Source organism: Adelges cooleyi, unplaced genomic scaffold, assembly GCF_023614345.1.
Source record: "Adelges cooleyi isolate 19-005CV unplaced genomic scaffold, UGA_ACOO_1.1 ACOO_flye_CR_arks_rails_tigmint_CR_PRNA_108, whole genome shotgun sequence".
NCBI lineage: Eukaryota > Metazoa > Arthropoda > Insecta > Hemiptera > Adelgidae > Adelges > Adelges cooleyi.
The window spans coordinates 12,320,438-12,464,616 of record NW_026095761.1 but is presented as its reverse complement, the minus strand read 5'-3'; the positions used below and the strand labels follow the sequence as shown (position 1 = coordinate 12,464,616).

General features: G+C 30.9%; 7 protein-coding genes and 2 long non-coding RNA genes across 11 annotated transcripts; 3 read left to right on the top strand and 6 right to left on the bottom strand.

Moving 5' to 3' along the window:
* Positions 1-7,003: 7,003 nt before the first annotated feature.
* On the bottom strand, positions 7,004-15,805 carry LOC126837875 (V-type proton ATPase 116 kDa subunit a 1-like). The gene is made up of 17 exons (XM_050571835.1): positions 15,503-15,805; positions 14,390-14,566; positions 13,875-14,042; positions 11,650-11,780; positions 10,489-10,615; positions 10,253-10,429; positions 9,968-10,180; positions 9,713-9,863; positions 9,485-9,624; positions 9,155-9,394; positions 8,973-9,082; positions 8,747-8,871; positions 8,561-8,679; positions 8,385-8,489; positions 7,465-7,657; positions 7,211-7,388; positions 7,004-7,114 (listed from the first exon to the last, which is right to left on the bottom strand). Exons 1-17 carry the CDS (start codon positions 15,617-15,619, stop codon positions 7,012-7,014), a joined length of 2,574 nt encoding a protein of 857 aa, XP_050427792.1. The 5' UTR covers positions 15,620-15,805; the 3' UTR covers positions 7,004-7,011.
* A 14,862-nt stretch (positions 15,806-30,667) lies between these two features.
* LOC126842581 (diuretic hormone receptor-like) lies at positions 30,668-64,689 on the top strand. 3 transcript variants are annotated; one of them, XM_050579623.1, is made up of 12 exons: positions 30,668-30,991; positions 39,464-39,610; positions 39,792-39,957; positions 48,818-49,028; positions 49,167-49,254; positions 49,682-49,775; positions 50,153-50,233; positions 60,576-60,640; positions 60,716-60,847; positions 61,450-61,638; positions 61,707-61,861; positions 64,237-64,689. In XM_050579623.1, the coding sequence occupies exons 2-12, from the start codon at positions 39,518-39,520 to the stop codon at positions 64,409-64,411; spliced, it is 1,449 nt and encodes a 482-aa protein (XP_050435580.1). In that variant the 5' UTR covers positions 30,668-30,991; positions 39,464-39,517; the 3' UTR covers positions 64,412-64,689. The 3 variants fall into 3 exon arrangements, with proteins under 3 accessions (XP_050435580.1, XP_050435587.1, XP_050435595.1); XM_050579630.1 differs by having other exon boundaries at positions 39,464-39,556; positions 64,237-64,686; XM_050579638.1 differs by lacking the exon at positions 30,668-30,991 and adding an exon at positions 32,340-32,358 and having other exon boundaries at positions 39,464-39,556; positions 64,237-64,687.
* On the bottom strand, positions 62,006-63,472 carry LOC126842602 (uncharacterized). The gene is made up of 4 exons (XR_007686364.1): positions 63,231-63,472; positions 63,115-63,141; positions 62,566-62,697; positions 62,006-62,275 (listed from the first exon to the last, which is right to left on the bottom strand). It is a non-coding gene; the product is annotated as an uncharacterized LOC126842602 (long non-coding RNA).
* Positions 64,690-79,714: 15,025 nt separating the features above from the next.
* Positions 79,715-105,361, top strand: LOC126847068 (uncharacterized). Its single transcript, XM_050587093.1, has 11 exons — positions 79,715-79,891; positions 95,937-96,015; positions 96,156-96,219; positions 96,423-96,527; positions 97,446-97,924; positions 98,438-98,614; positions 98,700-98,843; positions 99,125-99,388; positions 99,451-99,543; positions 101,743-101,953; positions 104,950-105,361. The coding sequence occupies exons 2-11, from the start codon at positions 95,953-95,955 to the stop codon at positions 105,081-105,083; spliced, it is 1,734 nt and encodes a 577-aa protein (XP_050443050.1). The 5' UTR covers positions 79,715-79,891; positions 95,937-95,952; the 3' UTR covers positions 105,084-105,361.
* Positions 105,362-111,045: 5,684 nt separating this feature from the next.
* Positions 111,046-128,803, bottom strand: LOC126843675 (uncharacterized). The gene is made up of 2 exons (XR_007686461.1): positions 128,685-128,803; positions 111,046-111,876 (listed from the first exon to the last, which is right to left on the bottom strand). It is a non-coding gene; the product is annotated as an uncharacterized LOC126843675 (long non-coding RNA).
* Positions 111,974-123,281, bottom strand: LOC126843660 (peroxidase-like). Its single transcript, XM_050581329.1, has 13 exons — positions 123,149-123,281; positions 119,154-119,394; positions 118,650-118,857; positions 116,106-116,297; positions 115,848-116,026; positions 115,488-115,686; positions 114,777-114,977; positions 114,395-114,527; positions 113,560-113,716; positions 113,301-113,480; positions 112,654-112,852; positions 112,305-112,407; positions 111,974-112,232 (listed from the first exon to the last, which is right to left on the bottom strand). Exons 1-13 carry the CDS (start codon positions 123,190-123,192, stop codon positions 112,142-112,144), a joined length of 2,127 nt encoding a protein of 708 aa, XP_050437286.1. The 5' UTR covers positions 123,193-123,281; the 3' UTR covers positions 111,974-112,141.
* On the bottom strand, positions 124,392-128,632 carry LOC126843667 (glyoxal reductase-like). Its single transcript, XM_050581341.1, has 6 exons — positions 128,156-128,632; positions 127,981-128,061; positions 127,787-127,894; positions 127,287-127,579; positions 125,810-126,017; positions 124,392-125,725 (listed from the first exon to the last, which is right to left on the bottom strand). Exons 1-6 carry the CDS (start codon positions 128,226-128,228, stop codon positions 125,583-125,585), a joined length of 906 nt encoding a protein of 301 aa, XP_050437298.1. The 5' UTR covers positions 128,229-128,632; the 3' UTR covers positions 124,392-125,582.
* Positions 128,804-130,692: 1,889 nt separating the features above from the next.
* LOC126840070 (peroxidase-like) lies at positions 130,693-136,247 on the bottom strand. The gene is made up of 13 exons (XM_050575560.1): positions 136,174-136,247; positions 135,702-135,843; positions 135,280-135,481; positions 134,300-134,494; positions 133,879-134,054; positions 133,077-133,272; positions 132,793-132,990; positions 132,496-132,628; positions 132,268-132,418; positions 132,025-132,207; positions 131,489-131,687; positions 131,312-131,414; positions 130,693-131,230 (listed from the first exon to the last, which is right to left on the bottom strand). Exons 1-13 carry the CDS (start codon positions 136,221-136,223, stop codon positions 131,164-131,166), a joined length of 1,995 nt encoding a protein of 664 aa, XP_050431517.1. The 5' UTR covers positions 136,224-136,247; the 3' UTR covers positions 130,693-131,163.
* A 958-nt stretch (positions 136,248-137,205) lies between these two features.
* LOC126840784 (beta-galactosidase-like) lies at positions 137,206-142,270 on the top strand. The gene is made up of 11 exons (XM_050576727.1): positions 137,206-137,614; positions 137,677-137,849; positions 138,827-138,977; positions 139,115-139,178; positions 139,417-139,511; positions 139,602-139,797; positions 139,890-140,245; positions 140,558-140,830; positions 140,949-141,086; positions 141,144-141,356; positions 142,008-142,270. Exons 1-11 carry the CDS (start codon positions 137,555-137,557, stop codon positions 142,191-142,193), a joined length of 1,905 nt encoding a protein of 634 aa, XP_050432684.1. The 5' UTR covers positions 137,206-137,554; the 3' UTR covers positions 142,194-142,270.
* Positions 142,271-144,179: the final 1,909 nt, after the last annotated feature.

Genomic DNA, 144,179 nt, shown 5'->3' with positions numbered 1-144,179 from the left:
AACAAAAAAAAATCGGTATCGGACTGCCATACAAATATTAATATATAATAATATTTACATTTCCTCTGGCGTAGGTAAGTGTAGGCGTAGGTTAGGTTATACCGCACAGAACTTGACACAAATTTTTCACAAATAACAATTTATCAACGCGAATCATCTGCTTGACGTTTATATTAAAAATCCTTCACGTCTAATTGTATACCATTTGTTTGTACGTCGATCAGCTGCTGTTGTGCCAGCAGAGAACAATATCAGACAATCCCTGGAATTCCGACGTGGCTCAAAATACATCAAGTAACGCCCTTTCGCATTGTTTTCCATTGTCGTTTCAAAAGATATAATAATATAATTCGGCATGTCACTCACGTACTCGATGGCATATGTTTCCTTCTCTCGTTAAACGCCACAACTTTTCACTGTGCACAATGTTTTGTGTCTCCTTAACGCCAACCGATTTACGGTCATTACTTGCTGCCACCGCCCTTTACACTTAACCCTCGACCTCTAGACACCCTTATGGAAAAACTTTAAGCGACAGTCTTTTTAGTAATAACAATAATATAATATGTTGTTAGCATAACATTTGAACAAATTACAGAAATTATGCAAGTGATGATTTAGTTTTTCCACTTTAAACCTGTCTTGAAACGTGTAAACTTGTGTAATCAGCCGATTCGCAAGTTCGCTTTCAATTAGTCACTCATACTACTGTTAAAATATTATAGTGTCAAATCTGGTGTTAAATTTCAAAAATGAGTCTCAAATGTTCTGATATAGTGATGCCAAAAGTCTTAGAACTTTATCATGCCTAGCATCACACATCAGACAGGGGTTTCTTTATTTTCTAAACGATACAAAATTTATATTATAAGACTCAAACTAAGTTAAAATAGAAATTATAGGTGGTAAAGTATAAAGAATATACATTGCATTAAGTCGTATAACTAATGCGGGCTTTAAGTCTCCCAACAGAATATTTTAATTGAAATTTTAAAGTAAAAGTATTCAAGTTTTTAAGGAAAAAGTCGCAGTTTTCCTTACCTAATGTAATGGTAATAGTTATAAGAAGGAACTGCTACCTATACAAATTAGGTTAAGTAGAAAATAAACCTAAGATGTTTTTTATAAAGCTGTCTGGAGTGGGTTTATGGATTTGTTTTTAGTTCAAAAACAATTAGTGGTATCACGATATTGTCATATCTCATATTTTACCATGTATATTATATATTTATTATTATTCCACAATATGGCTAGAAACTTAGCAATTTCTAACTAGTACAATATAATATTGTAAGTGATTAGTGAATAGTATACGTTTTAAGCAACAAAAACTGATAGCATGCCAGACATGGCCATGTATCGGTTTTTGTGGTAATAGCGCAAATCCGAAAGGGCAAAAACGGTACACATGGTGATTTGGGGAGAGACTATATAGTTACTTTTTGTAAGTAAGTACTCTTCTGTCAACGTCTAAAATGAACAATATAATTCAATTATGTACTTTGTTCAACATTATATTCTCGGTCTTATGCTGAAACGATAGACGAGTAGAAAATCTTGCATAAAACCTTTTTTTTTTTAATAATAATTCCACGTTGGAAAAATACTGTATTTTGTATACATATTTGTACATTTGAATATTGTAATAAACCTATTTAAAAATCATATTATGACAGAAAATCAAATATTAATAACAAATGTGTTTTTACTAAGTATTTGAACTGTTTTAATTATATTAAAAAAAATTCGAGTGTAGTCTAAAATCAAAATAGGGTTTTAAAGGATAACTTGAAGGTTTTTTTTAGCTTTACTCGTTCGTTGCAATTGTTTTGTACAGTCATTTTTATAATCAAATCATAATTGAATAATTTTTTTTTTTTAATTTTAATTGGTTTCATTGTTTTCGAATCTACTTATGTTGTCATTGATTAAACAACTGAATATGACAAAATAGAATGATCCAAAAATGATCGAATGTAATGTTTTTTAATTAATTGTATTGCATTCTAAAGAAAGTTTTATCATTACAGTTTTTAAATATAATTTAAATTATTCTGTTTAATATAATATTATTTTTGAAATCAATAACTCTCCGAACAGCAAAAACAAAAAATAATATCCAAATTTTGTTGAAATAGAATATTTTAAATATTTTACTAATAATTTATATTATATTATTATAATTGCTATTTTATCATATTTTTTTTAAAACATTTTCGTTTGTACAATTTTACTGTTTTGCTAACAATTTTGACTGTTTCATAACCAGTTTTGAACAATAATTACTTTTAAAGGTATCAAGAGTTAAAATTCAGGACAGTTATGTTAGCATCAGCGATTCTTTTAGTGCACTAACTTCAATCACGGACCCTTACTCCAAAAATAATCTGGTAAATCTAAGTGGCGATATCAGTAAGTTACTAATAAACAAATATCATTCGTGTGTGGGTTCGCTCGCATGAAAACAAAGGTCTAAGAGTCAACAGAGACAATCGACAAAATAACAAAAGCCTGGCAGGACAATTGGAACATCTTATCCCTCTCAAACAAGCTTAGAACTGTACAAGACTAATGTCCGAAAAAGGAAGTATCACACTGACGTTAAAAGAAGAGAGGAAATAACAATCACTCATACATTATTATTACCAAGGAATCCAAATCGACTGAAAGCTGTAATTAGTATTTAAGCAAAAGTAGACCAACAATAACAAATACAAATCACATTGTCCCCTCCTGTTGAAATACTTTTTTCATTCGCTGGTTTTCTACAGTCCTCTACCAAATATAAATAATTATCCAATCAATTATTTGAATAACTCATGTTCCTAAAAGTGGCAACTAAGAGTTTATTACTCAAAATGTATAGAATAAAAATTAGAATGTGCAATATTATTACTTAATGATAATGAGACTCAATTGTGACTATTGAGTATTGTATACGTATAATATATAATAATTAATAACGACTAAGTTGTTGATACAAAGATAATTATTTTTTTTATTTTTTATTTTTACATATTACAAATTTTGTATTATATTGACAATCTTGGTATGTATATACATCACTATTTTCTTATATATTGCTAAGCAATCACGCTAATCATGGGAAAACATTTTTTATTGCTTATCGTTATTACTTTTTTGGAGATTTATATTAATGTATTAATGACTTTACTTTTTAGGTGTCAAGTATGTAAAGTGATACTATATATAGTAAAAGTTTGAAAAATATATAAATGTTAGAAAAAAAAAAAATTTAATTTTAATTAATTATTATAGGTTTTGTATTTTCAACGGGTATGTTGTATCTTTTATAACTTAAAATATACTTGTACCTATTTCGTTATCTTGTATTTTGTTCGACTGCGTGGTTGTTAAGTTTAAATTAATGGTTGTTTAAGTGTTTTCGCCGTGTCTGTCGTTTTGCAAAAAAATCAATATTCTTCAGCTGGTTGTCATAAAAAAACAAAACAAGCTGAGAAATAGCAATACCTAACTGTAGACTTGCAATATCCGGCCGTTGGATATTGTCTTTGTGCATTTGCACGTGACATGCATAAAAACCTTTTCAGATCCTACACACAAAGCCTAACAAATGACAACCAATAATACACCTACATATTGGAAATCGACTTTCAATCCCTTCGAGTGCATTTTTTTTAAATTTAGCTAAATTACAAAAAAATACCAAACGTAACGTTCTCACATGCAATAACTGTCCGTGTGATAAATATACATTTTCTTCCAGACCTAGATTTCTACCCTTCTTTCTTTTCTTTTTCAAATACTGTACACAGACAAACAGTATTGTGCAGAATAGACATATTTTGTTTCGCCAATCCGTACACGAATGCCGTTAAAATGTGTTTTACAAACATGCTTACTATAAAAACAAGAAACCATTACTTATTATAGTTACATAACTTGTATTGAGCTACACTACATGTTTTATTGATATTTTCTATTTGTACAAGTCGAACGTTATAACTTTAATGAGTATTAAATGTATACAATTAATCGATTTAGTATACCTAATGTTATTTTATTAAACTTTATAGCATGCTTGCTAGCTGTAAAATATAAAATAGTTTTAATTACTAGTTTGACCTATAGTTGTTCTACGGTTTATATTATATATGTAGCCTGTAGGTATTAAAAAATGTCTTAAAGTGGACAATTCAAGTTAAACACAAACACTGTAATGATATATGTTAAACACAAAATCAAGAGCAGGGTAATTAATATTGGGCAAATACACACAGCAAATGAATATACTGTTAAACTAGTACAAGTTGGTCGTGAAAGGTTATAAATAAAATAGGTGTACAGGATGATTTTTTATCATAAGCCACTCAATATCTCATAGACTTTAATAAGAAATTAAAATTGGTAACGTATATACTTCATTAACTTGTTATATTGAGCGTGTGTTTTATCTAAGGCAAGGCTTAAAGTAATATGTATTTAGTAGATATTAGTACGCTTTTATTTACACTGTAAATACACAAAATAAAAGCAAGAAATCATTTAATAAATTTATATTTTATTTTTAAAGTTATTACAAAATATATTAACACGATTACAAATGCATATACAATATTATGGCAAAAAACAATAATAAACATAATATTAACATAATTACAATATTTAAAGTTATAACAAATAAAAAAATTCACAAATAATAGTTATACAGTTACAAAATATATTTGTTACATTTGTTGTCTTACTTAAAATTTTCTTGTGTTTTTATTTATCCATTATTATTTGTATACAGTTTATGTAAACTTTAGTAGTATTTGTTTTGTCAGTGGACATCCAACGTACGCCTACATTTAAACGACCCGTCTTGCTCGTCTTCAGGTAACTTCTTATGGGCTGTTATTAGAAACTGTAACAAATATAATAACAAAAATACAAATAGTGTATTATTTAAAAATCAGTTTTTAGTCCTGCATATGCAAATAACTATATGAATATTCAGTATGATAAATTCATGTAAAATCCCCTAACATGGTAAAATAAAAAATAAATTATTCTAGATTATTACCAACTCAACAAATACTTACAAAACCGTGTTTTTCGGTAAAGATTCAAATGTATGTCAGATATGAAAATAGTAAACAAAATAAGGTAATACGAATTTAAAAAAGAAGGTGACAAGAATGTAAAAAAAAGGGTAACAAAGAATATTATTAAGATCATTATGTTATAGCAAAATTATATTATTTAATATTATATCGAATAAAATAAACAGTTGGTTGAAATTTTTCATTTGCTTTCAAATTAATAGCAACAAAGCATTGAAGCTAAAAATTATGAAAAATTGAGACCATGTTGTAAAAAAACAATAGGAAAAAAAATGTTGATTTCTAATAAACCCTATGAGATGTTGAGTGGCTCATGATAAAAAAATCACTCTGTATGTATCTTTATAGATGCAATGCCAAGTTAAGGGTTAAGGGCTTTACTGACAATCAAAACGGATTGTTTTCATTAACTATTAATACTGGACCGTTATTAATTATTTAACATGCAACTCTATTCGAAAGTTTCTCCTATGTAAATAATTATTTCCGTTTTTACTCTTTATGACCTACACAGCTTTAGAGTACCTTTGCTATTTGTTATTCTTCTACTAAGCTATTTCAACTACAAATGGATTACATTAAAAATACCCATCCAAAACCGAAACACTGACTTACCTGCATGGTTTTGTTTGTGTACCGGTGTTATATTATAATAATATAAAATAATGTTTAACCGACTACAGAGAAACGATTTCAGCATTTCAAACGGTCTGTGTAATACCCAGACCGGCATGATATCTTAACTTTCAACGATAAATCACTTTATTGCAAAAAGGCCAGAGTTTATTGGCAAGTTTTAAACGTGTTTTATTACCAACCATATTCGAGTTTAACAATGAGTATGTTGACCAAAAGTTTTCCATTTCAGAGATTCGTACAGTTCACTTCATTGTTAACAAATACCTATACCTACACTGAAGTGAGTAAGTATAGCTGTTCTAACTTCTAATACAATATCCAATGAAATAAAACCACACGCGCTAAACAAATATATTATATTATTTCTCGGTTGTAAGACCGTCAAACTTTTGCCAATTTCGGTTTCGTTTTACTTTCGCTAGGCTTATCTACTTAAATATAACTTACAATGATTTCTGATCATAACTTACTAGGCAGGTTTCGTCTGATGTTAAACATTTTAATTGTTTTTTTTTTAATTTTTAGAAAATAAGTTTTAAAGCACATTTCAAGGGCTATAATTTTTTCCCACTAAAAATGTACCTATAATATCTACTGCGTAGAAGTAAAATTGATTCTCAAAAGAAAGTAAAAATTGCTACAATATAAAGTGAAAATTGTATTTTAACACCTATAACTAAACTTGAACACATTTTGTTACCACGCTAGATTTAAGAACATTGTAAAAATGTAAGTACAACTTTTGGACTTAATTGCCCACTTGATATGGGTATTAAAATACTTGGACGTTTTCAAACAAACTCAAGTAATTTCAATTGTTTCGAAAAACATATTAACGCACTTTAAATAAACTTAAATTGTTTAAGCATTTTTGTCCGTACTATGTATTATTACTTACAATACTTGGTAGTTCGAATATCAGAAAAAATAAGAAAACTTGTAATTGTTCAACTTTATCAAAAGATTAAAACACAAAAAAATGATAAACTTTATTATTTTTTTTAAACAAAATTAAATTTTAAGAAAACAAATGAAAGTTGCACTTTTTTATAATGCATCAATAGATTATTAAATAACAAATTATAAAATTTCACACAATGACATGGTCTAAAAATGTACTGTTAATAAACACTGACTTGTTTCAAATAAAATTTAAGACACCAATAGAATTTGGAATAAAACATTACTATGTTTGATAGCAGTGCATTGGTAAAATCAATATAGATAGTCAAAAATAATAGTTACTGCTAAAGTAAAGTTTAGTAAATGTATCAGAGACTGAAATTTATTCTTCGGTTGATGCTACAGCTGTCATTAATATAACTTCGAATGAAAACGGAGAAAATGCATAACCAAGTCCTTTGTAAAATTTGCTTTGGAACTCTACCCTGTAAAATTGAATTTCATTTTATGGATTAACAACATAACATTAAAAATAATGATTCCATTAAAAAAAAAAAGCCAAACGATTAATCATTATTTACCAATGCAAACGGAGTGTGTGCAAGAATGCAGAGAGTCCCTCCATAAGTACAAGAATGCTTACGGTGAGAATTGCCCAAAAAAGGAAGTAGAAATATACCAAAACACCTTGGAAATAGCCAAGTTCTTCCTGGGAAAAAGCTTTTCTCAATATCATATTCCACAGCACGTCAGATAATTCTATAATTACATTCGTGCGTTAGGATTAGGATTCAAAGAAAATAGATAAGTTTAATATTTAAAAAAAAAAACCTACGTGCGTGAGCTAAAGAAAGAGCCCACAATCTAAGGTAAGAAGCTGTGTGACTCACCGATCCCAGCACATACTCAATTGTATGAATGCCTTGATAAATAAATAGTTCACCAATTTCGTTTTCACCGTGACCTCCATGACCACCACCAGCTCTTTCTGCATTGCCATTTTCAGTAGTGGCATGTCCATTCACTAGCTGTTAAAATTAATTACTTACTCCGTTATTTAACAGTTTTAAACATATGAGTCCTTACTTGTTCACTTTAGTAATGGACGAGATTACCAGTGACATACAGGGGAAGGTACCATAGTGCATGATGTATTGTTAGTGGGCGAAAGTCTGGAAGAATTGTGTGAGAGACTTGAAGAGTGTAGAGAGCGCTTGAAGGGAAAGAATGCAGATAGGTGATGATGTAATATGTGAAGGTTGATAGCTTCAAGCACTTAGGATCAGTAGTAAAAAAAAATGGTGGGTATGAGAAGGACGTGCATAATAGCATAAATTGTGTATGAATAAAGAGGAGCTCCCCTAATCAGGTGTTTTGTGTGACAGGAGGATACCTATATGATTGAAAAGTAAACTGTATAGGACGGCAGTGAGACCAGCAATGGCATATGGGTCGGAATGTTAGACAGTAGGCAAGAAAACTGAACAGAGAATGAATACATAAGGGGGGGGGGGTCTAGGAGTTGCATACATTTTGGGGAAAATGAGAGAGAATAGGTTGAGTTGGTTCGGTCATGTGAAGAGAAGAGACAAGACAAAGGCAGTGAGAGTTGTTTTGACGACTGAACGAGGTGCAAAAGATCAAGCTTTATGGATGTGTAGGACTAGCCCATGTAGTTGGGAATGCAAGGCGAAGACTAGAAGAAGAACTCGACATTTAATGGTTTTATTTCGTTTGAATGGTGATTAGCATTACCTGAACATGTTTTTCTTTTTGTCTCATGACGCAAATAGGTTTTGCAAATAACATAATTGGAACACACAAAACTGCCACAAAGACTAAACATTTTTGCAAAGTCTCCTAAAAAATAAATTAAGTATTTATAAAAATGTATTATACAGATGATAATATATTTTAGTGATTTAAATTACTTGTCCTGAAAACATGTACACAGTATTACAATGTTCTAGTGGCGGATTGTCTTTAAACAAGACCATGTTGATAAATGTAATCAAAATAGACGGTGCACAAGCTGGACTTTTTGGAAAATCTGTAACCATACAAGTTATGCGTACCAGTGTTATAATTAACATAATGTTTAAAAATGTTAAACTAACCATTTTGAGGACCATACGTTATCCATTTATAGAACATTAACAATACCATGTAGAAGAATAGGGACGTCAAGAATATGAATTGAGGGATAAATTCACAGTAAACAGATAGTCTGTCATTGAAATATCTGAAAGCATAATTACAAAAAAAAAACATAAGCTTTAACTATGTTAACTATGAAACTATGTTTTAAAATTTATAGTTTCGGATTATAAAAAAAATGTTCACCTATAATTGTACAAACTGAGAGTTACACCAAACAACATGTGAAGTACGCCAAATATAATAGAAATTTTCATTTTGTATGCGTTTAAAAATACAATTTTATTTTCTGCCAGCTATAAAGATATAGAAATATTAATTTAAAAAAATATACATGTATAATTTTTATGTTTATACATGTTTTATACCTGCCATACAGGATCGAGTCCCAAAGGATATGGGGTTTGATCATAGTTTGATGACAATGCTGGATTCAACTGTAGGAATTTATTGTCCAGCACTGTAGAGACGTTATAGTTTGTATGCCAACGACAACCGAATAAGTTGAGAGATTTAGAAAATATATCATTATAGATTAGACCGGTGTACATTGCAAATAAACCCATCAACAATATAATGTAACGACCAGCAAAAAGTATGTTCCACACCTAAAATTGCAAGTTTATACAAAATATTACAACATAAATTACCATAACGTTATCATTTTTTTATTTATTAACAATAATTTATTTACTAACTTCGTTGTCGTTTTTTTTGGCAGCCAATGATTTTTCGAGTAAAACCAAAAAGGCAGCAAATAAAAACATTAAAGTTCCATGACCAAGATCACCAAACATGACAGCAAACAAAAATGGAAAACTGATAATAGTGTATGGAGCTAAAGCATAATATAGTATAAAATGTCAAAAGAGAATAATTATTAATATTAAATTCTATTTACCGTATTAAACAACTTCTTAACTCACCCGGATTAATTTCTCTGTAACTAGCAATTCCATAGGCGTCCACTAAATTTTGGAAAGCACTGGTAAATTTATTTGTACGGTTATAAGTCGGCGGATTTTCAAATTTTTTTATTCTGTTTAAAATAGGTGGTACAGAGCTTCCACTTCGATGCTATAAACAATATTGTTAAAATCGATACATGTTAATTTTACAAACTTTAAATAATTGGTTAACAATTGAAATAATGTAAATAGTCACTTTTTATTCTAACTTACTGTTCCTCTAAGTAAAGCAAGTTGAATAGTCTCGATATCAAGTAACGGTACCCAGCACTCGGCAATTAAACATTTTTGTGTTACGTCCAAGTTAAAAAAGTTTAGTGTGTGATAAATAGCCTTGATTTTGATAACTTTGATAAACCAACTTTTTATATTCTTGGCGGCAGCGACGAGTACACGATGTCGATGATCGTTGGTTTGGTTCAATACCTAAAATGACGGTGCAAATTGAATTATTGGAAATAATCAAACTCTAATTTGATGTGAACCGGATAATCATACAGTGTTTAAGTCTTCTATGCGGGTCAACACACCCATAGCCATTTCACGGCGCCGTGGTGGAGCTTCTGGACAGGGGTACAATGTCGCACGGAAACCTTCACAAATTTTCCTTACCCGAGACCTCAGTTGATCACCTTGGAAGAATATTATGAACACCGATTTGTCCTCTGGTTCTCCCTACAGAAAACACAATGGGGTGTCGATTCAAATACACTGTACAGTCCAAATATACTAACTGTGGATGGATCTGTTAATGGTGTTCCTATTTCAGCTAGCCTCAAAAAAACATTGCCTCGGCAGACTCGCCACAACATTCGCTCAAACGCAGGAATCCTTCCACGCATTATAACTCCGGCAACAAATCTTAATTTGTTAAAAAAAAAAAAATCATAAATTATTTTTATTATGCAACAAAATAGTTTACATAGATCATTGTGATCGTTTGTTTTGCCATAAAAACGAATAAGACATAACTATTTTAATATAGTTTATATATATATATATATTAGGATTTTGGAAGAATTGCCAATGTCATATCTTAGTCCGAACTGGACTTGAAATAAGTTCATTTTTTCCACTCCTCAGCTCTAAAGTTATGCGGTTAATTAAATATTCATAACTTTCACAGAAAAACATAAAAAGATGCCTATATTAGATATTAGCATGAAAAAAAAACAAACAATTATACTTAATTTCAAGAAAAAAAATATTATTCAGTGGTAAAATAAAAAATAGTATTTTGATATAAAGCCAACAATCCTATTAAACATAAATTGTTTTTTTACTTATATAAGTAAATAAATTATGTTTAACAAATTAAAAATATACAGGACATAGTTGGGTGCAGAGTTTACTATTTATTGATTCTATTTTTATGTTTTCCGTCTATATGTAATTTTTTTGTTAAAGAAAATATTTCGGCAATTGAATTGATTATTATCTGAACATAGGTTCCACATGCATACTATTAGCAAATAGTAATAATATCTAAAAACAAATAATAGCATTTTAAGAGAAGTCTAATGACTATGATATTTTCTTTTCTTTACGTTAAGGTTTCTTCATGACTCTATGGTAAAAATTTATTTGAAACATTAAAATTAAAAAAAAAAAATGTTTATGTTCGTAGAATAGATTGACAGAATTTATATTAGTAAAAAAACATTTGTGTGAATCTACCTGAATAGTGTTCCCACCTTTACCAGTCAAATTTTGTTTCAATATTTTTGAACCCCACAAAACAACCAAGTTGAATACCTGCATTTATATCACATTAAAACAAAATCGCATATTTAATTGCAGCAATAAAGACTGTTACTTTGTTTGGAGAAAAATAAAAGCAAATAGCATTGTGTGTGACCGTAGTATATAGTGTAAATAATGAAATGTGATGTTACCCTAAATTGAGGACTTGACCTCCAGCACGCAGTCCTTCTTCGCCTAGCAATAAAACTTGTTCGTCATTTTGGTCAGCCATCTGCAAAGCAACCGCACATGCAGGCATGTGTTTTTGTTTTATTTTAGAAATGTTTGACAAAAGGTCTTAAATGAAAAAGCTAGTATAGAAAATATTAAAATGTAGTTTTTGACATACGCCACTTATTATATTTAAAGCAAATAAAAATACATGCTTAAATGAATAACACTACTTTCTAGAATAAAAAACCAAAACCAGGAAGTTTTGTAAATATTTAAATAGGTCAATAGCGAAAATTATTAAGTATGTTTTTTCTTTTAATTAAAAATTAACATAAACAATTTAAAATAATCTACATTTTTACTTTTGTTAATAAAACTGAAATCAGGATGACTTGGTTTGTAAGTGATAAATTAAGATAAAACATACAATTATATTGGTTTAAAATTCACTTTATTTTACTACGACTCTAAAATTTGACTAGAATACCAAAAATTGCTAAATTAGCCACTTAAATAAATAATGTGTAAATATTAAATATTATTACAATATAAAGATGTGTACCTAAGTAAAATGTTTTGATAAAAATTAAAAAAAAAAATCGCTAAACTTTGAAAATAAATTACTTTTGGATTTTCGGATTTCAACAAATCAAATTTACCTATTTGGTGAATTGTTTTGTTTTTACATTTTCATCAAACATTTATGACTTAGGTACACAGCTTGATATTGTAATAATATTTAAAAGTTTTTAAGTGGCCCAAATGGAGTTTTTTTTTTGTGAAATCCTGATTTCCAAATTCTCATTACTAATTGCTACTATACTTACATATTATTAATATTTTTAACAGCTACCCAATATCAAAAGTGCATGCTTATCAATTTTTTTTTATTTATGTTGACTACGATAAAATAAAACTGAATCACTAACAATACTAAATAGTTATTTAAAATGTATTAACATTTTTTTCCAAATTACAACATTTGTTTATAATTAATTACAAATAATAAAACATTAAATTGTATTTATTACTTATACTTCACTAAGGTTGTAATAAATTTATTAATTTAAACCACAGCTTTCTTTTTATTCTACTCAGACAATACATTATAAGTCTAGTAATACAAGTTTTACCTTTACAATTGCTAATATTTATAGTACTTGACAGTTGACTATCACATTTACTAATATTGCTAATTTAAATGCACATGATAAGCAAGACATTAATTGCTAAAGTTTTAATGTTAAATAAAAATATTTAAAATCTTGAATACATTGAGTTATGTTTGCACAGTAACAAGTAAATTTTTACAAATACATAAATGTAATGGTATTATCATTATAAAAGATAACACATAAATTAGCTTGTTAAATTAGAAATACATTTTGGTTTGATTAATTGAAAATATTATACAAGTGTTTTTATTGATACACACTATGATATAATAAGTTAATGTATATAGGTAGGTATTTGTTGTACCTAGTTCTATCACTTTGTTAAACTATGAACATAAGTTATGTACCTTTTTGTTTTCTTTAATAGTGTTAAAATTTATAAGATTTTTAAGAATTATTACCTCATTTTACCATAATGTACATAATTACTATAAATAAATATATTGTTACTAGTAACATACAAAATAAAGATCAAATGTATTAACTTAGTACATTTTAATAGAAACAACTAAATATGATTATGAAGATGATAAATAAACTAAATAATATTTAAAAAAAAAATAATAAACTACAAAATTAATCTAATTATTGTACATTTTTAAAAGAATGCACAAAAAATTGTTTTTAAATTTTAAAAGCAAATTCAATATAAAAAAACATACAATTCTAAGAGATTAAAACAATAAAATAAACTAAGCATTAAAATAATGATAAAAACTCTAACAAATAGTTTTTTTTTAGGTACCTAATTAGTGAGGAGGTCTTTGTTAAAAATTACGCTGCCGGACACAAAAACTCTTGAGATTATTATAAAAATAAAAAAAATAAACTACATTTTTTTTATTTTTAAATTTTAAACAGTTAAATAAAATAAAATGTTATAACATATTTAAATAGATTACAAAAATCAATTTCCCATATAAAGCAAATTCCTTACCAAAATCTTTAATTTAAGAAAATGTTGATAATACGTTATGTTTAATTTGTTATTATACTCTAATTTGAATTAAAATATCTTATTTATTTATACTATTTAAAATGAAATATATTATTACCAAGAAATTTACCTCATCAAAGAATACTTGTGTCTTTCGTAAAACATGTTTAAGCTCAGTTAGTTCAAGAAAATTGCGTTTTAATGTTTCAGCGTTATGGTTGACTTCTCTCAATTCAGTTTCAAGCTTATCAAATGTAGCCTATAAACAAATGATAAAACAGTTTAAGAATTCTTAAAGTTAATTTAAAAATATCCAAAATTTAAAATATACAATAAGTGGCTATTTATGGGCTTAGGGGGCTGGTAGAAGCAGTCTATGTGTTTTTTTTTTATCATTCTAAGAAAAAAATTGAAACCTATAAGATTTGTTTGGCTAAAAACAATGATAAAATCAAAACAAACCTAATTTTGTCAAATATCTGTCTGTAGATCTAAAGTTGCGATAACAACGATAAATTTGATATTAACACTAATTTTCCTAAGTAATGTAATTCATTCTATGGTGAATATTTATATTATTTTTTAGAAGAAACCAAAATATTTTACTTCAAGATCAATAATTTCACGAGGTTGTGGAGCTTCTGGATTTTCACCCGTGTCTAATATTTTAATGCCGTTCTTTTTAATTTCTCTTTCCAAGTAACGCAGTTTTCTTTCCATTTCATAGCAACGACGGACTTCGCCAACATATTTACGTTGGAACGAATTAACGTTTGAATTCAACTATAACATAACACATAAAAATCACAAGTTAACTATTATTCCATAAGAAAGTAAATGCAGATAAAAATACATAATGGTGCAAACAATATATTATGATGTTCATATATTAATTATAAAAATAATACTCCTAGAAATGTATTTTACATTTAAAAACCACTTAAATACCTTTTTAATTTTAAATATGAAAAATGATTGTATGATATGATATGATTATGATATAATGATCTAACACTTATTCAACCAATTATATTTTTTATTGAGTGAAAAAATATTTTAAGAAATATTTTAAAAAGGGACATACCATACATACTACATACGTTCCAAGTCTTGAAGTAACTTTAAATTACCTAGGTACTTGGATTAATTTTTAATAAATCTGTTTTGTATTCTACTTCTAATTTATAAAACAAATTAAATATTTTAAATTTTAAGTCCTTGTATATAAAAACACATTTGTTTGTTTATGTATAATGTGAAAAATTACATTTCTGATACGAGTCATAACTATTGTTCTCTTTTTAAAATTTAATTCCAGTGTTATTGTACCTAAAATGAGAGCATTACTATTTGAGCAATTTAGCCCTAAATATTTATTTACAAAATTTGGCATTATAGGTACATAACTTTAACATAAGTAATTATGATAAAAAATTGTTAAATGTATATTATTGATAGGATTTGTTTTAATGAACGTTTATTAATCATGATATAATATTAAATTGTTAACAGTTTATATTAAAAAGTTTGATAAGTAATTTATATCTAGTTATAGTATTAGTTTTATACAGGTTTCTTTTTTAAATATTAGATATGAGTTTCTCAGCCATTGGCTTTTGAGGAGATCCATATAAATTCTACCTACATTTCGTGGGTAACATTGTAATTGGCAATTGTGATGAAGGAATAAATAAACATAATTATTATAATTGTACTCACATCTTTAAACTCCACTAGACCTAATTCGCCGAGTTCGGAAACACAAGCATACGCGGCTTCATTTTGTAAAAACAATTGGCATAATGCCATTTCTTCGCTGCGAAACACCGAGCTCATGATGGACTTTTTTGTCGGGATCAAACACCAATAAAATCGAACTTGCTTAACAAACACAACTTGAAAAACGTTTTGCACCGTCAGAAATCAGAGTTCAAAATAATGAAAAAAACTTGTCGATGTGCGCTCATGTACATTGTTACAATATGGTTGCCGGTTTTCTGCGGTCTACCCTAAGAAATAACACATGGTTCACGGCTGCCAGAAAAAACCGGCAGCCATTTCGACGTTATCAATTTTGTCCATCATACGAATCACGGAATAACCAGAAGGGAAACTTTAAAAAAATTACACGGGTTATTATGAGCCGTCGAAAAACGCCGGCTGCCTGATAAATTATCATTGTTTTTGCGGCGGAGAACCAGACCACAATAGATAATGTACGATAATAACGATTGTAAGGAATCCCCAAAAACAAAATGTCGGAAACTTATCAGCCCCGGCTTAAGTTTCCCTTCTGTGATCATAATAATATTGTATAATCATTTAAAAGTCTGATGTTGGCAACAGCGTCCGTTGGGAAACACATTGTATTGTCATTGGATACTCATCAAATACAAACATCATATTTTAACGAATAACGGCCATTTTATTTGTATTAAAAGTTAAGACGCTACCAGACGTTGATTACGTTTAACTGACTGGCCAATTCAACGGTAAATACTAAATTATCCATTTAGATATTATTTGCTTATAGCTGTATTGACTAATAATATCAAAATATTTGTCTTATATGGGAAATGCACATTATATGTGATGTTGTTAATGCCAGTTTTCGGTCTCCCGTCTTTCTTAGGTGACTTTAACGAACGCAATCGCGCAGCAATAAAATGTTTTAGCAACGCCAATTCTGTAGACAGATTTTAAAATATATATATATTTAAAACTCACTGAGGATCAACATGTATAGAAATCGGGTAGTCCCATCGTATTTACTAAAACAAAATGGACACCCATTTTGTTTTAGCCAGAAACAGACAAAGATTGTTTATGGCGTGTAATGGTCAAAGTGGTGAGAATAAAAAAAAACGAAGTGATTTTTATACAATTTTACAGGGCACCGAAAAGTTGGTATTTTTAATGTGTGTTCTTATGGGCGATGTTCATCAATTAAGTATGCTTAATACGATTATCTCCTTAAAAAATTGAAGACAAATTATTTAACAAGTGCATATAGTAAAAAGTGTCATTAACAAATTATATATAATAATAAACTCGCTTTGGAAAGAAATGGCTATTTGTACCCTTTTTCATTTTGGTTCTCTACGCTTCAAGTATAACATTTGTACAACGTTTTGTGTTAAATGTTCTCTATCGATTCAGACATCTCTCTTCGATGGCGTTTACTGCGTAAAGAATAATATAATGTTGTAATATTTCTTTGTCTATAAAATATATTCTAATCTATAGCGGCTGTATGGGTCATGGAGGAGAAACGTCATTACGGCAAGGTTAATTAGAACGCTATCATTAGACGGAATAGAGAGTGATACGAGGATAGCTGGAGTGATCGATCGAGATGTAAAAGATCAAGCTTAATGGAGGTGTACGACTAGGGTGGCCGACCTTATGTAGTTGGTAATGTAAGGCGAAGATCAATCAATAAAGAAAAAGAAGATCAATTTATCAGTTCTTATTCTAATATTATTATTATTTTTAACATAAAATTTAATAAATGGGAGGGTTGATGATAGTAATCTTCTTAGCCTAATTAATTTTACGGTTCTTTCCATAATATTATCGACGATCGAATATTGATTTTATGTTGAACAACACCGAACATTTTACGGTACGCTCTCGCCTATTAATAGGTCTCTCTTCGCATGTAATAATATTAAACTTCATGTATTTTTTGATGATATAATCAGGATAAAACATGTTAGAAGGGTACATATTTCTGTACATAAATGTTAAACGTGTGATGATATTTTGTTGTAGTGACAATGGTTGCAGACAGATGGCAGAATGCAGGCGCCTCTACAAATGTAACGTTGGCTCAATGCATTTTTCTCAAAAATCCATCCTCGCTGTACACGTATGCACGCACACAGGTGAAAAGCCTTATACATGTAATGTGTGTCGTAAGTCATTTGCTCAAAAAGCCAACCTCGATAAACACGAACGTGTTCATACTGCTGAATAGGCCTAGAAATATAATGTGTACTTTAATTTAAGTTTTTTTATATTTTAATATGCCGCAATGTGCCCATCCTGTTAAATTATATTAAAATAAAACTGAAAAATGTAAAATTATAAAATTGGTATTTACACATATATTATTTATATATATATTATATATCTTTAAATATAAATTTCTTCTCCTCCTAAACGGCTGGACAGATATTTATGAAATTTTGTGTGCGCAATTAAGTTGATTCGAGAAACGTTTATATTCACAATTTGATCCGACAGAACATGTTTATAATTTTTAAATGATTAATTATGATTATTAATAGTATCAATAGTTATCAATAAATCTCTGTGGTTTTTCATTGTATATCTCAACAAGTCTTGTTTTTTTATCGGTATCTGGCTAAATTGCAAACTTTTTGAAATTGATGAAAAATTGGTAATTTTTTCAGGAGAATAAAATAACGTTTGTTATTCACATAAGGCAACTAAAACTAGAAAAGACTCTTTATCAAATTCAAGTAACGTACAGTTATGAAATCAAAGTTAAAACTTTATTAAACTATGCGGTTTTTGATTAACGCGTTTATACCATACGTGATTTTCAAGTCAGTTTTTTATTCCGCCTGTCACTTGGCACACATGATAATTACGTTCATGGTAAATCTGTCAGAATTCTGGTTACAGTAGTTAATCATCTAACAATGTATCAATAAAAAAACTTGGTCAACTCGGTGGAAATAGTCAACAAGTATCTAATGCTCGTATAAAACTGCAAATCGTACACAGCCTACAACAATACTCCACATAAACCAACACTTGTATTTTAAAATCTATTTTGGATTAACTTTAATTCAAAAGTACACAACTAGTAATAAATTACAAATAACAGTTGATAACTAAGTGTACGCTTTAAATTGTGTAATTTATCACCATGGTCTATCGACAGCCTATTATACTTCAACAATTAAGCATGACAATACATATTTTGTGACCATCTATCTAGTATAATATTACACTGAAAAAATAAATAATTTAACCGTCTTAAATTATGGTTACTATAGAGACATAATAAATGTATAGCTGGAATAACTAAATAAATAGTTCAGTCAACTGAATGTTAATATAAAGCAAATATTTATTTAGTTAATCCAATTATATGTACATTTATTTTGTATTACCCTTACTTAACCATACTCAATGATGGTCTAAGTATTTTTTTCCGTGCATACTACTATTGAACCGCTTGTGGGTAATATTTATATTTCTTGTCGGGTTAAGTTTATAAAATCCGTCAACCTATATATTGGAAATAATCCAAACTTCAAGTTTATACAAAAAACAAAGATATTATAAACTATTGCCTGCTGGTATAAAAGTTAACTATACCTTGTAAACCAGTCAACCTTTATATAATACTTGGAAGTAACCCACAATTGTCAAGTTATTTAAATATTTTAATCCCATACAAGTTTTGCGAACCAGGATCTAGAATTATAGTGGTAACAAAAAAAAAATAAAAACACGTCATTGTCAACTAATTAAAACATTCTGAACCTCGGATGACAATAAAACGTTATATACGTTATACACGTGATATGGCACGTGGTTGGATTATCGAACTAAAATCATATACATAGATGATAAAATATAATGTACCAGAAACCAGTCAGTAAATTGAGCAAACGCTTAAGTAGTACGCTACATGTTTTATATAAATCTCAAAGTTAAGTCAAACCCGAAATCGGTTTCAAATTGTTAATTGTCATATAACTGCTTACTATATGGTAAACTTTCCTTCTAGAAGGGGTGGAACGTTTATCATTTTCAATTAGATCACCGAAAATACTATTTTAGTACAATCTTCAAACTTGTTCCATAGAAAAAATAAAAACGCATCGTTATGCAAAACAATACCTTCTCAGTTCTACGTCGAAATTTATACACGGTAATCAAACAAACGTAAAACATTTATTCTGTTAAAAAATATTAATTTTACTGTATTGTTTTAAATTAACAATAATTAACGTGCTTTAGTAGTGGCTCTACTGCCAAATATCAATAATGAGTAAAGGCTTAGAATGTATAGAAGAACGCAGGTACTTACCAACGTGTGAATTTTATAATGTATGTAAAAGAAAAACACTAAACTATAAAATATAAATATGCTGTACTTGATGGGTATTCGAATAAAGTCATCCATCCATAATAGGTATTACAGGTTATTGAAATACAAATTTGTTTATATTCTGTCAAACAAGACGTGCTATAATCATGTCTTACAGCTTATTTTTTGTTTGCATCTATGTATAGTAATAAACTTATTAAGGACAAGACACTAATTTTTTTTTAAATAATTGCAACTACCTATATGATTTTTATTTAGAATTTTTTTCTTTTGTCATTGTTATTAAATTTATTATAGCCCAGTTAAAAATTTCAGCAAATTGTTCTTGAATAAAAAAAAAATAAACTAAATATGTACGTTATCGTTTAAGGTTCGAAAGTTGATAAGGCTCTGAAAAAAAAGCATAACAATTTGAATATTGACTAATTTTGTAAAACAAAATTGTTTTCAAATAGAAAAACTACAAAATCGCAATATCGTTTTAAGAGAAAATGAGAGTTTTAATCCTTAATGAATCACCCTGTACAAAGCGGCCGTGGTGTTACAGATATAATTTTAGCAGATGTTGATTTTTCTGTAGAATATTATAATAATTTCGTTCTTTCTATAGAATATGGTGTTGCGCACAGGAATCATTGAAATCGATATCCGTAGGCTGTTAGGTTTAGTTGGATTATATTGTAATACCACAGGATCAGAAGGCGTTCGGATACCTGCAAGTAAATGAAAAAAACCTCATTTAATAATACTTTTGAACTAATACTACAATACTTTCAACTAAGCCGGTGGTAGATAGGGAGAGTAGATTTGAACAGAGTTCACCACAATACATTAGAGCATTCGGAGATCAGGATCGCAGCTGTTGGGCGTTTCGCTATCTTACCGGCAGACGTGTGGGATTAATTAAGTAGTTTTAATTTAAACGACAATCGTGTCATGGACTTTAAATTATTATAGCCCTACAGCGTGTACCTACTTAAATCGATGGCTCGTTTCTTTGGAAACAAAATTAAATGCCGTTATCCGTTTTTCACACTACGAGGGTTCATTACTATTAATATTAAACTAACTCATTGGCATTCAGCGTTACACAATGGAAAGGTTTGTAACACTCTGCACTCGACAGTGGGTGAATGCACGAATCAAACGACATCAATTTCACCTTGTTTATATGTAAATATATTCCAATAAAAAAAAAAACGAGTTTCCGTTTTTTATTTGTAATTTTAAAAATACCAATCGTTTGTTTGATGCATCAAGCGCCGCAACAATGAAAACACAATTGATTTAAAGCGAATACCTTAGTATAATATAGTATACTATGTTTTGTGTTTATAACTATGTTAATCTTGTTCTAAAAAAAAAAAAAAATTACTAACAAAGTTCTTAGCTTAAATGTTTGTCACAAATAAAAATTTCCTATGTACTTGATTTTGTTTTGTAAATAATGTATTAATTTAATAATTAAACAAGTCATAGTTGCCATTATTTCCTCTGTGTTCTAAGATTCTCGTTTAAGGAGCTTTTGTAGTGTTCATCTACAGGATACCGATCAACTCACACTCTGTATTATTTAATTACCGCTTAAGCAAAACAAAAGCAATAGTTATAAGTTAATTAAGTTTTAATAAAATCTGACACGCAATTTGAATGCTATGTTCCTAGAACAGAACCCACACATTTTAAATAAAAACTCACCTAACTAGATCTAAAAAAAAACAAGTACATTAAATTGAGAACTGCAAAACAAAAGTAATTACATAATTATTTAGATTACATAATGCACATAAATAATTAATTTAAGTACAACGATTGTAGTATACAGATGTAGTTTACTATTATAAATCAATTTATATTTTGTACAAATTGTTTTCATTTAAGGCACAGAATTTTACACAGGTAATTAAGTTTTACAAAATTTAAACTACTCGAGATGTAAAAATATTTCCAAGCAAACGGGTTTAAATAAGCAAGCATATTTACACGACGTTATGCAATTTGGTTAAAATTATAATGTATATAAATATATTATATTTAATTGTATTTTTATGTTTTTTAACAGTATAATTTTAGCAAGACTCAAAATCAACAAAAAAAATCGATTAGTATAGATTTTTCACTTCTAGTTTAGAAAAATGTTTGGGTAGCAAATATAAATAACATATTATCTATTTTAGTGAACATCACACCTGGCATGTATTATTCATACCAAAATAAAATGTACCTACCCTCGTGTAAGCAAGCAATTAACGCAAGTATCCTAAGTAGTAGAGAATTTTCTGCAGGTAAAAAATTGCTATTGTGCCATATTTTTTCAATCGCTTAAATGTACTGGCTGAAAGATTTTTTTTAAATTATCTTTTTTCATATTTTTATACCTGTAAGTTAGATCAAGTTATATATTTATATTTTTTAATATTATAACCCCATATCTTACGTGGTAAAGCTTATGTCCTTAAACTTTTCAAATGAAATATTATATAGCTTAATAACTTTTTAAATTAAGAATATTTTGAGTGGTCGATTGTCAATTTGAATTATAACTTATAAAGTTAGGTCAGGTTTTAACACATAACGGTTGGGGTTATATTATTGAAAAATATTTCTAATTTTGAGATATTGGCTGGGTCATACCTAGTTAACCGTACACTCTGACTATAGTGTTTTCTTAGTGACAAGTAGAAACTAATTTTTCATTTTCATGGTACTTTGGAAACGCTCAGGGTGTTCTATTTTTTTCTTTATATTGTATGCTTTCGGTTCTAATCTCACAATTGTTTCTCGATGTTATTGTTTCCCTTTCTGGCATACTTGCGGCAAAAGTTGTCGCCAAGAAATCAACGTACGTGGTTTGACTTGGCAACAATAACGGACGGTACTCTTAGCTCAATGCCGTTTCGCAAAACTTAACACCGAGGAAACTTGAACGATATCGACCCGTAATCCGGATAATAATAATAATATTATGGTCAAACATAATTCGGCTCCTTATGAAATGTTTGATTTACACCAAGAGGGTCTAAACATACATCTGCCGACATAAAAACGATGAATTTTGTGTGTTTTGGGTACAATCCAATATGATAATATGCTGACAAGACATAATAGTTACAATTTTGGCGGGCAAGTTTGTTGTTGTTTTTTTTTTATGATGTCAAAAATGTCTACGGTTTTGTCAAAAGTCGGTTCATCGCATAAGATAATCCACTTACAGAGTGATACTTCTGACGTGTTTTTCAATACTTTGAAAGTTGTAATCGCATTATGTCTCTCAAAGTTTGCACCGATGCCTACCGGTTCACATTGGTTTTTCGCTATAAAACAATACATTAAAAAAAAAACAGTAAGTACTTGCTGAAATCGTTCACAAATAATGCAAACTATACAGAGTGATTCATCAAGGGCAGAACATTCATTTTCTCTTAAAAAAAAATGTATTAGCAATTTTGGATTAAAAACGGGACGATGCAGTTAGAATGGCAGTAATTATTGTTTGTATACCAAATTATTTTTCCCTAGTTTAAGCTTTTGGAATGAAAAAGTAAATATTATTTTATTCACTTTTTAACCTAAGAATAATTTGCTGGCAGTTTTGACTGATTACTAGTTTTAAATAATTATTTTTAAGTTAAAAATTTAGGAAGGGAGGACTGGGTGGAATGAATTAGTATTTTTATCTGGATGGATCACTCAACCGCACTTCACTTCCATCCTAAACTTTACATTAAAAATATTTATTAAAATCTGGCTATGAACCAATTAAGATGTTCAGAAAATTATTTTTAATAATACCTAACCATATAAATCATTGTTCTTAGGTGGTGAACAACTATTTGTGAACATATGGCATTACACTTATACTTGTATGTTGCATAAGTCATAAAGTATTTATTTAGAAAACACATAAGAAGCGACAATAGAATAATGTGTAGAACTACACTGTACAATGTTCCAATACAAACTACACGGTCCATATTTTATTTATCGATTGCTTCAGAACAACTTACAGAAAATCCATTGGGCTTATGAAACTTACTTATTCTAAACGTTAGGGCGAATAAATAAAAACAATCGCTCAAGATAATGATCTTAAGGTCGACTGTGTTTCTTAAAGCCCAATGCGCAATAGGTACCTACTCCGGTGGATGATTGTTACATAATGTTTTGGTTGTCTGAAACAACAATGAAAATTTAATGTGTTGCGAATACCAAATTACAAAAAAAACAAAATATTATACAGAACAATATGTAACCACATGTTCTGTATAATATTTTTTGTTAAAAATGACCTATAATTTATTAAAATACTATTTTACATAACGTGATATTTATTTATGCAAGTAATTTATAGTTTAAATTACAAATTCTACATAACATTAAAAAACAACACTAATTACAAATTTATAATTAAGTAGATAAAAACTGGTTGTTCTTATTTTTCCGATATGACAAATTATTACTAGGTCTAGTACTATCTAGATAGTACTAGAACTAAACAACAAAGTTCATTTTAATGACGGGTTATCATATTTTATAAAATTCAGGCTAGTCCAAAAACGAATTCAAGGTAATTTCAGCAATGATGGATGATTTTCTTAGTTTTTTTTTATTACAAAAACATAAAAGAAATTACATAAGATATTACATTTTATTAATATTTTATTTGTTATGGACACAAGCATATTATTATTTATAAATCAATGGTATAAAAATGGTATGTATGGCACACAATATTGTGTGTTGGTAAAAGCTGACTTTGTATCATAAAACTTACTATACAAAGAACTAAATAGTACTTTTTCGGTTATTAGCCGACTGTTATGAAACTATAGTTATGTGCAATTGGCCGTATTTTGATTTTAATATTTAACTTTTAGTAAGGAGAGCCTAAGCGATTAATCAATTTTCAGAGGTACAGGTGATCCATTTAACGCGAGACACTCATTTTTTTCACGAAATTAATTGTAAAATTTGTTTTATAAAATGTTGATTCAATAGATCATTATTGTATATTTCTTTATTATTAATATTCAATGGATTATTATCAGACAGCATGTTTAACTGTGGTTCAGATTTTAGTGTTTATAAAAATCTTTATTGCGAAACACAAAATGTGTATTTCCCTATTTTAATTTTCTCATAAATAGTGTCGACGCAAACTCGGCAGAGTGTAAAAGACAACGTCTAAGTATAATTTTTACAAAACAAAAAAAAAAGTACCTTGTTGCGGTCATTAGTGTATTAATTATTATGCTATGTACAATGTGTACATACATAAGAATATCCAATCTCACGTTTTATAAACATGATTATAATATATAATTAAATATTAAATAAAAAAAGTGGATTTCAACGATGAGGAAAATCTACATTGGCACGTTTTGTGTTATATCAGGTTTACTGTTCCTATAGCTAAGGGTTGTTCTATTGTTTTTGGAGTAGGTAAATAATTAATCAATGGTCCGACTGGAGTCGTTATAGAAACTAATAATTTACCGTTATTTATTATTGAGTGATTCTAATAAATATCAACGCCTACTGATAATGATTACCATAATATAGATAGGTACATCATATTACACGTTAGGAAACAATGCCCAAAATACTAACGAGCCGGTCAACATGTGAATATGATACACGTTATTAATTACAGAGCGATCAATTACTTAAACGTAAATCATCAAGAAATTTAAACGGTTTAACCAGAACGATTAGAGTGAAAACTAATATATCATTTTTTGGAGATTCCAAATTTGGAGATTATATACTGTGTTGAATATTGTAGAAAACTACAATATTGCGAAACATTTAAAACGAAAAATCTAGTTCCATCAGTTTGGTTAGCTTCTTTTGAAAACAAACCCGTTATTTTTCTTATTTTTAGATGAATAGGTATAAGTCATTTTTAGTATCTTTTCAAATTCTCAAAAGAAATACAAACAAATATAAAGAACTACAAATAGTTTTACTCTAGTGGTTGCATTGTGCGACAAAATCACATGGTTGTAAAATAAAAATAAAAAACTTTCCCCTTTAAATTCCCATAAAAAATATCTAAAACGCTCATCTCGTGTAAATTGTATTTTATTCTACTAAATTAATCACAACCAACAAGTTTCGACCACAAAATATTGAAACATAAAAACGCGGTTTAAAAATAATTTAAATTTACATATTGTAATTTTTACTCCAATTTAGATCATTCTAGCCTTCCGGTTTCATATACATTTATATGTTATCAAATTTTTAAGTATAGCAGTGAAGTAGACATTATCTAGTTGCACGGGATGAGAAAGGGGTAGACGACCTTCATTTTAGTAATTAAATGAAAGACTGGAAAAAGAATTGGGTTTAAAAACGTATTTTCGAATTCTCGACTCTCATACTTACAGCGATGTAAGTATGCAAATAATTTCATATTAATTTGTTAATTTTTTATCAATTTCAGTAAGACGTTTAATGTGTCTGATACGAGTTAGTCAACACCAATGGCATGTCAAAGATATACACACACACACACACACATATATATATAAGTATGTAATTTATTATTTACAAGTATAATAATATATCGTCGGAAAATAATTACAATTTTGTAGTTTATCTTTATAAAAACTATTTATTTTTCTGTTGTACAACAATATTGTACTACAATATTGTAAAATTATCATTTATTTATCTTTATTAGCATTTTCCAGAACGTTATCGATTTTAAAATCTCTTAAATGATAACGTTTATTATGTTCAATTGACTTTTATAAAGTAGAATTATTAACATAAATCGTTGACTAATCGATAACCAATTTTGAATAATTACTTTCAAAGTATTAGAGTTTTAAACTTAGAACAAGAGAAAGGGTGGACTGAAATATTATCTGATTGCATCACTCAACCGCACTTCACCTCCCGTCATAGACTTATAAAACTCTAATTCCTTTAAATGTAATTGCTAAAATCTGGTAATGGGTCAGTCGAATTTTTCAAAAAATAACTTTTCTTTTAATTAAGTCAATAAAATATATATTTTACCATTTAAAAAATTAAGTGCGTACGGTTTCGACACATAAGGGATGGGGTTATAGTATTTTTAGAAAGGATCAAAATTGACCGAGCCATTAACTACTAAAGTATAATGTTTAAGAAAGCCTAATAACTTTTAAGATATTGACTGAGGCATGATCGTTTGATGGATATGCTGTGCTAGTGTACTTGTCTGTCATCAAATAAAACTAAATTAACGCCACACACAGTCTGGTTTGTGTGTATAATCCTACTCTAGAATATCAATTATTTGGTTATTAAAAGTATTATTTGGTCAGCTGATGCATTAACGAAGCAGACCGCTGGAGTAGGCGAAAAGGTCGTGAAATAAAATATTAAAAAACATCACTAGCTTAACCAGCTGGTGTGAACGCAATTAACTCCATACAGACAACATGGTATAATATTTAATATTTTATAGATACATCCCAGCGTTTTTTTTTTTTTATAGCGTTTACTTTAGGCAAAGTATATATCTATTTGTTATTTATCCGTCGTAAAACTATATTATTGTAGATGGGAGACTTGTCCTATTTCGGTGGTTGACACATTTTACGATTGGAGTAAAATTGAAGATAAAAACAAAACGAAAAGACTGAATCCATCAAACTCATCGGTCAGGACATTTGTTTTCCAGATCGTGGTACAAGTTTGGACACAAGTCTGTAGTTTTACAATTCTAAAAAAAAATCGTCAAAAAAAAAAACACAATATTTGTTTTTGTTGAAAGAACCCTTAAACCAAATAGGAATAGTGCGGTTAAGTTTCGATGCGCTTTTACAAAGATGTGTTTTTATTTATTTTTTGTTTCCGGACCCAAGATATCTTTCTAACCGCTAATTTTCTTCTTGTAACCAGTCTATAGATTTGGGCAAACAATTTAAAAAGTTCACCTCTTTCCGTTAAAAAACGAGAAAAACACCCAAAAAAAGTTACATGTTTTGCGACTTAATCTACAACTTGCTATAACAAACCGAACAAATATAATTTACCAATTGCCCTATAAAGTTAGGGAACTTTTTCTTTATTTCGATTTTTTAGGTGAAGTTTTAAAGCTTAAGGTCTGAAAATTACACCGAAGATAGATCTATAGGTGTACTTTGTAGTATATAATATCTTTAAGTATAATTACTCAAAACTGGTTATCGACAAGTCAACATTTTCAACTCTAGTCCCTAGCCATTAATGGAAATTATAATGAACAGTATAATTTAGACATTCAAACGAATAATAAAAAAAAGATAACGGTAAAAAAACAATTTCCTCCTCTTCAAGGAGCAACATATAAAGAATGAATACATTTTATGACACTCACTTACTTCTAGTCTTAACTGTGAACATTTCACACATTGATTTTAACGTTTCTCCGTGTTGAGAATTTAATCAAATATACTAGTAAATAATCTCTCTGGAAATTACAAAAAAAAATTTTTTTTTGTAAATTATCAGTTTACTAGGACTATGCCCATATTGTTTTTAAGAGTAATGGAGCTTTGTTCTTCACCTAGTATATGCGCGTCTCTTGTAGCCATCACATAGATTGTGGATAAAAGTTTCCTGTTTATGTATTAACAGTACAATTAAAACGCATAACATAATGAATCTTCATGCGTATTACCAATGGGCTATAGTCCATGACTGGAAATAAAAACCATTACCACACTATTACATCAATAATATAATATTTCAAACGTTAACTAGGTATGCACAGCAATAATAATAATTGTGATAATTTAGTAATAAATCAAATAATTATTAAATATACTGCGTTCAACTTCAATATAATAAGTATTATTATTATTTTACCAGTTAATCGTTTGGCGGTCAAATCGTCCACGGTTTGTACTGAACTCGGACAGAATCAGTAGCTATATTATGTTAGTTGATGTAATCCGAATGATACTTGCTCATGTTTATTCGTAATGTGCTTACATATTTTCATCGTTCGACGACAATTTGTGTGATCAGATACGGTTTAGGCGAACCAGAAGGAAACGTAAGGGATAACCGTACACAAAGAAAGATTTTTGCGATCATCACCAGGGCGTTATGATGAATTCTCATGAATAGGATTCGAGTTGAAATTTGAGAGTTGCGTTTTTCCCCTCTTTTTCCACCAGACTTGCCTGTGATGATCTCACTATAGTGGTTTGGTATTCGTAACCACTCACGCTTTATGGGTTAGTGCGTTCTAAAAGATTTTTTTTGTCAGCTGCTTTTTGAAGTGTCCTAAGGGGACTGGCCGAATTAAAAAACCACTTATTACCGTTGCTTTTTGAAAATATACGGTTCCAGTCAAGTGTCAATATATTTCTTACATACGAGAGTACTCCATTGAAAATAATCTTGTTTTTTCTGCTTAATTTTATAACATTTTGAATTAATTAAAAACAAATTAAATATACTCTCACAATATAGCTAACTAAAAACAAATAAATAAAAAATTGTACCTGTTTTGGATACAGGGAAAAAGTGTAGAGTTCTTTAGAAGTGTGTTTGAACTGCAGTGTTAATTTTTATCGTGAGAGTGATTTTGAAGAATTTTGTTTTCAGCTTCAAGAATCTTTTTTTTAAATTGCAAAGATGTTTATTAGTTTGAGTTAGAAATTTTTTATTCAAAAAGTAAAATTTACTTTGTTAATCAAATGAATGACGTGGAGAGATATTCTGGAAGCGGAAATGGGTTAAATGGCCAAGAAAAAAATTGCACAATATATTATATTGTTGTGTATTATTTAAGTCTCTCAAACTCAGGCAGATCCGGATGAACTTGAAAACCAGTGCCGGCAGCCGGTGGTTACTACACGAGTTATAGGTGCCTACTGTATACAGGGCGATCCGTTTAAAATAAGACACTCAATATCACCTAAACAAATTTCTTTTTTTATGATACTCTTATATTGATAAATATTTAGAGGTACTCAAGTGGTTTCTTTCAATTTTAAAATCGCTCCCCTGTAAAATCCCTGAAATCGACTTATACACATATTCACAATTGTTACAAAATTACTTTTGAAGTTATCAGGGTGTGAAAAATAATACATACCACACCGTTGGTTGTTCCTCTCGTCCTAATTTTTTGAACTTCAATAATTTTCAAAACTGCATATTGACACGTCAAAATTTTGCGCAAATTTCTCTCATTTTTTTTATGTCAATTAAATATAAGCCAGACCCCGACAAAATGTTGACTACTCGACTAGGTCATGTTAGAAACGGATTTTTGCTTTTTTAATGTAAAAATTACTAACAAATTTAATTTATTTAATTACAAAAAAAAAAAACGAAATTTTTTTCAATTAAAACCGGTTGCCAACATAACCAACAAAATATATTCAAGCTATACAAGTGAGAAACCAAAATAGTAAGTAACCGCAACGCTCTATGACGGTGTGTTTTACGGTGACCGTTTTATGTGATCATCACTTCTAACCAACACCACAAAAATGGAAAATAAATTTAAGTACCTATCTACTTCGGACCACCTTCGGATCTCAAAAAGTCAAGCGGTCAAGGGTAAATATTAGGTACCTAACTTTATAATGTACCGTACAACTGAACTAATGTAAACGTTTGTAATTGTAGCTATTCCGCGGGCTATCGAATGCGTTATGCTAATCAGATCGCCCTGTACAACAACAGGTCGGCTAGCATTATATTATTATAATAACTGGCCGACGGTGTTTGCCAACAGGGGGGAATGCACGGTGTGTATGATAGTATTAATATTATTGCTGGCAACCAATTGCCAGGGTTCAATATTGTCGCAGTAGACGTTCGAGCAAGGCGTCAAACGCATTTGCCGCGTTTTTTCGATTAGTTATTTATTTTCGGTGGTTTTGTCGAGATTCGTTTTCGTTTTGGTTCTTGTGTGTATTTTGTGTTGCGTTTCGTTTGGTCCGGTTCGATTTTTGTCCTCTGCACACGAGCATCGATGAAAACCCCAAACCGAAATGCCCGCTAGGTCACATAGCCACCCCCCCGAAAGGGCTGCAAGATTTGAATCTCGGACGACACCGCCCCCGGACTGCAGTTGAGCCGTCTTTTGGCGTAATCGAAAATCACCATTTTATGTAAGTTTTTGTCTGGTTTAATTTGAAAAAATACTCGGCACGACCGTCAACAGCAGCAGGTTAATATGCATCTATAAAATGTTTAAGGGCGATATTCCAAAATTGTTTGTAAAAAAAAAAAGCTTGTATTCAAATATGACTTCATACATCCAAAATAGCTGTGATCATTTGTAAAAAAAATAAATAAAAAAGGTTAACAAAATTAGTGAGTAGCTAGGAAGGTATTGCTTTTCCAATAATGTTTTTCTTTTGCATATGGACCTTCTAAGTCGCTGAACTGATTTCTTCATGTATGGTTGCGATTTGTACAATTGACCAAATTTTGCCTGTTCACAACAGTTGTCAAGTTCGGTCGAAATCTGTTTTTTGTCCTTAGTTTAAATGTTTTATTTCAAATCAATATTCAAGTATTATTAAACACATCAAATAATAATGTATAAAATGAAATCTAAATTACTTTACTAAAATACTAAAAATAACATATTAAGTATTAACATCTTTCTCGAGGAACATAAGTTTCAACTATCAGTAGTGATTAATAACAGTACATACATTAAAAAAGAAAAAAAAACAAGAGTACTTTATTAATTTAATAGTAATTAATGATAAACATCAAATAAAATACCGACTTATTTTAAGGAAAATAGTATTCAACTTTCCATAATAATAGTGAACGAATTAAAATAACAACAGTCTTCTTTCATGTAGGTATTTTTAAATTAAAAACTAAGTTAGGTAAAACACTTATTCACCAAAAATTAAAAAAATGTCACCCCTTCCCTTTTTAAAATCAAGAAAACGCCCCAATTTCTTTTTCTTTAACTTGCATACACGTGACTTTATAAAACTTAAATCCAAAAATATCAATATTTAGCACTTCTTATGGATTAGTACATTTAAATTATTACATATTTCAGAAAATTTGTTTTGTTGTTGTACATTCTATTTAATTAAGAATGCCTACGGCGTATAGTTATTAATGTTTTACAAATTTTGTTTATATTTTTAAATCATATTACGCTATAAGATTAAATGTTAAAAAAAAAGTTAAAAACAAAATGCATTTATTAAAAACAAATTTACATATTTTCAAAAACTATTATGTTGGATACTGTTAAAACTTGCGAAATACCTCGGTGATAAAAACAAAATAGTTATAATTAATATTTTCGAAACTCGAAAAAACAAATATTACAAACATTTTCTCAACATTGATATTTTGTTTTTAGCCGTATGAGAAGTTTTTTTGTCTAGATTTTATAAATGTAATGATGGGTGTTTTTCAGGTGCCTGAAATGTGTTTTTAATCATAACATATTAATAATTACACCAATCACCCTAATGGATAACCGCGAGGACGATTTTAGGTAAATTTCCTTGACTCATATCTGTGTTCAAATAAATTTGAAAACTCCAAAACGCCAAGTATAAGTAAGATTTATGATGATTCTTAAAACGCCCTACACTAGTTTACTCTTAAAACAATTGCAGTTTTGTAAGGTTTCTTTTTGAAAACATTTGTATTTATGTTATAGTACAATATTCGAATTTTTGTCGTTTTTAGTATATGCTTGAACTTTATCAACTTTTGTAGATTTTTTTGAATTTTTAGAAAAATTTGTTTACCTATTTTTAGATGGGCTGTACTCATCTATCTATTTCGTAATCATACCGACGCACAATCTTGTTGCGAAGCACATCAGCTGCGGTTTATCAGTCATTCGACCTTAAGCAGCAGTAGTGTAGCATTATATAATTATTGTTTTTATAATGTATATAATTTGTGAGTAGTCAATCCGCATTCCAACTCTTCCGGTTTTCAATTAAAGTAACATTAATTTTTTTTTACTATATAATTCTGTGTACCGAAGTTCCGAGAAATGCAATAACAAGTCTTTTGTAGTATTTATGTTTTCCTTTTTTCGTTGGTACAATTAAGTAGCAGGTCTGATATCCCGTAATCTTAAATAGATTTAGGACTTGAAATCAACTTAAAAAATATAGTTCAACCAATTAGTTGTTATACGGTATTACGTTTTCATGTCAATATAATTAATTATATTGTTCATAAGAGCTCAAATAAAATTTAAAAAACAAATTTACCTAGCCAATTACACATCTTACACAATTGTAAACAGTTATTAATTTCTGCGTGTAATAGACAAACATAATAGTATAATATATAACCCAATGTCTTTAATAACAGATACCTACTTGATATTACCTTGATCTTCACGGTTGGTCAAGCGAAATGGTCTCAAGACAGATGTCAAGATGAACTATGAAATTATATAATTATCATCATTATAATCGAATATGACCGTTTTGATTTCCTTAACACGCTAAAACATTGCCAATCTCTGGAACACACCTCAACTTGTAGGTTATCCCTCACCTCGACCAAATGTAATTATTAAAAGTTAACGATTCGGTCGAGTTCAGTACAAACCGTGGACGATTTGGCCGTCAAACTGTTCAAACCGGTAAAATAGTAATAATTATTGAACGCAGTTTATTTAATAGATTGATTTATGAGAAAACTACTACGATTGTTATTGCTGTGTGTATAGTTGAAATATTATTAGGTATACTTCTGTAGTAATATTCTATTTCCGGTCATGGCTCATAGGCAATTCTTGCGAATTTCCATGAAATTATGAACTAGGAAACTAATACCTTGAGGCCAATCAGCCATGTGCTGGTCGCATAGGTGAGAACAAAGAAATAAGAGATTTTGCTGTTTACAATAACCGTATGGACATAAACCTAGAAAATTGTTGTCCAGAAATAAAGGTATACAGCTTGGTTCATTTAACGCAAGACACTTTTTCTCCCAAAAAATAGTTGCAAGTTTTTAGTTTTTCATAAATAAAAAATTATATTATTGTTTAGTAATTTTTGTTTTTTTAATAATTTTCAAAGCACTGTAAATTTAGAAACTTAAATGGGAAAGTGTATTGTAAATTATATAGTAAGAACGATTTGCTTAAAAAATGTTTGACTGATTGACAACCAGTTTTGAGTATTTATTTTTAATGTTGTTAAAGTCGTTTAGGATGAAAGGCACTTTAGTAACATCCAAAATTTAATTACAATAATTGCCTTAAAAGTAATTATTCAAAACGGGTAATTGACAAGTTAACATTTACAGAAAATGATCATAGTCTTTCAAAAACCTAATCAAATAAATAACTTCAAAAGTCAATAACGCTTTTGAAAATCCTAATAAATAGGTACATATTATTTAGTGGTTTTACAATTACATAAAAAAATCTTTTTCTTCAATAGAAAAACTTTAAAAACGCAATTATTTCAAGACATACTGAGTGGTTTGTTAAAAGGATTTCTCTGTATTTTTGTACAACTAAAAATGTTTCAAAAATATTAATTTCAAATTTAATAATAATCAAAAGATTGCAAATATATCGAGTAATGAGCATGAAAAAAATATCAATACTATATTTCCTGCGATGGTTCATACTTAGGCAATACGCTCGTTAGTGGTTTTTGATTATCATAAGTCAGTGTGTAATAAAATTCCCGATTATTACTATATAGAATAATTAGTTGCCTTTAATTTACTTAATTATTTTTCAATGTTTGTTTAATTGCCGAAAATTGTATAGTCGTTATTATACCTATTGTGTGTACATTGTACAACCCAAACCTGTACTACGGTCGGTCGTTAAATGAAATATAATATACAAGAACAACATTGCAGAGGTAATACCTATTATAAAAACAAAGTGTGCTAGGTCGTTGTAATGGACACTATCAGAATATCAATGGGATAAAGTTGTATCTTTAAAAAAAAGACATACTCGTATAATAGTAGTATAATTAAATAGTTTATAATAGTAATTGTCTTCGACGATATTTTTAAACACACTCTTTGTTTAGTGGCCGTTATAATTTATTCATTATCATTGAATTTGTCTAATTAATTTGCGCATGCCATTATACCATTACAAGTTTCTGCTATCAAGTTTCTGTTATTACTGCTATCGGTTTATAATGATAAACAAGTTGACGTTTTGTTATAGTTACACACAACAGAACAAACACAAATGTAAATATTGACGTTAAGCATTTATATCGTTCTTTGAATAAAATTAGTACCTGTTTTTAAAATTTTTTTTTTAACAAAATCCAGGTATTTGTTCAAAACAAACGAAAATCGAATATTAATTATTAAAAATGTGTAATTTATTTAAATCCTTATATTAGCACGTGTTATGCTAATACTAAGTTTAAATCCACACATATCATGTTATATTTTGTTTGTGATAATATCATAAACAAAATATTATGTACTACCGTGCCAATAGTTTATAGTATAAATAATAATATTGTATAATAATTTTAATAAAAAGTCAATTTACCTATTCATGGTCTAATGCATTGCATTATGGAAATACTAATAAAAAAAAAGCCGCTTACCTTATTAAATTATTCCGTTTACATTATCTCAATGGTTTCCTTAAGTATATTTCTGGGGTATTTTTTTTTTTTTTTTTTTAATGTTATTTGCAATAATTCAACTTCAAATAATAAATAAACAAACATGCAATCGACATGGATGTTTGTGTTTTGTTCACAGTGAGAATACAGAAAAATGCCTTCCAGAAACGCTATAGATGTTTTTAGAGTATAGTCAAGTTTGAAAGATTGAGTGAAATATAAATGATACTTCACTCCATCGTTTCTCCCTTTTAGGGTCAGGTTAAGTTAAACTTAAAATGTTAATGACTTTAAAAGTAATTATTCAAAAGTGGCCATCGACAAGTCAACATTTTGAGCAAATTATTCTCGGATTGATAGCGCTTTGGGAAAAATAAAACATTTCAATTATTGTCTAATATTATGAAATAGCGCAAACTAAAGTGTATCCCAAAAGAAAACAACAAAATTGCAATTGCCTACCCTAACGAAACGTTTCCATTAAATATATTAGGAAAGAAAGAAACTCTTTAGTTTAAACACAAATAATAGATAAAAATAATAAACATATTACTTGTAGAGTTGTATATTAGTATGTGAGTACATGAAATATAATAATGAGTAATAATAGTAATATACTTAAGTGGAATATTAGGAATTAGGTGTATAAAAAAGGTGAATAATTGTAAATTTTAGTTATAAGCTGATATTGCAATAAAACATTTTAAAAAAATTGGAAATTCTACAATATTGCACAATAAGCTAACAAAAAAAAAAAATATTTTCTAATGAATGGGTCACGAGGACCTTAGCGACCACTGAGAATGGGATTCGCCCTGTATAATGTGTATACAAACTATGCAAATCATTATACAGAGTTTACCAGAAACAAACACCCCTCTACGGGTGGTGCTACATCATAGAGGGGCCGTAAGAATGGGTGTTTTAAATTTTTTTGGAATACCTATACATGATATACCTATTATTATTGTTGTAACTATTTCTGTATCTTGTTCAGCAGGGTGGATCTAGGAACGAAAAATTGGGGGGAAGGAGGGGCTAGAAAAAACATCCACTTCGAATACACACAAGCAATAGCATTGGAATAGTCATAGCCTAGAAAGTTCAGATCTTTTTAAAAATATTTGTTTTGAGCCTGAACAAGTTTATAAAGATTTGAACTTATCTAGACCCTCGCTTTAGTTGCGCCAACCAGCTATAGAGTTTATGAATGCAAGAAAAAAAAATTTAATGCATATATACAATATTATATTGGTATTAGGATAATATGTAGAACGGTTTCGAATAACCTTTAGGTTTTTGTTTTCGATTAAAAATTCATTCATGATTATTCATTCATTGACAATACACGTTTGTCGAGTCGACGGTATGCGATTATCATTTATCGTTTATCAAACGAACTAGCGACCTATTTTAATTGAAAACGATTGGCACGACCGACGGGCGTTTGTAAGTATTTTTTTATTGCTTATTTACCGAACGAAATCAACATTAATAATATAAAATGGACTATTATCTAGTTGTGTGTAGGAAGTGGTCGGATGATGATTGTTCGGCTAATCGGTCTTCGGTGTGTGTACCTAATCCAATGAATAGTTCATTTGTTTTCTTTAATTCTACTATTAATTTATGTGTTGTTTACCGAGCCGGTAAGCAAAACCGAAACGCACAGGTAACTTCGGGTTTTCCCAGAACCTTTAATGTATGTGCACGCATAATTGGTGTACAATATTTAGGTCATACAACAATATTACAGTTGTTGTTCATCCGATTAACCTTTTCCTGTCGACGGCCCCGACCCATTTCCATATACAAATCAAAATTAATCCGACGACGGTATTTCCATCTGGAAAAAAAAAATGCCAAATTGTTTCCACAATAACACTTAGACTCGAGTTTAATCTGCCCAAAAGTCTTAACCGATTTGTAAATAAAAAAAAAATACTTTTATTTATTCTATCGGGTACATCTTGCGACCGTTAGTGTACGGTAATGTTGTTTGTATTTTTTTAAATGTCAGTCAGTAACAAAAAAAAAACCGTTTATAAATTCCAAACCGATAACCAAATATTTACTCGGTCATTACAATAATAATAATTTATTATTTTTACAACTACCGGAGCGCTTTTGTACGCGAATTTCCATAAAGAGACGTTTTAGTCGTACTTACCGTTTTGGGCGTAAAATGTTTTGCATAATTTAATCCAAAATCAATACTATATAGTGCAATTATACATAGCTGTTTATAAAAAATAAAACTACTTACAAACATTTTGCAGTAAAAACTGTGTTCAAATCCTAACCTTACCGGCACCTCTTCTCGGAGAATAAAATATTAGAACAACCAGTTTATTTTAAACTATGGAAAAGAAAAAAATATATATATATATTATATTGTAATACATTTATGCTATTTTTTTATGGGATAGAATACAAAGCAACTGGTCAAATGTATAATGTAGTTATTGATAATTCATACTTGTTTTGATTCGAAGATGTTCACATTGTTGTTATTATTTTAATTTATGCTATTTATTGTAACGCCCGGATATTATATAAAAATGATAATTCAAATACAAGTATAATATATTGTATTTTCATACATTAAACACGAATATCGATTTCAAAGGAATAATAACGTCCATGTTGTACATAGTGCCAAAATATACTATTTAAAAAACACCGAATCGGTTTTTCACGGTGTCATTACCAAATAGGACAAGTTAGGTAGGTACACACGTATCGTGACAAGTTGAAATTGCCAATTTCGCCAAAGATCTTTATACAGCACTCAAATGCCCAAATCAGATGACAATAATTCTTTTTGGGGACGTTTTTTTTTGTCACTTCCAATACGGTTCTAATGCTGTATCTGCTACAATAGTATGTAATACATACTATGTATACCTTTAGTGAATATATAGATATATTATACAGACAGATGTCTTGCTGTAGTATAGAAGTGTCATTTCGAATTCAATCTAAACTTTATTATGTCACCACACCAGACTTGAATTTTATATCAAACTGTTGTCTTTTATTAATTTCCAAGCAGTCTGGTGAAATATATGACAACATAACAAAAATGAGGATTTAAAAACATCTCAAGTAGACGCGTGATTTTTACCTAAGCAAATCTACGTTACATTAATATGTATTGTTTAACAATTAAAAACCGATTGTAAATATCAGTAATACGCTCTGCTAATATCAAATTAATTACTCGGAAAATCTTTAAAAATAGATAATCAATTACTTAATGTCAGCAGCATTAGTATTAAGTAACTTTAGACAATTACTTTTGTACATCCAAATTATAATACCATGTATGTTGATAGTAGTAATTTATTTAAATCCAATAGAACATATCTAATTATACTACATAACTTAATATTTTAAAAGCTATTTTCGGCGTAGGAACTTTTGTTTTGATAAACGCCATGATTGTCTGACATGGTTTGACACCTTCTTGCCAAGTATGAAGTTTTGAACTTGTACCATTGTAGCATGATTTATAATATTAAGTAACTCGGTACGTTTAGTTAAACTTTCAAAGTGAATATTTTAGTGGATTACGCCAAGTAGGATTCAAGTTAGAGAAACTTACATGCGGCCTATTATTCAATAATAATAGATGTGTGTAGTCGGTGAACCGAAATTGAACGTTGTCAAGACAAATAACTTTTGAGTAGTAATATATTTAGAACTGAATGCAAATGGAATGACATTATATTGGACAGTTCACAACTATAATGTTTGCATTATAACTGAAGACTGATTTTTTTATGTTGAATTATTTTTTTTTTTTATGAAAATTTAAATAGTAACAACAACAACCACAACCATAAATAAAGCATTAGCCGGAGAAGAAAATAAATATTTAGCCTTAACATTAGTCTTTATCATTTATTTTAGGTTTAACCCAACCTAACCTAGGCCTATGGGAAATACTGTATATTTTCCATATTCGTCAACTGATTACCACTAATTGTTATCTTGTATCCGTTTCAGATCTATTGTTTGTGCCGTAGCACCACATTGAACGTTTCAGTATGAAAAATCGACATGGATATTATCAATAGTACTTGGATACAAAACGAAGAAGTAAGTACGATTATTACAGAAGGACTGTTTGCGAATTCCCACATGATCGACTTGGTAAGAAATAGGTTGGATTGTATAAATAATGTATTTCATGTAGTTATCATGGCCGAGTAGATAGAACAACGGCCAGCTCCTTCCGTTTGGAATAGGGTGGGGGAAAAAATTTGCATACAACTAGGTCTACCCGTTTAAAACTCAAGCTATAGCGATTCCATATGATTCCAATGATTTCTAGGCTGCCGCAAAATGCAGGTCTTTGTACCGGATGACCGACTATCTGAACTGGAATGGATGCAACGCCTCTTCGGATACACTAATATGTTGGCCGCCAACACAACGGGGCAACATTGCTTACCAGCCGTGTTTTGCCGAATTGCAAGGATTGAAGTACGATGTAACAAGTATGTTAAACATCACAATTAATGACACAATTAGTTACTATACACATTGAGCAACCTTAGAATTTCACTTAGATCAAAGTGTAATTTTTTTTGGCCGGGGGGGGTCTAATTAAAAAAAAAGTAACTATAGATTTAAAGTAACCAATAAAGTACCCGTCAGGTATGTAGTGGTTACCAAAATAGCTGATAGTGATAACTTGGAATGAATGGATTAAGATTGCAGACCGGTCGATATCCGGGTTAGACTGTATTTTTCCTCCTTATGATGGTATTATAATATACTTAATGAGCAATACTTAAGCAAAAAAAAAAAAAAATTATACGGAAGGCCTATAGTTTGACCTCGAGAGTTGGCAATCGTCACGGTAGTCAATGATCTAAAAAGAAAATGTATAAACAGATAATGCCAATGATAATTATTATTTTACTATTTTAATATTGTGTATTTTTCATATATTTTCGTTTTGAAGCTATAAATGCAAAATTGGTTACACAAAGTGATTCAATAAAAACAAGACACTCATTTTTTTAGTTGCAATTATGTGATTTTTATTTTGAAAAAAAAAATTGTTCATATTTTGCATAGCACTATAAAACCAGTATAATTAATCACTTTTTTTAGTGCTATCAGAGCTTTTTCAATTTTTGTAACTTTATATATATTTAATAAACTTTTTTTATAAGAAGAATAATTTACCCAAAAAAATGTAACCAGTTTTGGATAACTACTTTTGGAGTGAATAATGTTTCTTTATTTGCTTGCATTACTCAAAAAGAGCACATAAAAGAGCATTACAAGAAAATGTGAGTGTCTCGCGTTGAGATAATCGATTCCAATACATTTTCAGACCTCTTATTACAACGACTTAAGACAATATGTATGCATTGAAAGAATTACTACTTAAAACTAGTATCGAGCTGCCTGAAAACGAGTTTTAAAATAATTTATTTTTTGACACGATATTAATTTGCTCGACCGGTCTTGGGACACCAGCTAAGACTTAGACGCCACCAAAAAATAACGTTAGGTTAAATTTTTGGTTTTATTATGTTTTTCGCTATTTAATTGGCAATCTACATATTATTTTGTTTCGATATAACAGAATAGAAATTAAAAAACCAAAAATACAAGTTCGATCTGGTTATGTTTACATACATTTCTTGAACTTGATTGACATTAAGTAACTAATATTTTTTAAATTGTATTATTGTTTTTTAATAACGTTTTCATCAACACATTCGCAACGGGATTGGTATGCTGTATGAGACAAAAACCGCTTTAATAGCGGACAAATTTTAATACAGTATTCTTTTTACAAGTTTCTACATAACATTATAATATTTATTCCGTTATTGTTTTTAACACCCACTTAAACGGTAAAATGTTATAATTTTAGAGGATTTTGCCTTTGGTTGTGGTTATTGCACAAAGTTGACACTTGACCGTTTCAAGTCATTGTTTTTGATTTCTTACTCCTTTAACTGCAGTTGATAAACACGAATTTCGATTTGAAAAACAGCAAGCTGTGTAAAACACAATGCAGGTCTATTCGGTTATCTTTACAAACATTACATAATTTATAAAGTGTGCCAAAAATTTATCAATAATGTCATCGAGGAGTTGCTTTGTGAGAATAATAAATAATATATAACTCGGTAAATGTTCGTATCGATTGGCGACTCGATTGCTATGATCAGATTTAAAAAAATACACATTTATTATAGTATGAAAGGTATACAGGGTGATTAATCTTTCTCACTTTCCCGGAAAATATTTAAGGATATTTAAGAAAATATGTTTTGCATATACTCGTAGGTATATGTTTTACTATGTTTTTCAATACTTTCAAAATAGTTTATTTATATCCTTTATATCTATAACAACTACGGACTGCCGTTTTTTTCAAAAGGGAACATGTGCTTTTAGTTCAATAAAAATGCAGACACAACATGTTAGTCATAGCAAACTAACAAATTGTTGAAAATTAAAAATTCGAACGCTAATATCCTTTAAAATGCCGTGTCTGCATATTTATGGAATTAAAAACTCATGTTCCCATTTGAAAAATAATGTCCATACTACTTTCACGGATAAGGGATGAAGATGAAGACAATTCTAAGCGTTGAAAAGTATACTAAAATATTTATCGAAACAATTGTCTTAAAATAGTCACATTTTCAGAGAAAATAAGTGTCAGATCGATCACCCTGTAAACACACCTGTACCTACTTGGCTCGTCAAACAATATAATATTGCTTTATACAATATGCAATGCATCTCATTTAACAGGTCATACTCACCCTGTGTCGTAAAATATATTTTTATTATTTTATTATTTTATGTGCTTGATTGTCCAAGTCCAATGTCAATCGAGCAAATTAAAAAAATAATTATTCTTTTAACTTAAGTATATATTATGATGTTAATTGATGATTTTCAAAACATACTTATATAAAATATAATTATAAAAGTACAAAATGTAAGTACAGGTTTAAATCGACACAGTGGCAAAACACGTTAAGTGGAATTTATATGGTAGACATACATTTGTTGCGTGAGTTAAGTGGGTATCTATTTATAGTATTTTTATTTACTTGTTCACTGTCGAATTAAGTATACCCAGTGACAATTGGTAGTAAGGGGGATTATTTTTTTTTAATTCTGAGGTTTTATACCATAAAAAGATTAATGTTTGGCCATTAATTTGGTTTTTTATCTGGAAATACATATATAGATGCCGATTAAGTCAAGTTCCATAACCAACCGATTTGTTAGGCAGAATTTCATATATGTTTGTTTTAGCCGTGACACTGCTGATGCTTATGGCTCGGACCAGTTAAACTAGTGAACCGAATATAGAGCCCAGAGCTCAACTGGTATAGAAAATATTCAAGTAACCATATAATTGTATCGTTCATTAGCCGTTTGTCAGAACGGATTAGCACGAATTTACAGCAAAGTGAAAAATTTTCCTCTAAAATTTCATCAGTAAGTTTGTTTAGTTGCTTAGATGGTCTGATTAAATTTCGGTGGCAATTGACTGATTTAGTGATTTTTTGGATTTGAATGAGAACAATTATTGATTTTTGAGGAAGTTATGTGCCAATGATTTGGCAGTTTTTTTTCTCCAAATTTAATAGTTTAGACTTTTGTTTAAAGTACTAAACTCGCTGTATAATTATTATAGACTATAAATTTGTTTTTTATTAAACATTTTTCTATACCTAACTTCCTGTTTAAACCCCGTTAAACAAATTATTAGAGTTAAGGCGGGAGGTGAAGTGCTGTTAAGCAACGCGCGCAGATAACATTTTAAACTTCGGTACCATTAAGAGTAATTATCCAAAACCGGTTATCGACCAGTCAAAATGTTCAGCTAATTAATGTTAACATAAAAAGTTAATTAAATATGTACGATATCGTTTATGTTTTTAAAATCGATAGAGCTATGGAAAAAAAATAGAAAGTTTTTTTAAGTCTGACGAGGTAGGCGGTTTGTTTTTAGGCGTTGTTCGAACAGTTATGGATTTCAATCGCTGCGGTTTGCGGGGGTGGTTAACAAATGGTTAGGAATCATTTAATAACAATGATGTTGGAAATCTGAAGTAAACATAATATAAAGAGGCCGACCATTGCGGCCGGAATTGACGTTACAAGTAATCGACTTCGGTGGTTAAGTAAAATAACTCTGAGGTTCGACATTTTGGCAAGGCCTACCCTCTTTAACTCAACCGGCGATCAACTAACACCAAAAGATGGTGTCGACATTTGCGGTTTAAACGAAATCCAAACCGACCAAAGGCAACGGTTTGTTTTTATCTTTGAACATACACTATACATAGCATTGAGTTTAATTTAATTTCAAAACATACTTACATAAAATATAATTAAAAATATACAAAATGTAAGTACATGTTCAAAACGACGCTACGCCAAAACGTGTTACTTGGAATTTTTATACAATACATACATTTGTCTCGTGAGTTAAATAGGCACCTCTTTATAGTATTTTTATTTACTTGTTCACCGTCGAATTAAGTATACCGAGGGGCCACTCGTAGTAAGGGGGATTTTTTATTTCTGATATTATATACCATAAAACGATCAATGTTAATGTATTCAACGCAAGTAAAATCGGCCGCGTTTTAACACACTAAAGTAGGAAATAGGTGTAGCTCAACTGGTACAGAAAATATTCAATTAACCGTATGTACCTTTATCGTCCATTGGTTGTTTTCAATAACGACTTAACGCAAATTCGCAACAAAACCAATTCCCAAAGGTTTTACATCCGCTTGGATCGAAATAATCCTGTTAAACCGTTCAATACGGCTTTAAAAAAATTACCAACACTTTTCAAAGAGTTGTTGACATTGAAATGAGGATTCCAAGCTGGAAGCCAAAAGGCTCCTAGAAAGTTCTTAATTCACTCCTATTTTTTTTTAGCAAAAATGATACTGTTAAATAATTGTTTTTATGAGTGTACACTGTTAATATACACACACACTAAGTAACAATTTAAAATTTGTCGGCGGGAACGCGACACGTTTAATTTGCCTATCTATTTGCGTCCGGGATAATTGATATTATTGTACCTATTTTATTATAACAACAACAATAATAATAGAAATACTTTTAATGATAGACTTTGGTTGCGCGTGACTCACCTAACGCCATGTAAACAGCTTTGCCAAGAGCGGTTTTTGCGGATGTAACTTGAGCAGGTTATTGGCTAATTTATTCGGAACGCGCACATCAAACCAGCAAATCATAAATCTGGCTATCACTTTTTGTTATTTTCATGTAAACATCGTTTATGAGTTATATCGTTTAACACTGTACAAAACGATTAACCTCTAGAGGTACCTCTGCAATAACACTCGATACAAACGTCTTAAAATGTGACGTACAACACATAGGTAGTTTTTTTTAATATTCACACTGATTTGACCGATTCAATATGCCAGAAGATATTAAGAGTTTTCAAAATCGTTCTTAAAGTATTCTTATAGTTAATAGCTCACCCAAATTTGATATATTTATCAAAAATATAGTCCTAATCCCACAACGCGTCTCTTAAGAACTTAAGCTATTTTTTTAAATGGAAACATATTTATTACTTTAATATATTTGAATTCAATATAATTTCCTGGAAATTTTGACTGGTCGAAAACAAGTTTTGGACAATTACTTTTATAAATATTGTTAAGTCTAAAGTTAAGGACGGGAAGAACGTTGGAGTAATGTATGATGATTTTTATCTGCGCCCATTATTCAACCGACCCTCCACCAGCTATACGAGGGTAACCTTAACTGTTTTGAATAATAATAACACTTATGTACTAACACAGAAATATCTACAATATAAACGTGTCTCGCGGTATTCTCGACAGTTTTACATATCAACATATTTATTATTTATACCATGTTAATCCAAGTACGTCAACAGAGAAGTGCCAGTATAAATGTCACACACAACAGCGTGATCCATCTGATGTAAGACACTATTTTTTTCAGAAAATACTAATATTAGTATACATATTTTATTACATTTTTCAATACTTTGAAATTGTTGATCTTCGTCTCTTATACATAAAAAAAAATGAATAGACTTTATTTTTCAAATGGGATCATGTGTTTTTAGTTCCTTAAATCGGTGTACAAACAGGTGTATTCATTATACTTTCAACTCTAATGGTATCCTCCTCAGTACTCGAAGTACAAAGGTTAGCATACTATTATAGCTTTTATTGATTTTTCTACTTATACCGTCTGCAGCTATGCACCGAAGCGTTTATTACAATAATTCCTGTGAACCCGTGACCGCATCTCCCCGCCCTACTTTGCTCCGACGCGATTGTACTGGCTTTTATTTATATAGAAGTGTACACAGACCCTTCAGACTCGATAATTTAAATACCCAGAAAACCCGGAGGTGTGTATATACCCTATATACTATCCTTATTATGTATTGGGAACCACGCTTTCCGAGTATAACTGCAAAGTTCAGAATATCATATTATAGAATCTCAAAAAGGAAACGATTTCCTCGGTATAGTTAATACCTGGTACTGTTCGGAATATTAAGAATACAATATAGTAGACATTACTGTTATTAACATCATTATTAAGCACATCATTTTAAAAACATTTCATTATCAGCTAAAAGTAAACAACATATTATAATGTTCAGATAAAATGGGCGTTTTTTTACATTATTTTGCCTCCAATCGATAATCAAGTGCTTTGTACGCATTAGAATTTATTACCAATTAGTTAGCGTTTCATGATATGATTTTTCACACTACCTTCTGGCGATGTGCGAGGTAGAGCATATTATTATTATTAAACGAATAATAAGTACTCATAATAATAATAATATACTTCCAGCGTTGGTCCATTACCGGTGTAAATAAATTATATATAAAAAAAGTTTATTTATTAACATGTTTAATAACAATATGTAAATGGTATACTAACAATACTGCTAAACCAGATTTCGAATTTGTTTTTCGAATCTAGTTGTTGCAATGTCATGTGCCTGTCACAATATTGTTTTTTATGTACAAATTAACCTTTCGAAATTGACAGTGGCTAAAAAACACTCATGTCGAAATACCGGTAAACCTCATTTATTGCAACTGTCATTTTGTTGTAACTATGTGAACATAGTATACTGAGAAATTGGAACGACACCTGTGTATGGTCTCCGGTGGTTTCGTTGGTGTATAAAACGTCCATCACTAGTTGTTGTTTTGTCGGTGAACTTTATTCAGAGACAATTTCGTTTGGAAAAAACCAAAATACAGTAAAAAAATAAAAATTCGTGACATTTTAAACAGCCGAAGCCAGAAATGTTAAAGCACGATTACGTTTTTAGGCGTATTTTAATAAGTATGTATTCTCTTTCGAATTTGTTTTTCGTCTTGAAATTATTGATTTATGCTATTATTTAGCGTTTCAAAACGGGCACATCTGGTATCAGAGTCAAAGAGTACTATTGAAATTCGATTACCCGTGTATAATTTATTACTAGCTTTGATGTCTGATATTATCCCCGGACTTGGGTTACAAAGCAAAACATATATTACAACTGTATATAGGAATATAAAGCACTTGAATACAATGTTAGGTACTTTCCGCTAAACGTATAGGTAACACATATTGCTGTTTCCCACATATTTGTGATGAGTATATTGTACTAAGCAATATCACATATCAGAGAATTCAAAATATCCAGGACTTAAGCGAACCGGATCAATTTTAATTAACAATTCCTATGTGTACCTAATCAATTTTACTTAATTATTAATACAAATCCGTGCAGTAGGTATGACTTGGGCGGCTTATAAAAAAACAGTAATTGTATTTCATAAATAAATTATTATATAATATATATATATATATATATATACGGTATTTTTTTGTATAGTTTATATTTGTCAAATTCAGTTATCCTCAAAACAGTTTATATTTAAAAAGTTTACCACATTGTACAATATGATATCCTTATTTTTCGGACTATAATTTTAATACAGGGTGGTCCGTTTAAGGTAATTTAACACTCAATACCTGCCCATAAAGCTATTGAAGTTTAAACATACTTTCTAAATTTTAAACTTTAACACCTTAAAATGTTTAATCGAAACATATCATTTTCAACTTAAAAATATACACTGTTTGTTCTTTATTCACGGCATGTTTTCTCCCAAACATTTGGGGAAGAGGGTCATTCTGTATTATTGTCATAAAGATTCACATCTTTTAAAACGTCCCCACACACACACACATAGCGTACGGCATGTATCATTTTCAATTACCTTAGCACCGACGATATTTTTTGGAGCTCCATTTATTTATTTTCCCTTCCACATTCATCGTGAAAACCACTCTTGGCTGTCTCTATAGGTTTTCTTCACGTATAACACGCCCAGGCTATTGCATGCTATTCTCTCTCTATCGTTTTTTTCCCCTACTATCAAGACCACTCCTCCGGGGTCCTTTATTTCGAAAAGAGCATTACGAAAAGAAAGAAAGAAAAAACAGTCCATTATTCTCACAGTAATGATGTGCGTAATGTGTGCACAAACAACAACGATATTTTATATCACTAGATCTTCATCTAACGTTCGTTTAGTTAACGGTTATCATACAATTATAGTCTACTTTTTTTTAGATTGACTGTATTTAACGTACCTACGTGGGTTTAAATAGTTTACCATAATATATTTAAGATAAATATTGACCGGCTACATTTTTAGCCATTACGGATAGATAATGATACATTTTGTTGGTCGCATTTTCAAAAGGTCCCGGAAGTAGATTTGAAGACTGTTGATTTTTGAATAGAAAACTAGACATTTTGGTAAAACAAAACAGGTGTGCTTAAGTGTTTTTATATGAATAATTCTAATGTATCACTTACTCTAAATGTATTTCTGGATTGGAATTTCGAGTCAGTCTACCATGACAAGAACGACAATTTGTTTTATGTAATCCGTGATAATCTTATGAAATTGTATGCAGACAAACTGATTTCATTTTGAATCATGTGAGGTCATGCGGTTTTTGTTTACATGCCCAATGAGCTATCTGTTTTCATACAGTCTGTGATACCACAATGAAGAAATATGAAACAGATGGACTCAAAATGCATTTTTTCACAAATGGCAATTGTGTTTTATTGCATTAAGTAGATTAGAATAATATAATTGTTCTGGCCCAACTCTACAAACAAATATTATCCACTAGACACTGGCATTCAAAAAAACTTTAATTGGCACTTTCTGTACATCTGTGGAGGGCTATATAACTTTGTACACACGGATGTTTATTGTTTTGGATTTTTTTTTTTTTTAGAAAACGCCAGCCGGATTTGCTACGAGAACCGGACTTGGGGTCTGACCGATTTTAGCCAATGCGAACAACCACTGACCGAGCTCATCATCCCCGTGGTCCCGACGGACGATGAAGAGGGCACGGTGAACACTATAATTTACCTTTACATAGCCGGCCATTGTTTGTCGGTCATAATGACTTCGTTAGCCATTATCGTGTTCTACAAGTTCAAGTGAGTACTACCGCCAAGTGTCTGCGTCCGGTTAACATAACACTGTGTATATTCCTCTGCCCTGTACTAGCACCACCGCTATATTATTATGCATTTGAATAATAATAATATTATTGTTGCAATGTCGGTTGTTTGTAGAGAATTGAAATGCCTGAGGAACAAAATCCATATGAATTTGATGGCTTCGTATCTGTTGTCCGCCATCATGTGGATAATAACTTACACGGTAAGTCGATACAAATCAATATTACCTATATCAATACACAGGATGATTCAGTTTTTCTTTAAATAGTATTTGACATTTAAACTTAAACCGTGACGTACCTATTTATATTCAATTAGCTTTTTAAATTCAAAATAATTTTCTAAACATTTTCATTTTGGTCGATAGTAGGTGTTGGATAGTTGCTTTTAAAGTTATTAAAGTTTAAAAATTAATTATCCATAACTGATTATCGACCTGTCAGTATTTTCATAGAATTATTATTAGTTTAAAAAGTTATTTAAATATCTATATAGGTAACCATTTATGTTTTAAAATTGTTAAAAAAATTAAAAAGATACAAATTAGAGTATTATCTTATATTGTAAAAAAAAAAAAACAAATTTTAATTTAATCACAATAAAATGTTGAATTGTTATTGTTTTAACAGATTCTATTCGACGCAGGTGTAGAGGAATGTCTTATGGTGGCGTTACCTTTGTACTATTTCACGGTGACGAATTACTTTTGGGCTTTCATCGAAGGTAAACAAATACAAACTCATCCATTAGGATCGAATTAGAATAGTATTATCACTATAGTCCTAAATAAACGGCGTACTCGATTTCTGGCAGAGAAAACTTTGTGTAGAGTTAACCGAAACCAAATAGATAAACGACCAACAGCTGTTGCGGGAAATATTACCATTTGCTGAATATTGACGGCAGAAATTATAGCTGATTAGTCTTAACGGACGAGCAAGGCTATCTACAGGGTGATGATTCATTCAAATAATTACCTATAATTTGTATGAAGATATTTCATTTAATGTTGTATTACGATTAGGTTAGGTTAGGTCCTCCCAAAAAAAGTCTTAAGCTTTAAACTAAATTTAGTAAGTCAATAAATGTTTATTTTACAGGCATGTATCTGTTCATACTGGTCGTGGATACTTTTTTCCCAGACCGGCTTCGACTTCGGACTTACATGGCCATCGGATGGGGTGAGTCATACTTAAATGTATACATTATTACCGTAGAGGGGGTCTGGCCTACAGTTCTAGCTCAGCATATTATGTCCTCTAAAACCAGAATTTTAGAATCCCGTTAGGTTAGGTTAGGTTAGTATGCACTAACTTGGGAATATTTAGAATATTTCAAATGTAAACCTATTAAATAAGTTATAATTTCTCAAACTCGTATTCACAAACAGTATCACAACTTAAGTGTGATATATATATTATTAAAATTGCTTATATTATATATAAAAAGTGAATTATCCAAAAGTGGTTAGAAGTAAATAAAATGCATACTTAATCGTTAAAGTAGAGTTTTAACATACGAGCGATGTGGTGATATTATTGAAAAATATATGAAATCTGACCTTAACTATAAGAACTATGAAATTATGAAAAATAATAATTCAAAAAACTGGGTTTGACTGAGTCATAGATAACCCTGTACTAGCTGCTGTAAGTGCGAAGACTCTCTGTTGACAAGTCATGATCAACTCGGAAATATTACCAAAGAAAATGTTGTTTTCTTTTTTACCCAATCGGTGGAATCGAGTTAGTAATTAATTACTAATTAACACTAATGTGCTCACATTATTAATGAAAAACCCGTCTTGGACTTTAAACGTATTTGAATATAATTTAAGTTTTCAACCAGCCCAGCCCGTCTGTCGGGCTTTGTTCATAAAAAGTGATAATGATTTGTCTTAACAGGATCTTTAATGGGCGGTAAAATTGTTTTGAATAGTAATAACAACAATAATAATTCATACACCATCCCGGGCTGTGCCTGCAACACAAAGCTGCTGATAAATAATGGGCTCGCGTGATATTCTTAAGGTCACATTCATCTTGGAGGGAAACATGTTCACGTGCTTGTACATTATATATGTACAGGGTGATCCGAATTGCTGTAGCAGTAATGATTTCAATCAAACAATTATGTAACCAATAAAAATTTCAAATAAAATGTTTTTTTTTAATATTTATTATTTAAGAAAAAATTATATCATCTTCCAACGGCATTCTTATAGGGAACGCTATTGTTAAAAGTCAAAATAAAGCAACAAAAAAAAATTTTAATCGTCTATTAAAATCGCATAACGCTGAATGGAAATAATGACTTTTAAATAAACGCTTTTTGAGTTGAGAGCATTTTAAGTTTAGGCGAGGAAGAAAGTGCGGATGGATTATATTATGCGGATGTTAATTAATAACATTTTACAGTCTACCTCGCTGGTAGTTATTTTCATTGTGCCATTTTGTTCATTAATGAGCATGTCAAATAATATGTACTCGATTTTAAAAGGAACCTTTTAATTTATACCTTTCAAAATAATATTTTTTTTTAACTTGAACGTGAACATTATTACTTTTGGTCATTATATATAATAAGGATTTTTTTGTCTAACCTAACCTAACAATTATTCTATTGGAAAACTTAAACACTGTAATGTACGGTTTGAATAAAACTATTTTTATTTTTATCGAATACAAGTATTTCGTTTTATGAAATTCAACTTAAGTAACATCAAATTGCTTGTTAATAACAACATTTTTTTTCTTTCATTCGCCATTAGTCATACGCTTAGTTCGTACTTTATTATATTATTATTTATCATTACCATCCGTCATTGTCAACGTTATGTCGTATACATAATTATGCACATGACAAAATATATGAAAACTAAGTGATTCGAAATAGTTCCATTTAAATGCAAAAATATTCCGCAGGTAGGTGTGATAGCGAAATAGGATTTCAAATAAGTGGCAATGTCAGAGTGGCAGAAAAAGGTTGATTTATACAAACATTTTCCGAGTATTTCCAACGTGCATATAATTGCATTCCTTCTAATTTCATATTCATCTCTAATAGTATACGAGACAAGCTGGAAAATAACGCGTGGCTGTTAAAAAAATATATTTTTATGTATTATATTATATTATAATATATATTTAATGCTAGGAAAAGGTTGCCCCGACAAATCTGAAGGTTTAAAAATAGTATTTTTTATATCAGAATATAACCATCAACCAGTGATTTGCCTTTTTATTTTTGCAATAATTAGTGCCAGGCTTTAAATAAAAACAAATAAGGTTATCAGTCCATACATTAGGTTACATACGTCATCTGGACAACTCAATTGTATTTTCAAGTTGAATATTAATATTATAATTTGCTATTAAAGCTAAACATTTAAAGCTACGCATTAAAGCTAAACATGTTTAGCTTTAATGCGTAGCTGAGAAGGTATTGTTTATATATTATAGATTAACTTTATAAAGTGAAATCTTTGTATTTTTGTATCTAGACCCACTATATCCTAATGTAACGACTCTATAAGTAATTCAGAAATTGTATCTGCAAGGTATTTTTTAGTTTACTCATTTCCACTCAAATTCGAGGAAAATACCAAAAAATTCCATATTTATATTCTTAAAACTAAGGCGCGTTATACATTTAAAAAAAAAACAGTCAAACTAGCTACAAATTTGTATGAACTATTCAAACCGAAAAGATATCATAAACCCTTTCCCCTGGAAGAGGTGGCACTTTATGCTTTATTGATCTTATTTAGATATAGTTTTAGGGCTTAAGGTTAGATAAAATCAGATTAAGTTTTTTAAAAAAATGTGTGTTTAAATTAATCAGAGACAATTGCCCAAAAATTGAGTTAGTGTTAATTAACTGTATCGATGAATATTTTGTTTATGCACAACTATGCGTATAAAAAAAAATTACTATTTCCTATTTAGCGGTCGATCAGATGAAAAACATTCGGATAGCGCTGTATATTTTTTTTATTTATACCGCCTTGGCGTTATCTTAGCAATGTCGGCACTCGGGCACCGTTTTAACTGCACGAGCACACACACACGTGTACTTTTTGGTGGACTTCCAACGCTCCCCAGGTACATTTGGTCGGATATCCGGCAAACGACGTTGCACGCGGTTTTATACTTTTATGGTTTTCGCCGAACGCACGGTTGTTTTTATCAGAAAGCACCGGCAACGCACAATATAATATGCCCCCTTATCATTAAATTTAATAACGAACCGTTGGATTTTATTGTCTTCCCCGACGATTGACGCTATTAACCGGGCAGATAAGTTGAAAGAGAGAGAGAGAAAAGAAACGAGGGCAACACGAATTCGACGTTTTGGCCACTAAGAGGATGCACATTATGTGTATATATTATTATGTAAACACAGTATACTTAAAATTAAGTCTCTAACATTGAATAGAAAAAAAATAAATACTCGAGTAAAGTTATAAACTTTTGAGCATTAATTGTAAAATTCCTATAACTAGGTTAATCGTATAACATCATTAAAAATCGCTCTTGTCAAAATTATTAAGATTATGTTATCATGCTTAAACTGGTCAGTTTTTCTTCCACGTTAGGTTACACGCAACGGGAATGAATAAATAAAAAAAAACCGATTCAATGCATGAGTTAAAGTTTTACAAGAAAATATACAAGGAACATACACCCGGAGAGACCATCTGGGTTTTTATGGTAGCTGTACGTTTTGAACGATCACCTGGGGAGTAGTCATTCTGCAGTCTTGACATACTGTTAAGTAACTATAAACAAATTCGATTAAGTGCGACGCCAGATGAATAGTACTTATAAATGTCTTCAACTCAGTGTGAGTACTATGTATGGGGTGCATATAAACGATGGTACTTACTTTTTAAACATGACTAGTGAAATAATTGTATTTGTAAGCAAAGTTGACGGATAATCAAAATGCATAAAATAATATGACTGTTTTTTTATCATGTTGTGAATGGTATTTTGCAAGTTATCAGCCGACTAATAATCTGATTAAAAATTAAAAACCAATCACCTATCATGAGTGATGAGCCAATTAAAACCGCTTAACTTCAATTGATTCGATTATGAAATCGGTTACTTTAGGAGAACTAATAATTATACATATTTCACCATAATTAACTAATAAAAATCAGTACTCATAATGTAGTAATTACTAATTTCATAACTAATTTTCAAATTATACTAACTGATCGACCACTAAATAGTACTAAATACTAAAATATTTTATGCGCATAGTAGTTTATACGCATCTATTATTTATTTTACTTTAATGCTATTTTTACTATCTGAATACTCAATTTTTTTTTTATAATTTACTACTATGTGCATAAGTATTGACCTCTATAATCGATGTCTATTAAGGCAACCCAAAGTATGGATAGACTATGTTTTAATAAATATTATAGTCTTACAACTCTAGACCTACGTTTTATCTAATTTTCAGATCTTAAGATTAGTGATAACTCTTACTATGCATGTTATGAAATATCTAACTATTCATAAATAAATTAGTTATATCATATTAAGAGATTCAATTTATTTAAAATTGTTTTTTTAATGACTACAAATGTATGATACTGCGGTTACTAAAAAAAAAATGTTTATTCATTAGTTTAAACAAGATTGACAGACGATTAATTATTGACTAATTGTTATTGTATAGTTGGACGATTTTTTATTAAAATATTTAGACAATGTGACGAGTAATAAAATATTTTAAGTAACTGATCAACCGCCAAATAGTAAATACTAATATTTTTTAATGACATAGTTGTATATTATCTTATTTTTATTACCGTTATTTTTTTTTGTCTTACATTATGTAATGCTCAAATTTTTTTTACAATTTACTATTCGCTTAAATTATTGACTGTCAATTTGTGATTAGGGTAGCCCAAAGACACCCTGTGTATATAAATTTTGTAATTCGATCAACAGCTGTCGGTCGAAACATTAGCGATTGATCAATTATTGATGATGTTCAACTGTGGTATAGTGTATTATTCGGATGACGGATACAGACAGTCGGTTCGCGCCGATGCTTATTGTGAGACGGCTACGACATTATCTCGGTATCCAGGCCTGCAAAAGAAACGTCTCCGGCCCTAAGAAAATACTTAAGTGTTTTGTATATCACACTTCATACTCCAACAGTTCCTTATAATTGAAATGACGCGCATATTGTTTGAGAGCAACCGACAAGTTTACAGACAAAGCGCTATCCGATCGACATGCGATGGGTTTTCCCTTCCGGCATTTATTTTTCTTCTTCTTATAAAACACACTTGGGAGTATTATCTACAACAAACAGTGCTGCTGGTCTTGGTTCTACCTCGCTTTTTTTTTTAGTTATTAACCGCAAACACTCGGATAACAAGTAATAATTTGTTGTTTGACTGAAAGCGTCGCTCGAACGGGATTTTCTTATATTGTTGACATCAATTTCCGGTACCGCCGTCTGAGCAAGTATGAGTTAAATAAATAATCTGTGTGCTAGACCGAAATCTACTCTAAATACAATTAATCGTCGACGCTCTTATAAAGTGCTAAAAGAAGTTGTTTACCTCGCAAATCCTTAAATAAAACTCAACTAAGTATTTCCACTCCACTTCCTCAAAAAAAAAAAACGCATTACCAAAACAAATATTGACTAACTCGTTCAGCGATTTTTATTTTTATCATTAAAATATTCTTCATAAAAATAGTTTCTTTACTTGTATAACTTTAAAAGGAATCGTCCAAAACTGATTATAGACCAGTTAAAATTTCCGAAAAATTATTCTTAATTTAAATAGTTAATTAAATTTGTGTGTTTTTTTATATATATTTTTACCAAAACCAGTTTTTATATATTTTTTTTTTACAATTAAAAATGTCCTTAAAAATAAAACAGGATTACATAAAACATAAAAAAAATCAATCGATATATGTATATTTTTTTTATACATTTTTAAGTTATTTGATTGTTTCGTTATGTCATTAAAGAAAACTATTTAACAACATTTGTACGAAACCGCTTTCAAAAAAAAAAAAAACTACAAATTTGCAATTATTTCAAGAGGAAATCCAAGTCTTTCTACAGATGAAACGCCTTCTATAATAAATGTAGTGTTTACTACATTCGAATTTAACGATAAATAATATTCAAACGAGTAAAACAACCCTATTTATTTGTTTGGTTTCAAGGCCGAATTTTATTTTATTTTTAGCACGTGATGTGTTATTAAGATTTTAATGTTATTCTACCGGTAATTCGTTTAAAGCTCTTGTTTTCTTTTAAAATAGTTGTAATTTTTGTTTATGTTTTATTACATCAAATGTTTGTCTTTTTAATATTTTCTAGAGCCTAATCAAATTTTGAGACTTAAATGGTAACCTAATATACATAATATATAGTAAAGTTTAAAATGTAGTGTTTGTGGTCTATTGTAATTGAGTAGTGGGTGCATATAAAAATAGGCAATAGCACTACAATCCACCCTTTCTCCTACTCACAACTATCTGTAGATCAGTCAACATTTTCAGAAAATTAGTCTTAATCCAAGAAGTTAATAATTTATGTACGTTACTGTTTAAGTTTCAAATATCGATAAAGCTCTAGAAAGTGCCAACAAAAGATTTTTGTCTATATAGTCATTTACAGTACAACATAAACAAAGTTATTTTAAAAAAGAGTCTAGTTATTTTCTGCGCCCCACGGAAAAACATTGGATTCATGGATATTTTATCTCTTATCACTTCTCTCTTATCATTTATCTATTTCTCTCATCTCTTATCACTTGAAAGTATGAAAATTGCGACAGGAAATTTATTATGTTCAGCCCAACAACATATATTATCCATGTTAATAGAAAAATTACAAAATAGCAATAATTTTAAGAGAAAACCAGTGTGGGGCGCTGAAAGAATCGCTCGGTATGCAAAAGATACGAACGCTTGTTTAATACGTTACATTGTGATAAATTTTACTTTTTATGATTTACCACGATTGTGCGTTTTAAAAATTAATATATTATGCTATTAATAGTACTGTCGCATCACAGTGTCTTCCATTCCACCTGTAAACAAGTAGTATAATATAACCGCTATGCCTGCGGATCGTTAGATCCTAACGTCTGGGCAACGATCATAAGAATATAATTATATATTTATATGTATATTAAACGCACTTACCTACCGCTCGGGTTCGAGTATCTAAATATGAGACTTGTAAGAAACCCGTTTACCAATAATATCATAATCTGTAATGCCAGCAGGAATCGTCTGTTGAGTCCTTGGAACAAACACGTCGGTCGTTACACGAACCGATTAGTTTATTTTGTATATATTTTTTTTACTAGAAAACTAAAGCAACAACCCACTCGCATTTTTTCGTCGAGAATCGTTCGTTTGTAATTATAATTTTTTTTTTTTAATAGCGACTGAACCGGTAAATACATAAAAAAAAAAATCATACCCAGTGTCAGTTTTACAACCTCCGAGTTTGTTTGTCTAGCAATGACGGATGAAACATGTCATATTATTATGTTGTACGCACACATAATAAAATATTATGTTTAAATTTTATCGAATTAAAAAAAAATGTGTTTCAACAAAGACATCACCTTACAATTACTTGTCCTACTTGTACTTTTGAGTTACTATCCAAATACTGAGCTGGAGGAAGGTCATGTATTGCCGTGATCCTATATAATAAATTATGAACACGCACGTTCATTTTTTGTTTTTTAAATAATTACAAAGTTTTTTTTTATAGCCTTTATTAATATAAGAATACGACTGGACAATTACATAATAATATTATATTCAAATTTACAAGGTAGATTGGAAATTTAACAAAATAGCATTACATAATGGTTTAATAGTTGCATAGTATTATAAATATAGAAGTGGAAGATAATAGTAATGTAATCTATGTACAGAAAAAAAAGAGTGATCTAAATAGTGTAAACAGCGTTCAGAAGAAAAGAAATAATAGCAGTAATAATTGGAGACGGTCGGTAATTGAGGATACTAAAAGGAACAAGATTTGCAATATCATGGGCCACTAGGAAATTAAAGAGAAGGATTATGTTAGATGCGAGGGACAGGAAATCGAGTAAAAAGTGTGGAAAATCGCTGACAGATACCTCAACGTGTAAATTGCAAAAAGGAATAGAGCTGAGAGCCAGTTTAAAAGCAAAGACAGGCTGGTAGGCTTTGACAGTCTCTTGAGTCGTGAAAAGGAAGAAATATATTTGCGGGGTAACTCCAATTGGCGGAATCATGGATACCTATGGTCAGCTGAGGGGACTAGGGATAACAAGCCAATACCATTGTACATAGTAAGTTAGGAGGAAGGAAAGACCTGAGTATATGGGAAAGAAGATGTGGCTTTAGCTAAAGAGACTGCTGTTTCACTGACGCTGATGTAAGCATGGCAATTAAAATAGCATATAAAAAGAAACTAAACGAGTTCAGTTTAAAAAGGAATTTTTCCAACGCCCAAATTTGTTAAGGCCACGTGTAGCCGTAAACCGATATAATGTATTATGGACTAGTACACTTAAAGTATACATAAATCATAAACTATTAATAAAAATACCTTGTATGGTTGCCTGCGAGATACTGGTTTTAATCATTACTCAAAAATGAACAGTGTTTTTTAGTAATTTTACTCGTCTTGCTCTCCCTTGCTTCTCGTCAGACTGGGTGTTCTCCGAGATAGGATAATGACCTTAAACCGGGTCGAAGTGCTAATACGCCACTCAGCAAAAATATTAATTTTATTTTAAAAAACCAAAGCGGTATTGTGATTTTGATTAATTTTGGTTTTTGTAAGCCAAAAAATTTTAAAAATATATCCTTCTCTTTCAAAACCAAGCTTTTCCACCTAAAAGGGGAGGAATTATTTTCTTCGTTTTATGCATTTAGGTGAAGTATAAAGTTAACAGTATAATAGCTGATGAATGATCGTTGACATGACAACAATGCAACGAGTCCAGTTTTACTAACGGTAAGATTCCTACTGGTGTTCTGTCAAACGATGTCGATGATAATATAATACTAATAATAATATAACTTTTTTTTTCAATGCAATATCGCACCTTTCCTCTTCCAAAGACACTAAATTATAATTGACAATAAGTTTTAAGCTTATATAATATGATGAGAAGGATACTCTTCAATAGAAGAGGTACAACCTGATCTAATAGTGTTTCTGTAAGTTTCCTTGTAATATGCACTATGGGGATTAACCTACAATTAGTGTACTTGTATAAGTCGAAATTTTGTAATCATAATATTTCATTTGCGTGGACGATACAACTGATCACCCAAAGGCTCGATCGGTTAAACGTTGATATTATACCTATTCGTTATTATCGTTAAAAAAATATTTTCCTGAAAAAATACATCTTGTAGGCGTGATAATTGATTTAGTATAACTTTACAGTCTAGAAAAACGTCGCGTAGGCCTTTCCCATATATAATGACCTTAAACTTATATTCTTGGAATTAAAAAAGAACTTTGTAGAACTAATTATTACAAATATTTTTTCATAACTAATACAAATTTCAATAGAGAACTATTAAAATATATTCAATCACATTTGTTGTAGTTTCAACTAAAATTGCTGTTTTATAACTAACTTTAACTGATTTGATTTTTGTATATTTATGATTGCATATTGTTTGTGTTGGGAAAATAACAACCTGATTAACGGTTAATGCGATTACGATTAATAATTAATTTTCGAAAATAAGAGTTAGAATTACATTAATCTAAACAATGGTTACATTAATATCTACCAGAAAAGTAATCGTATGCTATTATTACCTATTATTGTTTATTATTATTATTATTATTGTTATTACAATATTAATAATTTAATTGTAATCACGATTACAAATTATTTTATTTTTATCTAGCAATAACTCTTACCATTTATGTTATGAAATATCAAACTATTCTCAACTATTATATCTGAAATATTAGGAGATAAAAATTAATAAATTACTATTGGTTAATTTAAACAATATTGGTTATTGATTTATTTCAACCGATTGATTGACGATTAACTGAATAATGGTTAATATTTTAGTTGGACGGTTTATGATTTGTATATTTAGACAAAGTGGCAAGTAATAAAATTTATACTAACTGATCGACCACTAAATAGTACTAAATACTAAAATATTTTATGCGCATAGTAGTTTATACGCATCTATTATTTATTTTACTTTAATGCTATTTTTACTATCTAAATACTCAATTTTTTTTTATAATTTACTACTATGTGCATAAGTATTGACCTCTATAATCGATGTCTATTAAGGCAACCCAAAGTATGGATAGACTATGTTTTATTAAATATTATAGTCTTCCAACTCTAGACCTTCGTTTAATCTCATTTTCAGACCTTAAGCCCAAAAAATGTATTTCGGTTCTTGTTCAATAATCGTTTATGTGATGGCCGATACTGAAAATTATTCTCTTTTTCGTTTTCAGGGATACCACTCATTATCATTCCTACTTGGTGTGTCACGAAGCTAATGATGCCGACCAAAACCGACGTGAGTACCGGAATTTGCGTTTATAGCTTTAAAATCAGTCGAGAAATCGCAATGAACAACGGTTTTGTATTTCAGTTGGATTTCATCAATCAAAAAACATACGAAGCGTGTCCGCTGATGGCAGATTCGACGGACGATTTGATATTTCAATTGCCCGTCGCCATCGTTTTGCTGGCAAATTCGTTGTTTCTGCTCATAATCATGTGGGTGAGTTATCCTAGGATAAATCGTTATTGTTTTTAGCTGCAAAGAAAACCGCTGCCGTTGATGAGATTATGTGTGGTAACCGATTATGATGGCCTCCCTTGTGTACAGGGTGCTTCATTGCACCACACTCATTTCCCTATTTGGAACGATTACAATTTTGTAGTTTTTCTTTTCGAAAACAGTCTAAGTTGTTTTACAAAATTACTAAATATTTGTTAATTTGTTTCCAGAGCTCTATCGACGTGTGAAACTTAAAAGGTAACGTATATGTACATTTAATTTACTTTTTTAATTAAGACAAATTTGCTGAAAATGTCAATTTTAGGATGACTATACTTTTAAACTTTAGCGATTTCAAAAGTAATCATCCAAAACGAGTTATCGACCAGTTGGAATTTTCAGCACGTTATTCTCAATTAAAAATAAAAATTGATAGAGCTTTGAAAAAATGTGATATTGTAAAACGACATAAACACGCGCGTTTTCAAATAAGAAAAACTACCTTGTTGCAATAACTGTTTCAAGTAAAAATAATTAATCAGTGTCTTGTCCTACATCCTTATCGGATCATCCTGTATATATTATTGTGTCGGATTGTATAGGTGCTCATCACGAAATTGCGGTCGACCAACTGCGTGGAAACGCACAACTACAAAAAAGCCACTAAAGCGTTGCTGGTGCTAATACCTTTGTTGGGCATCACGTTTTGCTTGGACATAATCAAACTGAGCTCGACCGATCTCATAGTGTTTATTTATAAGTACAGCAAAGCCGTCATAATCAGCACTCAGGTATGTGAATCGCGTGTTGCGTGGAATTAATATTGTTACATTATTGACACACCCCGTGGCTCTTCCAGGGATCCACCGTGTCTCTGCTGTATTGTTTCTTCAACCACGAGGTACAAAACACATTAAAGTACCACGTGCTCAGGTGGAAGACCAAGCGCAGTTTTATCACTTCGAGGAAAAACTACGGCCGTTCTTGGACGTCGATAAAAAAGCCCACTATCTGGTAAGTAGTGTACAAGGCGATCCTTTTAACGCCCTACACTAGTTTTTACTCATAAACTACTTAGATTATAAGAGGAGGAAGCAGAAGTAAAAAAAACAAATAGTTGGAATAGATTGGATAGTAAAATACAAATTTACTTATTCGGTGAATATTGTTTTTATTGGTAGACAGGTATATGCAATAAACATAAAATTATTTATATGAAAGGTAACAATATATTTTGTTACCTATCATATAAATAATATTATAATATTAATAATATGGAATAGTTATTATTAATAGTAAAACCTGAAGTTTGAAACATAATGATAAACGAAGATGGACATTTTATAATATACATGATTGTATGAATGTGACACAGCTCTTGGATACTGTAGATTTGTTGGTAAAAATTTAACTGTCGTTAATTTTCATCTAAAAAAAAATATTAAAATATTGTGTAAAAAAATTGTTTATTTAGCTTACACATGAATTTCAATTCAAAATAAGTTAGGCTCCTTTATAAATTACTAAGTACAAGGCGTTTCCATTTTCGTTAAAAACTTAGTATTTACTAGTATCGACTATTTTAAAATCGTTCATTGTTTATAAAAGAATTTTAAATATAATAATTAAACATTTTTATTTTTATTGAAAATAATTTTAAAACTTAATTTTAAAGTATCTTTGTAAAGCATAAAATCTTATATTATCATCCAACTTACAGTCATTCGAAAAACGAATGATAAAATTGCATATAGAATTATACTTTTATAACCTATATAAGTTTTATCAAAAAATCGGCGGTCGTGGTATTATTAATGGAGCTGGTCGTGGTTTTGGTATTGGGCGTGGTGCTGAAACATAAAAAAATAACTCAAATACTTGTTTTTCAAATTTAATTTTTAATTGTCAAGTATGTATATGTTGGTATAATAATTTTTAGTCGTTGATCTAAAGCGTTCAAATTTGTTAGCCACAAATTATGTTTTTTAAACAATTTTTCAACTAGACATAGGTAAAATGTTGTACAGTAATATGATCATGGGCATGATAAACTAATTTTTATTGTCAACAATGTAATGTATTAGTAACATATTATACACATTTCCAGCTTTATTGTAAATCATTTTAAAAGTGATAGTATCTTTGCACAGCCCAAAAACTGATATTATCATTCAACTTACAGTCATTTGAAAAAGAATAATACAAATGTATATTATTCAATTTCACTTTTGAAATTTACATAAGTTATAGCAGTCTCAAAAACTTACGGTTAGGATCCACACCAGTAGGTTTAGCTGAAATATCAAAAAAAAAAAATTAAATATGCATAGAAAAGTTTAAAAATTTACCACAGTATAAAAATAATATACTATATGTTTTTTACCTGCATACGCTGACATGATAATGCAAAGCAAGGCGGTTACAATCAAAATGATGCTTTTAAAATTCATTTTTTCAAGTAGGTAATGATTCTTAAATAAAAAATTTAAAACGCTAAATGAAGTATGACAACAGCCAACACAACATTATATATACTGAGATATGTGCTACACAAAATTTGAAAATGTTTGTCTAGAAGAAGTAAGTGGTATACTTGCATTGTCTATGACGTGTTCATCGTTTGTAAATATGCAATTTTTATAATACATATGGTGTACTATTGTTGCGAATAAAACGTGTAAACACATTTGTGTGGTTAGTTCAAGAATCTATTTTAATACAGCGAAGCTGTACATTTGTTTATTGTTTTAGCGTCTTATTTATTTAAGTTTTGCGTCAAAGCGAATAAAATACTATGAGTAATACTTGTGGTGTAAAATATATAGGTTAAACTGAAACAGTAAATTTAAACCGTGCATTTAGTATTATAAAGGATAAGATATTATTAAAAAAGACTATTTAATATTTAATAAACCTTCTCAGTCGGAGACGGACGATTTAGTGTGGTTTTTAAATGAAATTTGCACCTAACCTTAGCTATTTTCGAAGAATAAATTATTATGTCACTAAGGTTAGGTTAGGTTGCTCCTGCTAATCGGTTTCATACGGAAAAATAAAAACTATCTTGATTTTCTCGAGATATTTATTTTAATCTTTTTGTTTGAGCGAGGAGTTGAAAATATTATGATCATGAACGATTTTTCCACTATTATTTTCTCCAATAATATATTGTAGTCTGCTAAGGTCGGCCAAACTTATGAACTTATTAACCTAACCGAACCTATCCATTCCTAATCCAACCGAATATAGCCAAACCTAAAACACATCTAACCGAGTCTGAGATCATCATGCGTTTTGAAGGAACGACCTCCGGCCTGTAAAAACTTGTATCCCGTTAAAATGGTTATCACCATAATTGTATTAAATGTTATTATAACGTTTTGTTGTAGTGATCAAATTGATCCAAAGGAGCTGATGCCGTGGATACCGTCCAATAACGTTAGGTCATCTTCGTGTGTCAGCAACGGAACGACGACTTCGGCATTATCCAACAACTTAGAACTGCCCCAAGACACGACCATTGAAATGCCGCCGGATTCCGATCAGCAACGGCATAGTTTTTAAAATAATTGCGTTGTTGAATTATTATTATTATATGTATAGATAATATTATTGTAATTTGTAAATAGCCATATAAAAAATGTAAAACGTATACCCATCGATTGTACTGTTAATTGGAACTGTCGGAGAAAATGTAAATACTAATTTCACTAATACATATTATTGTCAAACTACTGTCTACTATTAAATATAATATTTTCAATAAAATAAAAAAACTATTTACAATAATGATTTAGTCGACGTGGCCATGATAGTGTATGCGGCGTTAAAAAAAAACAAACAGTCCTAATATTATAAGCCATGTACATGTATTGCGAATAAACAATAATACAATAAGTGTATATAATTTGTACAGGCGTTTCTCGAAACCCTTCGTCAGAGTAAACGTGCGATGCCATATTTATACTTAACCAATAATAAAATAGAATTGACATAATACGTCTAAGTAATGCAGTCATAGTAGTTCACAAGAAAAATAATTTATCGGTACATTTGCCACTTCACCAGAGCCTTTACAATATAACTATGTGTATAAAAAATATAATAGTATTTTTTATTTAGCTATCGATCAGTCAGTTAAAAATTAAAATTGAACTACTTGTCACATCATCTATATATTTAATCAAAAGTTGTCGAAATAAAAATTTAACCATTATTCTATTAATCGTCGGTCGATTGGTTGAAATAAATCAATCATCAATCCTGTTTAATTTTTTAAAATTTGTTTTAAAGGTACTGAAGTAATTAGGATTGTATTAATTGTTAACCATTGTACACAAAATTGAAAAAAAGTTGAATCTCCTAATATTTAGGCTATAACTAGTTGTTTTGAGAACAGTTAGATATTATTTCATAACATAAATAGTAAAAGTTATCTCTAGATTGAAATAAAGTTATTTGCAATCAAGACTACGATTAAATTATTAATGTAATATTACCATTCGATTACTTGGCTGATTAATGTTAATGTAATCGTTGTTTAGATTACTGTAATATTCATTCTAATACATCAATCAAAATTATTAAAATAACTGACTTTTGTTGAAACTACATCAGACATGATTAAATATATTTAATTGAAGACTATTGACTCGTTTTTATCAGTTATTATAAAATATAATATATTATTATCATTAGCTCTCCAACAGTAGACCAAAAAGTACACTATGACCGAAGTAAATTTTTATGATGCCATATGGGCATCGAAGCGTTTATTTAAAAGTGATTTTATCCCCTTTAGGTATATTAAATTCTCTAGACTTGTGACCACAGTACTGGCTTTTTTATTATTGATTTATTTTACTAAATTACTATTATTTCATAGTAATAATAATAACGGTATCAACGCCTTGTATTTTACTGAACATTCTTTAGTGTGCACACAAGAGCACATAGAGTTGCATCAGCTCCTTTGGTTTTTTTCTACTCCTGTTGACGACCGCCTTGAATTTAATTATTTAACAATGGTCACTTAGAAAAAAAGTAATATTAATAAAGGCGGAAAAAATGGTGTTTTTTTTTAGTATGACAAAGTTATTAAATGAATACTTCCATGCGTTATAAAAGTGATTGTTGGACATAAGTTGAATAAGAGAAAACAGAAGTAGCTGACATAATAGAATCTTTAAATGGTTGTGCGCCGAGTGACTGGGTTAGACAATAATTAGGAATGTACCGTTATGAGTACATAAGAGTTAATTGATTGCGAATTGCGCCAATAGCAGAAAACTGACGAGAGACTAGCCGTTTCGAAACGGTTTAGGAAAATTTAGATGAAATTTTGGTAAAAGTGATGAACTAAATGTCGCCCCTTAAATATATGCGCTTAGATATTGTAAATAAAGTAATACAAATCAAAAAGGATAAGTGGTTTAAAAAAAAAAAAAAATAATAATAATGTTTTATTTTTAATGTGAGCATAATACACTCATTTGCTATTTTGTAGATTTTCTTTTGGAAACATTTTTGATCATGTGGTTTTACAAAATTGTTAAATACTTACATTTTCGATTATTTTACACAGTTCTATCAACTTCTAAGCTTTGAATAATACAATAAAAAACCTCCATAAACATTTAAATACTGTAAAAGTATAACAAACGACTAAATCAAGTCTGCAAAAAGATAAACCGCAAAACTGCAATAATTGTTTCAAGTGAAAATTAGTGATTTATTCTTAATGAACCGTCCTGTACATATTTAGTATCAGTTAACTAATTGTTCACACATTTTTTTACTACTTACCTACCAACAGAGTTCACGCCGCCTGAAATCAAGCGAAAGTAATTTTATGCTCTGTTACTGTCTCATATCTAACACGGTGTCACCTATGGTCCAGCTTATAGCAGCTGTAACTGTCTACATGTCAAGAAAAAAAAACGAGATTAGCCCAAGGCTCTGTAGAAAGGAGTAAAATAACAATTATTACTAATCGTACAATATTGTGATTTTCGCACGTTACTCGTCGACGATAATTTGACTGCAAATGGGATTTAAATTGAATAAAAAACAATATAATATTATGTGTTTCTTTAAATAGCAAGTAACGGGTAATTTATTTACAGTTGAAATAAAAAAAAATAATTGTAGAAGATCTATTTTATATAATATGTGTTTTATTTTTACACCTTGTACAATAATAATTATTATTTGTATACTATATCATATTTTGATGTGCTCCTCAAAGCGACCATTGTCTCCAAAAACTTGAACCCATATTAACCTCACTCGCCCTAACTGATGGTTTGTCTTCATTACAAAATTGTATACTTAATCCTATCGTCGTTTTATTGTTCCCTTTCAGCTCTCACCAAAGTCATAATTTATGTCTTGTAATAATAATAATAATAACAACAATGTGTACTCTGTTTTAACTTTTGAAATCTCCGCAAGGCGCTTCGGGTGCTTCTCACACGTCTTCAACACTATTGTAGATTTCTTTTAATATTATAGTCATATCAAAATTCTCTGTCCTCGAACCAATCAGTTTGTCTGATTTTATTCATCGGCTATGTAATAACATATTGGCATAAAAAAAAATAAAGGAAATTACATTAAAAAAAAAATCAAGTACACATTAAAGTTTTATTTTTTTCATGTGATTAATACTTGACAAATCAGCTGATGTATAGTATTTGTTTTCAGTGTTTACCCAAAATATATTTTATGCATTTTAAGGTGGGTGAAAGTAACATAATTTTGTACAAATAAATACTAAAACTTGTAGAACTGACTAAAAAAAAACCACCTAACCGATTTGAAAAAAAAAATGTTTTTTTGGTCTAAAGCTTAACATCTTCACTACATGAGCCTCTAAAAGGTTTAAAAAAGGTTTTTCTTTTATAAAACGTGTAACTAAGTTAAACGAAATAAAAAAAAATAAACTCGACCTTTAAGTCCCTTCGAGAGTTTTAATATTTAATATTTTTATTTTGAAATCGTTGCTTGAACACGTGGCTATTCACAATAGGTAATCTATTTACCGGAAGCCAATCATTTCCTTTGACATAGCATTATGTTTTCCTTTTTTGAAAACGTTGTAGTTAATACTTGTTAAATATTTGTTATTTTTCTATGTAAGCACTTTTATTTTTATTTTACGTTTTTTTGTAGCTCTAACAAGCAGCTTTTGAAACTTCAACGCCAACACCATTAATATTTTGTCGTTAACTTTGTATTAGGTTGTTCTGGATTCGTAAAGTTAATAAAATATGTAAGTCATAGAATTTATTATTTAAACCAAAGGAATATTATGAAAGTATAACAGCCAGGTCGAACGCTTAATTTTAAATAACTTGGGGTTGCAATGCGTCGAAACCGATGTTGTTCGGAATAACGGTGTGCTTAAAAGCTGAAAAAGGGACAATCCCATTTAGAACAGGATATGGTATGTTCTTGGAAAACCTTAGAACGGCATGTATTAATATAATCTACCTTAAGTCGTCGCTTACGATTATTTATACTCAAAATAAACTCGAGTGAGGAAAATAATGCGAGTTCATGCGATTTCTAACATGTTTTAAGGTTGGAGATCAGTTTAATGTTTGCACAACAATTTTCAGTAAGATTTGTCCCATTAAAACAATGTATTAATTTTTTGTTTTTGGTTTTTTATCGATGGTTTTTTGACGCTTACTTAGTACGTTTATTTGTTGAATCGATTCATTTACTCGTTTACTCATTACCTCATTTACTTGATTTATTTTCTAGATTCGTTTACTCGATTTAATTACTCGTTGACTTGACTTGTTTGCTCAGTTTACTTACTTTGTTTACTCGATTTTTTATTACTAGATCTCTTTACTCGTTCACTCGGTAAATTAACCAAATTTATGTTTACTCGATTACTGACTCGTTTACTTGATATGGTTACTCAATTCTTGTACTCGATTTTTTTCTAGATCTGTTTACTCGATAAATTAACTAATTTCATTTTTGCTCGTTTACTTGATTTTGTTACTCATTCACTCGATTTATTGAATCGTTTACTTGATATATTTACTCCATTCGTTAATAAAATTAATTTACTAGTTTACTTGATTTATTTACTTGTTCAATTGATTTGTTTACTCAGTTTATTTATTTTGTTTACTCGTTTTTTTTCTAGATCTGTTTACTCGATTACTGACTCTTTTTACTTGATATGTTTACTCAATTCTTGTACTCGATTTTTTTACTTCTTGATTTGTTTGGTTAATGTATTTACTTCTTTACTAGATTTTTTGTTGTAGATCTGTTTACTTGATAAATTAACTAAATTCATGGTTGCTCGTATACTTGATTTTTACTCGTTTACTCGATTTATTGAATTGTTTAATTGATTTATTTACTTGTTCACTTGATTTGTTTGCTCAGTTTATTTACTTGGTTTGCTCGGGTTTTTACAAGATTTGTAACTCGTTTGCTCGATAAATTAACTAAATTTATGTTTACTTGATTTACAAAATCATTAGCTCGATTTATTTAACAATTTATTTATTTTCTGACTATTAAGTTACTCGTTTATTCGATTTATTTTCTAGATTTTTTTACTTATTTTTTCTATTTACTCGATTTTTTTATTAGATTTGTTTACTCATAACTTGGTTCGTTTACTCAATTTGTTTACTAATTAATTTACTCAATTATTCAAAATAGTTTACTCGTTCACTCGAATAATTGACTCACTCGATTCATTAACTAAATTAGTGTACTCGATTAATAAATTTACTGGTTTCTTTGATTTATTTGCTCGTTTGTTGGTTTAATCGAAATACGTACTCAATTTATCTTTTTCATTACTCGTTCCTTAACAAGAAGATACATTTGAATGGGTTGAAATGTTAATTTAAAAAATTTGGTGACATATAACATATTTATTGTTCATATGATTTATTTTAAAGATGAGGAACTGACTTAAAGACAATAAAGCAATAGAGTGGACCGAAAAGTCCATGTACGTTAAAAGTTTTATCAAGTATCCAGTTGAAATATTCTTTTAAAGAAATAACCACGTTACTTATTGACACTTTCTATTTGACTTAGTATTCCATAATGGTTGATTGTACATTTCTACTGTTAAACATTAGTATTTCCGTCAAAATGTTCGTATTGCACAAGTTTTAGTCAAGTAAGTTAATTAACTTCAAGTTTCTAATTTGTACGTTTAATGGATTAAGAACTTTCGACTCTACGGTACAAGCATATTTACTTATGGCAGACAATCGCTTAATTTATCAGGTGTTTAATTATTTTGGAAACCTCGTTTATGGTAGGTTATTTGAAAGGATAAACTCTCAAACGCCCAGTTAAAGTTTAATATTGTAATCAGGTATTTGTCCAAGCAAATACAAGATGGAATTAAAAACGTTTTTATTAAAAAAATGTATAATATATTTGTGAAACGACACTTTTTAGCCACGTTATGAAATCGACATGTAGGTGTGTTTTTTTTAATTTTTTCAGTAGTTGTTCTCATGCTTATAATTGAATATATATATTTTTTTGTAATTATATTATATTACTTTTCGTCATCAAATAATTTACATTCAGTGATTTATGTTTTTTCTTAAAAATACTTTCGCTATGGTCTATGGACATTATTTCTTTGGAAATTTTAATTGCTAAAAAAGCTCTTCTTCGAAGAAAAAAAAAATCACAGTATAATTATATTTGAATTAAATTCTTGACCGCAATGCACATTGCAGTTATGATAATCAATTTTTCACGATGGAAGATATTGGCAGAAGATGTCGACTAAATTCAAACGCTGTAATACTATGATATGGTGTTATTAACTCATTAACTTGACGTGCAATTTAACGAGACGCCTCGTACTTTTTAATTTGCCATTAATTTATTTATAGTCAACATATTAAAAAGATTGAAGGTCGTTGAATAAATTGCTCAATTTAAACATGTACCAAGTCTATAGGTCAGAAATTGTACCTAAAAGGTACTTTATTGGGTGAATAATTTCAGAAGTTCAAAATTGAGAAAACAACTATGTAGTATATTTTGACTTGAAATAAATACAGCTCAATTAATTCCCAATTCGTATGGACTATTCTTTAGGCTTAGTATTAACTTAAATCTTTAACATAATATTTTTTTTCACTGTCAAACAATTTTTTATTAAAACCAAAAAAAAACGAAAAATTACACCTTCACCGTTTAAAGAAAATATTAATAAAAGACAACTTTTGTGTAAGAAAAATGGTATTAGTTGAAATTGTATTACTCGTCACATTGTCTAAATATTTAATCACTTATCGTCCAACTGAAAAATGAACCATTATTCAGTTCGGTTAACATACATCAATCACTAATCTTGTTTAAATTAATTATTTGATAATTGGTTTTTATTAACCGCAGTAATCATGATTATACATTACAGTTTAATTAAGTTGAATCACTTAATATTTTAATTATAATAGTTAAGAATAAAAAATATTTGTATTTAGTACTATTAAGTGGTCAATCAGTTAGTATAAATTGTATTTCTTGCCACGTTGACTAAACATTTAAATCACAAACAGTCCAACTAAAAAGTTAACAATTATTCAGTTAATCGTCAATCAATCGGTTAAAACGAATCAATAATCAATAATGTTTAAATTAATCAATAATAATTTATTAATTTTTATCTCCTAATATTTCAGATTTAATAGTTTGATATTTCATAACATAAATGGCAAGAGTTATCCGATAGGAAAGGTAAGCTAGGTTGAAATACAAATAATTGTAAACGTTATTACAATTAAATTATTAATATTGTAATAATACCATACGATTATAACGCTGATTAATGTTAATGCAACCATTGTTTAGATTAATGTAATGTAAATGTAATGTGATTTGATGACAGATTTTCAAAAAGTTATTAATCGTTAATCAGATTGTTATTTTCCCAACGCAAACAATATTCAATCGCAAATACACATAAAACAAATTGGTTAAACTTAGTAACTTTAGTTAAAACGACATCGGTCGTAATTAAATATATTCTAATTGTAGATATTTAATTGAGTGTTAGTCCTCCAAAAATCATACTTTTACCTATTACTACACTTCTACCTAGACATGAGTCGACAAAGTATTTGAAAATATGTTCATTAAATTGTTATGTACGATACAATATGGGTAAGCACGGCAACAAACTAGTATCCACATCAATCAACCCTAATCGTATCCACCCTTATACTAAAAAATTACAATTTCGAGCACATTATAGCCTTTACAATGATTACGGTTGATATATATATTTTTTTTTATACATTTTTCAGCCTGTATATTGTATTGAAAGGTTTATTTGATAGTGTATTATCAATGCCCCCTAATATTTTTTTGTAAATTATTATTCGTCATCAATGTTAGTCGCCAGAGAGCAAGACAACTATAATAGTGTTGCTTTAATAATAAATTCATCATTACGACGAATACTATTTAAACACAGCTAACGCATCATTGAGCGTGCTGTTATTATTAACAGGTAACAATAATGCAATGACCCTTCGTGCATACTTCACATCGTCAATGAGCAATAGTCAATGGCAATATGCGACCATTTAAGGAATTTCATGGTGGAAAACAAACGTGGGAGACAGATATACTGTTGGATAAGCAATATTGTTTTGTTCGGGTGTATGTGCTCCTTCAACCAATGGCGTTACGATGGAAAATACAAAAACGGCCGAAGACCATAGTACCTATTTTCATCGTAGCGTCTTATTCATCATTGAACAAACACTCGATATTCTTATATTTACAAACCGAAGGACGAATTGCAAAAAATAAATAAATAATCAAATAATTTGAATATGTTGCAAGACAAAAGTAATATACGTCTTTGACCTCATAGTTACACTTACAAATTTTATATTTTTCTTTTAACGCAAACGCCGACCGATGTTGTTTTGCCAATGTAATTATTAGGCAATATAACGTGAAAAAATGTTAACTACCTACCCTCAAAATATAGTACAGCAAATAATTATTACCTACTCGTGTTTCGCATAACATTATACCTATTTAGAAATTCCACGTGGGTGGATTATTTTCATTGGACATTGTACAGAAACGATTATGTCAACAAAAAGGTATTATAGAATTTAAAAAAAACTTATTTAAATACCTAACCAAATAGTTGTAGGTGAAATATTATATGATATTATATTTTACATAACTTTAATTAATGGCTCTTGCAATAGTTATTGTAAAAATTATGATTTATTACGTTGCTTGTTTGTGTAGTTAATCAAATATTGTACTTAGCTAACATTTTTAACTCCAGTTTAGTTGGTTAAAGTAATTTTAGCTTAAAACAATCATGTATTTGATAACTTAACTCGAATATAATCGATTATTAACTGTTGATAATAAATTTAATAAACATGTTATTCCTCAGAAATAAATTACTGAAATAAATATTATTTGTTTGTATGTTTTGCAAAAATATGTCAAACCAATTAAAAAGATATTGGGATATTATTTTGGTGTTGCATTTAACAATGTAAAAAAACGTTTGCTTAATACCTGTTATTTTATGGCCATTTACTGCGAAAAAAATGGACTTGGAAAAAAGAGTGTCTTATTCTTATACATGTATAACATACAACTTTCAATCTACAATAAAGCCCTAAGGAGGGCGGACAGGATGATATTAAGTCATGCAACATATTGTGTTTTATTACATTAGCAACGAAATTGGACATCGATTATTTGTTTGGGTTGTTAAACAAAATAATATAAACTATATCGTTACGAAAATAATTGGCATTTGTTCTTCGAATTATTATGATATTCGCCGGACAACAATAAAACATTAAAGACGCTCAATATAATATTCTCTTGATACGTTCTTATTATTTATATTTTACACGATAATATTTCATACGACCGATCTGACTCGACCGAATGCAGAACACAATAGGTCGTTTAAGTCTAGGAACGATTGTGCAACGGCTTATGCACAATGTCTATGCAAAATGATTATTATAATACACATCCCATGGGCTATATGGCCTATGGCGGTTGTCTGCGTTATGGAACGTTATTAACCGAACAACACTGGTCGTCGTTAAACGGATCAGCCGACTGTCGGAAATGATATTTTGGAATAAAAGTTAAGTCATGCATAATGACTGACGTATACCTAACACACACCATCGATAGAAAACCCATAAAACATTGTCTCATGTAACCGTACCGTCGGACTATGCGAATTTGATAATTATTGACAACAAGAACAACATGTGTACATACTATTATTATGATTTATTAACATGATATAACATGATATCCGTTTGACTTAAGACACTATGTTTTCCTTTTGATAACATTTTCATTTATGTTGTTGTAGAGTACTCTCTAAAAATACCACAGTATTATTCTTTTTTTGAGGATTTTCCACAGCTCTGTTAACCCTTTGAAACTCGAACAGTATAAATTTAATTAAATTTTTAAATTAAGAATAACGGACTGAAAATATTGACTGGTCGATAACTAGTTAAATTTAAAATCGGAAAAACAGTAGAGTGAAGTATTATTTTTAACTGCACACTCATTGCTCAACCGCACTCCACCTTCCGTTTCAAAGTTTAAACCTTAGTAACTTTAAAAGTTATAGTTAAAAACCGGTTATTGGCCATTCAAAATAGTTGTCTGCAAGTTATTCTTAATTGAGATTACAAATTCAATTTTTGTGTTACTATATAAGATTTAAAAGTTGATAGCGGTCTGAAATTGACCAAACATATATAAAAATATGAATATCTTTTAGTACTATTAAATAACATTAAGTGGAAGCCAAACCATCCATTTATTAAGGAGTAAAGTACAGGCAAAATTTCACAAGGACAGTGATCCCAATAGATTTATCAAATTTTTATAATAGAAAACACAGAAAACTTAATCTATTTTTAAACTGCTCGTTTTCATATTTTTATATTTATTATTTATATGAGGATGTAACATACCAAACCGTACACTTAATGTATAAACAAAAATTATTTTCAAATTAAAATGGATTAGCCTGTATATCGGTGAAGAAATTCCTGATGCGTTGTTGTCTTCAGGGCAAACGATATAGATATTGAGTTTGTTTAATAAAAATAATTAAAATGTTTAAAAATAATGTTTGTCGATGGAATTTATGTACACTGTTGTCTACCGATGGAGTCTAAGTAGTATATTGTAATATTATTATACCATTAAGTTAAAAATAAAGTACAATGATAATAAAATTGTCTGAATTCCGTACGCTAGTTAATGCTTGGCAATCATTTTTGCAATATTAACATTGTTATTTATGTAAATATACTATTTGTGTTCATAAAATAGTGGCTAAAGGTCACGGCTTAAAGGTCTGAAGTATTATTATAACGAAAAGTGATAAGATCACTTGGGAAAAAATAAACGTTTCGATATAAATCTGCAGATGGTAAGAATGATTAAATATATCGTTATGAAAAGTCAAAATATGTTTAACAAAAGTTCAACTATAAATTCTATAAACAATTTGTTGGCATTTTTAGGTGCGCACTAAATAAAAAAACAAGACTCTTATATATTGGAAAACCGTAAAAATAAGAAATATAAATTCTAGACAAATAACATAAGCGTGGGATCTCGTGGGAAAAAAAAATCTTATGGGAACGGTTAAACATAATATTTGGCCAAAAAGATTGTTGTTATAATGGCACGCGACAACAATAATAAAATTGAAAACATACATTTTTTTTGTAAGGACTGGAAACAAAATTTGTCAGAGTTTTTATATCATAGGCCATATGGACCATATTATAGTGTCAAAGCTATCTACGTAGTGTCTATTGTATTGTATCTGAACTTGATGGTGAATTTATTTAACCTAATCTAACCGAAAACCAAATTTATTGTACGAAAAGTTCCTAACAAAGTGCTTTTAAATTTTGTTTTTATAAGAAACGACACCAAAACGAATACAATATATTTTTCTAAATAGACAATATTATTTTGATTCGTGGTCGTCGGCCAGCAAACGTCCAAGGAGGCACAACGACCATCTTTATTTTTTTTTTGATTTCTATTCCATTTATCACAAATAATAGTTTCGAAATATAAAATATAACAAAACAACTTTCAAAGCCGAACGAAGAATTTCTTCTGGCTCTCCCCCCCCCCCCCCCCGAGGAGGTAAAGAAGGGATATTTTTGGATAAAGCTTCCTTTCACCTTTTCGTCGAGAAATATTCTAATAGTAAAATGTTTGAACTTATAGTTTCAAAGCGACATCGTTTTTGAATACATTTTGTGATTAAAAGGAAACGTGCGAGATAGCCATATGATAATTAAAATATTTTTGTCTAGTTAGGGACACCAATCAAGTGGTTATTTTATGACTTTCTACCGCATTGGCATTGTACACACGAATTTCACATGAAAGAGAACGTTACAACACTATATTGTTCTATCACCGACTAGCATATTATGATTAAAAAAAAAACTTTAACTGAGATGTCGGTAAAACCATTTTATCTATTTAAAATATATGTTTTTATGATGTCTTGATAGCTTTTTTAATTTATATTTGAAAAAAACGATGTTTGTAAATTATTACCTTATTATATCTAAATGCATATACGATTTTTTTTAAACATTTTAAGGAATCCATAAACATAATAGTCAAGTGTAATACAAAGTGTAATAAAGTATATAATAGTATGACATATTAAACAGTAAACATATACATAATGCAAGGAAATTTATGTAAGACCTGATTTTTCGGTGATATACTTAAATATTTAAAAAGTTGACTTATGCGAAACCTTTTTTATTTTCATCAAACAATAATAGATAAAAAACAATGTTCAGTCTGTAGCTAGATTTAGGGAGAGGGGGTAACTTTTGAAACTTAAGTGGTAAAATATAGGTTTAATTAGTTAATTAAGTTAATTTAGTTAATTTGTTAATTAAGAATTATCGACTGGACGATAACTCGTTTTGGAAAATTACTTTTAAAGTTATAAAAGTTTAAAATTTAGAACGGGAGATGGAATGTGGTAAAGTAATGTAAGCAAATAAAAATAATACTGCACTCCATCTTTACTACAGTCCTAAATTTAAAACTTTGTAATTATAAGTATCTAAATATTTTTAATGTTATCAAAATGATGTTTACAGATGTTTACATCTGTTTTTGACAGCAAATCAAATACAAACGTTGACATAAGTATTTTTTTTAAACGCCAAACAAATAAAATTAATACTTACATGCTTACAAACTTACATGCTTATAACATTTCTATAACATAGCATTTTATTCGAAATCATTACAATTTTGAATTTCCCTTTTGGGATTTTATCAAAATTTGTTTATATTATTTTTTATTTTTTATTCCTATAAAAAAGAGAAATAACTTTGTACAATGTCATATGATTCGCATTAACGACGAAACATATTCATTTATCTTGAAGATTTTTAACATTTTCTATCACTATCTTTAAGTCGGTTGACTTGTTGTTTGGATTAAAATTGTCAACTGTTTGACTAACCAACAAGATTAGAGAGTTTCGCATTGATTAATGTACTAGAAGAGAATAACAAAGACTTACATACTTATTCAAAAATCCTATTTACCGGTATGTAGAAGTTTAAATAAATAAACCAACATCGTCGTGGGATCCGTGCACTGTTAACGAACCCTTCATTAATGTTACATACCCATTAATAATATATTAATCTAACGCGCTAAGTGGCTATTCACTTAGTGCATGATACAGGGTGTTTCATTTAGCGGGAGACACACACTTGGAAAATAATTGACAATTTTGCAGTTTTTTATTTAAATCTTTAAACTTAATTAAGTTTCTATATTTAGGTTCTATATTAAGAATAATGAGCTGAAAATTTTGCCTAGTCAGAGTACCAGAATTATTAAAAGTTTTAAATTTAAAACTAGAATCACAGTAGAGTGAAGTATTATATTTAATTACACTAATTCACTCCACCTTCAGTTTCATAATTTAAACCATAATAACTGTAAAAGTTATAGTTCAAAACTGGTTATTGACCATTCAAAATTGTCTGCAAGTTATTCTTAATTTAGATTACAAATTAAATTTTTATGTTACTATTTAATATTCTAAAGTTGCTCTGGAAATAACCAAACGAAAAAAAATACTTTAACTTACTTTTAATACTATAAAATAATATTAAGAGGATGCCAAACCGCTGATTTATGTACAGGTAATTTTTTGCATAGCTTTAATTTGGACCTTAGACTCTGGTGAACTTGATAATACAGTAATGAGGGTTATTATTATTATTTTTTTTTTTGTATCAGACTATTTCAGTGAACAATTTGTTTGGTTAATTGTATCCAAGAAAAAATTTGGATGGGTAAAAGCAAAACGAATTGCTTACAAACGATGAGAAAAAAAATGTCTTTGCACGTGCCCGTCCTTTGATATAAACGTGTCATTTATTTTGTTGGTGTGAAAAATTGAAATTATATCTAACTAAAATGTTCATTTTTTGCTTTTTAAATTTTCAGTAAGAACATTTTATCAGATACCGCAATCCTTTGGATAACAACAACATGGGTCTTCCCTATGGAATCTGCTAGTTTATTGGCTAGACGTGTACAGCTACAAGTTTTTTTATTATTATATTTTTTTGTAGATTTAAATGTTTTATCTCCGTTACTCCGGGCGAAACACGCACGGTTTAATTGTGTTTAGTCAACGTACCCGGAAAGGCAATTACGTGTCTTAATGCCTTTCAAGATGTGGTCACAATCTCTCCCCCCCCCCCACGTGCCTTCAACGAGTCCCGTCTTGTATAATTTTTCAATGAATTTATTTTTAACGAATAAAATTATCATTGACTTTTTACTCGTTATCTAATATCTAAAATTCGCGCAAGTAAAGTCACCCAGTCTAACAGTCCTGTTTTTTTTTTTACAACATTCATTTTCTCGGGAAATTTGCAATTTTGTATTATTTTCTTTTTGAAAACAATTTATATATTTTTATGTTGTTTTAAAATATTATAAAATTACTGAATATTTACATTTTTTTTCACATTTTCTATATATTTAATAACCTTTTAAAATTAAGAATAAATTGCTGGAAATTTTGACTGGGCGATAATCAATTTTGGATCATTGCTTTATAAGTTTATAAGGCTTAAAATTTCAGACTGGAAAAAGGGTGCAACGTGGTTCATTTTATATGCTCGCATTACTTTACCACACTTAGTAATTATACAAAACTGATTATTAGTGTCCAATTAGTCTTAATTTAAAAAACTAACTAAATCTATGTGTTACCATTGAAGTTTCTAAAGTTACCACTCCCCCTTAATCTAGCTACTGACTGAAAAACAATTAACAGTATTATTGCTACATTATATATGTATATATTACAAATTATTTTATCTAGTGTAAAGTTTGTGTGTATAATTTAACTGAGCTGAACTTAATATTGTTTATAATTAACTAGCCCAATCATTCCTCGATGGAAAAAACCGCATAATACATTTATATATTTTTCGGTTGATGGATTTTGAAAACACTACTATAACGATATGATTGGCTTATAACGATTTGCATACCATAAAAATATTAATTGATAAAATTGATAAAAAATAAGACGTGTACAAAGGTCTAATATGAATATTTCTTGACTAAATTTCGATTTTTTTTTTTCTATCATAGTTTTTATGGAAACCGTGTAGAAAATGAAAGTCTTCGCGTCGACTTCAGACCACTCCACCACACACTTACATTTTAAGAGATGGCCAATATATAACAGACGCCTGGGAATAGCACCCAGGCAATTGTGAACGTGAATGCTAACTATCACATTCGGTTTTTAGTTAATTCTTTTTGGCTTAGTTGTTTGTTTATTTCAGTGTGCGTCGTTTAATACTTTTATCAATATATATTTTTTAACTTATTTTCTTTGCCCACATCGGTAACGGCGAGAAGCTTTAATTTTTTTCCAGTCTGTGGATATAATTTTGGTAAGTGTTTTACGTTAACGGTGCAAGCTCAAAGTTTAAACCGAAATTAAATAATATTATAAACATTATTATACACTCCATTAGGCTCGTAACAAATCGTTCCAAGCGTATTACACACATCTAATAAGCGATGAAAATATTTAAAAATGAGAAAGCATAATACAGTTTTCTTCAAATTTATTAAAGGTGTTCTTGTATCAAAAAATACAGTGTCTGTAAATTTTACATACCGAATGAGATTCACAGAACAAACATGGTATTTTACTTATTGTTTTGATATTTGTATTTGCATCCCGCCGTGAAATATTTAAAAAGTAAACGTGACGTCTTATACCTATAGTGGGTACAAAACGGTAATTCATAAGATAAACATTTACTCTGCTCCGAAAAGAATACTTTCTGCACTCGCACGTCGCAGCTTTTGTGGCTGTTATTCGCAGAATTATTATACTCGTATTTGTTTTGACTAGATTTGATTTGTTTGTAATTTGAAACGGAATAACGATTTTGTTTTTATATACTTATTTTATTAGATCCCACACAGCGACTTTTCTATTCCGAAGGCGATCCGTCCACTTTGGGCTATAACACATATAATATAATATTATACTGTCGGTGTACTAAAAACGCACACTACGAGATTTTTATTCGTTTCCTTCCGTCGGTCTATTTATTACACAGCCAGAGCAGAGCACTCGGGGCACCGAGGTATAAAGGTTTTTCCGGAAAATCGTTTATTGTTAGCAGGAATTAATTTCAAGAGTTTGCTTTGTACCTTCCAAAACCGCCCCCCGGAGCGTTCGATTTATAAGCTCCGTCACGATTCGATACATAAACAATGCCTACAACATGAATTCAAAAGTCCAAACCCGATTTCCCATCACATATATTATTATATTTTACTATTATTATATAAATCAATAACGTCCGGACAAAAATATTATATTATACACACTACTTCTGTTCGAACACTCCCTGACCGCCCAAGTATACAAACCTTAGCTGTTTTGGTTGACGTTCAGTCTTAGCTAACGTGACTTGTACACAGTTTATAAAATTACCAAACATTTACTTTTGAAACTTCAATGGTAACGTTTATATTTGGTTATAAATAAATAATTTACCGAAAATCTTGACTGTTCGAAACCATAGTTTTCAGTCTTTATTTTAAAGGTATTTAAACTACCACACTCCGTTTTCCAGTCCTAAATTATTCTGAACTTCATCAATAATTTTAAAAGTAATCAGTTATATGGAGTTATCGTCCAGAGTAAACATTTTCAACAATTATTTTTTCTAATTTAACAGGTTAAGATAATGTATACTACGTTACCGTTTAAAGATCTTAAGTCTATAAGGTTTCAACACACGAGGGTTGGATCGTTGAAAAATGTATCAAATTTAGGCTTATACTAATAACTATTAAAGTATGAAAAATTGGTATGATTTGAGTTTGAAAAAAGTCAAATGTGTGTGTACTTTTCTTTTTAGTGATGAGTTTCAGAACTTTATCTGATATAGTGCGTTTGCTTTAAAGTTTTGTATACCATAAAAAAAACATTTTTTTTTATTATTATAACAAGTTACAAGCCGTTTGTCCGCTCTACTTGCGACGTTGGCGTTTACCTACTTGCGGTTAATATATTCATATTACAACGTGTAATTCACACGGGAGTAGTCAACCGCCAAAAAAATAAAACCAACAACGTGTAATTTACTCCAAGACATCTTCACGGAAATATGCACAACACCGCCGGTGTTGTAATAATCAAATACACCGTGTAATAGTTTGCGAGTCCCACTCGTCTCGTCCAGAGGGCTTTGCCGGGTTAAGTGTATACAAGTATACATTTTAATCGCATTATTATGTAAAGAAAATACACGAAATTATGCGATAAAAAGATATTACCACAGTACCCTCGCTGATTCGGCGTCTGAAAAAATAGTGTGATCATTTTCTAAAAACTCATAATATCGTTCGTCTTGGATAGATTATGGCATTTAATCGTACATACTTAATTTGGCGTCAAATTAAAAATAAAAACCGTTAAAACTTTCACAATATATTATAATATAATCAAAATTATAAATGTGTGCACGTTTCGTCAAGTAAAAATGTTAGCCAAAAATCAAAACCGGTACAATTCATTACTTTACATAACTTTAATATTACTATTAGATGAGAGTAAAAAAAGCAAAGTCAAATTAATTTTCCAATATCAACTTTTAATAATAACCTTTTTTTTTTAATTTTGTTGTTTTACTATAGATTTTTAATAGATTTAAAAGATTTAGAATTTTACTCATTATCTCTGAAAATGATTACAATTTTTTTTTTCTTTTTCTTTTCAGAAGATATTCCAGTTAGTATTATTTAAAACATTAGACAAATAATGATTACATTTTTGTATATTCACGTTGGTAACCTTTTTTTAATTAATTATAATTAACTAAAAATTGGTTGATAACCAGTTATGGAGAAACAATGTATAATGGTATTGAAGTTTTTAATTTAGGACGGGAGGTAGGGTGCAACTTCCATCCTAAATTTGTTCAACTTTTAATGTAATCATTCAAAACTGGTTATCGACCGGTCTAAATACTCAGCAATTTATTCTTTATTTAATTGAATACATGCAATACCATTACAGTGGTATTTAGTAATTTTACATTATAAATTCACCTAAACAAACATTTTTTTTAAAAGAAAAACTACAAAATGTTAATTAACTTCTGAGATGATGAGTGTCTTACGTTAAACGAAATCACACTTTATTGTTAACTCATCTTTTGAACAACTAAAATTTGAAAAAAATGTAAATTGCAAGTAGACTAGTTTTATAATATTGTGTGAAACTGTAGGTACACTATTGATATAACTTTAACACACAGTAGTTGAAAAAAAAAAGATTTTGACATGAGACAAAGTAATCCGGCTGTAAGTACACGTGTGCGTTTTCCACTCGACCTTTGGCAAGAATATCGAGCGTAAACATTAAACAACGTAACATGTTTACGATCACGGTGAAAGACGACCTTTTGTCACAGCACGGAATAACAACTCGGGGCTTAAGTTTTTAAAATAAAAAATAAATAAATAAAAGTGGCTGTATAAAACATTAGCCTGTCGTTAACTCACGACCGTGGACCGAACTTCCGGCGGTACCATCACGACCTGACCGCCCTACATAGTAGCTGTTGAGGCACGGATAGGTTCTTGTTTATGATCAGTTACTACGGGAAAGTTAGGAAACTTAGATAACGCAAAAATGTATTTGCAATTGGTACGCTCAATTGGAATTAGCCGACAAGCCTGATGATTTAATTTTTTGAAGACAGTTTGTAGTACACTATGGCTGAGGTACCTCAGTAGAAGGCGGGAATCCCGCTCAAGATCGATGACCGTTCTTGTGTACAGCATGGCTTGCACAACGGCTGTTTGTATACAATACATTGTAACGACGGCAATGAGTTTTAACCACTTAACTCATTTTGTGTGCCTATTTCATGGAAAGTAAAAATGCTACGCTACACGACCGAGTGTTTGAAAAAAAAAAAAAATAATTCGAGTGGACCGAAAAGATACAAATAAAAAACCTTGTGGAGGCCTCGACACGAGAGCCACTGCAGTCCCCTTGTTTGTCCTGGGCAAACAACCGTTTTCGGCCGGAGGTCGGCCGAATCGTCCGTCTCGCACATGATAATATAATATCTAATAATGACAACCGATCGTCGGATCACCGTTGAAAATATATTCCTGTCGACGCTGTATTAAAGACAGACTGTAGATGGCAAATTTGAAAAACACTGTTTTTTTTTTTTAAACTTCAACGACAAAAAAAAAATCTAAAAATCACGTTACGTCGCCATACCGGGATAATTGGCCCCGACCGGGATCGTGATGATCCGTGAGAGACGCTTTCACGGAACGGCTGACCTTTTTCGGCGGCCGGGTCAAGTGGCTTAAGCGCATTTTCACTTTTTCCTCCACTTGCCACAACGGCGCCATAGACATTCGGCACCGGAAGATACATAATATAATAATATATGTTACATTATGTCTAACAAGTATACACGGTGCAATTCATTAAGGACGGAGTACTCGGTTTTTGTGAAAAATAATTATTGCAACCTTGTAGTTTGTCATTTTGAAAACATATTTAGGACTTAGGTTAGTTTTAACGATATTACTCGTTTTTCACGCGAACAAAATACATAGTATATTAGTTTTAGGGTAAAACTCTTGGATTTCGAAAACCTAGACCTATTATATATTTGTACAGGTATAGCAGCAAACAAGATGGGCGATTCGAACCGACTTGCTATGGTCCCACGGTAATGAATTAATAATTAATAAGGTCCATCCGAACCGTGTGGAAAAATGGGTTTTGCGCAATGCGATACGTTCCAATGATGGTAATTGTTATTATTATTATTACTTTACTCATCTAGGTGATTTTTTAATTAATCCGTGCGCAAGCTAGTTTACAAAACAGGCATTCGTTTTAACCGAAAAGAATATTCTCACCCGCCTAACGCCGAATCGTGTGTATTATTATTACTTTCCACACAACCTTAACCGATCACATTTTGTGTATGGCCATGCCACGCCGACGTTGTATAATGATATTATTATTACATTCGATACTGACATTGTGACATTATAAAAGCCACGTTGGGTTAGGTTAGGTACGAAAACAATAATCACTGCCGTTCCATCAATGTCGAACACAGTAGTAACCGCTCTAGATGTGTTATTGATAGTATGACTGTAGAATTTTATGTTTTGTGTGTATAACTGTTGCAGACACCAGAAGTGTTGGGAAAAGATAAGTACAAAGTTATCTAGATAAGATATCTAGAATTGACATAACGCTCTGTAAAAAAAAATGTAATAAGAAAAAAAAAAGGAACAAATATTATAATATAATAACGTCAAATGACATAACAAACCAAATAAATTTAAGTACCTTTTATTAAATAAACATTATCATTGTATTCCGTTGATTAATATAGTAATTGTTTATGTTGTACTGTACATATGCATTATCCTGTACATCAACAGGCGTATCCTGTTTAGTGGTGTATTCAGCAAGACTAACGTTCATTTTAACAATATGTTACATGAAGGTGCTAAGCTTATTTCACGTTTAATTAATGTAAGTACTATGATCAATATTGGTATAGAACAAATTTTTTTTTTAATCAAATGCCTAATGTTTATTTTTTAGATGAGTATTTAACTTAAATATATTTTTAAAAACTGTCTTTAGTTTCTTCCTCGACCCGTTCATATTTTTTTTACAAGTCGATTTGAATGGAAATATTATATCTCCATGTTTTCTTCCTGCTGTTATTTTATTAATATTTATCGTCCCTTCTGGTTTGCCGACTCGTTCAAATGCTGTGCCCGAGGTGTAGACACCTCTCGCCTATATTTTCTTCTGCCGGGCTATGGTTGATGGATTACGGCTGCTCAATATTTAATACGGGTTCGCTATCGGCTATCCAAGATTAAATTTCAAACGCTATACAAATTTAATAATTTCATCAACGGTGTGTAACTACCTCCAAATGCCCTTTAATACCGCTGTGGTACATGTAATAGTAATTTTCATATATTACACATTGTGGTGTGTCTACGTTTTGCATAAACTCGTTTGGAACTGTATTTTATGTGATATCCTTCACCCTACACCGTAATTGGATTCAATGACCCCGGGCACGGGTTGAACAAAATAAATTATATTTTTCGTTAGAAGAGTTATATTATAACTGCTCGGTGATTTTTTTTATGTCGTTTTACGGTTAAGTAAACAACAAAAAAAAAATACACCAAGAATCTTAGTTCATAGACATATGTTTTTTGGGGATAAATATTATTTTTTATAGCGCTGTAAACTCTACTTGTACACTTTATTAATTATTGTAAACATTTACTAGGTATTGATTCAGTAAGGTCAACTACAAAATGTTGGTTGCCACTTATTTTTTCCTTCAGTGTGACCAGGAATTTATAGTACAATATTTTTTAGTTTTACCGTTATTACTCTATAATATATTGTTGACATTAACAAACAAGTACACCATTCCTATTTTTGATCTAATATGAGTTTCATGTTTTACAGTTAGGTTAAACACAAAACAATCAAGAGTAAAACAGTTTTTTGTGTCTCCTGAGAAGTTGTGAAAAGTGTAAATCAGACCTTATTAACAGATGGCATATTTTCAGTTAGTTTTTATATTTTCAAAAATCTGAACCGACTAACAACTAACAGCTATAAAATCATGAAAATTATAATAATTTTAAATTATAGACAATGAATGGGTCATAGTCAATATGTATTGATCCCAATATAATTGGACGTTCTTTCTAAATTCCCAGCGCGGTCTGAGGTGGTGTCGGGCTGTCTTAGGAATTCAGTGGCAACTTCCTGGCACTTTTGTCGGTGTTTTCCCGGGCATTTGTATATTATACGCCGATAATTATATTGTATACTTGTATTTGGAAAACGTTAAACCGAGGGGGATAAGGCGTTTCGTCACGTCTCATTCATCCGCCACCGTTGTGTAACGGTGCAGACAATGGGAAGATGCGATTAAATAATAACTCGTTATATTACACGTCTGATTACCGTCATTGTTCTTCTTCCACGGGCACAGTACATCTCTTGCGGACCAGTGCGAAAAATCCTAAACATCATACCTACATAACACATAAATATGTATATAAATACTCCCGGTACACTTGCATATACTTAGGTACTTTGGAAAAAAAACACACACACAGCGAAATAACAATAACAATAAACCCGGTAATCATGTAATTAAGTGCGGTTACCGTGTACCTACTCGTATCATAATGATAATATTATAATATTATACATACCGCGTCTCCCACGATCCGTCTGTTCGACCGCGGCGCCTCCACCTGCCGGCCTAAGTGAATTGCGCAGTCAAATTAGAAGTCGAAAACACTATAAAAAAAAACACCCGACACAAATACGTACGGAGATGATATTTGCTGTTATTTGGTGATATAACGAGTTAGGAAAAAAACAAACAATAACCGAAAGTGATAAAATCGCTTTCGAATAAACGCGCTTCGATACGAATTTTTTAATATCGTTGAAAGTCTGTTCGAGAAAATATTCAATTTGTTTTTTATTAAAATACATTTAGCGGTTTATCTAAAAATGAAAAGGAGGGTAGGGGGGGGGAGCTAGAAAGCAAATTCACTTCAAACACAAATAGCATAGAGTTAAAGTTTACATAGTAAAACAACAAATACATATTGTAATATCGCTATAAAAGTCATAAACATAAAAGTGCACATTTAGTGCATATAATTTATGAACCTAAGAGAGGGGTCTCAGTCTCGTTTAATTTAATGTAAATAATCGCAATATTTGAAACAAAGATCATTTTTATATTTCTTGAAATTCTAATAATTATTTACCATATTTCCTTATGAATATTTTGCAATCAGCCGGCCACACCTTATGTAATGCAAATTTATTTATATAACATTTGTTATTTTTCTTTTCCTATTACCAATCTTATTCTTATACTATAAGTACCGTTTAGCTATGATTTCTGATGTATAGACTTTATTTATTATGTACATATATCGGTTCAGCGACTTAAGAGATATTATGAGTTCAGGCACAACAAAAAAAAAAAAACACAATTAACCTAATCTGACCTAACTTTGGCATCGCTTTGAAGTTGAAAAAGTCGTGTACCTACTAGGTATTTGTTTTGTGATCGTCATAATATTATATTTTAATACACTTATTATCATCAGCGTCATACATGTACCTACTCGCCTGTCCGATGTCCATATAGGCCACACGGGAAATTATTATAGCGTGTTAATCTAATAATGATGTGCGTGTAGGAAAAAAAAATGATATTATGCTACACTTCACTTTCTAGTAAGCGGTCGTCGAGGTTGCTTTTAATCGATTCCCAAACGCCTCGTGTGTCTAATAAATCATATATCACGCCGAAAAATAATACAAGGTCGTGCACTGGAGTAGGTAACCATTAGAAAAAAAAAATTATAAATAGTATATCCTACCCCGACAGCTTTGTGTAATGAATGGACGATCGTGGTAGCTACCATAGTAATAATATAGGTAATACCGTTTGAGAACACCGAAGCTCCGGCATTGTTATACGGGTCTAACTCGGAAATAAAACACATCATAGACAGACCAGCAAAGGATACATAATTCATAAGCATACATCAATTCAAAGTATAAAATGATTTACACCAGAGCACAAAATATAGCAATTGCCGTGTAAAAATGTCACTGCTAGTGTGTATTACACATTAATTAAAATGTAAACGCTTTAGCTTTAAGTCAACATTTTTAAAAATAGTATAAATAGCTCCAAATTTGCATGGAATATTCGTTGGAGATAGTATTGACAATATAAGTTGACAACTCAAGCAGAACACATCAAACAAACTGTTTCTCCCAAAAGGGATGACAACTTTTTCTTTATTTCACTATTTTAGGTGTAGTTTTAGGGGTTAAAGTCTGAAAATAGAATTATTATACATAAATATTTCTAGATTGCTAAGGGAGATATGTTGTAGGTTTCTTTAGTGGTAACAACGGCAATGAATTATAAGGAAATGAACATTTGATGTTGGAAATTCGATTATAACATTGCATAGGACTTAATTCTAAGAAATGGGAAATAACCAAAGACGAAAATAGACATTTTCATGGAAAGCAATTTGTTTTTATCACTTTCATCCATGTTTACTACTTTCATGTTGTTCAATGATAAGACAATAGCGATAATAATCATTTATAAAAGTCGACTGTTCGATAAACAGTTTTGGATATTATTTTATTTTAAACTTTAAAAGTAATTATCCAAAACTAGGTTTTGTTAATAATTAAACTTATACGTTACCCCATTCAAGTTGAAGTAGAGCCCTGGGAAATATTAAAAAAAAAATGTAAATATTTAGTAATTTTATAATAATGTGAAATAACATAATATTATATGCAAAACTCCATCAAAAAGGAAAACTACAAATTATTATGTTAAGTGATTAATGGCGAGTTTTTATGAAATCATTTCCAAAGATTAGGCATTATGCGACGGGCGAAAGTCTTCCATACATTACCATTGCGGAATAATATAATTTTTCTTGATTTTCTGGTCATCAGAACACTTATTCTTTTAAAATCCTAATTGCTGGTCAGACGGATTGCGCCGAAAAAGTAATTTGTTGCCAGTTGCACAACGCTTCGAATGCGGACACCTCCTCGTGCATAAAATATGTTATTTGGGTACGCCCGCCAATTATTTTTATATTAAGTTAGCCGTTAAAACTATAACGCCTATATTATATTATTATGTTTGTTTTAGAAGAAATAAGAAATGACATAATTCCTCGCAAACTGCGTTTAAACGGAACACTTTCGAAATCTTTTATCTGTTTACCAAGTTTTCCTTTTTTTTTCCACCACTGACCGGCAAAAATATTTTAAATTAACTTCCGTTCGAGTATTCGTATTTCTTCTTTTATTTTATATCATAATTAAGGCTTCAACACAGGTCATTGTTGTCTGATCACTCTTTAAAACTATTACAAATAGTCTACTCAAGTCTTAGATTTTATGTATCAGGTTTGCTATGTGAAGTAATTTGCACATATTATATTATGATCTCTTGGAACAATCAAGTGTGGTAGGATTCTTCTGCGTAGGACAATTTCGGATAGTCAATCATGATAAATGTTTAATTAATAGGTTTACTCTGCGTGTATCACGTGTAGATTTGGTTTTCTTGGCAATGAGGTATGAGTGGGTTGCATGGGCGTGTCATATTATTATTTCCTCTTTCCTTTTGATACCTATTGCGGTGATGCTTCTATTTTCGGAAGTCGTTGAGCCTGACAGCTCTGAGTTTGTTCGTGAAGGGTATGTTATTCCAATCGCTGTGCCTTGATTCGGCTATATTGTTTTTTTTTATTGCTGATGGCTTCTGTTGTTGTAGTGGAATTAATCATTGTGGAGTGCTGAGACGTAGTAGCTCGACCGTTGGCTTCTTGATCTGTCTTCTGATTACTGAAACTTTTCCATGACATTGTAAATGATAGCATTTTTTTCTTTCAGATATACTTTGTAATTCCAAAACCTTTAACGTTTACACGCCAACTGCTCAACCGCAAAAATAACCGAGTTATACATTATTATTCGTTCACTCGTTTTCAGCATATTAAAATGCATATCATTACAACTTGACTTGAGACTCTTACGTGATAATTTGCATATTATTATATTTCATTACATCCGCTATCGACCATTGTTCCGTTAACGTTGAACCGGGAAAAGATTAAACAATCGACTGACATAATAATAATATTTACTTCTTTCCAGAGGTGCAAATGTAGTTAAAACGATACTTTTCACACAAGTACATTTTCACGTTTACTGTTTTATGCGTTACACGGTTTTGTGAATCGTTTTGGCATAAAGTCTCGATAAACCACCGGACTTGGCCTATTCTGTCTCTGGACTGAGCGTTCGTTCATCAAAGATGTGCACACTCACTCGATCGGTTTTAATTAACTGTCAAAAAAATATTCAATGCGTTTTATATAGCTTGTGTAGAGTGAGGAGGTATTATATTCTCGACTCGCATGCGGTCAAAATAATGTTTTCACTTGAATAACCGACATCTTTCCACGCTTCCGTATTTGTTTTTGGAGGGGGATATTATATGCACCAAATTTAATTCGAAATACCAATTAAAAACGTTTGGTTAAAATAGTATATCAGTCGCTAAGATTCCAATTTACTGAGTGTTCAACTCGCCAGTGGAAATTAATTAATAACATACAGAGTGTCCTATGTACAGAGTTCTACAGAGCTACATATGAGACAAAGAGGATATTTTATGTATACTTTTTATGTTATTAATTTTGTTTCAATCTCATATAAATATTTTTGAAATAACTCAAATGACTTTTACGCGAATAACGTGTGCCTGGATGATTATATTTTGGATAACGTTTTGTTCGAACGATGCACAACTCTGTGGGTGGGACGGTCGAAGTGGTCTATCTCGGCCATTCCATTACGCCTATTATGATCAAAAAAATCCAAGTAAAATAAAATGCGGGTAAAAAATTCATTTATCGTATGCCCGTTGACCGTAAAAAATCAAGTGCACGTAAACTTTTAACGATGTACCAACAGTGTTATTTACGGTTTTCGGTCGAGGACGAGTGTAGGTCGGGTGACGTTGTGCACGTTTGTCGAATTAACCGAGGCGACCTGGGCAGGCTTTGGGCATTTATCCGGAATATACAGTGAGATTAGCACGGATATTTCCCCAAAGAGATAATATGAAATACACACACACACACACAAAACGATTGCAAACAAAAATTAATTTAATGAATGAACAACAATCACGACCGAAGGCGGCGGATCGTATCGCACACAGCTCGGGAACGTCTACCGTCTTATGATTTAAAGATTTTTTACTTGTGATAAAAAAAATTACATTCACATTACACAATACAGCATCCAGCATGTCCCGTGATGTTTTACATATGCATTTCACTCGTTGCAATTTCTCCCTTCGACCATTAAATGCGTGAAATTGTGGATTTTTTTCCATAAAACAAAATCGTTTTAATGTAAAATTTTACCAGGATTTCAGGAAAAACAGAATTTTTGTTTTGTTGCAAATGTTTATAAAATCCTGCCAAAAATTTGGTCCATGCCAATTGGATCACTGATGACCTTTCGTGCAATTAAGTTCACTTTTTTATCATGTAAAAAATATATTTCATAAAACATAAAAATTATATAATACAATAATAAAAACGGCATAGAAACCTTTTATTTTTTAATTATAAATTATTATTCTATTGTATGAACGTTTTCATTACTTGGCTGCATGGAAGGTGCACCCCCCGATGGTAAATTCAATTTCCCACCATAATTTAAAATTAAAATCAAAGAGAGTCGATAACACATGATTCTCAAGGAGATTGTAGATGTATTGTATATATTTTTAGCGAGATACCTCTTAAGTACAATTATACCAACTTAATTTTATATAAAAATGTGATATTTTTATCACAGATGTAAAATATTTCTTTTAAAAACTTGATATGTTAATCTAAATTCTCACTAGGGTTTGTTTTTCGAATTTAATCTTACCACATTATTTATTGTTTAAACCACGAAATCAGCGAATAATATGTCCAAGTTTTTATTTAGATTTCAGCATATCAAAAAAAATTTTTATCAATATTTTTAATTTTCTTAAAAAAGCAAACGAAGAGTGTACGAAGGCTTTGCGACACGTTCTTTCATCGTTTAATTCAGTTTAAGTTGACATACTCACGTTTTTTAAGATGATAAAAAAATTGACAGTGTATCAGATACAAAAAAAAAAAAAATAGGAAAAAGTTGAAATTTAGATCACCCTAGTAAAAACGCTGCAAAATAGAGAGGTTTTTTTACCTGTACTACTATGTATTTATAGAATATTATTTTATAATGTAACCTGTTCTCTCCGATAGCGACCCGCCAGCACGCCCGTGTACATTGCTTTAGTGTTTCCATTCATATTTTCCCTCTTCACGCTCGACTGACTCAAAGAACAAGGTTCAGTATAGAAACCGTTTATAACGACAATGTGCTGCCGTCAAGTAAATAGCGGAAGCTCTTAACTCATATTTTTTATTACATCGAATACAATATCGTTTTCCTAAGAAACACATACATATCTTGTCTTTTTTCATTCGACAGCTACTCTGCTTAAAAAGTTCAACAGTATGTTATACCTTCTTGTTTCTAGACTCACTCCTCCGTCTATTCCACACCAGTGTGGATAGGTAGTTTTTTACTACAGGGAAATATTCTAAAGATGCCACCAGCATGGAAAAGGTGATGAGATAATCTATAAATTTGAATATTTGTTTAATATTGTAAAACCACACTTTAGATGTCTTCAAAAAAAAATCTACAAAGTTTTAACAGTGAAATAGTTGCGGGCTTGGATCGAAAAGGTTCTATGTGAGTTCTTAATAAATTCACTTTTTTCGCTCTTTAGGCTATGAATTGTAAAGCGCTTTATTCTATCTAGTAAGAAAGTTCATACCTTAAGAATCAAAGAAGTTATGCAGTGCAAAAAAGTTCTATAAAACTTTAAAATAACATTATCGATAGAACTTTAAATAATCGATTTCCTCTTTTTGACAAAAAGGTTCTAATTAAGTCAAAAACTATTTTATCAGAAGCAAAAAGTTCTATGTGTATTAAAAAATAAAAATAAAATTAGGAGGTGTTATTGAATAAAAGATTTCAGTGTCTTTTATGAGGACTAGGATCAACATATTACATTATTTTGTAGGTTAGGTCGGTATTACTAATGAAGAAAAAGTTCTCTTCCTAGAACGATTTAATTCCAAGTTTGGTTTTATCAATATTATTTAATTTGCCAAGTTCTTTATTAATATTAAAGATAGGCTAAAAAAGTATATTCGAATGCACTTAAATTAGCTCTACCAAAAAATTACATATTCACACAACTTTTTCGGTCCTAAGCCCTCGTAGTGTCTCATCCTTATCCCATCACTCTGTATACAAAAAGGTCCGTCGGATAGCTGTTGTTAATCTGCCCGGGATATTTGGGTCTGTCCGCCGGTCGAGGTAAACGAATAAACATAATATTGTGGCAGGAAAGTTTAAAAAAAAACAATAAAAAATCCGCTGATACCATATTGACATAGCCCGGTTTCGGCGGAAGTTCCCGGTAAACGGATTAAATAAAAAAAGCAAAATTATTATCCTTATTCAAAGTGAATATACCACTTTAGAGGAAAGTGCGGTTAAAAAATCAAGTGTGCCGGTAATTCAATTAAACGAAAGTCGGCTAATTTGCTGGAATTTCCCGTTTGTGAATCTTAGTCGTTCAAATATCATTACACAATATACCTACATAATATTTTGAGCAAACAAATTAAGCATACAAGAATAATGCTTGGCGTGCCTATTCTGCACTGTCAACCGAAACTGGCAGCGATCACTAAAGCAATGTAATTTTCGCCGCAACTCTATCCGGTATGTTTCCACGTGACGTTAACGAGAAGCGTTTACCCAAAGCTATTCTAAATATTATTTTATTGCACCGCGAGGCTTGACATTTTAATAATATGTCAGCAATTTCATTACATTTTGCGCTCTCTGATGGTCGACAATGTGCCCACACAATACAATAGCTTATAACAATTAGTCCGGTTTTGACAAAATAAAACATTAAAATGGTATAATTAAAAATTGTTTTACTTAAATAATTAGTACTTTTTAATGACAATATTAGCGTTAGTTCTTACTAATAGTGTTTTAAAACGGTTAACTAGTCTACATAGTCTTGTTATTGTAATTTTGTATTTGATCTCCATGAACAAACGTTTGTTTATGTTATTATAAAGTATCAATCATTTTTAAGTAATTAACAGAGCCAAATGAACTTTTGAAACTTAAATGATAACACATACACTTCATTGCCTTTTGAAATTAACAATAATTTGCTGAAAACATTGACTGGTCGATAACCAGTATCGGATAGTTATCAAGTTATCAAAGTGTTTAAACATAAATATCCAAAACTGGATGAGTCAACTTTATCAGAAAATTTTTCATAATTAAAAAAAAGTCCATTAAATATAATTATACGGCACCATTTGAGTTTGACAAGTTGACAGAGCTCTGGAGAATTTAAAAAAATATAAAAGTTTGAGTATCGTCTAACATTGTAAAAAACAAAACGCAAACTAAAGTGTCTCCATAAAGAGAAACTACAAAATTGCAATTGTTTTACATCATGGAAACGAGTGGCCTTAATCCGTAATGAATCATCCTGTATTTAGTCCTCGCTGAATTGTGTGTCATAATGTACCTACTTGACAACTGTGTAGGAAATCAAATTTTATTTTGATGGGCAAGTATGATTATTTCCTTTTTGGCGACCACAGACGTTTGAGAAATCGGTGAAACGCTTCTCCATTTAATATTGTGTCTATATAAGAACTGTGCAAACAAAACGCCATTTCCTGATAATGTTTCCGTTTGGTAACTCACGAATTAACGGTTTTAATCGACGTTGTTAACGCCTACAGACCACATGGAGTGTACTATAAATTAGTGTACTACTTAGACGTTCTCTTCGTGCACTGTGCAAAATAAAATCAAACATTTTGGAAAACGGTTAACATATTATTTTCGTTTTTTTTTCTAATAAATAATCACTATAATTATTATTCATCGGATGCGACGTCTTATCGCGTTCTCTTTCGTTTTGAGTCTTACAATAATTTGTTTCCTTCCTGTACACATGTTACTATATTATTATGGTTACCTCTATTTATTATACAACCGACGTTATTGCTGTATTATTACCATCATCGCCGTCATCGCGTTTTTCGAATAAATATATTTTGTACAGGGCGATTCATCAAATGAGAGATATTACATTTTTTTCATCAACATAATATAGGTGGATCTCGCGTGAATTTTAAGTACTCAGCAACATTTTGTAGACATAATTTATTAGCTTAACGCCACTTTGGAAATCTATTTAATGGATATACATTAACCCCTTAACGGATCACCCTCTGAATATCTTAATGATCCTATGCACGTTAAATATTTTACATAACCGGCGTTCGTCTATCTTTGCATACCGTGTAGGTATGTTAATTGTGAGATTGTCGTGCATAGTATACAACGATATGTGCATAATATTATGCTATGGCAATCGGAAACAATATAGCACCGGGGCTAAAGGTGTTACGACGAACAATCTATCATAGTGTTTGAATAAAAAATAAATTAAAAAAAAGGCGAGTTACGCGAATGTTAGGCCTCCAGCGATCGACCTATTGTTCGGAAATTTCTCTAAGTATACACACAGACACATATAGACATAAGCGTGCTCGAGCACACGAGTACGATTAATTTATTATTGTTCTTCCTTTTTTGTTGTTACACAGATCGATCACGAGCACGATGACCCGTCATTTGTTGGTGGCGAGCTTGTTAATCGCCGTCGTCGTTCAACCGTTCAGCGCGGTAAGATGTCTCTCTCTCTCTCTCTCTGTCTACTTCTAAACCTGATGTACCTACCTTTTTTGTTCCGGCCATGTCCATCTGTCTTTCAAATAAAAGTAAAAAAATAACAAAATTCGATCGCTTATTGTTTACTTTTGCAGGTGCCGGGAGCGCAACACGACCGGGCGCTGTTCGTCAAGTCCGAAGACATACGCAAAGCTAGAGGTAAGACACGAGGGGGGTCTTCATGTCCCAGAAGATAATACAAGACTTTTGAAACCATTCATTAGGTGTGATCGATTTAACGTCAGACACACTCGTTTTCTCTTTGAAAATACGTTTTCATAATAATTTACAAAAATGTATACAAACCTAAAGTAAAAAAAAATTATTATCTCACGTTTTCTTACGTTTCTTTTTTTTTATAGAACTCCACACTAAAGTTTCCCAGATAGCACCCAACTCGATGGATCAAACGGTCGACCACATACTCATGTGGCTGCAGTCCAGATACCAGCAAAACCAAAGACAGGGTAAGCTCGCCAGTTCGCTGGCAAAGGAAATAGTATATTATTATCATATAGTGACCCTAAGGTCGGGTTACTGCGGGCCTGTAATCATTAACATTACACATCAGTCACAGCCGAACTAACGATCTACCTAAGTTCACAACGATTGTTCTTCCATCCTACACAATCGTACAATGTAATGTCGACATTCTACTTGCAGTTCATTTTACCATACCCGGACGGTCCTATTGTAGTGCATACAACATGCTATAAATCAATATATTATGATAAAATGTTGACATTAGTTTAGAAAACAAAAATCGTTAAAGAATAATGATCTACGATCGACCCGACTTGGTTGTGTTAAACGGGAAAGTCCATACTTAAAACAAATATAAACACAAATATATTGCATAATATTTAATTTGGTAAAAGGTGAAGTAGGTATAAAATCAATCAATATATCATTAACCGAGAAACTATTAAAATAATACATTTCAAACAAAGAATCAATTGATAATCAAATAAAATATGTCGTTTTATTGATGAAATCATTACACGGAATAGCCTGATAGAGTTAAATTTAGTAACATTTTATAATTCAATTGCGGTTTCTTTTTTAAGTCGTCTAACCTCTATTGCCACACCTATTTGATAGTGTTAGTGTAATACTTTGTTAATTTGTAACCATTCCACGGTATTACATTGCTGACTAAGGATTACACCATTCTACCATGATGGTTACTGATTAACCCTGTTCCCAGTTTAATAAATCACAAATGTTGTTAATCTCTGGCAGGGATTCTATTATGTTAAGTTGATGACTCACCGATGATGAGCATTGGAATTGTGTCCGAAAAATATGAAAGCTACGAATTTGCAGTTATTTTAACAGGAAATGGGTAATCTGTCCTTAATGAATCTCACCCTGTATTGTTGTAGCTCGTCAAAACCCGGAGCCACAACGACCCCGGCCTTTCGTGGCACCTCAACCTTTGCAGGATTTCCGAGGCTATCTGCCTCCTCAACCGCCGCCACAGCCGGAATTCCCTATAGGCCAGCAAACGACTGCTGTTACCGAACCTACCCCGTCCACCGAGGCGGTCGGTCAGTTCTTCCAATCCGTAGCGACCGATGCACCGCCCGAAGGCACTGCACCACCGGTCATCGTAGACACTGCTTCGGACTTGCAAGCGCCGGCTGTTTTCTCGCAACAAACCACAACAACCTTCACGAACGAACCGTCGGAATTCCTAGTGACCAACCCGCCGTTTGAAGCCAATGCCGACTCGTTGCAATCGAATCTGAACGACGTCGTTCATCCGCCTCACATCCACGACATGAACGTCCAGTGCACAAAGGACATGATGACCATCGACGTGGAGTTCAACAGACCCTACGACGGCGTGATCTATTCAAAAGTATGATGTTAAAATATTATATTGATATTAGCATTGGAGGTTTACCCTTGAGACGAAAGCAAAGGAGAGGAAGAAGAAGATTCAGAATTAGTTTCCTTAGTAAAAATTATGTTCATACAAACATTGAATAATATACAGATAAACGGTGCTATACACAAGAACGGCAACAGATTTTATGCGGGATTCCCGCCGCCAACTGAGGTACCCTCGCCATAGTTTATGGGCGGGTGGATGGTAAACTATGGCTAGGGTACCTCTGTTGACGGCGGGAATCCCACATGAAATCGGTCGCCGTTCTTGTATACAGCACCGCTCGTCTGTTTACTTTAAAATCAAAGTGTTCCTTAGGCCCAGATGGAAACACGTGATGTAATAGTCATAACTTGTGTCGAGTCATAGTTTTTGATTTTTTTTAGGAATATTACACACGGTATTGTCGGACCCGAGGCAACAAATTATTGTTTCTGTAAGAATCCACTTATGGGTACTATATAATTGTATTTTTTTTTTTAGGGCTTTTACAACAATCCGGAATGCAGGTACGTGAACGCCAACTCGGCACAAACGAAGTACACGTTCAAAGTGATGTTGAACTCTTGCGGAACGCACTTTGTCGACGAATTCTCTTCTGGCAAACAGGCGTACTTGGAGAACGTTTTGGTGGTGCAGAACGAACCGGGAATACAAGAAGTAACGAACGCTCTTAGACCAATAATATTATCCTACATACATGTTTTATTGACTTAAACCGGTCGCTGTTTCTTTCAACGTTTAGGTGTGGGACGTGATCCGTACCGTAAGATGTTTGTGGGAAGGCAATTTGAACAAAGCTCTGTCGATAGCCCTGAACATCGGTATGCTCAACCAGGAAGTGGTGACGTTTAGCGGGGACACTGCCACGGCTAGACTCGACATTCAAGTACACTATATTTTCACGATAACGCTAAACATATTTAAATTAGCCTTTCCTTTGAAGCAAAGATATTGAATCAATGAATATGTCTTGTGATTGGACGGTTTTCTGTTTGCTCCTACCTTTAATTTACTTTTCAATAAATCAGCGATAACAGACACCCCCAAACTCTCCCTGACCTAAGCTAACCTTCCAGACAGACCACCAGCCCAAAAACATGATATTCATGTCGAGAACCCGTTGGCTCATTGTGTGTGCGTAACGGCCGCTATCTTGTGTTTTCTCAGGCCGGCAAAGGTCCGTTCGCTCCGGTCGCCAACGGCTTGGTGAAAATAGGAGAAACGATGACTCTGGTCGTGACCGTAGACGGAGATCCGGGTTTCAACGTGCTGGTAAGAGAGTGCGTGGCCCGCGACAACGTCCCTGAGTCTGGCAACCAGCTGCAGCTGACCGACAACCAAGGGTGCGTGGCCAAACCCAAGCTATTCGGCAGCTTCCAGACGACCACCAATCCAGCCACCGGTTCGCTAATAGCCTACGCGTATTTCCAAGTGAGCGATCCCGTTTTTCATCGCGAAACCCAAGCAATAACCCTTGTTTTTTTTTTCTACAGGCTTTCAAGTTCCCGGACGTCATGGACCTGTTGATCGAATGCAACGTAGAACTGTGCAAAGTCAACTGTCAGCCTTGCGCAGACCCCAATCAAGTACGCCATTTATTAGACGCCTCTTAAATAATTATTTGTGGTGAAAAGTTCCTCGTTTTTAAAATAGTTCATTAAACTACACGTTACCATTTAGAAATCTTATGTTCACGGGGAGGGTTTTATCGCATAACGGATGAGGTTACACCGTTGAAAAATATATACGAATGCATCAATCGTCCTGTACAATGTAGTCATTGCATTTTGGGTTTTACGCCATAAAGGTTGTGAACGCGTTCAATCTAATTATATTTCACGGTTTAGCCGTGTTGTTCAATGTCTTTGATTATATTTGCATGTCGTTTCACAATGGTCGCGTAGGAAATTAATGCAAACTTTATCGTCTAGCAGCGTTCGCTGTTGATTATCCCGGTCCCGGGAAACACACGGCAAATAACAACCCGTAACAATATTAATAACTGCTATTGAGCATAATATACCGTTTGAGCCAAAATTTACATAAAACATAACGATTTATTTAGATGTAGATTGTTTGCGTCAAAAAGAAACATTAGTCATGTCAACCGTTCTTTAGTGTCAAACATCAAAAGCACTGCAGTATTATTCCAATTATTTAAATTTGTTTTCGCAAATTCATTCTTAATAATATATTGTTTAACTGTTCGAATAACGTTATAAAACGCATGCTAAAATTAGATTTATTTCTAATTTGTATAGAAAACCTGATTGTGTTTGCGACAGTTTGTTTGTGTAATTGAATATTTGACTAAAATTTGTTTGAAGTATGGATTTAAAAAAAAATCTTGTTTATTTTTAAATACTTTTAGATTCTTGAATATGATTATTCGTAGAACCAAATAATGAGTTGCATGAAATTATAAAATCAGGTTGTATAAAACAATTTGATAGAAAATTTTTTTTTAATTCATTTATGCTTCTGGTAAAATATGTATCACCTTCTATAGCAGGAATCAGATCTCTTTTATGTTTAAAAAAAAAAACTAAAACAAGTGCTATCATATCTGAGACAATTTCTAAGTTCAAAAATCCAATAAAATAATTGTACTTCAGTTCTTGGCGAAAAACTTTCTTGGATGATATTATCTCCATTATAATTTAAATTATATATTACATATTTGAGTGGGGAGGCCACAGGCGCAGAATAACTGAAAATTATAAAATCGCTTTCAAAAAATAACGTTTCGATACTTCTGTAGATAATAGAAATACAAAAATCGAGCTTAAAATTATATTTTTAAGTATTAGGGAGGATACTATAGGTTTAATTTTTTTATCTATAATAGTCTGTTGTTGTTATGCCGCATGTGTTGTAACTAACAATATTATGAAAATATTTTTCGGACACATATTATCTGTTTTTTCCAATACTCAAAAACTTGTTTATCCTTTATACGTAAAATAGACTTCTGTTTTTCAAATGTGAACATATGTTTTCAATTTCATAAATATGTAGACAAAACATTTTAGAAAAATGTTAGCGTTTTAATTTTCATCAATCGTTCGTTTGCTAAGACCCTGTAAAGATTTAATATTCGTTCGGTTTTTACAACAGTAGCGCAGTAACAATAGTATTAAGTAACACTGTTACCGCCATTGTATTTGAATAGGTAGATAAGAACACCTTGTTTATCATCATTTAATATCGGTCAGTACTAACATAATTATGAATTTTAATGAATTTTGGAAAAATCTAAGACAAACGACATTCATAATGGAAAATGTAATATCTTTGCAAAGTCATAGCAAACGGACACGCTTGATGAATATTATCAATTCAAACGCTAACACTTTCACTTAAAAATGTCCACATATTTATGGAGTTAAGAACTCTTGTTCCCGTTTGAAGTCAAGCCCTTTTTTTTCGTAGAAGGGTTGAAGATGTACATATTTATAGAAAACGAGTGTCTTGCTACTCATATAGATTTACCCTAAGTACAAAATAAGTGCAAATTTCAACGTTTAAACAAAACGAGTTGTTCTTCCTGTTCCGTTATGGATAATGTTATAGTATCAAATCCCATATCGGAAATGTTTTTTTTTTTATTAATTTCCACCAAAACGTTCAGCCAAGACCAAGTGATGTGCTCACGACCGCCGTGGGCGTGGGGTGGCTTTCACCAGCGCTCGTGTCACACGGGTCACGAGCATAACACACAAACACACACACAAGTTGTTCTTAGATGTCGGTCTTAGATTTTTGTTGTTTTTATTGTGTTTTAGAAAACAGATCCCGGTCGCCGTAGAAGGCGCGACGTGGTGCCGGCCAACGGTACGATTAATGCGCTGTACGACAATGCCGGTGGAGATGCGGATTCCATGATGTTGGTGGGTCGAGTGCACGTTTATTCCCCCGACGACCTGTTGACCGACAACGGTTTCAACCAGACCGCCGGCACGGACCTCCTGGATCCGTTGCAAGGGTTCATTTCAGGTAATTACCATCATATTATAGTCACAGTACATTGTCACGCGCTGTAATTGCACACACGATTTTGCACACAAGTACACAAATCCAACGACTCTCGATTTCACATTGAACAATTGGACCACGAGTCACATTCATACAACAATAATTATTATCCTACATAATTGTATGTAATCAACAGATTTCAATTACAATACTTCCTCACCTCGCATTAATTTTCATAAACTCCAATGATGAATCACAATAAGTGTTACGTTTCACACTGTCTTCGTGTTGATAGACATGTTTGAGAGGAAAAACAAATGACATATCGCATTGTCAATCGACTGTGAACTTGACGGATTAAACGAAATCACTTAATTAAATTAAGTATTTTCGGCTGTTAATTAAGCGCTGGAACCGTTAGTGTTGTATGCTACAATAACAATAATGGGTCAGTTTAACACCTGGTCGTGTGTGTGTGATTTATCATGTTGGTTGACATCAGATCTCAGCTTAATAATACTTACCGACCAAGTCGGACTGTTTTTGGAAAACTCCAGATTGCCTGCGCGACTTAAATGTTGGAACATATTGGGATGGTACCTAAAGGGGGGGGGGGTGTTCAGTAACGGACCCTCAGAATTTAACTTAATGGGATTTGTCATGTTTTGTGACTGTAGAGCATCACTTAAGAGTCTTAGACGAATAGTTTGGAAAGCTTGGACTTTATTAGCCATAATTTCGGGTCTAAAACTACAACTTAAAAAGCGACATAAAAAAAAAGAGTCCGCCCCTTCTAAGGGGATGGAGAAATATATTAAATTTGTTGGTCCCCACAACAAATCATCATATTTTGTTCACCACCAGGTATCTGTTTTATTTGAATATCATGTAAAATATTATGAACGTCGAAAAGTTTTTTTTTCCACTGCAAGTAATCTACATATATAAGATTAAGTAGTAACCATTCCACCGCCTTACGCTATACAGGGTGATTCGTTTTGGATACAAAATTAATTTTCTCTTCAAACAATTGCAATATTTTATTTTTTTTTTTTTGAGGTACTTATACGTTACCTCGTTTAAGTTTCAAAAGTTGGTAGAGTTCTGAAAACAAAAAAGACAAATAATTAATAATTTTATAGTATTATAAAATACAACCCGTATATTGTTATCTCCAAAGGGGTTTTGTTACTTAACAAAAGCACGGTTCTCGGCCCGACGTGCAGTGCATCATTTTACACGTCGAAGAGATCCACGTCGATGATGAAAAAAGCTTATATCGACTTTGCCCATATGTTCGATAAAAGCACTGCACACACACACATACACACGCCGATAATAACATCTTAAGTTACAATAAGTACACGGTTTCAAGTTTATATCTGCTTATACATATGCATATATATATATATATGTATTCAGGTTTCTCATATCTAGTAATCTCCGACGATAGTAATAATAATTCATTGTTACGCTCGGGAAACTCGAGAGCGGAACCTTTGCGTTAACAGAGTTAAACATTATTATTAACTAAAACGTAAACCCCTTTCGATCGCAGCCGTCTGGAAGGTTTAAATCAATCCCACGCTAATTAGTCAATAGTATAAATAGCGCATTGTACGTGGCTTGGAAAATATGGTAAACAAATACAGAGCGTCGCAGGAAGTGCTGTTGTTTTTATCAACACCCTGTATACCGCGAAAAGGAAACAGTGCACACCTCTGTAAAAGCTAATCTACATACTGTACACATTTTTAATATCCTCGTCACCGATTTTTTCCTCGTATAAATAACTCGAATCGTGCAAATGGCAAGCGGTAATTCACCAGCCGAAAAAAAAATGTTTTTATCTTCCCGTCCGTTCAACGCGATATAATTTATGAGTCGAGAAATCCGTTCGAAACAATGCGTGTATTATAGCTGCACCGCCTAAGTATAAAGACAACGAGGCCTCTAGCATAGTAGGTTAAATAAAACCTGATAGTGCACTCTAAAAAAATGTAAACAAACTTTAATAATCTCATGTCGGTGTGACCAGAAAATGAAAAAAAAAATTCTTCTTGTCTAGAGTGTGGCTTAAGAAATTGCATCGAGCATCTGTAATGTTGACACACCATCAACCACCGTTAATCAACTACTTGTTCTAAGTTTTATTGGTTCGAGTAAATAAATGTAGTGTTAACAAATCGATAGAGTAAATTAGTAAATAGGTACATCGTGTAGACGATTTAATTTACTCAAGTAAGCGTTTAAAGCAATCTAGTTAATAAATTGAGTACACGAGTAAATGAATCTTGTAAACAAAATGAGTAAATAAATAACGTTTCCAAATCGAGTAAATACGTAATCCAATAAATTAGTTGAGTAAATGAGAAAACAATTCTTGTACAAAAATTGAGCAAATAAATAAAGATTCCAAATCGAGTAAATAAAACGAGTAAACGAGTATATTATATAAATAGCGTGTACAAATCGAGCAAACGAGTAAATCAATTTAGTAAACAAATCGAGTAAACGAGTAAATTAATTTTTTAGACGATAAAATAAATCGAGTTATTACGTAATCCAATAAATTAATTGAGTAAATGAGCAAACAAATATTGTAAACGAGTAAATAAATCTTGTACAAAAATTCATTAATAAATCGGTTTTACAAGTGAGTAAATAAAACGAGTAAACAAGTTTATAAATAGTGTGATCAAATCGAGCAAACGAGTAAATAAAACCGGTAAGAGTAAACCAAACAAGTAAAAAAAATCGAGTATACGAGTAAATACATCAAATAAAAGAGAAAAAGAATGAAAAAGTTAATTGTATCGTTTATTATTATTTGTTTTTTATAAGCATATCGCAATTTTTCCAGGTTGACCCCCACCCAAAAAAAAATTATATTATCATGTCGATTAATTATTATGATGATTGTACACAAAATAATGATATTTGTATAAATAAACTATGTACTTTTAAGTGAAGTCGATACTAAACGAAAGCAATAAGTTTTTTTTGTCGTGTTACAGGAGACAGGACTTTGTGTCTATCGTCAAGGAAGTTCTACTTCACTTATTCGTTTATGGTAGCAATGACTTTATTATCGAGTGCGATCAGTCTGACACTGTGGATTCGATTACAGCGAAAAGCCTTCAAGGTCTGAACGACAAATATTCTAGTTAAGTCGATACTGTTTTATGCAACAAAAACCACACGAGCTTGTTAGAGTTGTCATCCGGACGAAACAACACCGCCGTTCGGATTCAAAAAAAATAGTATAATCAAATTTTAGTAATAATATGCTACCCCATTATTACAAACATGACAAAATGCCAATATTTTTTTTTTTTATACCATATTTATTTTAAGTGTAAATACAAAAATAATTACCAACTCATAAAAATATTATATTATATAACTCTTTTATATATATATATATATATATATATATATATTGAACCGTTTATAATACTGTAAGATTTATAACATTGTACAAAATAAGAAATATTGTACTACTCATGTATTTACTAATAATTGTCACTTTTTTGTAGCTATCCTTAAATTTTTTTTATGTATGTGTTTAAATTAAGTCTTACTCTTGTATTTTTTTCTTTTTTTTTTTAACAAAATTAATAATTACTATGTTATTTCTATGTAGTTAGTATGCGAATTATTGATTTAGCTCAAAATGACATGTTGAAAACGTTTTGAAAATATATTGCGTTCCAAGAGCAGCACCTGCGTTTACAATGTTTCATAAACCAACTAACTATTTTAGTGTGTTTGTTTTAAATGTGAGAAAAAGCATCAGCTGGAAAAAAAAATTTTTTTTCGGACATCAACAAAACCTCCCATTTGCGGGCATTGACAACACTATACATTACACCACAATACATATTATTATAGTTTCCAGTGTATTCCTTTAGGCTGTGTTCGGTGAACTCTGTTCATTTTATTAATTTTCCACTTAAAACAATCAGGATTTGGGTAACAATATCTTAAGTGCTCAGAAGTGTTCCTCGAGTTAATTCAAATGGTTTTTCGGTTACATTTAAGATGTTCTCTTGCTTCGGTGGCAAAACTCAACTACTCGCTGACCTCTTCTGTACACTTGTGTATTGATGAAAAACCGAAAAATGTAATCTTCAAGTACACGGTAAACATTTACACGAAATCGAGTATTAATTCATGAATAATAATTAGATGAATGGCAGCTTGAGTAGTGGCTTAAAGCCTGGTTGACATCCAGCAGATGACAAAAATGTGTCAGAAACTCTAAACATGACTAATAATAATAATTGCAATTCATTGCACGTTCTAGTTAATAATTTTAGGGGGTCGGCTGTAAGCAATTTTTCATAGTAAATAAATATTTTAAGCTAAGGAAAATAACCACCATCGCTCTAAAGAACAAATATTTAAAATATGATACTCAATTTTTTCTACCTTAAAATGTTTTGAAACCATTTTGATTCTCACCACTGATTAAGTATTTTATTTTTTAACGTTATGAGTATAGCATTTATTTTATGTATGTATATTTTTTTTTTGTGAGTATTAATTTATTATTAATAAATAATATCGTGTTAGTCGAATTTTAACACTAAAATGTTCAACTGCTGAGGGTTGGTTAAAAATTCAGCAAGATCAAAATATGTCTCATTAAAACATTGTTTTGTCCTTATTTGTTTTATGCTTTTATCGATTTATTTACTTGATATCTTTACTCTATTACTCGTTTGACGTTTTATCTACTCTTTTAATCAATATATTTACTATTTTTCTCTCTTTATTTGTTTAGTCGTTTACTTAATTTGTTAACTTAATACTTTGATATTTTTACCCGTTTATTCGGTGTGCTTTGTTTTTTTTGTTTACTCGAGTAATCTGTTTTTTACTAAATTTTTAATCGTGTACTTGTTTACTTGTTTTTTCTACTCTTTCGCTCAATTTATATACGTGAAATTGGCACGTGTGGCGTTTACCTTAAGGAAAATACATTCAAAAACAAACACACAAGGTAATTTAATTATTTTATCGAACATACGAGGTTAGGGTAGATTAATATTGTATTTTCCTAAAATAATTAGAGTTTGAAGGCCAATGAATCAACTTATCATCATGCACCTGTAATTTGTATTCGGAGTATTGCATGTGTCGTTCATGACACCAATCAATAATATTGTGTTAAATTATTTTACAACATATTTAAGATGGCAGCACTGTAGTTAAAAACTTATTAACTCTAGTTTATAATTAAAATTTTCGGAAATCCATTCTCGGTTAATTTTCGATGATTATATTAAAACAAACCCGCTTATTACAATAACATTTTACAATTTTTGATACAAAAAAAAAACAAATTTTTATAAAATGTTCATATCCGTGTATTTTGTAATGAACAGCTTTTAAATAGTTGAATAAAACAAAAAAACAATTTTCTAGTCTTCGAGGAAAAACATGTTTTATGGCATCTACCCACTTATAATAAGAATTGATTGCAATGAGCATTCCACATGATACAAAAATATGTTTCTCCTTATTGAGGGACGAGCGAATTAAACGAGTAAATAAATGAGTAACAGAGTAAATAAATCTAGTAAACTATTGAATAAATCGAGTAAAAATTATAAAATTGAGTAAACAAATCTAGTAAACGACTACGTGAATTGAGTAATTAAATGAAATAAACGAGTAAACAAAGCTTCCCCTCACTTTGTTTACTCGTTAAGTAAATTAAAAGTAAACAAGTAATATAATAATTATGTTAACAAACCAATCACACGAGTAACCTAATCTGGTAAAATAATTGAGTATAAAAGTAAAAAAATCGAGTAAACTCATCTAATAAATAGCTCGTGTAAATGAGTTAAATAACAGAGTAACCCAAATCAAGTAAACGAGTAAATCAAGCCTAGAAAAGAGTAAACAGAGTAACGTAGTTAAACATTTTGTTTACTCACTTATTAGACGTATTCAAAACAAAACGTTATCATACTTTAAATGTCTAACTTAAGCTCAAAAAATCTCACCAAAACACGATGGGGAAAATCGAGTAAATAAATCAAATAAACAAGTAAACACATCTTGTAAATAAATCGGGTAAATGGGGCAAACAAACAGACCAATATACATACTATTTTATAAAAACAAGTTGAGTTAACCAATATCCATAGCGTAACAAGCGTAGGCGGAGATTTTTGAATACAAGAAACCTAAAAATTAGCGTTTTTCAAAATACCTAAATTTATATATTTTTTTTTAGTGAGATATTTTAAAAATAAACGTAGCACTGGTTTTAAGTTTTGAAGGTTTTTATAGCGCCCCCCTCCCCCAAATATCCGCCCACTGTAATGAGCAATCCTGTAACGAGCGTTTGGCGTGACGCAAACAATTTCTCTTTAAAAAATCTCAAAAAGTTTGTCCCCAAAAAAAAATCATTAGACCCTAATCACGATGTTAACAAAACGAACCGAAGACTAAACATAAATTTGGGCTCTTGTGACGTCCCACGCGTTCGAATTCATCCCTTATCGACTGCGCCATCGTTGAAATATATTATTTTTTTGTTTTTCTGAAACTCATTCATCGGTGATTTGCCCAAATACGATTCGAGGAAAGTGTCGCACGTGAACGAGCTGTTGCTGATGATGGTAGTACGTGATGGGCAAAAAAACCCGATTGGAAATATTATGCGCCATCGCATGTCCACAGAAGAGGAAGGACATTTTTTTCCCATTAATAACACTATTTTGTACAGACTTTGTATTTTTTTATTTTTTTCGTACCTCTGAGATTACTTTCCTCCTACGTAGTAGGTACCTTTCCGAAGAATTCCCACACTAATGCTGCGTTGTTTAAAAAATAATAAGTACTTAAATCTTTGAGCCCGTGGATATATTTGAATTATATATAAATGTATGTGTGTGTGTAATGTGTATATATATATATACATGGCCGGATAGAGGGTACCTGTTGTACTCGGTGGTTTATTCTGGTTGGCAGTGCACGAAATTGTTTGCTATAAATATGCCGCATTTAAGCCGGTAACATTTTTTTTAATGGAATAATTAATCAAACGAGATTTTTTTTAGTGGAATTTATTGGTATAAAAAAAAAATGTTAAATAATATCTTCGTCGTTTGCATTAGAATAATTAATAAATGAATTTGTTTTTCGTCGAATAACCGAACCAATGCATTTAGTATAACTATTCGATTTGTTTTAGATTTGATCCCTTATTTCATTTCATTTTGCCAAAGTCATAATTAAACTACTATTTTTAAAAAAAAAAACATGTTGAATTATTGCTACCACAAAGTTTTGCAAATTTTGACACATTTTTGCACTATTTTTGCCTTATTATTAGATTTCTTGTGCCAGTACAATATCTGATGATAAGTTTTTAGTCAATTCTTGTTCTGAAAACCAACACATTTTTAGTGTTAACTCCAACGTTCACGCGTAAGCTATAAGATATAACCAGAATTTTTAATTCATACACTTTAAAAAAAATAGAGATTTTCAGAAAGTTGGCCACTTGTTGATCTCTGATCGAATAAGTTTGTTGAGATTTGTTTTAAATGTTCAAATAACGGTTTCACTAAGAAACTGACTTGTTTTAGTGCAACAAGACACATTCTTGACAATAAACAAACAAAATATGTAAATAATTGACAAATATCAGATACAATTCAAATAAATACAATTGATGTGCGTATAGTTTACAAATAAAGGAGTAGATACAGTTACACTGTCAAGTTTGTCATATTAGTATATTTTAAGAAATGAAATATTTAAATTCCTTTGTACGAAGAGGCTGAAACGCATTGAAACTAAATCCAATTAATACCGTGCGAGAAATTTTAAACCTTCGGACCGTTTGGAAAGATAAAATGCTCGGCGCTAGGAATTATTTTAAGAGTTTCAATCTGTTTTAAAATACTTCAAAAAGGTTTCAAAGGCTTTGTATACACATTGAGTTCCATCTATAGGCTCTGTATAAATATACATAATACCTACAAAACGTTTGAGTCGTCAAAGATAAATAAATCGCAATAACGAGTAAATAATGAATAAAGACACTTTAACATCGTCCGATTTGTATACTTTATGATGAAAATAGTTGAAAAAAAGTTTTACATCTATAATAATATTAATTGGTAATAAACTTGTTCGAATAAACGTACAACAACTGACGATAATCTTTCTCATTTGAAAACTAATTAATTTAAAGGCTACACTTTTGTGGTTAAATAAGTTTACAAGTTGTGAAATAATTATTAAAATTTAGAAATAATTATTACAACTTCTACACTGTACGATTGTGTTTGTGATTTTATAATGAAATATTATTCAAATAAATTAATTCTTTGAAATATTTAGGTTTACAATAGACACCTCTCACCTGGGCACCTCTTTTAAAAAGCAATTAAAAAACAAATTATTACAATATAATCTACCAACCAACTCAAAATTAAACACAAAGAACGAGCTGAATATTTATTACAAACAATATATTGTATATTGCCGGGCCTGGTCCTATGACTTACAACTTTGGGTTTTAGCAGAGAAATCTAATAATGAAAAACTACAAAAATTCAATGAAAAAATAGCAATAATTAAACGCTCGGTTTTGAGAAAAAAAATATGTTATAAAAAAACTTTTATACAATAATTGTACTTATTGCATTTAAAAAAATTTACTATTTCCATTGTTTTTTCTTAATAAACCACATGAATACAATAATCGAACAATTATGATTGCTTATTAAAACTTGCCCAACACTGGACTGGACATAAGTGAATTAGTAAGCTGTACAATAATTAACAAGTTAATTAAATGGTGGTCAGTCAAAATTTACAAAAAATAAGGATTTGCATAAAACTAGAGGGGTTTTTCTTTGCAACATTAAATTAACTACAAACAGCTAACGTCCCACTAAAGAAAGAAAAGTGTTCAGATTTTCAAATTACTCATTGCATTATCGACCCACTTGTATCTGTGGCTGCTTACCATTAATTAATTATAATTAATTAATATTGAGGAAACTTTTAAAGAGAGAACATGGACTTAGGAGATGAGTTATCTAAACAAAATTGAACATAAACACAAAAAACAAAAATCGTATATAAATAGTTTTTAATTCAACCAAAGAATTATAATTTTATAATTTAATCAAATATAATTGTAACTGTTTAAAATAAACGTTTGAATTAAAGTTGTTCAATAATATTATATTTTTTTTAAATAAAATAAATATTTTAGTTTATAAAAAATATTACACGATAATAATAAGATACATAATAAAACGTTAGCCCTCTCGCTGATTGTGTAAGTGCCGACTAAAAACAATTTTTTTAAATTTTAACACAGTTTCGTAATAATTGTACTAGTAAAATTTGGGCAACAAAATATAGCTTACAACCGATGGCTGATATTTGATGATACCCTCCTGGCGTATTCAAAGGCCAAAGTGTTTTCGCAACGGAAGTCATGCTTTTGCAGTTCTCGATAATAGTTGAATAATAGGATTTTTTAACAAAAACGATTACAATTAGTAAAATAAAAAAGATTTTCACTGATTAAATGAAAATTGAAAACTATTCAAATGTTTGAAAAACGAAAATGTGAAAATTGAATTTATGATAACAGTCAACTGATAATAATGTTGATACGCCGGGATTCCCCACTGTACGATCAAGCGCTACCAGGCTTAAGAAAGCGCGCAAATTTTTGAATATCAATTTGACAACTCATATTTTGTCAATCTTAAACAATTTTTATTTAAGATTGACAAAATATTAAACGATAATAATAAGATACATAATATAACGTTTTAAAAATAATACAAATAACTTACTAGTATGGTTTAACTGTAATAAGTAATGATCGTGCAACACAAAATTATTTTTATTATTTTTTATTATACGTTTCTTCTCTTAGAAAATCTTACCTAATTAATATATATATATATATAAATAGTATTACTATAGTAATAGATATATCACATTTATTTATGATTTCTTGTTTCAATTGTAAATAGCAAGTAATTAACTTAAATCACAATGTTTTATTTAAACAATAACAGATTTTTTTTTTTCATCGATTACGGTTACTAATGAGTTTATCCGATATCATTTTCCACCGTTTAAGCGAAAGTACATAATCATTTTTTTTCTTCTTAAATTTGATATATTTTACTATATAAGTAACCGTCATTATAAACCGTGACGATTGTTAGGTTCCAGCCATTCTGAAAGGTCCAGCTTGTATTCATCGCTGCACAAGAATTTACTTCTGCGAAATATACTGAAATCAAATATGTTAAAGATTAACGTCTGAGTGATATTATTGTTATGACTATAATATTATTATTGTTACTTGTGATCAGCCATCTTGAAAACATCTTTTTGTACGTGATCGATACTTGATGATGAACATAACACATGACCTAAGCCGATTTTCTTAATTGTTTTTAGCTGCCCTGTAATATTACGATAAACAACAGTTAAAATAAAATTAATATGAACATTTATATTTGGTGTATTATCAAATGAATGTACAGCAATAAAAATGAGTAAAACAGCTAAAACGTCTCAATCACTAAAATACTAGAAGTATTTTTACAGAAAATGAGTGTCACCCGGATAATGAATCACCCTGTATACGATCACGACATATACATCTCATGTAAATCCGGATTTTTATGACAATGGTATTTACAACAGACCTGTGGTAAAACTTCCTGGCTGACCCTTGACATCGTAAAAGAAACGATCCCCAGCCTTCCATCGATAAAAGTTATCTGCGATTATGCACGAAGACGTTGGCCCTAAAATCGCTTCGTCCCGTGGCTCTTCCAACAACAATCCCACCATCAGATCAACATCGTCGACCGTTTGGTAAAGTTTTTTCAATTTTTTTGTGTCCTGAAACAAAGTGTGTGTGTTAATTGCAAATATAGACTGAAAACAACTGAACTCGATATGTTGAAACCCATATGAACTTAAGATTTTTTAATTATAACTTATATATTACATTTGACTTTTAAACTAAGAATGTTTTGCTGAAAACAATCAGCTAGGAATAATAACTTTAAAAGTTATTAAAGTTCTGTTAAGTACCGCTCTCCACCCTTCCTGTCGTCCTAAATTTTAAACTTCAATAACTTTAAAAGTAATTATCCAAAACTTTGCTTAAGGCTTAGACACATAAAGAGTGGGGCTATATTTTTAAAAATGTAATTCATGAAAATCGGGCTAACAATTAACTATGCAAGTACAAAATAGAATAATTGTATAGTCTAATATCTGGTTAAATATGACTGGGTTATAGTTATCCAATAAGCCGGTATTTTTAACTATAAGCACAAGACACCTTTAAATGCATCACGTCGGTCAAGTCTTTGAAATCCGAAGCAAGTGGTAGACCGCACATCTCTCTCATCTTGTTGTAAGGCTGCAGACCCACATCGCGACCTCTCATTATGTCGATAGACAGCAAATCGATTCCGGTGTACCTGGGTTGATAGGCCAGATTGAACATGAAATTTGATATCTAAAAAGAAATACAATTCAACGGCACACACTGATTAGTTAACCAAAAACGTTCAGGATCAGACGGTTTTTTGGCTTACAAAAAAGTTGTACGACGGCTGTGCAACTCGACCGGGAGTTTCCAAAAATCCTCTTAACAGTTTATCATAGTTATTGCCGATCGGCAGAAGATCCGGCTTTCCCATCCAATCGGTGATGACTATCGGCTCTTCGTGTGTGTAATTTTCATTAATTAACCTTAAGGTAAATAACAGAAAAAATTACTCAGAATTGTCCTTAGCAATGAAAAATAAAAAAGCGTTAGGACTAAATGGAGTATGAGAAATGCCAGACAAGTAAGTACCTATATTTCAAAGCTACATTTCATACAAGAATGTCGAAACTATAGAGAAATACAATTGACGAGTCATTATATTATAAAGATTTGGGAATATATTTCGATTAAAGAGAATAAGATGAAATTTAAAAGCTACCAATAGGCTTGATGAGTGGAGAATGACATTTGAAGGAAAGAGTCTAAGGATTAGTTGAAGTAGAACAAAATAAATATAGTTTTAGTTTGGAGGATGAGAACAAGAAGAGCAATGACGGTGACGTAGAAGGCGAAGTTATGAGCTTTAATCATTATGAATTGTTTTAACAAAAGAACGGTGCCTTTGGTGAAGACCTGAACATAGTATTAAGTGTGGTTGGGTCAAGTGGAGAGAAGCCTCAGATGTTTCATTGGACAAGGAATTGCAAGAGGCTTAAGGTAAGTTTTACAAGAGTGTAGTGAGACCAACTATGTTGTATGGTTTGGATTGTTGGGCAGTAGATAGGAAAGTAGAATAGATAAAAAGCGTAGTAGAAATGAGAGTGCTTAGGTGGATGAGTGGCATGGCGAGAGAAGTTATAGACTAAGTTAATTTAGTGTACTTGAATTCCTCTGGTATGATGGTGTGGAGTACGCGAAAACCGGCCGAGGACAGTTCCTGTGACGTGGACGGATTGACTTCCGGGTCGTATATGTTTTCCTCGTCTAGCCCGTATTTCGAATGGTAATCGCTTCCTGTAAAATAAAATATGTGCAAAGTTGAAATCACAATATTAATTTACAAGGCTGGGCTATAACAGGTTAATAAGTTAAAGATATTTGCAAAAAGTGTACATTTCAGGAGAGCAATGTAAACATTTTACAAACTATACAAATCGTTACAATACACGTTTGAACAGCTCATTCAGATAACAAATGTTACACAAGAGTTTAAAAACATCATCATCTTGCCCAGCCTTGTTAATTCGAATGACACACTCTTACCAATGATGATCGGCAAGAACTCTTCGTAAGCGATACGTTGAATGACGGCGATTATTAATCTTCGGGACTCTTGGTACAGCCTTTCGTCTTCCCAGTACGGATTTAACATGGACAGTTTGTATGCCACGAAGTTGTGGAACCTCAGGAAGATATTCTGTATCATCGTGATACCCAAGTTCTGGTTACCGTTTGCCACATCGCCTGTGTCGAACAGAAAATATATTAACGGTTTACACAATCATCAAATAAAATGTATTCTTTATTAGATTCTTAAACCATTTAAAAGTACCCCAAGACATATCCTAAAGTAAAAGTTTTAAGAATTAAGCCGCATAGATTCATTTTGGCACTGATATTATATTCATTTTAATTATAACTAGTTTTTTTTTTAGAATATTTCACTTTTTTTAATTAAATGGGATCACTAAACGTGCTGATTTTTTAACGAGAATTGCTTTAACGATTTGCAATACTAAAATATATGATTAGACAAAAAATGTTGATGAATTATACTTTTGGCCTCTTTCAATGGAGTTGCTGTCCGCTGGCATTTACCTTACATATTTTGGGGGGGGGGGCTTAGGTACAGAGATGGGCATTGATCAGTGGATTTTATTTTTTTTCCAGAGCTCTGTCAACTGTCTTATCCTTAATGAATAGCTGTATATAAATGTAATACTATCCAGTTCGTTCGATTCGCCGTTCACTTACCTGTATCAAACTGGATGCCTATGTCCTTTACGCCCTCCGGTTGAATCGGTCTTTTCAATGCCATCGGACAAAATTCTTGACTGTTTTTCCACAAATCAGACCTCAGTCTACCGCCTCTCATAGATCTCAAGGCGATCGCTGATTTTTCATTGGAACCATACACTTCGGAAGCATCGATAAAGTGTGTGTTATGGTTTATCTGAAAATTGATAATAATCATTTATCAGAAAACCAACAATGCCAAACACAAAGTCTACAGGAATACTATTTTAACTGGATATGATTTAATCATAACATTCAAGCAAACGTCTTGCGAGGTGAAGCATCTCTCACAGAGTTTACAACAAAACGATATCTTACAAAGGTCGTGGGGAACAGCGGGCAACTATAATTTGCAGAAGTAAACGAACGAACGGTGCCCATGCACGTTATGTTATGCGGACCGTAGACAGGGTCATCTTTGGGAATGTCAATTGTACCGTTGCACTGTCTGTATAGTTTAGCGTTGACTTTTTCCGAGCAACAGTCGATAACTTGACCTGAAAAAAAACATGTTACAGTCAAAAGCGCATCTATTATAAATCGACAAGGAATATCACAAATAGCAATTGTACATACCGTTCGGATAATATAGTACGTCGTTTGGAATGCCCGAAATGTCGTGCGCCATCAGCTGAGCGAATGGCATTAAAAATTGGTTATTGTCGTCGGTTTTTCTTTTTTCCCTGTACAAAAACAGCTCTAGCTGAAGTTGCCTGGGATTCGGCAAAGGAATGCCGTCGTTTTGGGCACGGAAATGATCAGAATTCCCTGAAAATAACAAACACACACATATAGGTAACGTATTATTTGTACATTACAATCACGGCACAACGGTTATTAATTTTACATTCAGTTTTCTACTTCTATAATTATCATTCTAATCTATCTATCCCTTCTACATCGACATTTTAATAATTGCATTTTTTTCACAAAAAATTATTAATAACTAAAAACTATTTAAAAATTGTGCCACGGTCGATACCTTATAAATGTTTTGGAAGATGACAAATGTTTTTTTTTAAACTTAAATATTAGGTACTAGTATTGAGTATGCTTACTCAACGATATAAGTATTCTTTTTGGAAATGTACTGTTACAAGTATAAACGTAAGTTTCTGTACAAAAATTGAGCCAGTATGTGTCATTAAAGGGGACGAAAACAAATTAAATATAAAAACGGGTAGTACCAGTACAGATAGTTCACAGTTTTAGCCTAAATGTTATCTATACATGCTAAAGATGAATAATATTATGCAGGTGTTCAATCTTGCACTGACATTATGGACTAATTGCAAAGTCCATCATAGACTTTACTAAATACTATAAGTGTTGTGTAATTATGCTAAAAAAAAATATATGCTGCTGCATTATTAAGTTACAGCAGATAATCAGTGACATTTTTAAGATAAATGTTCAGTTTTAGCCTTCAGTGCATAACTGGCTACTTCTGAAAGTATTATAAATTCTTATCACAACTATTGTTTTTTCAAAAATTTTAAAAACTAATTACTCGTGTACTCGAATTATTTAATCGTTCCTCGACATGGGGAAACATTTGAATTGTGTCCAGTTAGTATTAATAGTGGATGAGTGCCATAAAAACATATTCATGATTCATAATATATTTCTCCTTGACGAAGAGGCCATTTTTTTACTATAACCAATATAATGTAAAATAACTGTCTAGATATTGTATATTTGTCTATAGTTTAATATTATTGTGTATGTAGCATGTACTTTGAACAAAAGATCATTCGAATTTCTAATTTTATAATAAACATTAAGATAATATACGTTTAATACAAGCTGTATTTTTGTAACCAAACTGGTTTTACAACATCTAAGTACAACCGCTATCTCATAGCTGAGTTATAAATTATTATCACAATAAACATATTATTCAAATATCTAAATTTTCAAACAGCTGAATGGCTAAAGTCTGGTCTAACGAAAACAGTATTGTACTTAGAAAACTTTTTTGTCGACTTATAAAGTTCTGTTAATATGACATAATAATATACTATTCTTTCCATACATTCCTCATTATTATATTTTGTTCTTAATATCGCACTGAAAAGGTTTTTATTTTACCATAAATCTTGGAAAACGGCCAAGACTTGTTGTATGAGACAACACAGCAATAGTAGATATATAATTTAAACCATAATAATGATAATAATACGGTGGGGGACTTAATGTCATGGTATGTGGTGAAACAGTGCTAACTGGTACTGGTCTGTAAGAATTGTGTGAAATCACCGTGGAAAAAAAATGTACTATAATATTATCCCAACTACCGAAATAGATAATATTTTTAATTTAGGATTACAATTCCTGTTAAACCCCCCCCCCCTTCCTCTCGAATATAGTACAATAAATACAAGTTTTTCTTGCCATTTACTTAAAACCATTCACTGAGAGAAAAATAGATATTATTGTTATTTGAAACTGTAAATCATTTTCCAAGTTCATAGGTAAGAAGGGTTTCAAAGCACAATTATCATCATAACTAATATTTCAAATAAGTAAAAAAAAAACTTTTAAACTATATTTTATCCAGCAGTTTTACGCTCGTGTAACTATTTGCCCGCCCGTTAAAGAAACAAAGTTTGAATTGGTGTTATACAGTGTGTATCATTATTAGAGTACGCCGATTTTTTTAAAATTTTAAAAATGGTAATTGGTTTTCAATTCAAGTTTTGAATGTACATAGTGGTTTCCAAAATTAATGACAACGTAGATAAGTCATCAGTTTTGACTAAAATACCACTATCGGGTAAATTATGATGATTACTTGATAAAAATTACAATGATGCGATTTCAATAAAAAAAAACGGGAAAATTACACATTGACTGTATATTAAGCTTCTAGAGGACTATTTGTGAGTGAAACAGACAACGGGTATCCGATATAAATATGGCTCATGACCACTCTAATACTAAAAAAAACACAATATTGCAAACATATGTCTCTTCATTCAGTTCATTTAAAAGTGTTTAAATCACCTTCAGTTATGATACACTCTGCTATTACTACCACCCTACTATTATTACTAATGCACCCTGTATATTGTGTATGATATATTTTTGAAAATAACATATTACTATCATTATACTTACCATCGGCATAAACGGGATCCATTAAACGTAGGAACGGTGTGACCGACGCACCGTAAGTCGGTATTACAAAATTGTTACAAGACCCGTTGTAGCTCCTGTACTTTTCGTTGGGGTTACATTGAACTTTTGGGGCACATAAGTCCAAAAATGTAGTATTCTTTTGAGCAATACTCGTTATGTGCAGTGAATTTGCCAAATCCACTTTTTTCTACAAACATATTACACAACGACAAAAATTACTGTCTAGAATTTGATGATTTGCCAAACAAATTGTCGGTGAAAACCCGGTTTCTTTTTCGAAAAAATAACCGAATTTTTTTTTTTATGGTATACAAGATGGTCTATTAAGGATATGACACACATTATGTCTTATAATAGTTGTAATTCTGTAGGTTCTGTTTACTGGACATAAATGTTGCATGAAGTGATATGGTTAAGTGGAGGAGAGGCATTGATCAAATCTGCTATTATTTTGATATTGAACACAATTTGTTGTACACTTACCATCCTCAAGGGTCTGGTGAACACCTTAATCGAACCGATGTTGCTTATGCCCATGTTGCTAATGCTCATACTGCTCATGCCCAAATTGGCCGTGAGCTTTGCGAATTCCTTTGCATCGTGATGAACAAAAGCCACCAACAGGCTAATGGCTCCAATTAGTAGTATGCTCAACAACCACACTGCTTTCGAACAATACCATTTCGTTGTACGAGTACGTTCAGCTTTTCCTCTGATAAGACTCCTAAAAGTTCAGCATATTAATTTATAGATTTCTACATACATATGATTGATTAAACTTACATAATATATGCAATACAATATACCAATAGGTAAGCCCTATACACATTAATTTAGATAGCGCTCAAAGTAATGCGTGCAAACATATTATTTTATCAAGAGCAGTATTATTATTTATTATTGCTTGTTACAATGTAATAGTTAAGAATAAATTGTTTGACAGCGACAGGTATCTACCTCACTCAGGGCTGTAAAGGGTCAACATACAATGTGGTCCATTTAACGTAAGACACTCATATTATTACAGGAAAATAAATACAATTTTTCAAAAAATAATAATAAATAGAGATTATTCAAATTATTCAAATTTTTACATTTGTTGGTAAATTCTAGAGTTTTTACTCAATTAAATTATCCACAAAAAAAAAAATAGTTTTACACTATCCAATATAAATATTTTTTGTTATTATTTAAAAATAATAATAAATGTTATAGAATACACTAACAAACAAAATTATATCTACATATACTGGGTTAAGTTTATGATTTGCTAACGAAATTAAGTTTTCTTTACCTACTCCTTTTAGCCATCTAAGATACGTTTAGTTTAAACTTAATATTTTAACCTATTGTCTGATAACCAGTTTAGGATAATTACTTTTAAACTTACTAAAGTAGGTATATTATTAAGTATAAGTGGGTATATTTTGTTTTATCCGCATTACTTTACTGCACTGCACTCGCAGTTCTCAATTTTAAACTACAATAACTTTAAAAGTAATTATCCAAAACTGGTTATCGACCGGTGGAAAATATGAGAAAGTTATTCTTAATTAAAAAAAGTGAATTAAATTCGTTTCAAAAGTTGTTAGCGCTCTGGAAAAATACTAAATTAGTTAAATTATTAGTAAATTAATAACATTGTACATTATCATCAACAAAAGACTACAGCATTGCCAGTTCTCCTAAAAAACAGTAAATCATGGTTTATGACTGTAAGAAAGTAGGAACGACCAAATAGTGTTGTTTAGGGTTTCGAGATTTGTTAGCACATCTTTTTTTGGTTTTTCAAAGTTTATACTATGATTGATTTATTTATTTATTTTTCAAAGCCATCCATTCGGTTTTTTTTTTGTTTTAGACATTTTGCTGACACACTGTTTTTCGACAAAATGGGACAAGTGATATTTTTCCAAAGACCCGAGACAAAGTTTTGAGCACAATATAATATATATTTAAAAAGGTTTCTCATTACAATTATTTATTAAAGCCCTACTCCGAGTATCAAGTGGGTGTTCGGAAATCGCAAACATGTTTTAGTATACACAACAAAGCATACGGTATAAAAACAATTTTCTTTATTGTAAACTAAAATAATGATTTATAATGTATTGTCGTGTTTCTGACAATATCTCAACAGCGTTATCGAGTTACTTCGTTTGTCATCAATTTATTATTACTTTATGATTAAAAATAAATCCACACATGTAACAATAATATCATCCGTTTGTCCGCGAGTACTATGAAAAGAGGGAAAATTATAATTTTACCATAACCAAATTTGGGGGCAGGTAAATTAAAGGCACGCACGAAATGCCTGGAGAATTTTCAAAAATATTTCAATAACATATTCAAGATTTTTGAATTGTTTGTCCGGGTAATTATGAGCTAAATTGTCAAATACAAAGCAAACACTTCTTATGAGGTATTTCATCGACTATTTTAAATTTAAGATTATTGTTTTTTTGGCGGGAAATGGCCATGCCCGAATCGCCTCTATTTTTTTATTGTAACTTTTAGGGTAAAAAACTACTATGTCAGTTAGTCAATATTTTTCACCAGAGTTGCTTCTCAAGGATGTTCGAATTCCCTCCCCCCTCTTTCCCCGACGATTAGGCCAGGTAAACACTATAAGGTATAATGTATAAATAAATACTATTTAATAGTTTTACATCAATACTTGCAATCTGCATACAGCCACCAAATTGGACATTATCTTAGAATAATTAATCAGCATTGCATTTTTGTACTGTGTATGCCATAGATAGCCGGTAGTAATAATTGTGTATATTGAGTAGACAACTAAAAATAACCATCGATTGGGTTTTTTTGTTTTAAAAGTACTTCTCTTTTTTTTTTACCTACTTAATACCTGATCATATTAAGCTTAACGATTATGACCTAGTGCACTTTCTAAGATATTAACATCTGTGCTCGGCTTAAGAAAAGCTCTGCATGTTTTTTGTTGTACAGTTCCTTCGTTGGATATCATTTATTTAGTTGAAATATTTATACCGGGTGAGACACTAATTTTTTCCAAAAATAAATACTATTTTATACTTTTTGATTTTTGAGATTCATTTTTGTGTAATCCATTGTGCAGTTTAACAATAAAATAATCATTGAGCTCAAAACTGGTTATCGAATGTATATTTGGGTGTGTACCAAAATAAAAGATGTGTTGTAAATATTGTAAATGTATTACTCAGTGGTCATGATAATATGTCTAGGGTATATAGCGAAACAAATTATTTTAAACTTTAATGACATGAAAAGTATTTACCCAAAACTGGTTATTGATTCGACAACATTTTCATTGCAAATTTTTCTTAAATTAATAATAATATTTCCCAAATAAAATCGGTGTCCCTCGTTAAATGGATAACTCGGTATAATATGTACAATACATAATAAAATAATATCTTTCCCACTCGTTATCATACCCCTATATTATAAAATTATATTATATTAGACTAGTTTTTTTGTTTAGCCTACAGCTTTTTCTTTCAAACGATAGCAGCTTATTAAAATAAATAATCTCTAAGATTGGAAATTACTATAATTTTGAACTTTTAAAATATTCTCCCTTCAACGTATTTGGAGATTTTTACAAAAAGTCTTATATAATCAAAATTATTCAGCCATAGTGATCGCACAGCACGTGGAGGCCATCGCGATAAACCGGTTGACGGCAACAGAAAATATTTTATTAACTTTATTATATTTGATATTTAACACACAGGTCGTAATAGCGTTATAATCATTTTTGTCAAGGCACCAACATACATTTCGAATCGGCCCCATAAGGAAAATTATTATAAGGCATTTTTTGTAAGTAGCTGTTGCATAATTGCGTACAGGGAGTGTTCTTGGAAACAAAAAATAATAATAATTTTTCTAGGCATCTATTTGTAGACGTTGGAGAATAGATAACAATGATGTAATTTAAACATTTTAATTGCTTTTGTAAATTAAATTGTATATTATTTATGAAAATAAGGATTCCAATATCGTATCACTTTAGTTTCATATAAAAATATTTTCTATTAATAAAATATTACTTAAAAATACTTAAAAAAAATGTATATATTCATTACTAACTCACGGTCGATTATTTACTATACTTCTTTACAAGATAAAGAAAACTAGCTTTACTTAAAAATAAAAACTTAAAACGCACTTTATAATTTTATCGATAATTTACCGTTAGATATATTTTTTTTAATAATAAAAAAGTATAATTTTAAATTTGACATGAAAATATACAAATTATTTTTGGGAGAATTATTTAAAAATAAAATTGATTTAATTATAAACTAAACGAGTATGCGGTTTCCCGTTGATTTTTTTAATATTACAACAGTTTTATTTTTTAGCAAGTACTACTCTATCAATAGTAACGTCAAGATTAAACATATTATAATAGAATACATATAAACATTTATAAAATAAATATGTAATTTTTTTCGTGGACTTACTCGGTTTCTTCTGAAGTGTAATCGGTATCGTTGTATTTCCCCATGTTTCGGTGCAAACCGGTCAACCCAACTGATGTGCGAAGATGCTTACTAGAAGACACGTTGACCACTGGTCGAACGGCTTAACGTTATTTTATACAATATGCAAATACCAGGTTATATAAAAGAGTGGTTAATATATACATATTCAATTTCGAAAATGCGATAAGCATACAGGGCGAATCGTTAAGGATAAGAAACTAATTTTAACTTTAAATAAATACATTTTTTTTTTATGAACATATTTTTGTGATTATATTTTGACATTATAAAAATTACCAAATATTTAAATTTGTTTTTGGTGTTTTCCACAGCCCTATCGACTTTTGTAACTTCAAAAATAAGAACATATCTATTTATTTAACTTTTTTAAATAAAGAATAATTCGCTGAACATTTTGACTGGTCGATAACCAGTTTTGAATAATTCCTTTTGAAGTTATTGATGTTTAAAATTTAGGACGAGGGTGGAGTTGGGTTGAGTAATGCGGATGGAAAATTGAAATAATTTTATATTTTCAATTATTATTATACCACAAAACTTCTCAGAGAACGTCCAAAATGTTGAAACTAGATTGTAAAACCAAATTAGATTCCTATGCTAAAATTTGGAACTGAGGTTTTCACTTATTCCATAGAAATCATTGCTTATTTAAGAGAAGGTTGAAAGGGTCGTATATTAATATACACATACACACTCACGTGAAGGTTAGGACTTATGTATACATAAAATATAAGATGCAAACGCAAAATATAGCAATACCCGTGTTGTCCTCGCACTTTTTCTTACTTTAACCAAAAACATATTATTTTTTATACCGATAAAATAATACTTTCATCTAAATATCGTCAAGCGTCATACTAAAAAATATGTATATGGGATGACCCTATCTTACACCAAGTTCCCACCCGCAAAACTTTTAAAACTGCTATTGTTGCAAAATTAAAACATACTGACCTGTCGCAGTTGAAACTTGAAAAATAATAATCATGTATATATGTTTTTTTTTAGGTTGTTTTACTTAATTTTTATACGATGGTCGAGCATAAACTTTTTCAACTTAATTTATCTTAACAACTTTCCGTCTGGAATTTTCGGTTGTTCAAAAAACTAATAACATTTTATGCACAAAATATGATGTTTTTATACATATAATAATAATAAAAAATAATAAAACAATGAAAAACATTATTAATATGTGTGTACTCTACTCTACTAAAAACATTCAACCCACTTTCAAACATAATGTAAAAATACTTTTTGCAAAGTTGTTTTAAATTTGACAAATGGTGTTCGATTAAAAGATGTCCTTGGATTTGCAGGCCAACCTGTGGGTTATTTAATTAAAAATCCAAATTTAGGTGATAACATTAAAAAAAATTAAAATACTATTTAAAATAAAAACTGGTAATAAACAAAATTGTAATTTCAATCCAATGAAAAATTGAAAAAAAATTTGATGTACTATTCAATTCGTACAAATTAAAAAAAACTATTTACATTAGTCATATTTAACTGTTAATTTTTTATTTAGGTGTTTAAAATAAAACTGAATAATTAAAAAATATAAGATTATAAATTGGTATAAATTGAAATTAAAAAATGATATGAAAATTGTTTTTTAGTTTTAACTAACTAAGTTTGTGCTCGGCTTTTTGACTTACTATACAAAATCTATTTGCTTAAAAACAAAAAAGGTGAAAAGTATTTGACTTTTATAATAATGTAGATAGATTATATTTAAACATAATATGACGTATTTAATTGGGACTTAAAAAACAAATTGTGTATAAAACGCAATAACTATTTGTAATTAAAAACAATTTTACGTTTTCAATACCACTTTGTATAAATGTATAACTTTGTACCTAACATAAATATTAATCTTACTCTAGAAAATATTCAGAATAGTCAGTTTAATGTTTTATAACAATTTTAATTAAGTAAATTATATAATATAATAGCCACCTATAATTTGATTATTGTAACACCATTAAATTTGTTCCACAAAAATATATATCTTAGGTACAATCGTAATAAATCTTGTAGAATGTATAATGCTACAAACAGATATTCCGTTCAAAATGATTATATACTATTATAATATTTGTTTTTCTGTATTGCGATCAAATTCGTAACAACTAAACCGTTTTAATAATAAAAGTAAACGTTCGTTTTTAAAAATAAATCTTAAACAATAAACTGTTCTAAAACAATTACATCTTTAAACGTTTACAACAACAACTAGCGGTTTAACTTAACCAGCTTTACACAATAATAAAACATTTTACTAGAAAAAATGTTTGTAAAAAAAAGGCATTGAAAAATTGACAGGTACAACATTTGTAAAACGATAATTAAAAGGATTTAGTAAGTGAACAATATTGGTTTTTATTCAAACGACGTCTTCCGGTTGCCAAGCAAATTTTTCCACGTGCTTGATATTGTTTATACTTTCCATATCCTGTGTGTCGAGTTCAAAGTCGACGTCGATGTTCAATCGAATCCTTTCCGGAGTTGTCGATTTGGGAATGATCGCTAAATAAAACAAATAAACAGCAATGATAATTTATCAAGAAAATTTGTTTAAAAAATAAATAAATAAAGCCGTGAAAGCAATACCGTATTTTCTTTGAAAACCCCATCGTAACAACACTTGAGCGGCACTGGTCGAATGCTTTTGTGCAATAATGTTGACGACCGGGTCGTTGAGCAGTGAGTTTTTTCCGGCCGATCCGCCCATAGAACAGTAAGCCTGAAGCAAGATTTTGGCGTCGCGGCACGTTTTATGAAATTCGGCTGATTGTTGATAATACGGATGAAACTCGACCTAAAACATATAATATATTTTTTTAAATGATTTTATTCAATAATATAGGTCCAAGGTTTGTGTAATCATTTTTATACAAGGTCACTAAATTAAAATTTGATTTACAAAAAAATAATTTAAATACATCATATAATCTCTATCGATATTATAATACATACTAAATAATGAAAAAGAGAAAATGGATTGTCGTTAGCAACATGCATCATCCTAAATCGGAGTTCGTAGATAAAAGGAAAGGGTTAGAATAAATTTGCATTTGTAGGGATGAATTTTAAAATTTACCAGGTAAAGTAACTCTCCCAAGATTTACAACCGTTTTACCGGTGGTAGGCTTTAACGGAATCTCATCCATGGAATACTTAAACCTCATGCGATCACGAGCCATGTAAAAAGACACAACATAACACTAGTCACTCACTGACCGTATCTTATAATACTACTTAAAGTCATCTGCAAACATTAAGAAACAACAGTTGCAAACAACACCTTTGACACTGTTAACAAAAAATAAAAATAACAAAGAAGAGAGATGACTTTCTTGTGGAAAGTTAAATAAAGTCAAAAAGACTTTCTTGTAGAAAGTTAAATCAAGTCAAAAACAAATATTTTAATCGATATTAAAGAAACAAAAAAACTATATACCTATACACACACAATAATTTGCAATGTTAGAAGATTCTCAATTTCTTTCTAATACGACTGCAACAGATAATAATTATGATGATTATATCACAAGACGACCGTACCGGTTTGATGAAAATGATTTGCGCAAACAACAATTGTAGAATTGTAGAATTATAAGTAAAAAATACCGACCACTGACGATGTCATTAATCTAAAGATACGTTTTCTATAAGATATGTTTTGTAAAAATGCAATTCATAATTCATATGAGTTATTTTTCAACTTAATGTTAATTTTTCAAATATCATACAACCAAAGTAAAGCTTAATACATAAATTATTTGTCGGGACCAGCCGTTTTTATTTTACAAAAAAAAAAGGGTAAAGGAAAAAATCCGAAAAAAAGGTGCCGAGTCGTCGTTTAGAATTTCAACTATTAACCAGGAATAATTATTTGAATCAAAATGTACTATATATAAATTATTTAAAAACCGTACTTGCATTATTATTTAAATATTTTTGAGTTATTCAAAACCATTTATAATATCATTAAAACAAACTATTTTTTTAAATATTACAATATAAAAAAATAAATAAGAGTAATAACTATTTTCAGATTTTCAATTAAAATGTACTACTTGAATACCTGATTAACGGCAGGAACAATATTGGTGGGATCCGCCAGTATTTCTTTAATATGTTTCGTTGTGTAATTGGACACACCAATGTTTTTTAGGGGACCATTGCCGTTGTCATGAATTTTCATCAGAGCCTTCCACGTACAGTTACGAAGCTTGACATTATCAGGACTTTTGGCGCTGATGCGGCCAGTTCCGGGCCAATGGATTAAAAACAAATCCAAATAGTCAGTACCGAGATTGTCCAAAGCTCTTTGTACAGCGGCTCCAACGGTTTTTTCGTCTCCGTGATCACGAGGATCTGTAGAGAAATATTGTATGTAAGCAATTAATTCAAATAGCAGTATGCATATAACTAAAACCATATACTAGGCACATCTTATTACCATTGTTAAACAGCGTGTTAAAAGCTAAACGTATTTATTTACTTTTAATATTTTTATTAGTATAGCTTTCCGCGTTATTTCCATTCGGCGAGACGTTAAAAGAGCGATATGTGTAAATATACCTAATTTTGACGTAATAAATATGTCTTTTCGGCTCAGGCCATACTTTGGTAACAAGACTTTGAGAGCGTCTTTGATGTAATGTTCATTGTGATAGACTGCTGCGGTGTCTGAAAAATAAAAAAACAAACCTATTTATTGATTACGAAATAATTTGACGACGGTTTATGATCAAGCTAATTTAAGGTTGTATTACCGATCAAACGATAACCGGCACCTAATGCGACGTCTAAAACTTTAAGTATCGTAGCCCTATCGCTGATAGTGTAAGTGCCGACTGAAAACAAATTTTTAAAATTTCGTAATAATTGTTTAAAAACAGTTTCGTAATAATTGTACAAGTAAAATTTGGGCAACAAAATATAGCTTACAACCGATGGCTGGAATTTGATGATGTCCTCCTGGCGTATTCAAAGGCCAAAGTGTTTTCGCAACGGAAGTCATGCTTTTGCAGTTCTCGATAATAGTTGAATAATAGGATTTTTTAACAAAAACGATTACAATTAGTAAAATAAAAAAGATTTTCACTGATTAAATGAAAATTGAAAACTATTCAAATGTTTGAAAAACGAAAATGTGAAAATTGAATTTATGATAACAGTTAACTGATAATAATGTTGATACGCCGGGATTACCCACTGTACGATCAAGCGCTACCAGGCTTAAGAAAGCGCGCAAATTTTTGAATACCAATTTGACAACTCATATTTTGTCAATCTTAAACTTTTTTTATTTATCTTAAAAAATATTAAACGATAATAATAAGATACATAATATAACGTTTTAAAAATAATACAAACAACCTACTAGTATGGTTTAACTGTAATAAATAATGATCGTGCAACACAAAATTATTTTTATTATTTTTTATTATACGTTCCTTCTCTTAGAAAATCTTACCTAATTAATATATATATATATAAATAGTATTACTATAGTAATAGATATATCACATTTATTTATGATTTCTTGTTTCAATTGTAAATAGCAAGTAATTAACTTAAATCACAATGTTTTATTTAAACAATAACAGCCATCTTGAAAACACCTTTTTGTACGTGATCGATACTTGATTATGAACTTAACACATGACCTAAGCCGATTTTCTTAATTGTTTTTAGCTGCTCTGTAATATTACGATCAACAACAGTTAAAATAAAATTAATATGAACATTTATATTTGGTGTAATATCAAATGAATTTACAGCAATAAAAATGAGTAAGCATAGTTTAATTTGTACCCGTTGGTGTGTAGAACAATTTTGTAATTTAAACATTTGAATTGCATTGTAAATTATTAATATTTTATATTTATTATGAAATTAACGATTTCAATGTCGTCTCGCTTTAGTTTAATATAAATGGAATATTTTTATTATAATTGAATTTTTTTCTAAAGTGGTTTCATTTTCTAAAATGGTTCGTTAGGGAATAATGCGCAGAATTTTTAATTACGAAGATACAGAAAAACTATAAGTATTATGTACCCCGATTATCTGATTAGTTGGATAACCCTAAGACGCAAATAACCCCAATTGTTAATTAATGAAATAGAAAAACATATGGTGCCTTGTTTACATTATTTGAACAGCGATACAATAATATACATTTTAAGTTTGTCGTCAAAAGTAGTCTATTGTACAAAATATACTATTCGATTTACATCAAAAGGTTCTAAACACCGTATATCTTAAAATGTCACTAACTGAAAGTTCTATGCTGAGAACCTTTTTGTTTCTCAAGAGGAACATTTGGGTTTTTTTTCATAACTTTGATTAAAGTTGTATCGATAAAAAATTAATAAAGCATATTTTATAATATACATTATGACATTCTGGATTTGCAATGACATAAAAATTAATAAAATATATTCAAGTACCTATGTAATAAATGTGGTCAAACCTTAAAAATGTTATCCTGACCAAATTGTGTAAAGTCGATATAGAAGTTAGCTTGCGATATAGATATATTTCCTACTTACGGTCGATTAAGTACTTACTAGACTTCTTCACAAGATAAAGAAAACTAGCTATTTACTCAAAAAAACTTAAAGCGCACTCAATAATATTATATAGTATTCTATATTAGTTATTAATTTTACCATTGATAATAACAAATCATTAGTATTCGTTTGACATGAAAATATACGATTTTTTTTTTATAAATTATTCTAAAATAAAATTGACTTAATTATATATTTCAACGGTTTTCCGTTGATTTTTTTTAATATCATCAACACTTTGTTTTTTACTTTTTAGCATGTACTACTTTATCAATAGTAACGACAAGACAACGACAACATTTTCATTGCAAATTTTTCTTAATTTAAAAATAATATTTCCCAAATAAAATCGGTGTCCCTCGTTAAATGGATAACTCGGTATAATATGTACAATACATAATAAAACAATATCTTTCCCACTCGTTATCATACCCCTATATTATAAAATTATATTATATTAGACTAGTTTTTTTGTTTAGCCTACAGCTTTTTCTTTCAAACGATAGCAGCTTATTAAAATAAATAATCTCTAAGATTGGGAATGACTATAATTTTTAATTTTTTAAATATTCTCCCTTCAACGTAATCAGAGATTTTTACAAAAAGTCTTATATAATCAAAATTATTCAGCCATAGTGATCGCACAGCACGTGGAAGCCATCGCGTTAAACCGGTTGACGGCAACAGAAAATATTTTATTAACTTTATTATATTTGCGTTATTTTATACAATATGCAAATATCAGATTATTAAGCAAATGCTTAATATAAACATGTAGATATAATGTCGAAAATGCACTAAGCATACTCGTTAAGGGGATGATTCGATACCGACCATTTCTAAACTTCGCTTTTTGTGTCTGGGTCACGGGCAAATAACTGTTACTATAAAATTGTAGTCAAAATATTCTGAGAATTATTGTTTTATTTTGTTATCATTCATGAACACTCTTTGCCCGAATGGGCGTTATTATTATTAAAAAAATAAAAGGATTTAATAGGTAACCAATATTGTTACAAAATACAAAGATTTTTTTATTTAAGCGACGTCTTCTAGTCAATTCAAGTAAATAATAAGCAAATGTTTTCTAACGTTTTCTTTAAGAACAAAAATATGTACAAGTCTGTGCAATAGTTATAATCATCATTTCTGTATTTGTCTAGTTATATGGTTATAGGTTTTTTTACATTATTTTTTTTTAACAAACTGTCTTGACATAAATAATAAAAGTTTTATATTGGCTTATTGAAATATATGGTCAAAGGTAGACAAGGTAGACCTAAGAATTATGAAAAAAGAATGTATAATTAGGGGAAAGTGCAACATAAGCATTTGATTTCTTAAGTAATTGTAATTTTAAGCTTAAAGTTGGAATCATTATTCTTTCCACGGCGTTAAATTTATTTCATACGAATCGCAGTCGTACTTGATACTCGCCATCAGCCTAAAACATAATATAATATTATAATTATTGTAAATTACGCGTCACATGAATATTTTTGTAAAACAAAAAAACGCATTTTACTTGGGATCGACGAATCTGAACGTCTCCTTTTGAATATGGTTCACATTTGATGTACTGCATAAGACGTGGCCTAAATTGATAGTTTCTAATACCTTTATTTGCTCTGTAACACAAAAAAAAACCACCACACGTTTGTTGAGTCAGTACAAAATCTAGTCTTACTCTGCTCTAGTTTACCCGCAGAGAAGCTTCCCGGTTGCCCTTGGACGTCGTAAAAGAAACGATCTCCCACCCTGGCCCTGTAGAAAGCATCGCCTATGATGCAAGCCGAAGTCGGGCCGACCATCGAGTTGTTCTGAGGTTTTTCCAACATAGCCCCCACCATGAAATCGATGTCATCCACGTGGGAATAGAGTTTCTTCAGTGCCTCGATAGCCTGTGAGCAACAACACTAGATTATCTCATGGAAATCATTTTAGCGAGGATATATTTGTAGCGGAGGAGACATGGTCCTTTTCCACCGAAAAACGGACTTGAGGGTAGAAGATGAGAAGGGGAAAGGTAACGCGAAGGGATGGGCTAGACATCTAATATAGAGTTCTCGTGGAAGAGGTAGGGGAGAGAAAAACATGTCCATGTCTTTGGGTGTAGCGAAGAAATGGAATGTTTTACTTTACTCTAGTCCAAAGGAAAACGATTAATGATTCAATGGCAATCATTGCCATTGACTATGGTAGTCATAAAAATAAAAACCCGTTACAGGTAATACTCACTCGATTCGGTATGAGGTCTGATAAATCTTCGAACTTTCGTGCAAATGACAATCCACAAATTTTCCTCAATTTATTATACCCCGGCAAACCGTTGTCTCGTCCCCTCTGAAAATCGAATGTCATCAAATCGAAACCCATCGATAGGTTCTTATGCGGATTGATCGGAATCAGTGTGTTTGTTATCTAGAATATTGTTTTGAACTTATAAAATGCCGGTGGCAGTTATTTGATTCGCGTGCAAACCAGAGAATTGAAGTTAGGCTGCGGTGCTCTACCGGGTGTTTCCAAAAATCCTCTAAACACCTCGTCAATGTACCCTACTAAGGGATCGGGGTTGTTAAAAGTTGTTGAAGGAGCGATTTCGTTGACGATCGAATAGTTCTGATCCATAAATCTAAAAATTATTTTTACTTAAAAAGCGGTTATTCGAAAATAAATTAATAGGCATCAGAAATATAATATATTATCTACTTAAACGTGGCGGGTATAATGCTGTGTAGTGTTCGAAAAGCTCCGCTCACCATTTCCTGACTCATTGCCGGGGTCACCGAAGGATCGTAAACTGTCTTAGTGTTTAATCTAAAATGATCCATATAAAAATCGCCTGAAAATATTGACAACATAATGAACAGGATGGGTCAGAGTATTTTTACTTTTATAAATTGTGTATATTATAATACATTGTCGCCAAAAGAGAAGTGTACCTTTTAGAAAACAACAAGCATTCAAGAATCTTATAATAATAATTTATTGTTGTGGTTTACTAACCCAAAATGATAGGCAAAAAATCTTTGTAACTGATAACCTGGACGACTGCTCCTACGATGCGACGTGCTTCTTGGTAAATTATCTCGTCCGTCCACAGTGGGTTGAGTGCATGTAGTTCGTCCGCTAAGTAGTTGTGAAACCTCATAAACAAAATTTGTGTAGAGGCAATAGCCATATTTTGATTACTTTCGTAGTAACCTATAAAAAACAAAAATATTCATATAAAATTTGAATGTTGTTTGAACGCCAATAAAGTCTATTTTCGAACGAAGAGTGTTTGTTACCAGTCGAAAATTGATATTTTGATCTTCCTCTGCTCGGTTCGGTGAATCCAGGCGTTGGGTATTGGGGACAATATTCCCCACCTTTTAGTGTGCGAGAAAGAAGTCTACCGTTTTTCAATGATCGAAGTCCGTAGGCTATAGCTTGGTCGGATGCATACACGTTAGAAGCGTCAATGTAATGAGTTTGTCTGTTTAACTAAACAACAAAAAAAAAACAAAGTAATGGTTTGTAGCAAAAATCATCAGCATATTTACATAGACAGAGTACCAATTAGACAAGTTCAAAACTTCACCAACATTGGCAGTATAATAACCAGAACACAATCGATGTGCATCAGAAACAGTAAGTGAAATAACCCAGGGGAAAAAGGCCTTTCAGAGCCTAATTGTATGGCTGTGAGACCATGGACAGTAAAAAAAAAAAAAGCCGATGATGTGGTATTATCGCAGTATGCTTATAATTCCACGGACTGAAAGTGTGACAAATTAAGTAGTACTACATAGCATAAAAGAATAAAGGCAGAATAGTTAGGTCTAGAAGACGTTCATTGATAGAACGTGCATTACATTGGGAGAGGTAGACCAAGAATGGAGTACATATATCACAGCTGATACTAAAAGATGAGAAGAAAAATAAGTACCATGAATTAAAGGAATTAAGTCGCGATAGAGAAGCATGGAGGATTGTAGCTTACCAATCAAACTAGAGGAAAAAGTTACCTAGCTAAAATAACAATTTATATTGACTGTGCGGAATGATCATAATATTATGAATAATATATAATAGCTTTAATCCACGTACAAAGGTGAACGGCAATAGTGGGCAGCTACTGTTGAACGAGCTCTGCGATCGTGTGTATTTTAACATTTTTAATTTTTGCTTGTAGGCCAAAGGGTCGTCGTCTGGAACCCGTACACTGTAAGAACATATTTTAGGAATTGTAGATTTGTCTTTGTCGAAACAATGATCCAACAGGTCTGCGAACAACAATTTGCATTATTAGTATTATTGTTAAATGGTGTAGGCTTTACAAAAATTTTCACTTAGCATGGTCAAAGGTAATCGCCCCAATTCAACAGGGGCGTTCATTTAGTTTTTAATGATATCATTGTTTTTAAATATAATTTGGCTCAAGTGTAATTGAACAACAACAAATGGGTCTGTCGCCGACGATACATAATAAAATTTACAAATCATATGTATAATATTAACATTCGTATACCGGGTGTTTCGTTGCTGCGAATATCATCCGGATAATATGAAATGTCATGAGCTAAAAATTGTCCCCATGGCACTAAAAGTTCATTGTTCTCTCGATCGCTATGACGCACATCGTTGCCGTGAAACAGTTTCAGTTGGATCAATCTAACGCTGGGCAACGGCTTGCCATCCGCTTGCAATCGAAATTCGCTCTTCCCTAGAGAACATTTCCAATATTATAACTTATCCAAAGCTACTAAAAATGATCAACACAATAGCAGCTCTATAACACGGGTGTGATTTCGACATGAATATATCTTATGGCTGGGGGTTAATCCAGAATTGCGTGGACAACACCCGTGTCGCTATGTCCTGTTGGATTAGGTTAGGTTATGTCCAGTTGATAAGGGATTCAATCCTTTTTATCATTAATCTCTGGTGAAAGTGCAATTGAGATGAAATGAGGAGAATCGCCCGGTCATAAGACATATTCCTTTAGGAGAAAGATTGAATTCATCGTTTTCGGTTGGAGATCAATCCCAAATTTGCGTGGAAATTTTCGCGTCACGTTTGCCAAGAGACAGCTGGTAATTGATAAATGATAAGATTCAATCAAGACCATACGATTTGGTAGGAGAAGGGAAAGGCAAAAGAAAAGTGATCAGAGGGGCATTTTCATAACCATGATTCAATTATTCCCTTGACGAAAACATGTTGGATGTCCCATCTCTCCTTTTTTTCCACTCCCCTCGCTTTCTTGTCCCCCCTACCCCTCTTATCACATTAAATTTCAAATATTGTAACTATCAGAGAATAGCGATAAGACGGATTAAATTCTACCAAATCGCCAAGTCTGGTTTATTAATCTAATCTCTTATCAGTAATCTTCTTCTTACCCGCTGTACCTAACCTATAATGTAACCTGCAAATTTTGGATAGCCCCAAGCCATAAGTTATGTTCATGGAAATAAAAAAAAGGTTTTTGTTTTGTCCAATAATTACCGTCACTGAACTCGGCGTTAGAAAACCTATAGAACGGCGTCAGGTAAGCACCCCAGTTCGGATGTCTCAGATTGTTACAAGATCCGGTGTAAGTTCTGTACTTAGCACTCACAAAGCAAGTAACTTTTGGAGCGCATTTTTTATAATATTCGTTGTTGGTCGTCGCTACGCTGCTCAATTTCGACAACGGCGTCAACGTTTTCTAAATCGAACAAATGTATTAATCGTTAAACAAACATAGGTCGGATTTAAAATTGTAAATTATTGTAACCGACTAGAGGCTTGCCGACGGGTCACTCTTTCATCGAGTCATTCAAGCCAACTTCTTTGAAATTGTTATTATTAACTCATTTACTTATGATACTAAACATATTGTATAGGCTGTAAATATTATCTTAAATAAAAAAAATAATTGTAATCACTGTTTTGGTGAACAACGACGACGATTCAATCCACGGGACGACGAAGTATGCTATGACGACGACGTGGACGAGGACGAAAAATATTAAAAATATATAACGCTGCTTCCGAGAATATTTCGACTTAGCTGTGTCCAACAGAGGTCTGTAATAATCAAAAATACTTATTACCTAAGACGTATAAGCGTTTTGCGGGGAGCGAGACGAAGAGCTCCCCTAAATGCAGTTATGTTGTTTCCCTGGTTTCATTTCACACGGGGCTATCACAAAAATCAAGAACGGGATTACATTCATAATAAGGATTAACAAAGAAAAAACACATGCTACTATTTTTAAGTCTTGAAAAAATTCCATAATCGTTAAAAGGCGAAAAAATAGGTTTTAAATGCTGAAAGAAAATACCATTCAATATAAAAAAAGTTGTCATTAAAAATAAAATATTTTATTTTTGTTAACTTTAAATTGGAATATTTACTTGCGTTCGTTGTTTTCAATATCGTCAACTTCATCCGAAAACTTCACCATTGTAGATGTTGTTCGTTTCGCAGTTCAATGATATACTGCATATAGAATACAAATATCATACTAAGAAGATTTAAACCGGTTGTTTTGGGTATTTTCATTTATTCAAATTAGTGATGGGAATTCGATGGCACTCGGTAAAATGCAATTATAAGCTAATAAAAATATTGTTGGTAAATTGTTTATCATGTCTGTTTTATAAAAGCCATGGAAATATTTACAATGACTTATTTACTCGTTTACTCATTTACTTGATTTACTTAATAAGTTTAATTTAAATCTACATTAAACATTAGTTTGAAAAATAGGTACTCCATTTTAACATTATTTTAGCATACATTTTTTTTACCTAATAAAATTAATTATAACTTTGTGGAAATTTAAATTATTTCTTTTTCTTTTTTCAGTACAACAAACTTTTTTAATAGTTAATAATATACTTTTTTTTTAGTTTTTGTTAGGTTTTAAACAGATAAAGTTTCAAGAGTTTACTAGTTAGTTAAAAATTGTTTTTCAAGACAACACCTTTATTTTTTTTCATATCTTATTTAATATTATATATTTTATGAGGTCAGTTTAATATTTGCACTTTAGCAAGATCAAAATCTATCTATTAAAACATTGTTTTATGTGTTTGTCAATTTGTTTTACTCGTTAATTTATAACAAAGTCTATAAACATCAGCATGCTTTTACATTCCTAGTTTAAATTAAAATATTCCTTTTTTTTATTCCTAAAGGTATTGCTAAAGCTTATTACAAAATCATTTAAGCAAATATATTTTTTTTTTATCGTTTTACTATAACTGATCAATTTAGTATTATAGTGAACATTTTTAGTTTTAACTAAAAAGCTTGTGAATGACCTAAGATAATATAATTTACAAAGAATGTTGAATGTAGACGTCCGTTTCTCGAAAAATATATTTACATTTTATACAATATTATTTATTGATGTTTTCGTATGATATTTTACATTATGCTAATAATTGTTTTTTCATCTGTAGATTTCATATGTACTCTTCAAAAATTTAACAATGTCCTTGACTGCACTATTTAAAAATATTTGAGCAGGTCTAGTTTATACTGGTTTTTTTGGGGGTTGGTGGGGGTTTCTCTCTGCAGTGAATAACGGTACTACTTTTGTACTTGTTGCTGCTTAGTGAATTTTGGCTAACGTTCAAAATGTTGTATAACTATTATAATATCGAAGGCACGTTCTTCAAACTGGTTTCGACTGTTAACGATATGCACACCTAAGTCGTTATAACAATAATCTCGGGTGGACCACAGTCGGTTGTGAAAAAAAAACAAAATACTACACTCGATGCGAATATGCGTTCTGCCATATTGATATCAGCAATCTGTTCGTTAACCGTCGACTTTGTCCATACCGTGAGTGTATGCTTTACTTGCTGTGTCTATCTATAGTATAATTTTTTTTTATTTCCCAATAGTCAGCCGACGGTCTGCCTAGTTTCGAGATCGATTATGACAACAACCGATTCCTTAAGGACGGACAAGCCTTTCAGTATGTATCCGGTTCGATGCATTACTTCCGAGTGCCCAGGGCCGATTGGAGGAATCGAATTCAAAAAATGAAGGCAGCCGGCCTCAACGCCATATCGTTGTAAGTACTCAAGAAAACATTTGTCTATAAGCATTTACATTTTAGCTCATTATATTGTCAACAAAATTGTACTATACACCCAACAATTACCACACTAACGCTATCTGGTAAATAATAAATATTGTTATATAATAAATAGCGTTTATTCACATTCGACATATTACCATTCAATTTTTACAAACAATTAACATTAATCTAAACATTGTGTTTAGTATATTTAAATTTTGACAATTATTAAAAATGGCATTCATTAGAACTGTTGTTCTTATTTAATAATTTTGTACAAGTGCTTTATACAACACAAGTTTATATGGTTAATATGGCAAAATTATTTATTCATAACTGGTTATGGAACAGCCAAATTGTTAAGAATTTGTTATCTACTCTCTAAAATGGCTGATAAGTTGTACAGTTTATAAGCCGATGAATAATTTAGATTAAACCTAAAAATACTAGTTTCCATGAGAAATACCACAGTTTTCTGGGAACACCTTTTGTAGAGTTTTAATAACAATTTTGGATGCTTTTAATCCAACTCAATGTAATTGGTATTAAGTAAAAGTAAGACAAAAAACAAAAACAATTTCCGCCTTTTCTAAAAAGAAACACATGAATTATATTTAATATGTGTTGTAACTAATCTTAGTTGAACATTTCACATGGCTGAAATCTATTAAACTAGTAAATAAACAGAAGAGACAAAAAAACCAATAAAACAAATAAGTAAATAAATGGTGTTTGATCTTTAAAAACATGGTATTAACTAGTTCATTTTTTTTAGCTAATTCAAACTATAAATAAGTATTTATTCTTGAATAAAAATGTTTATGTTGCAAGTATTATATAAAGAAAAAAATACGGTTCCTAGCCAATAAATGACTTTAAAACATTTATTTTACAAAGCAGAGTATTTCTTTTTAAACGCTTTTTTTTTAATGTTTAATATAGAAAATGATGACATTTTTATAATTTTCCAGTTATATTGAATGGAGTACGCATGAACCTGAGCCTGGCATTTATAACTTCAGAGGAAATGCCGATTTTGAATACTTTATTCAATTGATGCGAGAGGAGGAAATGCTAGCTCTAATAAGAATAGGACCATTTATTCAAGCTGAAAGAGATTTCGTACGTATTGAAATAAAAACAGGTTGAATGAAATAAAATAAACCACCATTGCTAGATGTAAAATAACGTACTATGTTATTAGTACTTTCCATTAGAAATTATTGCCATAATATAAAGATGAATATATTTTGTTACAGGGTGGTTTGCCATATTGGTTACTAAAGATAAAACCAAGAGTGAACGTTAGAACCAGCGACCCAAGTAATACAAAACGCTTTTTCTATATTGGGTGTTTAAATAGTTTAATGAAAATGTATTTCATATCTTACATTATTGAAAAAAAAAAGTTGTAATATTATAAAATTGTAGTAAAATATTAATTTACTCGAGATTGGCAAAAAAAAATTAAATAATCTGTGTAAATGTTGTATAAACATATTGCAAAGTCTTTACAAAAATAATAAAACTTTAAAAAGCTTTCGTTTAATTTTGTTTTTAGCTTTTAAGAAGTACGTTAAAAAATGGTTTTCAGTTCTATTACCGAAATTAGTTCCACATTTGTACGAGAACGGAGGTAACATCATTATGATTCAGGTGGGATTTTCTATATTATAAAATTATAAAAAAATCAAAATTACCAATAAATCTATAACAAAAAAAAAAAAACCACTGTTTCTGGTCCAGATTGAAAACGAATACGGACACAACGAACTAGGATTTTGCGACAAAAAGTATACGACTTGGCTTAGAGACACCGTACAAAGTTTCATCGGTTATCGCGCAATACTTTACACAACAGACGAATGCGATATAAACTATCAACGGTGTGGTAGTATACCGAAAGTGTATACAACGGTGGATTTTTCTCCACTGAGCGACGGCAAGTCTTAGATTACCTTAGACTAGTATTAGCATAAGTGTGCTATCACAACGGCGGTATTGTAAATTGTTATTTTATTTGTACTCTCACAGAGGTCGAGTGTTTTGGGTACATGAGGCAAGTGGAGAAGCGAGGACCGTTGATCAATTCCGAATTCTACACTGGTTGGATAGCGTTTTGGGGACAGCCCAGACCACCCCGGAACGCTCAAGACATCGTCACAATGATGAAAAGGGTTATGGCTTACAACGCGTCGTTTAACTTCCTTATGTTCCACGGCGGCACAAACTTCGGATTGACTTCCGGAGGTACCTTCGTCGGTGGTTCATCTCTGGACACGGCGGTTTACATGCCCCAACTGACCACGTATGACTTCACGTCGCCGTTGGACGAAGCAGGAGACCCTACTGAAAAATACTTTGAAATCCAGCGAGTCCTCCGAGAAGCAGTAACTATTGCAAATTATAATATTGTTGTAACCACTTAACATACTAAACGCGGTTAGCGAAAACCAATGTCCTCCACTGACACATGTGAACCATAAAAAAAATCAAAAATCTACATCCTACATAACCTAGTTAAGTCGCCAGAGAACTCATGCCAGAAACCAAACACAAATAAAGTCTAAAACAATAATTTAACGGGACAGACTTTGATCTTACTGACTGAAGTGTTACGCAAATATTGAACTGACTTCAACCAATAAAAAAAAATATATTTTTGTTGATAAATCAAAATATTTGTTCATTGTGATTTGCAGAATTTTTCAAAGAATACCATCCCAACACCAAAACCGTCGCTTAAGTACAGCTATGGCACTGTGAATATGCTGCCAGTTACTGGCTTGCTGGACCAAGTTCCCCGTAATCTCTTTACAACAGTGACCAACCAAAAGCCATTGAGTTTCGAAGACATAGATATGAACCAAGGTTTAGTGTTGTACGAAACCGTTTTGCCAGGAAATGGAACAGCAGCACGATTGCCGTTGACAATCAATCTTCTCAGAGATCGAGCAATTATTTTCTTAGACCACGTGAGAAAACCGTTTTCTGTTTATTTAAGATAAGGCTCATATAGGTCTAGCCTTTTTTTTCTTTGTCCTCTTATTGGATTGTTTTTATGGGCTGTTGAAATACTATTGTTTGTCGCAGGCGAAATTGGGAACAATGAGTCGGTCTGGTTTCAACACGACCATGGACTTGTTGGTAACTGGAAGTAAACAGAAATTGAGCATCCTCGTCGAGAACCAAGGCAGATGCAGCAACGGGAAATTTATCGAAGACAGAAAGGTATGAGAATCGTCATCGGTCGCAAAGTGATACATTTTTCATCGTACGGTGTTTTAGGGAATTTTGGCGGACGTAACGCTGGGGAACCAAACTCTGGGACCGTGGTCGATGACCAGATATCCGTTAAATGACACTTCTTGGTTGACCGACATGGACGTCTTACCGGATGTCCGGACTCCGGCATTCTACCGTGGAGTGTTCGTGGTGCCCGAAGACGGTGTACGCGAAAAACCGTTAGATACGTTTTTGGACCCTTCGGGATGGACCAAGGTACACCCATGACTGTTATTTTTTCACTATTTTAGCAATCCACTCACAGAAGAATCCCTAAAATCTTCCACCCCTCAACTCATCTCCAAGTACATCTTTGTGAATTTTTTATCGCATTTGACTGACATGGGAAATTTCAATTTTTCATTAAAACGTGTCTAATTTGATCAAATATTCTTGAAACTAAAATATATGACACTTGAACTCCTTCTCTTAAAATTTGTTTAATTTGCAAGCAGGTATTAGAAAGTTATTAGTTTTGTTAGTTTCAATGACCTGTAACTCGACAAAAACAATTTGTGTCTTTTAATATTATCATGAAAACGATTTTGAAGTATCATAACACTTCTGCGTTAACGATTTAAATTTTGATAAAGTTTAAAAATACAATTATTTAATTGATACATTTTCCCACGTTAATCAAATGCAAGAAAACAATGTACGAAGAAGTACTCAGAGTTCCGCAGGGGTCTGAAATTTTAGGCATTCCTTATCTGTATATGCTACTATCGAATGGAGAGGAAGGAGGAGAAGTGAAATGAAATTATTTTTTAGAAATACTCTAGTTTACCTGTCTAATGGGCCAAGTGCATTGATACAGCAGTCGAATGTATTAAATTTCATTGACTTACACACGGTTTTTCATTACAGGGTGTAGCCTTCGTCAACGGTTTCAACGTCGGTAGATACTGGCCAGCCGTGGGACCTCAGATCACTTTGTACGTGCCGGGTGCACTATTGGTTCGGGGCCTCAACACTTTAGTGCTAGTAGAACTGGAAGAAGCCGCCGAAGATTTAACTGTGAAATTTGTCGACAAACACCGTCTTGACGGATAATCTAACAAATTCTAGTACACATTAACCTAGTCCAATATAAAGAATTAAATAAATTGTAAAATATATTGATCCAACAATCATAGTATCAAAACCCACAGTCCAAAATCCAAATGCCCTAACCCCGAAAGAGGAATATTGCTTAAGGGCTCGTGTCGACTTGGCCAGCGAAAGAGGTTTTTCTAGCAGTTAGTCTACCGTAAAAAATGTATCGACTTATTTTTTATTTCTATATAATACACGTAGGATTGCTCCGATTGTTAATTTTTTAGTTATTATTTTATTGATAACGCCCATAAAGGCAATAGTACAGCTTACAGATAATACTAACAAACTAATATAAATTAACACATTCATAGTATAAATAACTTTACATTTTAAAAGTACAATGCACAAAAAAGCGATTTTAAATTATCTAACCCGACGCAATGAAAATATACAATTTCTAATCATTCTGTGACTTGGGCTGAATTTATAATAGTCGGTGATACACAACTATTATTTATATAATATACACATAATATTATATTGCATATACCATAATTATTCATAACTGTAGTTCTTAATTGAAATAATAATATGTAAATTATGTTACCAATTATATTCTATAAAGTTTTTATAATGTATAAGGAGGCTTAGGTTTGTTATGACTTTGTATGGGCATACCTACTGCAATAACGATGAGCTCCGCTATCTGAAAATCACCATTTATTAATGTTATATAATATGTTGATGGGAAATTATTTGTTTTAATATTATAGTATTGATACAAATCAAAACTGAATCGAAACAAAAAAGTATTAAATAACTGAAAAATGGTATACTACAACACATACAACAACATCCGGAGGTGTATCCAGCACAAACATCGCTGCATTGGCAATGGTTTGAGTTTTTAAAAAGAATTGTGTTGGATACAACAATTTTAGTTCTGGTTCCAAATAAAATATGTTGGTGTCGACTAGACCCGGGCTGATACCCTGAAATATAATATTTAAAAGTTTGTAGCGTGTAGTCCAATGTGAAAGTCTTTAATGTTTTTTACCGTGACTTTGATTTTTGAACCGATCAATGATAATTCATGTCTCAAACCATCGGTTAGTACGGTTACAGCCGCTTTGGAGGCGTTATACATTTTATGACCCATCTTAGCGACCATTGAATATCCGGCGATACTAAATATTAATTGCAGGTACACAAAAATATTACACAGCAAAGTTATTTTCATCCATCTAAATCCATTCGGTTATTACCTGTTAATTTGAATAATGTGACCGTCGTGCTTATCATGTTTGGTCATAGACTGGAACGCTTCTCTGGTGCACACCGACAGGGCTTGGACATTAAGTTCCCATACAAATCTATACTGTGCCGAATCGCCTCCTAAGAAAATGTGAACATGGACACATTTTTAAAATACCATTAGGATTCGTCGCCTGTCTTTCCTAATCAGTCATACTAATAGGCAGATCAAGAATTTAACGAAAATATATTTCGGATTGACTGTTGTTTCACTATCAAATAGCAAACCCAGAAACTTAATTCGAGCAAACTGTAGTTTTCTCCTTTTAGTTTAAGTGAACATAACAAGGAGCTAACCAAAAAAGTATCTTCTATCAAAATAACGATTTCGTTATTGTAACAATGCAGGTAGGTACTGGATTTTTTAAACTTTTTTTGTTGACATTTTGGGGTTTTCCCCTGTAAGTACCCTTTACAAAAATAGTATAGCATTACCTAAAAGTGTAGCACGCCTTATCGCGCCTGCGTTATTGATCATTATGCTAATTCCGCCAAGCGTGTCTTCTATCCATTTGAACACCTTCAATAGCTCTTTTTCATCCGTTATGTCGCATTTTATTGCATAAAACGAACCCAACGATTCGCTGTTTTCTCTGGGTAAAGCACTAGTTATAGCCTAAAAAATGTACACACAATAAATTATTATCGAATTTAATATAGGAAAAAAAACAGTTAAATTAAAATTTT

Excerpts from the sequence above, each read along its gene's own strand:
- LOC126837875 (XM_050571835.1), bottom strand. The coding sequence starts at position 15,619 with ATGAGCTCGGTGTTTCGCAGCGAAGAAATGGCATTATGCCAATTGTTT. Across the intron at positions 9,864-9,967 it reads TTGCTTTACTTAGAGGAACA|CATCGAAGTGGAAGCTCTGT; the intron begins GTAAGTTAGAAT and ends TATTGTTTATAG. Across the intron at positions 9,395-9,484 it reads CCAAAAAAAACGACAACGAA|GTGTGGAACATACTTTTTGC; the intron begins GTTAGTAAATAA and ends TTGCAATTTTAG.
- LOC126842581 (XM_050579623.1), top strand. The coding sequence starts at position 39,518 with ATGGATATTATCAATAGTACTTGGATACAAAACGAAGAAGTAAGTACG. Across the intron at positions 49,029-49,166 it reads ATCGTGTTCTACAAGTTCAA|AGAATTGAAATGCCTGAGGA; the intron begins GTGAGTACTACC and ends GGTTGTTTGTAG. Across the intron at positions 60,848-61,449 it reads TTCTGCTCATAATCATGTGG|GTGCTCATCACGAAATTGCG; the intron begins GTGAGTTATCCT and ends CGGATTGTATAG.
- LOC126847068 (XM_050587093.1), top strand. The coding sequence starts at position 95,953 with ATGACCCGTCATTTGTTGGTGGCGAGCTTGTTAATCGCCGTCGTCGTT. Across the intron at positions 99,544-101,742 it reads CTTGCGCAGACCCCAATCAA|AAAACAGATCCCGGTCGCCG; the intron begins GTACGCCATTTA and ends ATTGTGTTTTAG. Across the intron at positions 101,954-104,949 it reads GTTGCAAGGGTTCATTTCAG|GAGACAGGACTTTGTGTCTA; the intron begins GTAATTACCATC and ends GTCGTGTTACAG.
- LOC126843660 (XM_050581329.1), bottom strand. The coding sequence starts at position 123,192 with ATGGGGAAATACAACGATACCGATTACACTTCAGAAGAAACCGA. Across the intron at positions 113,481-113,559 it reads AGCCGTCGTACAACTTTTTT|ATATCAAATTTCATGTTCAA; the intron begins GTAAGCCAAAAA and ends ATTTCTTTTTAG. Across the intron at positions 112,408-112,653 it reads GCCAGGAAGTTTTACCACAG|GGCAGCTAAAAACAATTAAG; the intron begins GTCTGTTGTAAA and ends GTAATATTACAG.
- LOC126843667 (XM_050581341.1), bottom strand. The coding sequence starts at position 128,228 with ATGACTTCCGTTGCGAAAACACTTTGGCCTTTGAATACGCCAGGAGGA. Across the intron at positions 126,018-127,286 it reads TTGTTCCTGCCGTTAATCAG|GTCGAGTTTCATCCGTATTA; the intron begins GTATTCAAGTAG and ends TATATGTTTTAG. Across the intron at positions 125,726-125,809 it reads GGGTTTTCAAAGAAAATACG|CGATCATTCCCAAATCGACA; the intron begins GTATTGCTTTCA and ends TGTTTTATTTAG.
- LOC126840070 (XM_050575560.1), bottom strand. The coding sequence starts at position 136,223 with ATGGTGAAGTTTTCGGATGAAGTTGACGATATTGAAAACAACGAACGC. Across the intron at positions 132,629-132,792 it reads TTTTTTGCCTATCATTTTGG|GCGATTTTTATATGGATCAT; the intron begins GTTAGTAAACCA and ends CAATATTTTCAG. Across the intron at positions 131,231-131,311 it reads TTCAGATTCGTCGATCCCAA|GCTGATGGCGAGTATCAAGT; the intron begins GTAAAATGCGTT and ends ATTATGTTTTAG.
- LOC126840784 (XM_050576727.1), top strand. The coding sequence starts at position 137,555 with ATGCGTTCTGCCATATTGATATCAGCAATCTGTTCGTTAACCGTCGAC. Across the intron at positions 138,978-139,114 it reads TTCAAGCTGAAAGAGATTTC|GGTGGTTTGCCATATTGGTT; the intron begins GTACGTATTGAA and ends ATTTTGTTACAG. Across the intron at positions 139,798-139,889 it reads TTTTTCTCCACTGAGCGACG|AGGTCGAGTGTTTTGGGTAC; the intron begins GCAAGTCTTAGA and ends GTACTCTCACAG.